Below are 144,179 nucleotides of genomic sequence, written 5' to 3' on the forward strand. Positions count from 1 at the left end.
TATATTGTAATCCAATGTAATGTCTGAATGTATGTAACAAAATTGGCACCATTGTTTCACGAACTTTCATGCCAATAAAGCACATTAACATTGAAACTGGATTATGAGAAAGAGAGAAAGAGAGGGAGAAAAAAAAAGAGAGAGAGAGAGAGAGAGAGAGAGAGACATGGGGGGGGGGGTCAGGATGGTGAGGGCATGTAGTTCGTTCTTTGTGTCGGCCGGTGAGAGAGCGAGGAAGAGCCCTGCTTGCTACACTGCCGGCGGGACGGGACAAAGGAAAGGCCAGAGGGAGGAGAGAGAGAGAGAGAGAGAGAGAGAGAGAGAGAGAGAGAGAGAGAGAGAGAGAGAGAGAGAGAGAGAGAGAGAGAGAGAGTCAAAATGAAGGTGTGCTGAGTCAGAGCCAAGCATAGATCCTGTACACTGTGATACGAGAGAGGCCTTCTGCTATCACCTATGGAAAGAAAGGAGGAGAAGAAAGTCGGTGTGTTTGAGGGGTTAAAAGCACAAGTGAAAGCATGAAGCAACAACACACTGAAACAAAATAATCCTTAAGTGGATTAAAAGTACCGGTCACATCTGAGTCGCTAAAAGCAGAGGCAACACACTCACCAACAAACAGATGTAATGCTACTAATTATTAACATTTTCTGGGAAGATGACAGTGACGATCCTAGACTTTCCAACGTTACGATTAATCCTTGAAACCACACTTTTGTTTTTGGTGGTCAAAGTGTTGAGAGATGGGATGCGTGACATTTTTATCTACAATAATTCATTCATAATGACCAATTATGTCCATTCACCTTGGGAAATTACCAGCCACCTGTCTGCTTTCCTTGTTCTTAAGGCCATCTCAAAAAAATAATGTCTTTTTCCTTTTTACTCCAAAACAATTTGGTCTCTCAAGTCAGGGATTTTCAAACTTTTTCATGTTCCGGATCCACCGAGTTGACTTGCACTGAGTCATGCCCCCCCCATCTGAAATGACTTTGCCCTGGGGATCGTGACAAGAAAAAATATATTTTTTTGTATTAAGTAAATTGTTTAGATGTCAATCTTGAACACTGACAAAGATTCAAAAAGATGTGATTATTCTAAAAGATTATCTTAAAATAATCACTCATGCTGTTTTTTGTACCGTGACAATTTCTAATAACTTAATTAATAGTAATATTTAACCCTTTCAAACTTAAGCAAATTCACTTGATTTATTTTAAAAAAAAACATGAAGAGTGTAAAGGGTAATCAGCATATTAGCAAAGAAAATAAATAGAGAAAATTAGTGAATACGAGAAATATAGCAAAAAAAGAGAATTAATTCATTCACTTCATTTTTATTTCAAGAAAACTATATTTGTCATGATTAAAATGGATCAACATCAAATTTTTTGTGTTTAAATGCTTGTGAAAGCAGTCTCTCACAAACATTTAAACTGTTCCTCATTTTGCTGAGGAACCCCTGGAAAACACTCAAGGACCCCACTTTGAAAAACTACTGGGTCAAGTGACTTTGGATTTTTGAGGGGATTTGTGGCTGAAAAAGTCAAGTTTCTCCTCTGTGCAGCCTCAGCAGAGCAGACTAGACCCACCAAGAGCGAAAACAAAAAAAAAAAAACAACACAAAACAACTCCTCTTGATATGTGGTGGGCCTAAAAACTCTCCCTCTCTCAGGATGGAGCTGCTTTTGGTCAACTTGTGCGTGTCTTGTTCCCCTCGTGGTGAAACCTCATTCAGACTCTTCCCTGCTTCCACACTGAGTTAGAGTGTGTGTGTAGCTGTGCAGCATTTTGCTCCTACAGTGTAAATGTATTACAGTCGATGCTGGGAAGACTGTCCAGGCCCCAGACACGATTTTCCCACCATTGACTGCAATGCATTTCAGAAGCCTGTGTAAAAGGCCTGTGTGTGTGTGTGTGTTTGTGAGTGTGTGTAGTTACAGACAGCTCAGCTGTTGGCTCGGCTCTCCCACTGTACCTTGTGTGTCAAGGCCAGTGTGAAGCACTAGACTGAGGTTTTGGCTACGGTTTGACCTCTGTGACCCCTGTCTGTCTGTCTGTCTCCCTGCATGTAACTTGACTTTTTAACCTCACTTCAGCCACCTTGCACAACTTTTTTACAAGTCAGCAGCACCTTCTCCGTCCGTCTTTGCTGTTGACATAAATGATAATTTTCACGTTGAGGAAGCATGTTGTGTTTTCAGCAATTAACTAATTAGCAAATTAAAAGACCTACTGCCTCTGGGGTGCTGCTCGGTGTCACCGGCTCGGTGAGTGAGCATGCGGTGTGAGTGTCTTGTAGGTGGTTGCCTGCACATCATGTGCACAGTCTTTATATCCAGGGAGTCTCGTGTACAGTAGCGTCTGCGCATACATGCAAACATGCACACTGAAGTTAAGCAGTCATGTGGCACACAGTTGCCATGTGACGGCTTTTCCTTTTTTTCTCCTCCTCCCCCCCTTCTCCTTTCTCTCCTATCTCTCTCTTTTTGGAGTTATGCTTATTGTGGGATGTCAGTGACTGCACTCATTACTATTATGGGATGCCGCACGGAGTGGGAGGGGGGGTGGGGGGGTGAGCGTCACCATGGAAACCCCGGTTGCTAAGAGAGGGGGGGTGCATGGAGGAATGGGGAAGAGACTGTAGGAGAGGGAGGGGGTGAGTTGACTATTATGGTCTGTACGTTGCAAGGTAACTATGCAGAGTGGGGGAGGGGTGACTAGAGTGTGTGAGTGTGTGTGTGTGTGTGGTGGTGGTGGTGGTGGGGGGGGATATTATGGGATGCCTGCCCCCTGATCTCTTTGTGTGTGTGTGCGCGCGCGCGGGGTGTAGTGCAAGAGAGAAAAGAGAGAGAGAGAGAGGAGACGGGCGTCGTGCGTCGTGTGCACACTGCCAGTTTAACAAAAAGAAGGAAAAAAAGACGCAAAAAAATACATTTAAATTGTTTTGGAACACCTCAAAAAAAGCTTCCAAGTATTGATTGGAGGAGGAAACTAAGCCTAAGCCCGGGAGTAACTGTTACTGTTTTCTTTTTTTTTTTTTTTTTTTTTTGGAAGGAAGCTGTTGTGAATCAAGTTGTGAGTATGATAGTTTGGTTATATATTGTTTTATAGATTTTACTGATCAGGATAAGGATAGATGCTCTTTACACCAGACTGGGTTGGGCGAACTGATACGGTGAAATTTCGTTTAAAGGCTGAGAGAGTGGCTCGTTTTCTTGGTTCGCTTCAATCAGAGGCTGGCCGCCGGTCAAGCTCGGCTAGCACACATGCTAATGGGACGGGAAACTCACCACAGCGGCAAGATGGCATGTCAGCTAAACGCATACATCGACATGAGTGAGGCTGCTAATCTTGTGCGCCGTCCAACTTGGATAGCTTCGCGTTAGCCGCAGAAAGTTAGCTCCAAATTGGTGTGAAGAAGCCATCATGTGGTGATTGTTGATGTTGCTTATTTTAACCATGTTTTGAACGCTGTTTGGTGCTAGATATTCACTTCCGTTTTCTTTTTTGTTCTTTTTCTTGCCGGCTGCCCTCCTACACACACACACACACACACGCACACACACACTCACTCACACATGCACACACACACGGACTTGGACTTGGACAGAGACATCAAGACTGGGACGCCACGGAAAAAAAACAGCAAAACAAATAACTTTATATTTAGTTAGCTCCACTGTTAGCTAACTAAATTCAAAGTTTTTTGTTGGGCCGCTATGTCTGGAAGCGAGGATGACAGAGATGACTTTGGAGCCCCAGAAGACCGGTTAATGCACGGTAAGACAGCCGGGTTCGTTAGCACTAAAATCTGCTAAAGTTCATAATGCAAGGGGCTTCGCCTGATAGCAGAGTGTTGGCTAGTCCAGGTTTGGGGGGTTAGCTGCCGGTTGCTAACATTAGCCACATTAGCGAAAGTAGTCGACGCCGCGGTGCACTCTTGAAGGTGAATCCATAAATAAAAAACCCACCGTGGTTTATTCCAATCACAAAGGAAAAAGGTAAAGCTGACAGTTTGCATTGTGGTGAAGTCACGCCGAGTTACCGGCATGTTCCCGGGGCCTAACATTAGCCAGCTACCGGTATCTTTACGTGTCGATGACAAGATGGAGGCAGCCAGTTAGCTTGGAAGCTGGCGGATGACGCTCTGTGGCTTTCCCCTCCTCATGCTCGGCGGCTCGACTGTAGTACAAGTTCATTTTTTTTCATTAATAGACAGATTTGGTGCCTGAATATGTCATTTTTTAAAACTTAAGTGGAAATTGGTTTGAATGAGTTGCTGTGGCTAACGGTCGCTGTGTTTACAGTTATTTATTTAAAATGCTGCTCCAACCGACGAGCACGCGCGGCGGCGTAACGGACGCGCTCGAGCCGTTGAGTACAGAAAGTACAGTTAAAGTTAGCCCCCCGTGCTAATGTGAGCCACAAACTGCACTTTTAATTAATGATTAAAAACTTTTTTTTTTCTTCTATATAAGATTTACAGTTGAGACCCGCAAGGTTAGCAACAATAGAAAGAAAGGGATGGAGGATGGGGGGAACTGTTAACCTGCTCTGGCAGATGAACAGGAGAAAACAAACAAACAAACAAAAAAACACTTAGGGTATCAGTATAGACAAAAGCTAATGTAGTTTGGACAGAAGTAAACAGTGAATTAAAAGGTTACTATATATATAGGGTAACCTTGAATTAAAAGGTTACTACATAACAGTGAATTAAAAGGTTACTGTATATATAGTAACCTTTTAATTCACTGTTTAAATGTCTGTTCTGGCATTTATTCCTGATATTCCTTATTAGCGCATATCAAATCAGATAATGTGTGATATGCATGTGTAAACAGAATAATTCAAAGAACTTGTAATTGACTTTTTTTCTTGTCTTTGTGTGTGTAATCAACTTGTGAATTTTTATAGTGATATCTGAAAGTAAAATGTTGAGCCCCTTTCCCCTATGTCTTAAAAACAGTGTTTTTTGGTAATTTGTGGTCATAAATAGGTGATTTTCAAAACTTTCCACCAATGGGATTCCTTGGGACTTTTTTTTCCCTCACTCAGGACAAACTGAGGATACAAAATCAGTTGAGTTTGTTTCTCTTGCAATTTGTCCTAGGTTGACTCCAATTTTGGCCTAAAATTACTGGACTATATATAAGATTTACAGTTTAGACCCGCAAGGTTAGCAACAAAAGAAAGGGATGGAGGATGGGGGAAGCTGTTAACCTGCTCTGGCAGATGAACAGGAGAAAACAAACAAACAAAAAAAACACTTAGGATATCAGTATAGACAAAAGCTAATGTAGTTTGGACAGAAGCCATTAATGTTTGCATTTTCACTTAATATTTCTGTTACCTTTTACGTTTTTATCAGTTGGGGTCAAGTTGACCCCAGTAATTTACACCTCCAGATAGAATAGAATAGAATAGAATAGAATGCCTTTATTGTCACTATACACATGTGCAATGAGATTAAGAGCAGCTCCTTTTTAGTGCAAACATGTAATAGTAAAGAACAAAAAATAAAAAAGATAAATTACAATATAGATAAAAATAAGTTATATATACATCAAGTAGTTCTATATACAGTAAGGATTTAGTGGTGATATTGCACATTTTAATGATTGATTGGAGTAATGATTGGAGTAAAAATAGTTAGCCAAGATTATGAGTTAGGTGCTTCATGTGTCTTGTTGACTGCCGAAATATCCCTTGAATTACTCATCACCTCACCCACTCAGCCTCCATGATACATCAAAGTTCATGTGGGAGTCATATTTTTTACCTCCCAAATGTCACATGAACTATCAGTGGTTCTTAAACGGCTACAGGTGTGGTTCTGTCAGATGAGGGCCCAAAAGCAGAGCCCAAAGAAACACCAATGTGTCCAGAATGTGTCCATGATATTGAGAATATATCATCATGTTCGTTTCATGTTTACCCACTTGTCCCCATTAAGATGTGTTAAACATTGAATGGGGTCAAATTGACCTCAAAGATAATAGGAGGGTTAAAATATCCTGTTCTCATGACATAACCTCAATATGATAACGCTCGTCACAGCATTTATAATGAATGTCAGTCTGCATGCTGACTTTCTTTCATTAATACTTAAATATATTTTCAAGTTAAATATGCAGTTGGTCACAGTATAGGCTACACACTCCTTAATTTGACCTTTAAAAAGCTCATCACATTTAAGGGTCTCTCTTACCAGGTGCAAATTGGCAGCTTGCCATTTACTTTTAACAATTGTCAATTACATTAATAGGCTTGGAGTGCCATTACATTTAAATTCGGGGCCACTGAAGCTGTGCCAGAAAAGAGACTGAACCGAGTTCCTTGTGCATCAGAAGGCAGGCGGTAAACATAATGACTAATCTGTTTTACATTTTTTTTAACCACTAGAACAAAGCCGGTTTGCACCACTCCCTTATGGTCAGCTTGTATAATGGATACCAACTCAAAACCACTCGTCTGGTCCTCTAAACTGTTTTTCTTTAACATTTGGATGATTACAGCTTGGGGTTCGGACCGTTTTCAGCCTGTCTAAACACAATTTAGACTTTGTGAATCCATTTCCAACCTTTTTTTTTTTTTTAAAACAGCCAGCTCTATTTTTAGAACAGAATAGGCTCCTCAGATGGTGTTTGGTTACCTGCCAGCGTGGCTGATAAACAAACTGAACCACATCCAAAATTCGCCAGCATGTGGCTGCTGTTTTGTTTCCCACATTTGGATGTCTAGTTGATATGCCTGCTATCTTCATGGCTCTCTGTGTTCAATAATGGTGTCACATGGGCCGTGCAGACTCATACACAGTGTGTCTGTGTCTCACCCTGAAAACGTCTCTCCTGGCCTGATTTCAGATGACGAGGAAGAGGAGATCTCGGAGAATGAAACTCCCAAGGTGAAGAAGAAGAAAAAGGCCAAGAAGAGCCGAGAGAGCAAGAGCAGCAAGAGGCGTTCCCGCAGAGAGGTCAGGGCATTGTGTCTGTGTATGAGTGTGTTTTTGTGTTGTTTTCCCCCCCAGGTTTATCCATGTTGACAGTGCTGCTGAAACAATGACTGTTAATCAAGTCGTGGATCAACAGAAAATCAATTGATAGTCATAACCATTTTAGCCATTCATCCAGTTAAAGAAAATGTGGTGATTCACTAAGATTGTCTTCCTTTTCTTCGATCATTAAAAAAATAAGTGTTTTTTTGGCTGCTGGTCAGATCAAGGAAACAAATTGAAGACATCACTTTGGGCCCCGCTGACTTCCAACCAGACTGTCATTGTTTTTGATGCTTTCAGAACTTAACAATTGATTGGGGAAAAAAACAGATGGCTAACTTGATTGCCAGTAAATAATAATAATTTGTTGCAGTCCTAGTCCACAACAAGCCAACCATGGGTAAAAATGTTATCCAAAGTGTTTTAAAAGGGTAACAAATCACTTCACAAAGGAGTAAAAACAACAAAACAGAATGAAAAAACTGAGTGAAAACACTAAAAGCATGATATGAGATTCTAAAGGAAACCTTGCGGGGGAAGTTTAGAGCTGCCAGTATAATAATATAAAAGCAAATCTGTCTAAATGTATAGTATATCTAAGTGTTTCGAGGCAGTATAAAAGGATCTGGTTCACATGGTGTTAAAAGCTCTGATATTCTTTGGTGCTACAATGTTCTAGTCCTAAAATTGATCAATAAAATCTTAGAACCAATGCAACGTACTGTTGAACTCTGATTGTGAAGGAAACCACCAAATTCTACTGTCACTTTCACTCCTGTCAAAGCTAAATACACATTTTTAAGAGAATCTGACCCCAAAATTATGCTTGTTCACCTGCCACAGCGGTTGGCACAGACTTGCCAGCATTTGTCTGGTATTGAAGTAATTTCTCTCCTTGGTTTATTTTGATGTTTTTCATTTGCTGCTGCCTTAATTCTGCAAGATCCTGCTGGGCAAACCACTTCTATCTTTGTAGCCTGAGTGTGTTGAAGTTCACACACATCCAGTCCAGCTGCTGGGTTGAACAGCAAGACGTTAAAACCCACAAACTATTAGATTTCCACATGATGAAGAAGAGGCCAGCTAACTGTCTGCAGGTTTTTAACAGTTTTCTTCTGTTGGAAGAGCAGCAGCAAAGTCAAATTTGTTGCATGGTGGTCATGCTCATAAAAGATATCACAAGTTTAACCAGATTCTTAGACCAAACCGGCTTGTTTCTTCATGCTAATCATGCAACATCTGGCCATGTCTTACCCATAATCCCTACTATACATTTGCGATGTCTCCTGTTTCCATGTAGACTTACTAAACCAGCCCATTTTCTACCTTTTACTGTGTCCTGTTTTTAAAAAATGTATTTATATTACTCATTCGGGGATGTCTTTCCCAATCATGTTCCTTTTGTTGTTAACACTAGGAGGGCCTAAATTACAGTGTAAAAATTCTACAATTTAGAACATTGTTTTTTAATCAAAACAGTTAAGTGTAATTCCTTCTTTTTAGTACGTGATTTGAATGTTTAATGTCTTTTTTTATTATTATTGTAGACATAAAGACTTGATTAGTCTGTTTAGAAGTTCCCTTTTCATTTGCTTTGCTTCTCTTGAGTTTGTGGGTCTCGCTCTGCTGATAATCGTCCTCTCTCTCCTCATTGCAGGAGTTGGCCATCAGCTCCCCAGAGCCCATGGATGTTGGCGGGGTGGAGGAGACCGAGGACGGCGGCCCGGGTCAGCGCTCGGACAGCGAGGGCAGCGACTACACTCCAGGACGCAAGAAGAAGAAGAGAGCCAGCAGCGGCAAGGACAAAAAGAGGAGCAGTGCCGGAGCTGAGCGGAGCGCCGCCGCCTCCTCTTCGGCCTCCAAGAGGAAAGACCCGGAGCCCGAGGAAGAGGAGGAGGATGACGATGATGACAGCTCGGTGAGGAGGAAGAGAAGAGAGTGTGTTTGTCTGTGTGTTGGTGTTGGAGCGATAGGCGCTTCTGAAGTGACCAGCAGCGCTATTATTGAAGAATGAAACCACCAAAATCAGTACATTTTAACATGGACTATTTTCATGTCAAAAGAATTGGAAGTATTCATTCAGTCCCCCCCCCCCCCAAATATTTACATCACAGTTAGTTCAGTTTAATACTCAGCAGTTCTGCAGTAAATATGTAGGCTGTGCAAATCAGAGGTCGACACAAAGTTGCTTTCAATCCATTGCAAGGGCTTATCTTAACAAGAATATTGCAGCGTTTGACTGGCTGGATCCTTGATATTTTGAGAAATGCTGAATATTATTTGATACTTTATGCATATTCTTTCCTTGGAGCTTGAATTGTGCCTCATATCTTGAAACTCAGTGTGTCAGAGGTAAATACTTTCCAAACCCGACCCATCCTGCCAACAAAATAATGAACCTGACTACAACCCCAGTTTTTGGCGGGGGTCTGAAGCCAGAGCCTCAACAAAACTTGAAATTTATAGCGTGGATTTATATTGTTTAATTTATATTGATTATCTTTAGGCTATGCATTAACTGCATAGTCTGTCGCACCTGCCATCTTTAGGTTAAGATGGATGGGTGAAAAATTTAAACTCAACATTAGGCTAAATCAGTCAAAAACGTCCAAAAAGTCAGTTCAAAATTGAGTTAAAACGCTCTAACAATTTCTTAATCCATAATGTACTAAAGGTTAAAATAAGCAGCAGTTAACGTGAAATCTAAACTCAGAGTCTATAAATCTAAAACACAGCTCATATATGTGGTATTTCCGTACTGTCCTGTCTTTTGGCCCCGTTTGGTTTGGGCAGTCGTCTCAAGCTCTTTGTTGCAGCCACTGGTTTTCTAGTGAAAAACGGGGCCAGTATCAAGCATGTTTGGATGCCTTTTTTCCCAGCATGCTTATAATGTAGTCATGCCAAAACCAAACATAATGGGAAAACCTCAGTACTGTCCCTATATGTATGTCTGCAGCTGTCTGCGCTCATGCATTTGGTTGGAAAAGCTTGATTTTCCCATTTGTGTATCTGGGTTAAAATGCAAGGTCTACCTTCCCTGTGAAATTACAGTGCCTCACATTTTGAAATACAACTTTTTAACAACTCATTTTCTGCCGCATGATGAGCAGCTTTTGACCTCGCAGCCTTAATTTAGTCACGCAGGGCTTCACAGACCCAGATATGATCCGAGAGACGGTGAAACAAAGAGCTGCGTCTGGAGGACACTCACACTCCCGGCCACCAATAGGGGGCCTTGTATTTAATGGCACTTATGCAAAGGCTGGGTGGGGTGGGGGTGGGGGTGGTGGTAGGATGTGTAAGGCATATATGCTGTTACCATGGCAACCACCGCCTCGTGCCGCACTGGCGCTCTTGACCCTTTTTTTCTTTTTTGGTTAGATAAACACATTTTAATTCATTGGTAGAGCCGGCCGCTGCAGTCACGTCTGTGAAGGTTTTGGGAAGTGGCTCTGATGCTTTTACTTCTCTGCTAACCTGTTAACAGCTGGTGAACTTAAAAAATCCCTGCCATCCTTTTACCAGACATAATGTATACATTTTCATTTTGTTTCTGTTTTCAGTCCTCTTTATGTGAACAGGTTCAAGCAAGGCAGAAAAATCAATCAAATTCTAATTTGTCATCAATTTTGATGTCAGACTTCAATTAAGTTGGGATTGTTAACCATCCAGACAGCAGGAAATCTGAAGTTCAGGTGTTGCCGCTTTATGTCAGGCGGCCAATCAGGAGCCTGTCATACACCGAGCCTTTGTTTGACTTTGATGGCATTCGCTGTGGCAGTCAGTGTGTACGGTGGCCTGTAGAGACAAAGCCGAGACAAAATGGGCAAAGATTAGAGACTCTGTAAGTGAGACGTTCAGAGGTTACCATCTCAAAAAGTGTCCAGCTGACCCGTATTGAATTATCCACTAAAGACACATTTTTTTACTGGCATTTGGGGCTCGGTGGGTGTTAATTCCTGACCCTGTCCACTGATCACCACTTATCCACTTGACTGTTACAAGAAGAAGAAAAAGGCCTGTCAGAAGGTCAGATTGAGAGGAAAGAAAATGATTGCCAAGATTCACGAGTAATTAAAGAAATTAGGCACGATGTAACCTGGCAGGATAGCATTATGCTGTAGATTTGCTTGATTTGTAGGGGTAAGATGTAATATTATATATTCATTATAAGACGAATGAATCGTTTCTTTTATTTACTTTTATTTTTTGTATGAGGAAGCAAAAGCTGAGTGGCATGATGACACAAACAATAGATGGTTGATGATGTGGGCTTTCCAAGACTGAAACAAAAGCTGTCAATGTTTTTTTTTTTTTTTTAATACCAGTATTTACTATCTTAAATTTGGAAAAACTACAAATCAAACCTGAGAACTATGACTAGATGAAATATCTTTTCATTAAATGTTCAAATAAACAAAATGACAAAGAGAATATTGCAAATGCAAAATAAAAGGATGTGAGAGATACTGTCTAACAAATATGAAAAATCTGTTTAAAAAAAACTAGAACAACCTCTTGCATATTGGCAAAGTAAGACGCTGATAGAGCCAACATCCAAAAAAAGGCAAATGTTGCCCTGATATGATGGTAAACTGATAAATACGTCTACAATATCCAAATATATCTTTTAAAAGAGCAGACTGTGTTTATTCCCTGGGCTATAGTGGCAGAATTGGTCTTTGTAAAGTGCCACATGTTGGTGTTTCAGTCTCTGTGCTCAGTCAGTGAATATATTGAATATATCCAGCAAAGACTTCTTGCGTTGGTGGGCAAATTCACAGGAAAAAATGTAGTTACACAGCCTCAATACATATTTAATGTGGTGTAGACCCACTGTCACTGCACATATGGTGGAATTTGCTGTATAGAATAATCTTGAGCTGTTGGTTTGCTGTGTGTCTCACTGAACACAGACCAAAGCCTCCAGTAAGTGAAAGACTAATATTGTGTTTGCAAAATGGAAAATGCGCACAAAACCTTGATGTCTTCCAAACAGCCAGCTGTGAAATTCGGTTATACCAGCAGGGACCGCACGATATATCATTTTAGCACTGACAGTGCGATGTGCAGTAGTCACATTGCAGGACATGCAGTGTTAAGTAAGACAGTTTAATTAAAACATGATATGCTAAGGAGAGGAAAACTTGAAATGTGCTAATTTTCCATGACTAGAAAAGTCAGTCTGATTAAAAAATAATTTAGTCCAATTTCAGGGTTCTTGGACACAGAATTTGTTGCTAGTGACATGCTGCATGGACAGCGATCATTTTGCTGTGTGCTCTGGTGACGGGTGCACTTGATCCCCTCTAATCACTGATCACAACCTGACAGTAAGCGCTGCCTGTTCTGGTTGTTTGATAAACCGACATAAGCACTGGCCTGGGGCCGGTAAAAGTTTATGCAGGGCAGGTTGATTGACTGTCACTGGACGGTCAGTCAACAATGGACTGTAACCTGACCAAGAATGATTTTGATTGGTGGTTCACTGTGTATGCATGAGCATGTAGCGCTTGCATCACCTGCATGCGATGCGGCCACTGTCACAGATAATGGCACCTGGATGCTAGAGGCGGGCGTTCAGTTACACTAGACGGCCTGTGAGTGTGTGTGTATTCCCATTCTCAGCAGCACCTCGTTCTGCTGCTGGTCCAAACTTAAAAAAGTTACTGTCTTGGGGCTTGTCTGCTCCTTAAGGTGAGGAACGTGCAACACACACAAAACCTGCAGTATCCAGATCTATCTGTGCATCTTGCTGGCATGTCGATAAATCTGCCATGCCAGGACGCCTGCTGGTATTTGGCATGGCACAGTATGTGTTTACCTTCCACCACGCAGATTCCACCACGCAGTGTGTAAATTTGAGCATTGTTAGAACTGGTAGATTACATGTAAATAACACAACTTAGTCCATTTGTAAAGTTTATTTAGAAACATATCTTGTTTTTTCCAAATGCCTCTCCACCTGTTCTGTCAGCTCTCTTGCTGGTGTCACAGTCAGAGGGCTGAAGTGAAGAGGAGAGACTTTTAAAGTACCCAAATGATTAAAATTATGATTGCATTGTGTATCGGTGCATGAATAGCTCACTGCATGTATCTGGTGAAATTTCCTGTGTTTCTTTCATATCGCAGTATATCTTGCAGAAATCACAATGTCGTGCCGCCCTAATAAGGCTCTTAAACTTATTTTAAATCACAGTGCAACATCTTTTTTTCCAATTGTGGACATGTGTGGTCTTGTCTACCAAACCAGGTTCCCCTCCACACTCTGTTCATGCGATCAATTGATCAGATTAGTATCGACGGCACCCGGCGCTCACTGAGTTAAAGCAGCGTCGAGCTAACAGGCTGTGAAATCTCTCTGGATGTTGTGGGGATTTTGATGTATGTGCCTTTTACAGTAATAAGGAGTCCAGACAAATGTAAGAGCTGTTCTGCTCTCTGTGTAATGTTGTTATGTCGAGGCTTGCATCATATTTAACAGCAGTGGAGCTAGAAGGAGCTTTACTGTGTGTTTTCGCACCTGTCTGTCTCTTTGTTAGCAACATGTCTCACAAAGTTACACATGGATTTGTATGAAATTTACAGGTCAGATAGCTCTTAACCCAAGGATCAGTTTATGCGATTTTGGTGATTTTTTTTTTTTTTTTTGTGCCATGAGATGAGCTCCTTTTTAGCAAGAGGTATTAGGTTATATGCTGGTGGGAATATCAGACATCCAGGATTTCCATGCTGGCTGCTAAAGAGCTTTACATCCACTCGCTCTTTTGTCAGAAAATCGAAGCTGTAAGACAAACAATAAACCCTGATCGTTAGGGAGACTTTTGTTTTGTAAGTTTTTGTTTTGTAAGACAAAACGCTTGGTTTGCACTTTTCTTAGTTCCTTTTTAGTTGTTTATCTGTTAGAGCTAGGCGCTATAAACAAAATCAAATATCACAGTAACTTTGATTAAATACTTTTTTATAGATATTCTGATGATATTGAGGGCATAACTACTGGTGCTCTCATAAGCTATTTAAACATAAGAAATTTCTGAAACAATTGTTAGTCGTGGATTTGATAATGGAAAAAGTGTCTTGTAAGTTCAGAAAATTGCGTCTTCTATGTTAATGCAGCCTTTAAAACGATGAAAAGACATCACATATGCCATATCACGATATTATGATATCCAAAATCCAAGATAATATCTAATATCCTGATCAACATTTTTTTTAATATATCACCCAGCCCTACTGTCTGTAATATTAATGCTCTCCAATCAGTTCTCGAGAAGGAGTGCAAGAAGTAAACGCTTTTTGTGAAGTTTACCAACAACCCAGTTTTGTTGTTTTTGATATTGAACTTTAATTTGACAAGTGCATGAGTCTCTCAGATATTAATGAAGCCGGTTGTTGTGTTGATTCCTGCAGGAGCCCAAGACCTCGTCCCAGCTGCTGGATGACTGGGGCATGGAGGACATCGACCACGTCTTCACTGAGGAAGACTACCGCTCTCTTACCAACTACAAGGCCTTCAGCCAATATGTCAGGTAAGAGCAAACACACACACACACACACACACACACACTGACTGAAAACGGCAGGCTAATATCTCAGGAAGCTGCCCACTAGATTTATGTATGGTTAACTGTAGTTTTTGGGTCTTAAACATGGTTTCTAATAGAAAATGCACAAAGTTAAATGAAGTTATGATACTTGTCCCTGGTTGTGGTGTGATTATTATTTGCTTGCAGTTTTTCATCCTCTGACTAATCTTGAGACCGAAGTTTGTCTCAAATTCAAAAGGCCTTGAAACGTCTTGAATTTTTGTGGCTGAAACTCAACCCTCAAGAAACAGGTGTCATAATGTTCAGAGCTGAGATGCTCAAACTCAAGGAGATCGATTTCTCTCCTTGAGTTTGAGCATTCATCCCATCTGCAGCTCAGGTTCTGCCTCTTAAAGCTGCCCTCTTCTCATCCTCCAGGCCTCTAATAGCAGCCAAGAACCCCAAAATCGCCGTGTCCAAGATGATGATGGTCCTGGGGGCCAAGTGGCGCGAGTTCAGCACCAACAACCCGCTGAGGGGCGCCGCTGCTGCAAACGCCGCCCTCGCTACTGCCAACGTGCCGGCTGCCGTCGACACCATGGTGTCCGAGGTGGCTCCGGCCACTGTGGCTGCCCCGGCTTCCGTTGAGCCCACCCCACCTCCAGCACCGCCGCTCCGCAAGGCCAAGACCAAGGAAGGCAAAGGTACGGCAGGCAGTAGCAGCCCAAATATATGATTTTTTTTTCTTTTGAGATCATGCTGCAGAAACTGGCTGATGGGAACCTAAGTGCTTTGAAAAACCAGAAGAGAAAGATGGACACTTTTTGACAGCTGATGTTGTGCAAGTGATATTTAGCCACATAAGTTAGTTGATATCACAGAAAAACAGCAGCTGTGAGTTAACACGATATGGCCAAAAAGTAAAATGTTGATTTTTTTTTTTTTTTTTTTCCCACCCCTTCAAACTTTTCATGATTTTAATCACAATTTCTCAGGAAGTGCTTTAACTATCTGATGGGAATCTTTGCAGCTTGATCATGTGACTGATGATTCATGCTTGTGTTTCTTGGCATTTACGCTCTGGCTTGTTGGACAGCAGCTTTGTTTCCCAACGTTACACCGTACAAAGTCAAAATCTTGCTTTTTCAAGTCAGCTGCATTGCTTTTTAGATTCCAGTTGCTTAATTTATTCGCCGGCCCTACTGTAAATGCAGCTTCACCTTTCAAATGTTATGTACTTGACTTTTCACCAAACACGTGTTTCAGCAGATGTAAAGTCACGCAACCCCGAAAATCAGATTTCAAGCAAATTTTTTACAATTATACATATTTGGAAAGTAATGCTGTGTTTGCTGTCATTTAAATAAGACATCAGACAGCAGCATCTCATAAAACCTGGATGAAATCTTTGCTTTTTTGTTTGTGTTGTGTTGATATTTTTAAAGATTTTTTTTAAAAATGAAAAACACGCAAATTAATGGTTTGTCCTAATTATTGAGCAATTATGAGAGGCTAAATCACTGCAAAAAATGAATCCTTAACTTAGAGGTTTATTTGAAAAGATTAAAAAAAAGTGTTAAATAGACAAAGAATTATTTTTTGGGTGGGGCGGTATGTGGTCATGTGAGTCCTGATCACACATGACACGTCACACTAGAGTTTGTGTTGTATGTGAGCTACCTTGTCATCGCAGTCGCTTGACTCACTAGGTCCAGTAAATGCACTTCACTGTGTCGCGGTGACTTTGGTGCAGAGACAAGTTAACAGATTAACGGGTCACCCTGTCAGGGACGACCGCACGTTCAGTACAAACACACAGCGGAAGACTCAGGGAGGTGGATGTAAATGTACGTGCCTGTGTTTACACTCAGTTATGGCATTTTTCTCCTGTGTGGAAAATGATTTTGAAGCTCCACCATCAAACTCCAAGGTGTGGGTATTGCTCTCTGACTGCCAGTGTAACAATTGAATTAAAAAATAACATCACAGCCTGAATTCTTACCGTGTCAAATGTGTTTTTAATACAGTATCCTCTCTAAACTTTGGGAAACAGCTGGCTGGTGTAACATGCAAACGAACCAAAAGGCTCTGTGCCTGTATCTCAGTGGTTGTGTGGTGAAAGTCTCCGTTTCCCTGATCGGTCCGCCTGTGTGTTTTGTGTCGGCAGGTCCCAATGCCCGCAAGAAGTCCAAACCGGCGCCCAAACCTCAGGAGAAGAAGAACAACGCCAAGACCAAGAAAGTTGCTCCGCTCAAAATCAAACTGGGAGGCTTCAACAGCAAGAGGAAACGCTCATCGGTACGAGGCCGCACTCTGCCGCTGTGTGTGTTTCTACATCGGAAAACACACGTGTGAATCCACGCCTCTTCATCAGTGATTGGCTTCACACACACACAGTTACTGCCTCCTGTAAACAAGGAAACTGTTGAACCTCCCTCAAACTCATTGTGTGTGTGTGTGTGTGTGTGTGTGTGTGTGTGTGTGTGTGTGTGTGTGTGTGTGTGTGTCCAGAGTGAGGAGGACGAGCCTGACGTGGACAGTGACTTCGACGACGGCAGCATGAACAGTGTGTCCGTGTCGGAGGGATCCAACAGCCGCAGCAGCCGCTCCAAGAAGAAGCTGTCCAAGAGCAAACCCAAGAAGAAGAAAGGTAACATCCGTGCTCTGTGTGTGTGTGTGTGTGTGTGTGTGTGTGTGTGTGTGTGACTTGAACAGTTCACCTGTCTTGTAGTACAGTTAATTTGCAGTTTTGCATGGATTGAGATACTCTGGGATGCAGATTTTGGCAAGGCGATTAAAATTTTGACCGTCAAATCATTTGATCTATTAATGTATATAAAAAAAAAATCCCCCAAATTTGATTCCAGCCTCTCTAAGTTCATTAAGATTGTCTTACTTTTTTCCATTCTCATCATTATTAAATTAATACTTTGGGTTTTTTTTTTTTTTTGGGTAGAGATTTGAAGACATCACTTTGGATTTTGCTGACTTCCCATGAGACTTTGGCTTTATTTTTCACACTTTACACACAAAATGATTATCTTGATTTATTGATAAATCTTGATAAATTAGTCACCAATGAGCATAATGATTAGTTTCAGCTCTACAGTGGTGCTTGACATGTCGAGGCTGTGAGCTCTGCCCGCCTTCCAGCTGATGCTGCAGGTTGTAGTCTTGGTGAAGACTGAAGGTTAAGCACATAATGATCGCTGGTAGGATAGAAACATGAAAGTCAGCGCAGCACCTAACAACAACAACACGGGGCCGTGCACGCGCACACATGGCTCGTTAGTCACTGCGTCTGAGTCAGTGGACGCTGGTAAATTTAGAAGGACGACATCTTGGTCCGGCTTGTCCATGTCATCCTCTGACGCATTGTGTGTCGCTGCCACAAGACTGGAGCCCTGACGTCATCGATAATTTCAGAGCGTCAGTCCAAACGGGTCAGCGAGGCTGCTGGAAGAGCTTTTTAAATGCCTTTTTTGTGTGTTATACCTTTAATACATGGTTTAGAAAGGTTAGTTTCGTGTTGTTCTTCCTCTTGAAAATCTGTTAAAAAACTTCGGAATATAAGGTGTGTTTCTTTCCAAAATGAGAAAAGCCGACAGCTGCTGTGACAAAATGATCCTCCTCAAAATGGATATTTATAGCTTTGGAATAAAGCTCCTAAATTCCAGTCTTTAGCTGTCAGCGAGGAAATACTCATTCTTGGGAAAAAATTGACTTTTTGGAGATGGGTTTTTTTATTATTTTTGACAGCGATATAAATAAACACAGAGCAGAACTCCTCCAAATGCACGTTGTCAATAATGGCGCATGAGTTGCATCAGATTCTGTACAATAACAGGCGGAGGGAAACCACTGTTAATGCAGGAAGTAAGAAAATTTAGCCTAAAATGACAAATTGCTTTAGAAAGCCTATCGCTGGCACATTTGTCGATGCGCATTGAGTCAGCACTTTTCCTCAGGAAGGCCTCATTATAAAGAGTTTTGGTATAAAATCAGACCTCATTTTTATACCAAAACTCCATAAAGCTTGTAAGATGTTGTAACCGTGTTTCCGCTCCCTCCTGCAGAGGCGGAGGACGGCGACGGCTACGAGACCGACCACCAGGATTACTGCGAGGTCTGCCAGCAGGGCGGTGAGATCATCCTGTGTGACACGTGCCCCCGCGCCTACCACATGGTCTGCCTGGACCCCGACATGGAGAAGGCCCCCGAGGGCACCTGGAGCTGCCCACACTGTGTAAGGCACCCGCTTTTACCTTTTTTAGATTTTACCGTCTTGAATTAGAAACTCTGATCCCCAGCCAGGTGATAAATTACCAGTGTCACCAGCAGTTCTTTGTTAAGGGGTATAAAAGGGAATGTCCTTTTTTATGTACACATATATAAATAAATGTCCTTAAAGAATACATTAACACTGAAAGAACTCGGCCGAAACAGCACAAACCACAAAACAGTGGACAGAAAATTAACTGAATGTAGTTTTGATAATCAGTGAATCATCTTAGTCATTTCTCAGTGAACATTTGCTGATTCCAGTTTCACTAAGATGCCAAGATTGTCTTCCTTTTCTCTGTCCATATCTTTTATAAAACTAATGCTTTTTTGTTTATTTTGGCTGTTCACTAAACAAACGACCAAAAAAGACCACGAGATACTACAAATAAGTGTTTTCCTTAGTAAAATGACAAAAACAATGAATGATACTTTATCAACTTGTCTGTCAGCGTGTGCAGTAATAGCTGTTCAATAATCGCACTTGTTTGCACATTTTTTTAAACATATAAATGCATAATAACCCCTTTTTTAACACTTAACCTTTTTACACGCACCTTTTATCCAGATATTTATTATCACTGTGTGTTTTTATGTATTTTACTTCTGTGTCCCATGACTTGTGTTGTTTTCTCTCCATTGTCATGTATTTCTTCCCTTTGCTGCTGCTTGTGACATTTTAAATTTCCCTTGGGGCTTAATAAAGTTATCTATCTATCTATCTATCTGAATTTGAATTAAGAGATTTATATCCCTGCTCTACCTTCAAGTCAAGAAATTAAAATCTGAAATGTTGCAGGAACTTTTTAGAGTGAAAGCTTAACGCCTGTGTTTACGTGGCATCACTGACACCCTCCTCTTCCCCCAGGAGAAGGAGGGCATCCAGTGGGAAGCGAGGGAGGAGGGCTCCGACGCCGAGGAGGACAACGGGGAGGCGGGCGAGCCGGAGGAGGACGACCACCACATGGAGTTCTGCCGGGTGTGCAAGGACGGAGGAGAGCTGCTGTGCTGCGACTCCTGCCCGTCCTCCTACCACATCCACTGCCTGAACCCGCCGCTGCCAGAGATCCCCAACGGAGAGTGGATCTGCCCCCGCTGCACGGTGAGCCGCGCACCCACCGGGGGGCCGATGGGGGCCGTTACACTTGTCACACAATTGTCCCGTCAAATACCACAATGTTTGATATTTTCTTCCAACCACCCATCAGAAAAAGACACTTAATTTATTAATTATGATGAATAAATTACACTCAAAACGCTCACTCCTCATCTCCCCAACGAATTGTTGCAACATAAAAACAAAATTCCTAAATTACATGTTAAATGTCTGTTATGTTGAATTAGATTTTTTTTTTTTTTTTATTTAATGGTGGCGAAGCTCAAGTGAAAACAAACTTGAATGGATTGTACAGAGATACAACTCATTTATATCTCCCATCTCTGGGCAGATGAAACATACACACATATTAACATTTACATACAATTACAACACACAGACCTGCAATTTAACACTGCAGATATTAGAAAAAAGATCATTTGTCTACACTTCATGGCCTGATATTGGCACTGGATTTCAGTGGAAAGTGTTTATGTGCTGGTTTACTTTTGCTGTATTTTGGTCTGCGATGCTTGATTTGCAGTAAAAAAAAAAAAAAAAAAAAAAAACACAGCTTCCGTAACTCAAGAAGTGAGTCGGCAGTGCAGCTAGGGAAACTGTTACTGAGAGCTAAATGATCTTTATTGTTTATTTCGTTGACCGGGCTGCAGGTAAAAGTCAGTCACATGCTTGTCATTATCAAGTTTCTGACCTTTTTTTTTTGTTTGTTTCTTTTTAAATATCAGGGAGTTTTTTGAGGCCCGTGAATTTTGAGACGTCCCTGTCTCATGAGGCGTCAGGGAATTTTTCACCAGGTTCACATCGCAGGGAAACACCCGGAAGCTTTTCCAACTTGTTTCACACATTTGTTGCATTAGCTGGTGCGGTGGAGTAAGTGGAGAACAAACGCTGTTTATTTCTGTAGAGACTTTGTGAGCTGAACATTTTCAGCCCAGGATGGAAGAATGTTTTCACTTTAGTTGTGAGAAGTTGTGGAGAAGTTGGCAAATTTTTTACCTCAGGGCCTCAGTGGGAATTTTGTACCGTATTTGTCGCTCACCGCTGTAACCTCTTGTTTGCATGTTGTTGTTTTTGCATAACATACACACCCATTGCGTAACTATACACACCCACTCTAGATCTTTGTTAACCCCCTGAACCCCAAACCCGCCGGCGGGATAGAAAGACATGTATTTTTTTTTTTAAATCGCCAAAATTCAATCGTTTATCATAGCTGGAAGCTTTAAAAACCTTTTTTTTCAATTTGAATTTTCTGACGGTCCCTGAATACAACATGTCCGACTTCTGTTTAGCGGTAGAAAAAAGGACGAAACTAAGCCTAAAAAAGTGATTTTTCATCCAAATCATTTTATTATACATGCTTCATTCAACAATTCGCCAAAAAATACTCGTTTACTCAATCCAGATCATCCAAAAAACAAAAAATTCTGCGGTCTTCAGCGGATCTGAGACATCTTGATTGATTCAGGTGAGCCCAACAGTCGCGTGACAAAAATTCACTGAATTTCAGTGTGAGGCAGTAAAGGCAGTAAAAACGCCTAAGCTTATACAGGTTGGAAAAATGTTAATATTTCAGGAAATACATCATGTGAAGCTCTACTTTTTTTTCCTGGATCAGTGACACTTGTGGGCACCTGAAAAAATGTTCTGTATATTTATTCCAATGTTTCTCGATTTTTGTAAAATAAATTATCAAAAAAATCAGTTTGCCTTTTTTATATTTTTAGTATTTATGGAACTATAACTCTTTCATACTGTGTGAAAGACATTTTTGAATGGCTTCAGGTGATAGCCACAGCTGTGCTGTTTCCATAGAGATGCAGCACTTGTAATTGCAGTGAAAAACAAGCCCACAGTGAGCCAAAATGTGAGGGGAGCAGAAAACACCCCAAAAACTGCTTGGGGTTAAAGCATGGGTCCTCTACAGATATGAGGCAGAAATTAATCGATGAGTTAATTTGTTTTTGTTTTTCTGTCCTCTCTCGTCGTTCAGTGTCCGCCCATGAAGGGGAAGGTACAGAAGATCCTGACATGGCGGTGGGGCGACCCCCCTGCCCCCACGCCGGTGCCCCGCCCCCCAGATCTGCCGGCTGACGCTCCCGACCCCGCCCCGCTGGCAGGGCGGCCCGAGAGGGAATTCTTCGCCAAGTGGTCCAACATGTCGTACTGGCACTGCTCCTGGGTCACCGAGCTGCAGGTTTGTAGAAAATACATACACACACACACACGCGCACTTGTAAGGATGTTGCAGCGTTGATGTAATAACCATGTAAATATTCATCAACGTTATAATGAAATCTCCTCCTCTGTTGGTCCAGTTGGAGCTGCACTGCCAGGTGATGTTCAGGAACTACCAGAGGAAGAACGACATGGACGAGCCTCCGCCCATCGACTTTGGTGGCGAGGGCGAGGAGGACAAGAGCTCCAAGAGGAAGAACAAGGACCCGCTGTACGCCCAGATGGAGGAGAAGTACTACCGCTTCGGCATCAAGATGGAGTGGCTGATGATCCACCGCATCCTCAACCACAGGTCAGCACACACACACACACACTAACTGTTGAGGAACAACGTTGCTTTTTAGAAACAAGCTTTTACCCTGTTTTAAAATAACTTGCGCACATCTCTAGTCGGGATTTGAGCCTGTAGCCCAGTGTTGGTGCCGTGTTCACCTCATCCAGACGAGAGCATCCACTAAATATTTTAAATGTAAATATCTGAATTTTTTATTTTATTTTATTTTTTTGCCCTCGGTCCTGCAGTGTGGACAGGAAGAACAACGTGCACTACCTGATCAAGTGGCGGGAGCTGCCGTACGACCAGGCCACCTGGGAGTCGGAGGACATGGAGATCCCGGAGTTCGACACCTATAAGATGCAGTACTGGAACCACAGGTAACAGCTGGATACAGAAACACACACACACTCACACAGCCTCCACCTGCTCATACAGCTGTACTAATGTATGTGTGTGTGTGTGTGTGCTGCAGGGAGCTGATGATGGGCGACGATGGTAAACCAGGAAAGAAGATGAAAGTCAAAGGAAAGGTGAGGAGGCTGGACCGGCCTCCTGATATCCCCACGGTCGATGTAAGTCCACTCTGCCTGTCTGGGCCTTTGAAAAGCAACACCCTTTTTTTTTTTCTTCCGATAACTGATATGTTGAGCCCCGATATTTTTTCTTATAAATATATTATAATTAAAATTGTTTATGTGTCCTAAATAGCCCTTTAAATAAGACATAATTCCGCCCACCCCCACTTATACATCCAGTATTTCACTATGGAAAAACATGCAAATCACCATAAAATCTCACTGATTGACCTAAAATTGGAAAGAAATTTTCATGTTTAGCCGGTAGTACCCATTACATTAGGAAAAGTCATTAAATATGAAGCAAAAAAAACTGTTAAACATTTATTTAGAGATGTTAAACATTGAATGGGGTTGACCCTAAACATAATAGGAGGGTTAAATTACAGCCCAGTAACAAAAATGTTTTCTGAGGGTCTTCACCTTTAGTTCCCCTTGTCTTTCCTTCTTCCCTGGACTGTGTATCACTCCCTGACAGACTGCTCTCTGTAAATGTGACTCTTCTTCTGTCTCCAGCCGACCATCAAGTTTGAGCGTCAGCCAGAGTACTTGGACAGCACAGGCGGGACGCTGCACCCCTACCAGCTGGAGGGGCTCAACTGGCTGCGCTTCTCCTGGGCGCAGGGCACCGACACCATCCTGGCCGATGAGATGGGTCTGGGCAAGACCGTGCAGACCGCCGTCTTCCTCTACTCGCTCTACAAAGAGGTGGGCGCAAGGATGACGCCAGTTCTGTTCATTTACATGCTTTACAAAGCAGTGTGTATGTTTGTCTTAAATACCAAAAATATAAACTCAAATCATGTTTAAATGATTAGGATGTATGTCATATGTGAAGTTTGACTTGAAAAGTTTACCTTCTCCACTTTTTAATTTTAATTAGTTAATTAATTTGGCTCATTTTTACTTTTTTTAAATGCCACTTTGGCCAACAGCCCTCCTCTGTGTGGCTGCAGCCTCCCTGTAGGCAGCTGTCATCCTATTGGCCGGCAGCCATCCAGCCATTTTGTATAAGTCAGGTGAAATCTGACGACATTAAAGCTGCATCTCAAAGAGTAAACACTCAGCCATGTGGATCACGTGTACAACTGCTGCCACCTAGAGGTGGGAGGCCAGAATGCACTTCCTGTCAGAGCAGGAGAGCCTGCAGGCCTGCAAACCAAACTGCACCTGAGTCAGTCTTAAATTCATCTTCACTTTAAATCATTTTCTGCCTTTTGAAACTGTTTTCTTGCCTGTTTTTAACTTTGGGAGTTGGAATAACAATGCAAATGTACAGGAAATCATGACAGGAAGGTTTAGACGTAACTTAGAAATATACATTTTCTATAACATACGGTAGAGCACATAAACTGAAGTGAATCATTCTGCATCTTTAAAATAATAGACACTTTTATTAAATAACTGAAACTCATTTATGATGTGGAAATTATTAAAAGCTAATTCGTTTTACTCATAAAATATATACAAGGTAGCTATTTTCTCTTGTCACATGTGTCACATTGAAGCATACCTCATGATATGAAAACAAACAGTTGTATTTTTGAATGGACATTGAGTTTTGTGTATGACATAGTGACCATGTCTGGTTATGTAATTATTGGTCATGTCTGGTTATTCACTTCATTTGCCAGCTTATTTATTAATTATCTCTCCTCCTTCATCATCCTCTCTCTCTCTCTCTTTGCCTACAGGGTCACTCGAAGGGTCCGTTCCTGGTCAGTGCGCCGCTCTCCACCATCATCAACTGGGAGAGAGAGTTTGAGATGTGGGCGCCCGACATGTACGTGGTGACCTACGTCGGCGACAAGGACAGCCGAGCCGTCATCAGAGAGAACGAGTTCTCCTTCGAGGACAACGCCATCCGAGGAGGGAAGAAGGCCTCCAGGATGAAGGTGAGAGAGGATGCTCGTGATTAATTTTTCTGCCCCCTACAGTACCTGTCATCACATGTTTTGCAGTGCAGTGTATTGACAGTATTATGTGTCATCCCATTCCTGTTGCCCGGTAACCGCCTCTTACCACTTTGAAGAAAATTCTCTGCCTCTTCCTTTGTGAAAGATGTGAAAATGTGTGATTTGGATGGGAATCTTCTTAACCTGAAGCTCCTAGATTCAGATGTTTTCATTTGTGCTGTTGTAACATCTTGCACGGGGAAAGGAAGGGGTGTGTGACGCTGCATGAAGGATTTAGATTTGACCCCCGTCCTCCTGTTTGCGTCCCACAACAGAAAGACTCGTCGGTGAAGTTCCACGTCCTGCTGACCTCCTACGAGCTCATCACCATCGACATGGCTGTGCTCGGCTCCATTGACTGGGCCTGCTTGGTGGTGGACGAGGCCCACAGGCTGAAGAACAACCAGTCCAAGGTGGACACACACTCACACACACACACACACACACACACTCAAAAACATGCATACATGGACGGTAGGCTCAAAATTGACCAGCGAGCAGGAGCAGACTCATTAAAATGCAAAGATCCTCACACAGGTTTACAAAACAGCCAGAAGAACATGAGTAGACACACACACACACACACACACACATATACAGAGGAACAGGCTCAACACCAAGTGGTTGACCACATGGGTTTTTGTTTGTTGTTGTTTTTGTGCCTCTGTTTGCTTAAGCAGATCTGCAACGTACTTATTTTAAACAAAACAAAACAAAAAAAATAGCTAAATTAATGTTCACAGGTAATCAAAAACCTAGACTTAGAAAAACATATGAATGAAAAGTAAATAACATTTTAGTGCACTTCACAGCAGCATTTATCTGCAGAGAAAGGGGAGTGCTGACAGCAAAATGTTGCATTAATCAGCCAACAGATTACTCGCTGTGTCTCCACTCAAAAGGAGCAACATACACAGAATCCAAAGCAACCACTGTAGTACACAGTTGATGTAACAAACTGTTACACTCAAATGTGTTGCTGGATCATTTCTTCAACTTCTGTATAGCATTTAAACACCACTTAATAATTATTTTTAACATTTAAATGGATCTGTGAATTTCTCTGTGCAAGACTGTCAGCTGTAACTGAATTCGGACTTAACGTGTCCTCTCTGTCCTGTCCTGCAGTTTTTCCGGGTGTTGAACAACTATCCTCTGCAGCACAAGCTGCTACTGACCGGCACACCCCTGCAGAACAACCTGGAGGAGCTTTTCCACCTGCTCAACTTCCTCACGCCCGAGAGGTTCAGGTAGGACTCTGCTGAGCGAAAAATAAGATTTTCACAGCCTTGGACACGAGCTCATCTCTGAATTAAAGCCACATGGGGGCTTCTTGAGCTTGGAGCAGGGATTGTACATTGGGGAAAGAAAAAAGACAACAACAGGCTGGTGGAAGTACTTTTTCAGGCACTAATGTCTCTGTCTTAGAGAAGCTGATGCCACTGCAGTATAAAGTGGCTGTTAAACCTCCATCTGAATGTCCAGACTTTGTTTCAAAGCCTTGATTCAGTTTGTGTTTGCTTCTCAAAGGAGCACAGACACACTACATCATAGCTGCAGTGCGTCTGCTTGTTTGAAAGCTGCATCGATGAGAACAGCCAGATTCATGCGTCGTGATTCATGACACCTGAAATTAATTCCAAACAAAAGTGCACTTGATGCCCAGATATTAGCATTTTAAGGGGAGTACTAGTTGGGGTTCAAAATGAATTTCTGAGACAAGCGCACAGTTTGTCAGTGTCATCACATGAAGGTGATAAATTGTCAGCTGTAGTTCCAGTCTGAGCTACAAGTGCGACACTGCAATCGACTTGGATGCTGATGAGCGAGTTGAGTCATGCATAAGTTGAGCTGCAGGGAACTTTTAAGCATCAGCAAGCACGGAAAAGGAGGCAGCCAGTGTTTGTCATGGGTAGCAAAGACCAAAAAAAAAAAAAAAAAATTCAGTGTCTGGCAGTCTGTACACACAGTCTGATGAGAGCTCACCTGTCTGCCTGCAGTAACCTGGAGGGCTTCCTGGAGGAGTTTGCCGACATTGCTAAGGAGGACCAGATCAAGAAGCTTCACGACATGCTGGGGCCTCACATGCTGAGGAGGCTGAAGGCTGACGTCTTCAAACACATGCCCTCCAAGACCGAGCTCATCGTCCGAGTGGAGCTCAGCCCCATGCAGAAGTGAGTCACCAGGGGGCAGAGGCATTGTTGATTTTAGTTTTTTAATTATTCATTCAACAATAATAGTAAACTTTATTTATGTAGCACCTTTTGATACAAGAAATGCAGCTCAGTGTGCTTTAGGAGCTCAATTGCACCTTGTGCTTCACATGCAAATGAACAGGGATAGATGGCCATAACTAATGTAACATAAGAGAAGTGTCTGGAAGGTCAGGCGTGCAGGACGATTTAAAAAAAAAAAAGCAGAGAAAAACGTTCTGATGGACGTCTTCTGATTTCAGGAAATACTACAAGTTCATCCTGACGCGAAACTTTGAAGCGCTGAACACCAGAGGAGGAGGCAACCAGGTCTCGCTGCTCAACGTCGTCATGGACCTCAAGAAATGCTGCAACCACCCCTACCTCTTCCCCGTGGCTGCTATGGTACGAGCCACTGATTACATATCATTGGTGATGAATTGTTTTGCTCCAAAGCTGTTCACTATTTGGAAAAATATGTTGCAAAGTCTTAGAAAATGATTGAAATGACAAAATTAAAAATAAATTATGGTCTTTTTTTGTAAAGGACAGTGGACATGAGTCATTGGCTGGCCAAGTTTCAAACTGGTTCATTTAAATTTTAGATTTATGGAACTGAAATATGAATGCAACTTAATATTTTTTCCCTTAGCTAGGTATTACATTTAATATTTAATAAACAAAAGAGACTTCCCAACTATTTTTTTAAATTTCCCTTCATGATTGTAGCCAACCCTACCAAATTTGCTGTATGGGTTTCCAGGGATGTATTTTCAGAGTTTACTGAGTGCTAATGTTTGACTGGTTGTTCCTAACAGGAAGCTCCAAAGATGCCCAATGGGATGTACGACGGCAGCGCTCTCACAAAGGCTGCTGGGAAACTACTGTTGCTGCAGAAGATGCTGAGGAAGCTGAAGGAGGGAGGACACAGAGTCCTCATTTTCTCTCAGGTAAAAGATAAAGCGGACGACTTCACTCACCTTCAGCACATACCAGACTCACCGCTGAATCGTAAACCTCACGCCTACCGCTCAATCAATCAATCAATCAATCATACTTTATTTGTCCCACAAGGGGAAATTTGGTTTAAGTTACATCCTGTCCAAGAAACACAAAAAGGACATGACATGCTCATATTTGCTTCAGAATTATTTAGTAGAAAAGAAGAAAATCCCTTCTACCAGTTGCTATAGCTTTTTTTTTCTTTCTTTTTTTGCTTCTCTGTGATGTTGATCAACATCAAGGCACGAATTAATCGTTGATTAATGTTGAGGTAAAAACAAAGTAGAGGCATAAAAACAAACCACCAAAAGATGAATTTTCTAATGCGATGTGTGGAGAAAAGCAAGCAAACCTTTTTGGAAACCTTTTTGGAGCTGTTGCCAGGAAATGTTTGTCATTTTTACTTGATTAATTTCTCAAACAATTATCCAAATTATAAGCAATTAATTTTCTTTTGATCCTGAAATTAAAGCTTTTCCAGTCAGTGGACACATGACTAAGATCTGAGGTAGAAATGATGATTAGAGTACCGTGAAAGGAGTAACACTGCATTCTGATTCTGGTAAATGAGAAAAGAGAATGTGCTTTCTTTCTTCTCTATTAAAAAAGATGAAAAAGCAGACAGCTAGACTTTTAAGTCTTCAGCTCAACTCTCAGTCACAACATTAATGAGAAAACATTGATGGGGAATTATGTAATCTCTCACCTTTATCGACCTCTGTTGGTGACCAGTAGGAATTGCAACATCATCGATAGAACTCAGTCGAACCCTGCCAGTCCCAAGAGATATTTTGTGTTTATTTCTGTAAAAAGTTTGATTTTTTTTTCCCAAACTGAGCATGTCCCTCCTCTGCTGCAGATGACCAAGATGTTGGACCTGCTGGAGGACTTCCTGGAGAACGAGGGCTACAAGTACGAGCGGATTGACGGAGGAATCACCGGCAGCATGAGACAGGAAGCCATCGACCGCTTCAACGGTGAGGACGAAGCTTTTCTCTCTCGCTTCCTCCCTCGGTTTCTTTTGCTCTCACTCCATCATTTGGTCCCCCTTTTCACTTGTTGACGACATGACACGTCAGACAAAATGAGATCTCCATCTGTTCATACTTTCTTACCCGTCTTTGCCCTGCTCCCTCCCCGTCTACCCCTCAGCTCCCGGCGCTCAGCAGTTTGCCTTCCTGCTGTCGACGAGGGCCGGAGGTCTGGGCATCAACCTGGCCACCGCCGACACCGTCATCATCTACGACTCCGACTGGAACCCTCACAACGACATCCAGGTACAACGGTGGCTTCAGCTCCAGTCCGCACGTGGGCACAAGACGGACAAAGTGGCTAACCCGTCCAAATTATTCAAAATGGTTCCAAAGGGATCTGAAATCTGAGGCTAAAGCAGTGTGTGTAAAATTGTTTGGTCTATCAGACATAGGTGAGGCAGCCATTCGCAGTCACACAGAAGGCAAAGCACACAGAGCTTTTAAAGCATCCTGTGCACCAGACGTATCATCTCTTTGTTTTTTTTAGGCCTAAATAATTTACAGGCCTGACAAACCTTTAGACCGATATAGCCTGAAAAAAAAATCTACCTGCCGAGAAGTCTGGAAATGTAGGTCGGGAATATTGTGGAATTTTGAAATGCATAGAAGTGTAGAAATCCTGGTTAAGTAGTAAGAAGTTTCTACTGGGTTTCATTCATGATAAAATATAGTTTTACGCTGCCTTCAAGATCACGTGCTGTTCAGCTTGGCTTTAAGGCTTAAATCTTAAACCCATCAGTTGCTTCCAGTGTGAACAAGGGTGCGGTGAAATGGACAAAAAAAATCTTGTTATTGTTTTTTTCCTCTAATTTTTCAGTTTACAGTTTTGATCTGGGTTTAGTGTATTATTTTGCTTGTTTGACAGAGTTCCAGGTTAATTGATGATCTTCCAGCCCAAGTGTGAAAATTTTGGTGTAGTTGAATAGACGTCTTCATACTGACTGTTGTTCCTCTCTTTCCCCTCAGGCCTTCAGCAGAGCTCATCGTATCGGTCAGAACAAGAAGGTGATGATCTACCGCTTCGTCACCAAGGCCTCCGTGGAGGAGAGGATTACTCAGGTAAACTGGATCACAGAGACACACCAGGGGAAGCTCAGTCGTGTTTACCAGCAGACTTTTCCCAAATAGATGCTAAAGCCGCAGATTTGCTCCTTTTTCTAAGCATCTTGTCAAAAAATCTGTTGGGAAATGTGGCTCGGTTGAAGCTAATTACTTTTTAAGCTGTTAAAATCTGTGAAGCTGTCACGGCGTCGGAAAACATAACTGAGCTTCACCTCCGTTCAAAGTGATGCCGTAAAAAGTGGCCGCACATGTAGGTAACATGTTAAATGGGAATATTAATGTCCATCTGCACCCACAGACGTTTGTAAATTTGCAAAACGTTGAAGGTCCCAGACCCAGTGTAGAAAAGTACAGGCACAGGCGTCCCGCAGGTTATGGAGCTTTGAAAAGTCTCTTCCAGACAGGGAACGTCATGGGATTTTAATAGTATCATGGAATTTTTTTAGCCTAAATTGGAAAAATCCACTATTTATTCACATTAGTGTGTATTTTTCGTCATGTTTATGTTAATTTATCCTTTAACTTTAATGAGACCTCTTAATCTAATGTGGGTTTAAAATTTAAAATCTTATTTAAAATAATAAAAAAAAGGGTCATCTACGACTGGGGAAATTCATCACTTAAGTCATGGAAAAGTCAGAAAATATTACAGCTGACAAAAGGCAAACCTTATTTATAAACTTTCATTTGATTTTTTTAACAACTAAAAATGATTTCCAGTAAAAGCCTGTTTTATATAATGTCTTAAATTATTTTTTTTAGAGGTGCGTTAAATGATTTTTTTTTTTTTTATGACCAAATATTGAGACTGTTACTTAACATGGTTGTGCATCTAATTTCCTGATTGGTTAAAGGAGCTATTAACAGATTCTCTTCTTTTCTCTTTTGCTCCCACCTCCGTTTCCTCTCTCTTCTCTCCGTCCAGGTCGCTAAGAAGAAGATGATGCTGACCCACTTGGTGGTCCGTCCCGGTCTGGGATCCAAAACGGGCTCCATGTCCAAACAGGAGCTGGACGACATCCTCAAGTTCGGAACGGAGGAGCTGTTCAAGGATGAGGGAGAGGGTGAGGAGCGATGGATGTGGACCAATGGTTTAGAGGAGGAATGAAAATAATTTTACCAGCCTGCACTGCTTTTTCATCGATTCTTCTGATGTTTTGCGCGTCTCCAGGCGAGAACAAGGAGGAGGACAGCAGCGTTATTCACTACGACGACAAGGCCATCGACCGTCTGCTGGACAGGAACCAGGACGCCACCGAGGACACGGAGATCCAGAGCATGAACGAGTACCTCAGCTCCTTCAAGGTGGCTCAGTACGTGGTGAAGGACGAGGAGGAGGCGGTGAGTAGCTTCGATTGCACTTTGGCCACTAAATGATTCAGAAATTAATTGGAAAATTAGTGTTTTGCATAGTAGCATGAGCAGGTTGAACCCACAAAGAAAACAGAAAATCCAAGTCCTGCTGCAGTTTGATAGGCATGTGAGCTGCAGAAACACCACATTAGTGAGAGCTCAGCAACAAAGATGGAGACTCATATCAACAAAAACATGCATCTGGAAAATGATCGCTTTTAGTTTAAACGTTTAGGTTTCATTGCTAGCTGTCTTGATCTCTGTTATGACTCAGCTTTTTCTCTCTCTCTGTTTGCGTCCCCCTCAGGAGGAGGAGGTGCAGCGGGAGATCATCAAGCAGGAGGAGAGCGTGGACCCGGACTACTGGGAGAAGCTGCTGCGTCATCACTACGAGCAGCAGCAGGAGGATCTGGCCCGCAACCTGGGCAAAGGCAAACGCATCCGAAAGCAGGTCAACTACAACGACGGCTCGCAGGAGGACAGGGGTGAGCCGTCTCAGAACAAGGCGTTTATATTGGGCACTGAAGTGACACTCACACACACACACACACACACACACACACACACACACACACACACACACACACACACACACACACAGGGCATTTAGTGTGATGTCAGCGTCATGGAAAAGTGTTGAAACATTTGTATCTGTTGAGGTTCATGGTTTCCTCGCCCTTTTGCCTCAAGTTCAACTAGTTTCAACTTTTTCGACAGACAGGGGTTGCAGTTTCAGCCACTTCACACTTTCAGCCGCCACAGCGTAGGCGACACGGAAATAAATCCAGTATTGACAGTGGTTTGATATTACACAAAAGCTCATGTGCATGTGTTATAAAGGAATACCCCCAACATTTTGGGCAAAATCCCATTTTCTCCAACTGACCCAGACTGAGACAAGACGTTTGATACCATTTTCACCTCTGTACGTCCAGGGGTTTAGACTTAGACTTAGACTTAGACTTAGACTTTTTTATTGTAATTGGACATAAAAACACAGCAGTGAGATTTTGGCAACGAAATGTCATTGCTTGGATTCCGGATTACAACAGAGATGGAATTGTGGGGCAGTTTAAATAATTAAAATATAATCTATAGTGCAATATAATCTATATAACGAGTGCTAAAAAACAAGAGCTAAATAATAATGAGTGCAATAGAGAATAAATAGATAAAACAGAATGTAAACAACAGAATAAACAGTGTTGTTTGTGTTATCTTAGCATAAAGACTTGAAGTCTATGGGAGTCATTAGCCTCACTCAGGCAAAGTTTTTAAGGTTTATTTGTGTGTTAAATAGTTAATGATACATTTCCCATAATGCACAGTGCTGCCATGATCTTAGACTGTACAGCAGGGGGAGGGAAATGTTGGTGCGCATCCATGCAGAGCGGGTCACATAATAACAGCCTTGTGTGTGTGTGTGTGTGTGTGTGTGTGTGTGTGTGTGTGTGTGTGTGTGTGTGTGTGTGAGAGAGAGAGAGAGAGAGAGAGAGAGAGAGACACAGGGAGATTTGTGTGTGTGTGTGAGTGCTTTGTTCAACCTCGTTCTGTGTCTAAGGCTTGAAAACACACATGCACTCTTTTTGTTTACCACTTTAGCAGAAAACAATTTGTTTTGCGGTAGTCAAGTGGAGTCACTTTAATGGCGGCTGTAGACGTTAACTTGTTTGTTTTGTAAACATATCTAAGTGTGAATGAAACCCACAGCACGTGTAGGTTTAATGTTTTAAACCGTTTCATCAGACGGTGGATTAACAACCTCGCCTGCCTGTCTTTTGTCTCAAAGCTGATTGGCAGGATGACCAGTCCGACGGCCAATCAGATTACTCTGTGGCGTCTGAGGAGGGAGACGAGGACTTCGATGAGCGGACAGAAGGTAAGAGAGTCTGAGTGTGTATTCACATTCGTGTATGTAGACGATAAACAATTCATAAATCAGTGATGGCAATAAAACAAGTGGGTGAGGTAGAGGACATGGGAGCAGCAGCAGTTGAAAGAACACACACACACACACACACACACACACACACACACAGTGCTGTCATTAAAGCTATCCTCACCCTCCTTCCTGTCTGTGCAGCCAACTCCCGCAGGCCGAACAGGAAGGGCCTGAGAAATGACAAGGACAAACCGCTGCCCCCCCTGCTGGCCAGGGTGGGAGGCAACATCGAGGTGAGCAGACTTTTTTTTTTTTTTTTTTTTTTACTTAATTCTTTTGTATTATTTATATGAGCTTCATCTCATAGTATGTGTACATAACTGTTGATTTTTTTTGTTTTATCTCAGTCTGAAGTACCAAAGGGATGGGCTTCAGTAGTTTTCAGCAAAATAAATACCAGGAAATTTATAAAATCGCAGCTAGAAAGTATCTTTTCTGGATGTATTTAAAAAATGATTGTTTGTTTTTTTTGTTTGTTTGTTTTTTTTTTGAGATTTTTTTCAATTTTATTTTTTATTGAAGTCATTTTTTTTTTGCTTGCCCCATCTGGTACTCCAGTGCAGATAAAACAAGCACAATGAATGATTTCCAAGCTCTGACTCAGGGCTGGTTCATATCTGCTGAATTATGACACCGATTACCTATCATTGGCCCATTGATCAATCATGGCTCATTGTGAGTTACCTGCAAATCGACAACCAGATCTAAACAGAGATGAAGTTTAGTTTTTCTGGATATTGAAGTAAAGAGTTAATTGCGTGTGTAGGTCACCCCCCCCTTTCTTGTAGTCTCACTGCCACCAGGGTCAGTCTGTTCTCTGCACTGCCCTTTTAAAAGCTGACTAACATTTCCTGGGTGTGTGAGCCTGTACATGAAGTCTGACCCTCTGTGGTTTCCCAGGTGTTGGGTTTCAACTCCCGGCAGAGGAAGGCCTTCCTGAACGCGGTGATGCGTTACGGGATGCCGCCTCAAGACGCTTTCACCACCCAGTGGCTGGTCCGAGACCTGCGAGGGAAATCTGAGAAAGAGTTTAAGTAAGAAGCACCAAAATGTGATTTCTGTGAAACTGTCCTGTTTGTGGTGGGGGGTTGTTTCTGTATTTTTCATGTTAAACTGGTTTTAAATTCAGTCCCAGGTAGCATTTGGACCTACATCTGCCTGAAACCTACAAATAACCTGAATTTCAGCCCATTTGTCAGATGTAATGAATTTAAAAAGTGATAATCACCTCCTGTTCTGTAGTGTTGTTGCTTTATTATTTTATGTTCTGTGTGGTTAAAGCATTTTTGCTGATAATACATGAAAATAACAGCTTTTTTTCCTCGATGTTTTTCTCCCTCAGGGCCTACGTTTCTCTGTTCATGCGGCATCTGTGTGAACCCGGGGCCGACGGGGCGGAGACCTTCGCCGACGGCGTTCCCAGAGAAGGGTTGTCACGGCAACACGTCCTCACCCGCATCGGTGTCATGTCGCTCATCCGTAAGAAGGTAACGAACATCATCACTCATCTCCGCCGGATGTTTGCTGCTGGACAGAGGGAAAGTTTTGAGGGAAAGACAGCTAACGGCAGTTTGTTGTCGTGTGTTTCACCGATGTTGTGGAAAAACTCTGTAACTGCAGCGTTTTCCATTTTTCTTATAACAGCTAGCAGTAACAAAGTGTCTCAAGCCTGCTGTCTAAATGTCCATTTCAGGAAATTTGTTGACATTTTGTTCATCACTTAATGTTTATTGATTACCTTCATTTAAAGATTAATTTAACATGTAGGGATTAGGCCGTCACTTTCTATTCACTGAAACTGCAAAGGCAAAAAATTAGCAGAATAATCCATACAATAGAGACAGTAATGACTGAAATAGTACAGACAGCAGGAATGTAATGCCAGTACCGGATAAAATGTGTGTGTGTGTTCAAACAAAAGCTGATTTTCCATGTTATGTTACAGTACTTGTTGCATTCTGTCCCTGTTTTTATGTTCATTCCGATGTGAAGCACTCTGTAATTTCTGTATTGTAAAAGGACTTTGATCTGCATTTCTTGTATGAAAGGCATTATACAAGTTAAGTTTAATATTATTATTATTATTATTATTATGTCATTATGATCAGTAAAACAAAGAATACAGAGTGAAATCAGGCAGCAGCAGATCTTGGCAGGTTGATGTTTTTTTGTTTGTTTGTTTTTTTGTTTTTTGTTTGTGACTGTTGGCATGTTGAGCGATGTGGAGTCCGTCTGGTGCTGATTCGGTGTTTCTGGTCGTTTTCAGGTTCAGGAGTTCGAACACGTGAACGGTCAGTGGTCGATGCCCTGGATGGCCGAGCTGGAGGAGAACAAGAAGGCTGCAGCTCAGCCCGACTCGCCCGGAAAAACCCCGTCCACCGGCACGCCTGCCGACACCCAGCCCAACACGCCCGCACCCGGTAACACACACACACACACACACGAAAAATGTAAACAACTTGTTGCACTGTCATGCACTAAACATGAAGATAATGGTTATATGAATGAGATTAAAGGTTTAAATAAGTATGTTGTTGTTTGTTTCTGCTTAAATCCTCCAACTCAAACAGTGCAGTCAGTGAATTTATCTGCATTTGTTTCTCCAGTTGACGACTCCACAAAGAGCGAGGAGGTGGCGAAGGACGGAGAGAAAGAGGTGAAGAAGGAGGCGGAGGGAGAGAAGGAGAGCAAGGAGGCCAGCAAGACCAACGACGAGGTAAAGCCGAGTGTCAGGCCTTCATTTTCACATTTAATACTCTAAAGGATCAATCAGTTCTTTGGAAAAAATAAACAGTAGATTGACTGGCAGTAAAAATAAAGACGACAGAACAGTATGATGACTAGAGTAGAGTGTGGCTCTAGTCATTATATCAAGTTGTCATAGTAATTTGATGATATGACCTCTGACCTTTTTAGTGCAATCATCTGTTGTCTAAATATAAATATATCATCCTTAGGTGTTAATATTCTTTATTCTTTAATCTTTATTCCCATTAGCTTCCAGAACGTGGTCGCTGGTGTTCCTGGCGTCCATGCAAAAACAAATTAAATTAAATTAAAATCACACTGTATCAATAGCACAAAAAGACAAAAACAAGCTAAATATAAAGATAAGTAAAAAAGTATAATAACTACATATGAAACAGCAAAAGAAATTGTCAAAAACAGAACAACAAAAAGCAGCGTAACATGCAGTTTGGTGGACACCGCTATCCAAAACTCCTCTGTGTCACCTAAAACACTCAGTCCTTTTGAATTGTCGTTTTTTTTAAAAATTCACGTCCTCCTGCAGGTGATCGCCATCCCAGACGACGACGAGAAGAGCCCGCCAGCGGAGCAGGAGAAGAAGGAGGAGAAGAACGGCGAGGAGCCGATGGAGACGGACAAACCCACCAACGGAGAGGCGGAGACCCCCAAGGAGAAGGAGGGAGAGAAAGAGAAGGAGAAGGAGACGGAGGGGGAGAGCGCCGAGAAGAGCGCCGAGGGAGGAGAGGAGAGCAAGACGCCGGCAGCAGAGGCCAAGACGGAAGGGTCAGAGGTCAAAGCAGAAGAGTCGGAGGCCAAAGGTAAGGCCTCTCCCCGTTTAAAACAATGGAACATATCGATGAATTTATGTGTTATGTGTCAATGGTATTATTCTGTTTGTTTTTTCACTTTGTGCCCAAATTCATCAGCGGAGAAAATCTTTTCCTGCAAATCACTTCTGTTCTCATTTAATAACAGGAACTAAGAGTTATAACGGGAAAATTTAACTGAATCTTAAAATCTGGGTTGTTTTTTGTGCAACTCCCACAATTCAACTGGAGGACTCAGACAAAATGATAACAGTCACCATGAATCTGCACATGGTGCTGCACACAGTCTTACGTCTTTTCTTGCATGTTAGGGTTGTTTTATTCTCTGTGATCAGGCCTTGGAACACCAGACATTTAAACATCATTATTTAATGTGTTTGTGCTGCAGTAGAGGAGAAGAAAGAAGAGAAGACGGAAAAGATGGACACCACTCCTCCTGCTGCAGAAGAAAAGAAAGGTACCGAACAGTTTATCCATTTCTTCTCTCTTCCATTTTTCTCACAAACACAAACAGCAGTCCGCAGAGTTTTGTAGTTTTGAGGTGCCTCGTCGACTGACATTTCTCCTCTTTTTCCGCCCTGCAGAACAAAAGGAGGAGAAGGAGGCGGTGAAGCCGGAGGAGGGCGCCAAACTGCAGAACGGAGACAGCAGCAAGGAGGGCGGAGCCTCAGCGGGCGCGGCCGCAGGGGGAGGAGCCAGCGAGGAGAAGAAGAAGGCCAAGACCAGGTTCATGTTCAACATCGCTGATGGAGGATTCACAGGTACAGAGTACAGAGGCATACAGTTTTTAAATCCTTTATGACAAAATAGTTTTTCAGGTTTGAAACGTAAAATAGATATATTTTACAGAAAAAATATGGAAATCTTTGGAAGTCTTTGGAAATGTTTACTGATATTTTGAACTATAATCTTATTTTCTTAAAAGCCATAAATACAAACTAGTTGAGTCTTAAAGTCATGTAATCATTGGCAGGAATCACTTTGAACTGAAATCAGACTGAAATCTTTAAATATGGTTAAAAAAAATTATGATATCTGTTCATATGTGCAGTTCAGTTTAAAGTAAGAGTGTAAATTGCTGTTGGTTCACTCATAGATTTGTTTTTCTGCAGTCAGTTAAAGTAAAATGTTTGCTTTACTGATGATGTCACTAACAGCTTTTCTCTCTCTCTCTCTCTCTCTCTCTCTCTCTCTCTCTCTCTCTCTCTCTCTCTCTCTCTCTCTCTCTCTCTCTCTCAGAGCTCCACTCTTTGTGGCAGAACGAGGAGCGTGCTGCCACGGTTACCAAGAAGACCAATGAGATCTGGCACCGTCGCCATGACTACTGGCTGCTGGCTGGCATCATACAGTATCCTTTTTCCTGCCGTTGTGATTGGCTCACGGAGCTCAGTGGGAGTGGTTTCGGGGGAACAACGCGCCCCTCTTTCTAAACTAAACACCACTTTCTCTGAAGACGTTTTGTAATAAAGCAGGTCAGAGTTGTTGTTGTTGTTGTTGTTGTTGTTGTTCCCTTGACCGTGGCTCCTGCAGACACGGCTACGCCCGCTGGCAGGACATCCAGAACGACGTCAAGTACGCCATCCTCAACGAGCCTTTCAAGGGAGAGATGAACCGAGGCAACTTCCTGGAGATCAAGAACAAGTTCCTCGCCAGGAGGTTCAAGGTACGGCAGGCGGGAAGGAAAAACAACCTGCTGGAAACGGGGATTAACCGGCCAGTTACAGACTTACACAATATGGGTTTGGTTTGTTTATTTCCACATATTAGAAAGATACAAAATAAAATTAATAGAGAGGTGTTAGGGAGCTTGAAAAGTGTCATTCTCCAGGCAGAATATTACTGGAAATATTCCATATTTTGGACCCACAGTAAAATACAAGGATAAGGATGAGGGGGTCTAAGGAATCATAGAATTAAATGTTGAGTGCATTTGTGTTTTGTGGTTGTTCGGTCCGGTGATGGAAACCCTGTCTCCTCCTCCCTGCAGCTGCTGGAGCAGGCCTTAGTGATTGAGGAGCAGTTGCGTCGCGCCGCCTACCTCAACATGTCCGAGGACCCCTCCCACCCCTCCATGGCCCTGAACACCCGCTTCAGCGAGGTGGAGTGTCTGGCCGAGTCGCACCAGCACCTCAGCAAGGAGTCCATGTCTGGAAACAAGCCGGCCAACGCCGTCCTGCACAAAGGTAACCCGGCTCACCGCGGCACAGGGGCTCGGCGCTGGCCGTTTTAGGTTTTAGGCGTTTCCGTCGGCCCTTGGCAACTTAGAGCACCTTTAAGGAAAGTGCCATGAAAATACATTTAACTATTGGTGTGTTAGTTTCCTGATCAACTGTGCCCATATTTGCCTTTTTTAAATATCTGTTATTTGGCAATCTCTTCACTCTGCCAGTCTGATGGAGGTTAAGTTCTTTTGTAAATAATTCTTAACATAAATGTATTCCAGAGTATCCTCTACTCTTGATTTAGTCTGTCTTGATTTAAATCTGTTACTTGGATTTATTAGAATTATAATTTCTGCACCAGTGCCACAACAAGTAAAATGAAGTTTTAGTTGATGAAAACAAAGAGCTTGTGAAACTGAACTCGACCAACCTGAAGCAGAAAGGGAAAATCTCTTTTTGGAAAATGAAATGAAGCGTAATAAAAGCTGTGAATTTTTGTTGTAGCGACTGAACAAACAAACGCTGCTTTCCTCTGCACTCTGCCCCGAGCAAGAGACTACTCCTCCCTCATGTCTCTCTCTCTCTCTCTCTCGCTCTCTCAGTGCTGAAGCAGCTGGAGGAGCTGCTGAGTGACATGAAGGCTGACGTCACTCGCCTCCCGGCAACCATCGCCCGGATACCGCCAGTCGCCGTGCGGCTGCAGATGTCAGAGAGAAACATCCTGAGCCGACTGGCCAGCCGAGGGCCAGAGACACAGACACAACAGGTGGGGCGCTGAACACACACACACACACACACACACACACACACACACTCTAGGGCTGACAGGATTCCTCAAGTTGGGCTACTCAGTTCTGAAAACCAGTGTGAATTTTCCTCAAGTCTTTGTCTTCCTCGATTTCGCTCTTTTTTTTTTTTTTTTTTTTTTACTTTGCGTGTCCAGATCTGTTTTTATAGCACCGCTTTATTTGTTTTGACTGAAAGGTCGACGTGCAGGATATTAACCGAGCCAGACCATAAAAGTTAATACAAATTTGAGTTTCCTTCAAGCTTAGGGTTGATTGGCCATGTTCACATGACAACACAGAAACTCTTTGGAGGTCTGTTAGTTTTCATCACGTTTTCTCCGCTAGAAAGTTGCATTAAGAATCTTTTTATTTCTGCTAATATGTAGACTGGCAGATAAGATGCTGTTTAAAAGAAATAAACTGTAATTCTACTTTTAAACAAACGGCCTTATGCAGTGCACAAGGCGAAGTTGGCAGCTTTACTCCTTATCCACTTTTTTTTAATAAAAGTTCATTTTGAAGTGCAGCAGATGCACAAAGGAAAAATGTGCTGCTGCTGAGGTACAAATGCTGTTGCTGCCTAGTTTCTCAACAACGCGGTTTAGAAAAGTCTGTTTTTTTTTTCGTAATCTGATCATGAACTGAATCATCAGATTATCCATGTAGAAGGTTCTTTCACCAGAACCGTCATCCAGACGAGCTGCAAGCCAGAGAAAAGGTTTCAGTTTCAGTTGTCGTTCATTTTACAAGACCAGGACACGTTGGGTGTTTAAAATGTTTAAGAAGTTTAGATGTTTAAAAATCAGATTTTTTTTTTCCACATTACTATCAGATCTTGAAAACCACATAGCAGAAATGTGAAGTGATGCAGAGTGAAGGGACAGCAGATAGTTAGCAGATCTCGATAATTACATCAGAATGATGAGAGCCATTGAAGCTTCAAGTGGATTCACACACACACGTCACTAAAAAAAAACAGACTTGAGTAAAAAATAATTTCTAAGCAGCTGAAATTGATGTGTTGCAGTTGAAAAGTTTTTACAGTGCTCAAAGAAATCGACATAGGAAAAAAAAAAAGAACAACAAAAATAAACCTCTGTAGTTCAACACCAGAAGACTCCGTGTCATTTTTGAATGACATTGAATGAATTTTTTCTTCTTTTCTTGTGCAAAAAGTGTCACAGAACATTTGGTTTAATATTTAAAATTAGCTGCAAACATAAACACTGAACTTTGGTTCCTCTACTCCAAAGTGCAAAATTTTGGACTAGAGGACTTTGGGGGGTTACGACGGATCTTTTGTAGCACAGAGGAGATACGTTGCTCAAACACTCGGTATGTAGTATTATGAGTTGTAGAACATAATAAATTATCTTGCAGGAGTAGATGTTTACCAGTAAGCTTGACTCCAATAATTTAACAATATGTTAAATTATTATTTGTTTTAAAAATGCAAATTACTTATCAAACAGACCTAACAATTCAACTACCAATGAATGAGCAGGAGTATGCCTGTGATAACACAGATTGAATATGAAAAATAAGCCGAAGTGATACCTCTTCTCTAAATAGACAAGCTAAGCCAGTGTGCTGCTGTTAGCCAGTGAAACTACAGCAGAGTGGGACCTCTTCGCTTTGTTTCACAATCTATGTCAGTGCGCTGCTGTAGCCTCGAAAGTTTCTCTGCCTTTTGGCTCGTGCGGTGCCGGTGCGGTTGTTATTATGTCAAATTCCGAGTTAAAAATAGATTCCGTTTTATTTGGCTAATTCCGCGATTCCGTCCGCAATTCTGTGATCGATAAGTTGACGATACCATGGTAGAGCACAAATCTCTACCGTGGCTCAATTTATATCGTTTCTACCATCATACCGTGTATACCGCGCAGCACTAGGATACATTAGCTTTCCTGTGACAAATATTAAGTTTTTTTCTGAAATTACGAGATTCAGAGCTTCAAACAACAGCTCTTTCTCAACAGCAGGATTGGATTTAATATTGTAACATCTGAAAATAGATTTTATTAATTTTAGTATAGAAATTCTACATGAACATGGACTTTGATCTTCAGAAATGTGTAACTGTCAAATGAGAGAATTTTTTTTTTTTTTTAATTTTGCTTGTCCCTCTTTTCCACCACAGATGTCACAACAGTAGCCTGAACCTCGGCTCGCCCCTCCCCTTTACCTCGTAAACCCCGCCCCTGCCTCACCTCGACATTCCTGATTGGTGCACAGCAGATGACGGACGACTCACCCAAGCTTGAAGCCACGCCCACTTCACCCACCCCCCCCAAAACAGACTGTGCAGAGTTTCTAGACAATTGAAACCTTTCCTGCCCCCCCTCCTCCTCCCCAAGTATGAGGCTGTGGACATAAAAGCTATTTTATTTTTTTCCTCCTTTTTTCAATTTCTGTATTAATATTATTGATATAATGTTATTATGATGGTTTTTTGGGACCTAAATAAAAAAATGTAATAAAGAATTGGTCTTTGTTTTGTTCACGTGAACGTCACCTGCCAACATTCAGCGATTTGCAATGGGAAATCTGTCAAACCTGTCATTTGCAAAGTCCAAATTCCAGCGTGTGTTTTGGTGAAGAAAAGGTTTAATTTTGAGATTTCACTGAAGAAAACTCAGATGAGGTGAATCAAACTCTGTAGCAGCAGCTGGAGTTTGTTTCGGGTGATTTTCCTTTTCCTCTTGTGGACGTGATGTTAAACCAGAGGCGGCTGTTGAATCCATCGGGGGAGATTTTGATCACAATTTCGACACAAACATCCAAGTTTTGGTTTGATAAACAAGGAAGTGACAAACAGGAACTTTATAGATTTAAATCTGAGTTCATTTTGTTATCCTGTGTGAACACTTTGCACAAATCGCAAATCAATAAGTAAATACATGATGGTCCTACATATTTTCTTAATTACACAATTAAGGGCAGAAAATGTATATCATTTTGACCAAGACGTGTTTTACATTTTTCAAATACAACACGAGGGAACAGCTTGGGCTCAGGATATTTCCACAGAAGAAGGGGGAAGAGAGCTGGACTTTGTAGGATGCACTTTTGTGTAACTAGAAATAAAGTACTTTTTTACTAAGGAAAAGTCTGCCTTTCAAATAAATAGATCTCCCATCTTAAACCCTGCATCCGGATGTCCTGGGAAGAAGTCTGGGCTGTTGAGAATGGGAGTGAGCCAGTGATGGGGTTAGAACAGGTTCAAAATTCATTTTTTTCAGTGAAATTGAAAATTATGCTATAAATGTGAATCATAGTGAAATCACAGTGTCTCAAAATAATTGCTATATGATTTTTTTTTAACTGCATTAAACAGGTTTGGGGTTAAATGCCTCGCCAGCAGATCTCCCTGTTTGGCTGTGAACTTGTTGGAAATGTTAAATTAACAAGCAGAGAAACCGACAACTACAACTTCCGGTGCATTTCCCCAAAGTGTTGAGACTGAAAAATGTTTCCGCTCATCGATTTCTGGAGTGAAAACACATTCAGCCGCTAAATTGGTTGGAGGAAATGAAGCGAAACTCATTATTTGCTCCTCAACCCATTTCCACTTCTAATCATCACTTGACAAGTTCGATTCCAAAGAGAAATCGTATTTGTGCTTTTGAGAAACAGGATTTAACAGCCGGCGCACACAAAATGATATATCAAATTTTGGTACTTTGTAAAGGCCTTGTGCTTTTATTTGGTAGAAAAGACTATTTTCTGAAGAAAATTTGAGTTTGCTTGCTTCAGCTTGAAGGACTTGCAGTACAAAATGTAATAGAAGGGGTTTGAAATACTTTAATAGTAGGAGCATGAGCAGCATAAAAAATATGAACGGACCATTAAATATACAAGAAGTGAACAAAATGACACGGACAAAAGAGGGTCCATGTAAAAGCAATAACATCTGGGAGGAAGACAGAGAGCAACAGGAGGGCAGTGAGAGGTGTGAGACAACAAAACAGTGGACAGGGTGTCACTGAGATAATTATATTAGTGGTTAGAAGAGAGTCAGGACATTTTTATATTTTTATGTGCATGTATGCTGAAAGTCAGGGCAGACTGAACGCTGACACTGAGCTGAAAACGGCTTCTGCTCAAACAAAAGCTAAAACTTAAAAATTATGAGTTGAAGTGCTTCAAAAAAGGATGCGTTTCAGCAGAAAAATGAGTGTGTGGGAGACCTGGAGCGGGTGATGACTAACACTAGTCATCACCCTAGTCATCATATCTATCTATATCTATATATCTATATATATCTATATATCTATATCTATCTATATTGATCTATCTATATCTATTTCTATATATAGATATAGATAGATCGATATAGATAGATATAGATATATAGATATATATAGATAGATAGATATATATACATACATGTCAAAAAATGTCAACAAACCAACAAAAAAGAGCAAATATACATTAAGTCAATGCAAATATGCATTAGATCAATGCAGTAAATGTGTGTAAAAGTACCCAGGAGAACCATATCGACCTTGAAGAATACACATCATCAGTGACATCATACATCAGCAAATGTGCTGATGATGTGAGAAATGTTTAATAAATCAATCAAGAGGGAACCACATTTTAATTTCATTATACAACCTGTTGTATAATGACGAATAAACTTCTTTGTATCCTTGTATCCTTGTGTGTGTGTATATGTATACATATATACATACAGAGAGCGAGAGAGAGAGATAAACACATACATGTATGTACGTTTGTATGTATGTATGTATGCATAGATAGATTGATAGATATTTTTCATGTTGAGGGTTTGGACTGTTTTTCCTTTATCACAAACAGGACTGTCCAGAGGGATGTTGATTTTTCTCATCTGAGGCACAATTCAAATCCAGCGAATCAACACTCAAACTCTGCAGCTCTGTTGCAAACATGAATTTATTTGAAATCCCAGCCCATAATCCAGACAACAGTGCATGTAACCTTTAATTACCAAACAGCATTTCATCACCTCTCATATCCAGCAGCACTGAAGAGGCTCCTTCATCTTTACCTCAGTGAGTTTAACAGTCAGCTTTAAAAACGATCAAACGGCTTCCCTTCCCCTCTGCAGGTTAAACAATCACACTCGCTCATATTTACAGTCTCTGTTCGATAACCCGCAGCCGGTGTGGAGCGTTTTCGTTCCAAAATGCCTTAAAATCCTTGATACAGTGGAATCAAATTCAAGCAAGTTCATAACAAAGACACAGACGGACACACATGCAGACGACAGCTAGAGGACAGAAAACACCAGGCATGCTGGTTCACGATACGATACAAAAAAAAAAAAAACGCTGCGAGAACTCAGAACCGAGGCTGGACAGATGACTGACACAGAGAGGACGAAAAAAAAATAAATAAATACATACATGAAATTCTTGCTGAAGTATTTGTAATGAAAACCCTTTGCTCAGTCTCCCAAATGGACTGTTGGAAGTAGGAAAACACCAAAGGACAATGTGACGAGAAAAGAGCGAGGAAGAAGAGACGAGGCGTCGGCTGACCCAGGTTCACCTCCTCACGTTTAAAACTGTGAAACGTGACGGGGCGTTTAAGTGTCCAAGGGTTCGGCGGGTCAAACTCCAAAAAATGGTTCCTGTTTGACGTGCAGTGCGTTCACGGCAGACAGGAGTTTTCTCTTGTCCTGCTTTTTGTATTTTAATTATCGTGTTAATTATGTTACACGGTAATCGTGGATTAATCGTATATGTAAAATGTATTAAAATTACTTGTTTGCTTACCCTGTTAATTAGTTACGTGTTAATGCATTTTCTTTGACGGCCCTATTTCAAACCAGATTGAAATAGGACCCTGCCTACTCACGCTTTTAACTGGTTCGGCAGTAGAGGGCGCTGTTACAAGAGCCAAAAGGCCAAAAGGCCAAAAAAAAAAAAAAAGAAAAAAAAAAAAAAAAGAAGTAAATGTGATATTTAATAGGATGTTTCTGTTGGATCCCTGCTCTAATCTGCTGGCTTAGCTGAGCTCATCTTAGCTAATTAGCTGATTTTATTGTGAAAATCTAACTATTTATTACAGATCCAGTTTGAACCCCATAGAGACTGGAACTGGTAACGAGGCTGTAATACCTCCCTGTCACCAGCAGAGGTCGATAGAGCTCACGGATTACTTACTGCCCCTTTAACTTTTTATTTTTATTTTTATTTTTTGTATTTTTTAAGGAAGGTGAAAAGTTTTATTTATTCATCTGTTTATTTATTACAGTTTTTATTTATTTATTTATTCATCTGTTTATTCATTTTAGTTTTAGTTTATTTATTTTTTAATTTGTTTATTTTCTAATTTATTTATTTATTTGTTATATAAGCCTCATGGGACTGCCTGCCTCTGTCCAAGCTGCAGGTTCGGCTGAAGGTTTCTGCTGCGTGGGTTTGTTGAGTGAACCTGGGTCAGTGGACTCCAGAGCCGCTTTCAAAATAAAAGTCTTGGTTTGTCTGAAACTCCTCGGGCGCACGATGTGGTGGAGTTTGTCACGCAGGACGACGGAGAAAGTGTCAGGACGTCAACAGACTTGCAGAAAACGTATTTTAATGTCAGTGCGCTTCACTTTTCTGCAACCGACGACACGCCTGACACCGTTGACGGCGTCCTGGCGCTCTAAGCCCCACCCGACCGGCGCACGCTGCACGACAAAACAAACGTAAGAGTGAAGCGGCGGCGCGATCAGACGCAGGCCTGACGGAAACCTGGTTTTGGTTGAGACGTTTGAGAGAGGAGGAGGCACTGGAACGCACTGAGGACGATGGAAGGCATCGGTGAGGAGGAGGAGGAGGAGGATGGAGAGAGGAAGAGCGGAGAGGAGAGGCTGGATTTTGGCTTGGCGGCTGGCGGAGGCTCGTCCTGCAGCTCCGGTCCTTCCCTGAAGAGCGGCTCAGTAGAAGAAATACACTGCAGAAGGAGAGGACACACACAGATTTTTAAAACAAAGGAAATGGAAATGAAGTTGAGTCACTATTTGAGGAGATGATGTCATTTTTAAAGGCACATTTGACGCCGTAGGATCGTGTTTCCAGCGGCTTCAGGATGAGGGCAACTTCAACACATGCTCACAGGATCACACAGTAAATAATGCCAATAAAGCAGCTAGGAACCGCAGTGTTGAACGTGTTGCCTTATTGACTCAAGATTATGATCACATGGTATCAGCAGCGCAAACAGAACATACAATATCAACAAAACGAGGGCACACGGCCTCACTAAAGCCCAGCAAGTGTTCCTTAAACAGAGGAAGGACGCTCTTCGGAAAAAAACGGCTGGTTTGCAAATAACTCTGGGCCCATCTGCATCGTAATAACTCAATTAATTTAAACACAGATGCGCGGCTCAGATAATACTTTGGCAAATACCTTTACTATGTTTACATTCTTACATTCAAACACAACATGGCCCTTCTGACAAAACCAATTCCCATCAGCAGCGCCAAATGCCGAACAGAGTTTCAGTGTCTGAGGCTTGTTAACCCAATAAAGAACTCTGAAAGAATTGGCGGAAAATTCCAATTTTTTTAAATTGAACCCTTTATTTAGTCCTATAACAACATATATATATATAAAAAATTTCAAAAAATATGTTATTACACGACCTTTCTGGTGTATGATATATGATATGTACTTGAAGTGCCAATGGTATGGTCCAGGGTGAACAGGGGAAGTGTTCAAAGGTATACAACAGTATTTTGGTCAAGTATTGATTAAACTGAAAACGAAAAACAGAATTGAAAATGTGTATCATATATGATACAAATGGCTTTATAGGGTTAAGAGAAATTTGAGTTTGTGAGGCGAAGCTGCTATCCCGCCTCACGGGACGTCGTGCAAACACTGACAGAGACGAGGCGATGGGCAGGTGTGTGAAGGAGGGTGATGAAGGTGCACACAGCTGGTTCACCTGCTGGGATCATCTTGTGTTATGGAAGACGCTGGAAAACACAAATAATGTGACACTAAACTGCAGCAGGCTGAGGACGGAGGGAAACGTCCATGAATGCTCTTCATTATCCTAAACTTTAGTTATGAGGAAGTCATAATCCTAATCAGTGAGGATGATGACTTAATCTGCTGTTTAACTCTGTGCTGCTGCAGACTGTCTGCGGTATCAAACACTGTTTAAAATGGACAAACACACACTCACATTGGTTTTTGTGGCTTTTTAAAGGTAATCTCTGTCTGTGATGCTATAGTCGTCTACGGTAAGTAATTTACTTTTTGTGAGTGTCAACTTTAAATTCAAACCGGTGAGCAGGTTCATTTTAATCTGCGTGAACTGAGCTTTGAGCTGATCACTAGCTGGGTTTCCATCCATCTATTTTTATTCGCATTTTCAGAAATTGCGAAAAAAAAAAAAAAAAAAAAAACTTGGATGGAAACGCCAGAAATTCGAAAAACGGCCGAAAATTCGCAAAAAAGTTTTTACACTTGGAGGGGGTGGATTTCTCAGCGTATCGATAAAAGAAAATGCGACTTTTTGCTGTGGAAACAGATTTAGTGAATAAACGATGACTGGACCGGATACCACGTCACACTTCTACGCTACAGTCTTATTATTAGTTATTATTATTATTATTAATATTTTTATTAGTCTCTTATTCCTTATTTAGGATGGCTCAGTACGAAGTTAGCGCTGCCAAAATAGTAAGCAGACTTCTTCCAAGAGCCGACGAGTTCAGCAGGAATCTGTCCCTGATCAGCTGCTGAGTGTCAGCTGAGTGTTTGTTGTTGTTCAGTCGACACACAGTCGCTATCTTATGACATCATCTCTCGGCGCACTTTCCTCTCAATAATCGCAAAACAAAACTAATGGAAACAGGCATAAATTCGCATTTTCTTTTGCGCATTTTGACAAAACTTGCTCAAAAAGTTCGATAGATTCGACAGTTTTATTTACTGTGTTGAGACTGAAGGACAGTTGGTGTGTCATTTGTCCTCCTCAGCAGGTTCATTAGAGTCTAATCTCCTTGAGCTCTTATTATCATGATCAAAATGTGAATAAAAATCAAATGTACAAATACATGTGGCGTTACAGTGTGTGTGTGTGTGTGTGTGTGTGTGTGTGTGAAAATGTTATTTTACTCACTGAAGACGACTCCGACACATATAACTCCTATAACCGCCATGATGATCATCATCTGCAACAGAGACACAGACCAGTCATTTATGAACACCAGCAAGATGATGAAGCATTTCACCTGGATTAGATTAGATTAAGACCGAACTGAACTTCCTGACCCTCGAACACAAAGCAGTCGCACTCGTCTTTTTCTTTTCTTTCCCCTTTTTCCTCTCTCTTGTTCTGTTTTTTTCCCTGTTTTTTTGTCCTGTTCTGTTCTGTCCCGTCTGATTATTTTGTGATTCTGTCCAACTTCCCATTTTCATGTTTTGTATTGTTTTAATCTTGTATTAATGTCACTTTATTGCACAAATTAATTTTTTTTTCATGGGGAAATGAGGAGGTTTTCTGTCTGGTTCAGCAAACAAATAAAAGTACTTCAACATTAATCAGAGTCTTGATGTTGACTGATTCTGGTTACTGGTAAATAATCCATAATCCATCTTTGGTTTTCACCTTCAAACCAAGATGCACACTGCAGGAAATCGCTCATAAATTTCAAAACAAGTGCTTTTTATTTGTTGAAAAAGCACCCAGATCACAGTTTTGCTGTTCATATCATCATCAGCATGTACTCAGTACATTTTTCTGAAATGCTGAGTAAATCTTCAGAATGTCAAAATGTGGCATTTCCATTCGGCTCCTTTGATCTGACACATCATCCTTTAAAAAAAAAAAAACAACAAGTAAATAAAAACAAAGCATGGAGGCCCAGCTGATGTTGTGCCACCTTGCATTTTGTACAATATGGAGGACGCAGATGTTGCTGCAGTGATTGCAGTTATTGCACTAAGTGTGTGTGTGTGTGTGTGTGTGTGTGTGTGTGTGTGTGGGAGGGGGTGAACACTCCATAAATAAATCCACATCAGGACATGAGAGCCAGAGCGACCGTCAGAGAGGAAATCACATCACAGAGGCCGGACGAGAGAGATTAACAAGAACAAGGGGTTAGAGAGAGAGAGAGAGAGAGAGAGAGATCAGAGCTGGAATGGTGTGTGTGTGTGTGTGTGTGTGTGTGTGTGTGTGAGAGAGAGAGAGAGAGAGAGAGAGAGAGAGAGAGAGAGAGAGAGAGAGAGAGAGAGAGAAAGCATGAGGGAGAAGAGGAGAGAAACTAGATATTGTATGCAATAGTGAGTGTGGATGAAAAGAGGGCATGAGTGTGTGTGTGTGTGTGTGTGTGTGTGTGTGTGTGTGTGTGTGTGTGTAAATGCAGAGGTCCCTCACTTTGTTGCATGTGTGTGTTTATGTGAAAGTTCCTGTGCAAGCGTTACTGAATGAGAGAGAGAGCACAATGATTAGTGTGTGTGTGTGTGTCTGTGTGTGTGTGTGTGTGTGTGTGTGTGTGTGTGTGCGTGTGTGTGTGTGTGTGTGTGTGTGTGTGTGTTTGTATGGTGGGGGTTGGGTTGGGTTGGGTTAGGCGGGGTTACATCACAAATCACAGCTGGTTCTTTAATCCCTGACAGTCACTGTAATCCAGATTGGGATTTTTCCTGCCTCCCTCTCTCTCTCCGTCTCTCTCTCTCTCTCTCTCTCTCTCTCTCCCTCTCTCCCTCTCCCTCTCTCTCTCTCTGTGCTGATCCAAACAGCTCAACAAAGCCGTATATCAGCACTGTGATTGACAGGTCGTGTGGGTGGGGCTTGATGATGTCATGGTGGGCGGAGGAACAGGAGGACTGAGAGGAGGAGGAGGAGGAGGAGGAGGAGGAGGGAGGAGGAGGAGGAGGGATGAAGACGAACCTTTAAATGAACCAAAAGTGACCAAACAAGGAAAACCAGGTGTGAAGAAACATTTTCATGAACTGAAAACTGAGTGAACACGCGTGGCGGCGCGTTGGAGGTCGGATCAGACGAAGCCTCCCAGCATGCCTTTGGGCGAGCCCAGTTCACTGTTGTCATGCCATTTCACAATAAAAGTCTGGATGCCAAAAGAGCCGCAGCGGTGTCATCCTTTGAAGGAAAGCCCAGATTGCTGAAGTGTTGTCTGTTTACAAAAGCAACTCAAATTATGGATTTAGCTTTTGTCATTTTATCGTTTTATTTCATACGTGAACCTGGGACTTTTGGGTTGATATGAAGTTTATCTGTGGCAGGTTTACACCATCAGATGGATAACATCCATCTGTCGGCACTAAAGCTCAGCATTTTTCAAAAATCAAAACTAAACCAGCAAATTTAAACTGAAGATGAAAACAATAAAAATAAACAACAAATGCAAAATTGTAATAACTTGAATGGCAGGCTGAGCAGAGTGAAGTTTTTGCTGTTATCACGATCTGATGAAGAATCTCTTCACTCGGCTCCTGACACGCTCCTGCCTTTCCAACATGAAAAACTTCTCTCTTCTTTCTCTCCGTCTTTTTCCCGCCTGTTTCTTCCCTCCTTCCTGATGTTTCTGCAGGTGAAGCTGTTTGGTCCCGTCTGCTTTCAGCGCTGAACTCTCGCCTCTCGCTCGCCTGCAAGGCTGATGACACTCAAATTCACGCTCTGAACTGCATCACGTTATCACCCGAGGATGAATTTAAATTAACTGTCTTGCAAACTTACAAAAGAGGCGATGAAGAGACGAGCGGCGCGGCGTACTTTCACTCTTCCTCTCTGTTTTTGTGCGTGAGGAAGTTATTTTTCCCGTCAGAACAGCTGAGGCCGGGCGAGGGGAGGCCGCGTCACGCCGTGTGTTAGTGAAAATAATAAACGGTGTGAGTGTCACGGTGGCTCGCACTGTGCAGCCCTCAGCAGAAAACAGCCAACGGGCTCCCAGGCTGAAAAGCTGACCGCTGCCAAGGTTCTCTGCGTAATGATTCCAATTTAGGACGTCCCGCAGCGCTCTATAGGGGACGGGGACATTAAACGTATCAGCCTTTTTACATTCCCAGACGTAATGAGGTCCAGTTCACTGCTGGGACACTTGTGTGTGTGTGTGTGTGTGTTGCTTTTTTTCCCCACACATACGACTCAGATCTGATGTTTTACACACATCACATTTAGCAGGGGGTCAGGGGGTCAAGCGGGGTGCCAAAGTAAAAATGGTATGGTCCAAGCATAGGGGTGTAAGGCTTTTTTGGAAAACAATTATGAATGATTTTACAAGTGTTTTGCCTCTCTGTGTTGTTATATTACCTGTATTAGTGAGGGGTTTGTATCTCATGATATTTTTTGAGGGGGAGGGGGGGACAAATTTATTTTTTATAAATATTGGGGGGGGACTTGTCCCTAACCCCCCTAAATTTGCGCCCATGTCATAAAGCATCAATTGTATCAGCGTATTGTATCACTCATATTGTATCCTGTTGTATCACAATGAATAGTGCTGGACTGAATAAAACTGTATTGTATCCTATCATATCATATCATATCATTTTGTATTGTAATGAATTGTACTGGATTGTATCAAAAATTGTATTTCTTATTGTTTCTAATTGTATTGTAAATTGTATTCTATTGTATCATTTTGTAACTAGTTGTATCAAATTATACTGAATTGTACTGAATCCTGTCCTAAAGAGAGTTTGGAAGAGTTGCCATGAATAATAATGATAATAATAATAATAATTATTATTATTATTAATATTATTTGCACAATAAAAGCAAAACATCAGAACAAAAATGAAATAACAATAGCTTGTGCAGGTGAGATATAGAAAACCCCTAGGGGCTTATAGGAGAATCCCACCTCAAAATTTGATTACATAAAATAAATAAATAAATAAATAAATAAATAAATAAATAAATAAATAAATAAATAAAGGTCAAAAAATGTCAACAAACCAACAAAAAAGAGCAAATATACATTAAGTCAATGCAAATATACATTAGATCAATGCAGTAAATGTGTGTAAAAGTATATAAAAGGTACATCATTCACAGATGTGGGGAAAACATCATATTGTATTGTTTATATCACCACATCATATCAGCCGTATTGAATCGTATCAAAGTGCACTCTGTCGTATTGTATCGTAACCAGTTGTATTGGATTATATTGAACTGTATTGAATCCTAACTGATCCTAAAGTGAAGTTGCCATGAATTATGTAAAGGCTGCATCATCATTCATGACTCTGGAGGAAACTGGACCGAGGAGGAGAAGGCCTTCAGAGTCCAGCTGCTTAACACACACCTGACTGTTTCTATCAATCTGAGTATCCCAGCTGGGATCGGGTTTTTGAAGTCTCTTGTTTTTTGTGTTTGTAAACGCCACGTCCTGATTTCAGAAACCTTCATAAGCTCATATCCCAGCTCTGAGAAACCAGATGCTGACTGGAGTACAGCGAAAGAAACTGGGATGTTGTTGCACATCTGAAGTGATGAAGGAACAGGAGTTTTTGTCGTTCGGTGATGGAAGAATTACATCCGCCTGGCAGAAACACAAACAGGCCGCAGGACGCCGGCCTCCCAGCATGCACAGCAGCGAGCGTGTGTGAAAATCAAAACAATAGAAGCGGCTCTGATCCGCCAACTTTCAAATTTAATTTTTTCAGTTCAATTCAGGCTCTCAGGAGACATGAGCTTCCGTCCAAAAAATCCAGCATGAAGGCCTGAGGTGTGGACGCAGTCAAAATAATCACACACACACACACACACACACACACACACACACACACACACACGGGCAAACAGCTCATATCTGCTCCTGTTTGACCCACAAGGCAAACTGCTGAGCTGAGCCTCTCAAACTGGGAGGCTGGCAGATGATTAGACTAAGTGAAAAAAAACAACATGTTGCTCTTTTTTCCATTTTTCTTGTGAAACACTGAGCAGGTTGAACACGTGACGCCTCCTCTGATCAAACGACCTGATCAGGTGCTCGTGTTTTAACTGGACTGTTCCCTGTGCACACACAGCCGGGGTCAGGGGTCACGAGCAGGCACTGGTTTGGGTTCAGGGTCTCCAGCAGTGCTAAGGAGTAACTAGTTACATGTAACTGGATACATGTGATTAAATTACAAAATAACTGTAACTGTAAGACATTATAGTTATTGAGGAAAATAAGCAATGAAATGATAGTGACTAGGGATGAACCTGAATCTGAAGTTCAGCTTTACATATGCAATTTCTTTACAATCTGAGTGTATTACCTGTGAAGGATGATGCTGCTTTAGCTGTCTTTGATAACCAGCCCTTTAATTTGGCTTTAACCGGGAAACTACATCTCAAAATATCAGATAATAACAGTCACGCTGCCCAAAAAATGTGAATAATATCCCCTTCAGACCCTGCGTCCATTGGAATGGACATGACATATTTCTGTCTCTAAACCAATAAATACTAGGTAACTGAATGATGTCAGTAATGCTGGTTACTGGTTGGATCCTGATTATCCAATCATAATCATGTTATGATTTTAAGCACGCTCTGAGAGAGTGACAGACATCGGACAAGACAAGCCTGGCTGAGCGGCTGCAGAGAGGGAGAAGTCAGTGCCCATTTTCAATCAAAAATATAAATTTATGTTCATGATGGCCAAACAAATTTTCTGTCAGTATAACTGTAATGGTTACAAGTGATAATATTTTAAGTAATTTTGAACATACATCATATGGTTAATTTACAGGATTTTTTCAAAGTCTGATGTCCATTGCAATGGACATGAAAAAATACTATTAAAAACATGAGTCAGCAAAAATGTGTTTTTTCCACTTTGTTTTTATGTTGGAGAGGAGTCAGAATCAGTTAAAAAAACATTTTTTTTGACCAGCAGAAAAAATGCGGGTGATTCTTTTGATTTGCAGAATGCAGAGTCGTTAGAGTGGGTTTACTAAAGCGTGGACTCAGTTGTTGTGAGGCTCACACTGCCTGTTTTAAATCTATGTGTCTGGGACTTTTCAGCTTTATTGTCCAGTTTAAAACACCTGATAGAAACATGATCAAATGTTACAATAAGATACGATACTTTGATGAAGATGAAGTCATTAAAATAGTTACATTTTGAACAGAATAACTCGTCATGTGTAGCCTCCCAACACCTGAGGTAGAGGGAACCACACACACACACACACACACACACACACACCCACCTTGCAGTTTTTCCACCAGTACTTGTTCTTGAGCTTGGCGGCGCTGCTCTCGAACTGCGAGGCTCCGGCCTGCAGGGCGTCGGCCCGGTCGTCCAGCTCCGACAGCTTCTGGTCGCGCTCCAGGACTTTGTCCACGTTGACGCGCATGATGTCCACCACCTGGGACACGGAGACACGGCAGCAGCTTCAGCACCGCCTTCACTCTCTTGTCCTCACTCTTTCTCTTTTTTTTTTCTCTCTTTTGTTGTTCTCAGTTTAGTCTGAGGCTGCCTGATGTTTTTTTTTTTTTTTTTTTTTTTCTTATCATACTGATGGCTTTATTCAGTTTTTCTTGACCTCTTAGCTTCTTAATTTAACACTTGAGTTTGATCTCCCCTTTATTTCCTTCTCTCTTCAATGTGTTTTCCATTCCAGCCTTGGCTTTTCTGTGTTACACTTTTAATAATGTACATTTTTATTGTTAATCCAATTAACTTGATAAATTAGGATTAATGCACACATTTTTACATAATGCACATAATGCAACATGCTTTTTTCATTTCTAATGCACATAATGCACATTTTATATTTTGTATTTTCCTTTTCTATTTCTTATAATTTCACTGATGCTGATATATATATATTTTTTTCTCTTGATAATTTGAGCATCCAGCATCTGACTCACTTTCTCCTCGGGGATCGATACAGTCTTTCTGATTCTAGTTCTGAATCTTTCTTCAAAACAAATTTATGCTGAGTCACACTGTAAGAGCACTAAACGACTTCTGTAGTCACCGTCGTATAAACGAGATTACAGAATAAAAGTCCTCTCCATTGATTTGTATCGTGAGCCTCAGGTGACCTCATCTCTCCTCCTGCTGCTTTATCGCTCCTCCTTGAAGGAACGCTCCTTTAATCTCCTCCTCGGTCCGCTCACACACCCTGCCTCTTGTCGTTCTAATCTGTAATCTGAGTTCTGCAGCCACATCTTGTAATCTTTCTGAAAGAGTCCCCTCTGTCCGAGCGGCTGCACATAAAGCGGTTACACAAATGTTTCTCACAAGCAGAGATAATCTCATTGAGTTAAATCTCAGTGGGTGGAGCCAAAGAACTACTGTAGGTTTTTTTTTTTTTTTTTTATTTTATTGTATATCATTTTAGTAGTAGTATCATTTTGGCCAGCGAAAAGTGAAAAAGAGGTACAGCAAATGTGTTTTGCATTTGAGAAAGAGCAAAAACTCCTGTCTTGACCACAGCTTCAGGAGCTCTAGAAAAAAAAAAACATTAACTAGAAAATAAAAATGCAATCAAGCCACAGGCCGAATAAATTATCAAAGCTACCCTGTTTCTCTGGCTGACCTTCCAAGTTTAAATGAGCTTTAAAATGAGCTCTCTTGGTAAAATAGCCTGGTGACCATGAAAGTCCTGGTCATTAAGGAACGGAGAAATTAAGTCTTTTATTGTCATTTATATATTTTTATTATTGTATATTTTATGTCCATTCAGGTTTGCCAGTTAACGTAAACACAAGGTGGCTCCTTGGCTCCGCCCACTGGGGGTTTAACTCAGCCAATGAGGTTATTTCTGCCTTGGAGACATGAACTAAAACTACAAACTGTAACTGCATGCAGACATGGAGTATCACACACACACACACACACACACACTGAGCGGCGTGCTCACCTCGTCCACCTGTGCCTGTGTCTGCTGCAGTCGTCTGTTGCTGGTCAGGTTGGGGGCCGCACCTGGGGCCCCCCCCTCGCCCTCCGGGGCTCCTGTGGCACCTGCATCTGGGTTAGACCTGCCAGTGTGTGTGTGTGTGTGTGTGTGTGAGAGAGAGAGAAAGTATGAAGATATTGGAGATCTTCTCATTGAAAAACTTCACTCTGATCTGCAGAAATGCCTTTATCATGGATCCCTTGATGGATCTCTGTTGTGTCTTTGTGTTTGTTCAAACAAACAAATCTCTGGCGAAGCGTACGCGACGCAGCCCTGCCAGTAAAGCAATATTGAGCTGAATTCAATTGAGGGGAAGATGGATGTCTCATTACAGCAGTGAAGCAGCAACACTCGTGCAGAAAGCCAAGATGAAGAGTCATGTCAGTTCAAGGTCAGTCGGGAGAAAGCGGCGCTGAAGCACACAGCTGCAGGAAACAGCTCGGACGAACTACAGTTACTTTTTCAAGTGAGGCGACCTCTACCTGTTGTGTAAAGAACAACAAGGTGCTGTGTCGGGGCTCCGGTGTTTGTTTCCAGGTGTTTATTACTGTCACCATGGTGACAAAGATCCTGTAACCTTAGCCTAACCTTAGCTAAACTTAGCCGAGTGTTTCTGGTGCCTAAACTTTTGACGCAGGCACACCACGGCTTGTCGCATTTCTCCTGCCGCCAGTAGGGGGCGCTAAGTCAGGTCCCTATGAGTCATGTTAGACGGTAGGAACAAACAACCTGCGTGGACTTGTGTCTCTAAAATATCTAGTCTGTTATCATTTTGCGAACTTAAATTCAAACCAGGCAGCTTTGCCCTTTGTCAGCTCCACGTGGCACAAACAGAAAACCTGTGTGACGTAAATATTTAGGGATTAATGTTCAAATTTATGTTTTTATCCGGAGCCCAGCGTCTCTGCTCACAGTCTCAAAGGGCTCACGTGGCCCAAAGGTTTACAGCAGACAGGACGACGCCCCCTGACTTCATCCTCATGGCGGGCGAGAAGAAACTCCCAGAATTAACCAGCAGCTGGACCACAGAGAGAGGACGCCCCCTCATGGCCAGAGAGGTGTGCAGCAGGTGTCGACAACGTGAGCAGATTCAAGGGACTTCAGGAAAGTGCACACAGCTCGCTAAATGTCTGAGACGTCCGATAACAGAAAAAAGAGGATAAAGATCTCCGAGTTTTCTCACTGCTCCCTGCTGGTGTTTAGCTCCTATAGGGTTTGTTTGGTCACTTCCTGTGGGCGGAGTCGTGACCACGCCCCGACACCGGATACTAACTTCAGCTCTGATGATGAATCTGTCAGCGATAACGGTTCATTATTTTCTGTCACGGCCTCACTTGGAGTTTTCCCGCAGGTTAGAGTGGGTGGATTTTTTAGTGAAAAGTCTCGATCGAATGCGTCAGACGTTTGACTGAAACTCATGACGAGACCCCGAAGAGCCCGCCCCTCCTGGAGGAAACGTACGGCCCAACTGCAAAAGTCCAAAAGTGACGGCAGTGTGAGTCATCGGACGCTGGCCTTCATCCAAAAAACATCCAAGTAGCCGTGTTTATATAACTGCAACATCTGAGCAGGCACCGGCAATATCAGCACGTACACTCTGTATGCTTTATAATCTGAGCAGAATATTCTGGGGAAGGCTGGTCATTAAACACACACACACACACACACAGAAACACACACACAGAAACACACATCAGGAGGGCTGGTTGGGTGAAGTGTGTGTGATGCATGAATGATAGCAGCAGTCCAGTGTTATTGGATGGACTCACACAGGCTTGTGAGCGTGCATGTGAGTGTGTGTGTGTGTGTGAGTGTGTGTGTGTGTGTGTTCTCACATGGGCAAAATGGAGAAAGATTAGTGTGCAGAAGCCCTGCTGCTCTTAACAAAGATGGATGGATTTGCCTTCCATAAACACACACGCAACAACCCCCAGCACAAATAAATACATAAATAAATGGATAAATAAATAAAATTTTAAAAATAACAATACAAAAAAATAAATAAATAAAATAAGCAAATAAATAAATTCATATTTTCCCTATAATATTTCTATAATAAATGTGCATTGTGTCCTAATAAATAAAAATTATTCTTGTTTTTCGTGAGGGATTATGAGATGCTGACTCACTATTTTTTTAAGCAGCTGCGTCAAAGTTTGAAAATGAAGCACTTTTGAAAAACAAAAAAAAAAATTTTTTTTAAGGTGAGTCAGCCGGTGAGTCACGGTAATATCGCTGTGAAATCTGTCCGCTACAGCCCAGAAATTTCTAAAGGTTTGCTGCAGACTGACTAATAACTTCCTTCAAAAAAAAAAAAAAAAAAACATAATTACAGGATAATTGAAGGAACTCAGTCTTTGTTTTCAAAAACGAGAAATGATTCGCTGAAAAGTGTGAAATGTTCCTTCTAAATGAAGCAGAAACAACGTCAGATGCTGCCCTTCAGCGTTTCACGGGATTATTAATAAGAGGACGCAGATTACAGAGACTGGAGTTCAAAAACAGCCCAACAGACATTTACAGAGAAATTATTCACTTATTATGCAAAGAAACGTGATATAATGTGGAGTACTCACATCTCGGCGGCAGGCTGATGATAATCTGACTCCGAGAGATGAAAGAGAGAGAGAGGGAGAGAGAGAGAGAGAGGGAGGGAGAGAGAGAGAGAGAGAGAGAGAGAGGGGGTAGAGAGAGGGAGAGAAAGATCCTTGTTGAATGTAAATGAAGTGTGGAGGCGTCACTGAGGTGACTTCAGTCTTCAGTCTCAGACACTTCTGTGTTTTTTTTTTTTTTTTTAATCAAACTGAAAATGAAACTGCGCAGATGGAAAATCGCCGGCGGTCCGTGATGCTTTGGGCGGGGAGGTAAGCTGCCCTCCCCCTAACCCCGCCCTCCCCCGGCCGGCTGACGGCCACAGAGCCTGGACCCAACACCCCACATCACTGCTTGTTGTTGTTTTTGTTCAGTGTAAAGTGAGGCGAACGACCACACACACACACACACACACACACACACACACACACACACACACACACACACACACACCTCTGTCAATAGGTGAAAAATCCACCTGCTCAGGTAAGCAGTAAGTCCAGTCCAGGCAGCAGTTCCTGTGTGAGCTCAGCATCTCTGCTGCTCTCTGCTCTGCACAGCTCAGTGGAACATGACAGGGCAGCACAGGGCAGTATAGAACAGTATAGAATAGTATAGTATAATATAGTATAGTGCATTACAGAATACTAAGGTATAGTACTGTACAATATAGTATAAAATATTATAATATAGTGTAGTGCAGTACAGTATAACATAATATAGTATAGTACAGTCCATGCTGTAAAGTGATCTATGCTCTAGTGTAGCATAGCTTTGTATTGACACAGTATAGTACAGTAACAATGTATATTCTTAATTACAGTATAGCCATAGTATATGGTTACTGTATACCAGAGCTGTGGGTACTAACCATGGCAAACTGTATAGCACTGCACAGTGTCACATACAGTGGCCTATAGGGTTGTATAGCATACAATACGGCACAGCACAGCATCGGCATAGCATAACATCTTATAGGATGTTGTAGTATATCAATGTATAGTACTGCATGTCATAGTACTTTATGGCATGGCACAACATAGCATACCATATTATACTGCAATTTATCAAATTATAGTGTGATATAGCGTTGCAGAAGATTGTATATTATAGCAAAGCATGTTGTGGTTTAGCATAACTAATTATAATGTAGTATTTCATAGCATAGTATAGTGCATTTTATAAGATTCACTGTCATTACTGTAGTGTGCTGTACTGTACTGTACCACAGTTTACTGCATTATACTGTACTGTACTACAGTGCAGTGTACTGTTCCTTACTGGCCTGTACTCTGATCAGAACACACTGTACCCCTAAATCAGAGTATTAAGGCTGTTTGTCAACACACTGTAGCTCCCTCAGTTACATGAACACACTCAGGGTTTGTGATACTTCACTGTAGCAGGACATGACGTCCACACACACTGCAGTGTTTGATGAGGAGCTCTGAGCGCTGTGTACAGTAGAAAACACACTCTGTAGCGTGTGTGTGTGTGTGTGTGACACAGGCAGGCCTCTGACCGCTGAAGCAGCACAGCTGTTTTCCCTCAGCGGCTCTTTCTCCTTCTGCTGCTGGGGAGTTTGTTCCCCTCCATTGATCAGCTCTCAAGTTGTTTGTTTCACCGCCTGTTTTCCTGCTTAGCCATTAAAAACTTTAAACGGAAGGCAATTAATATCAAATCATTAGGGAGGAACAGGACTGAACTGAAATTAATTAAATAAAGCAGTGCTGCCAAGACAAACCCAAGTGCAGTTTAGAGTATTAATTGAATAAATTCTCTGTAATTCCATTAAACAGTGTAACTACATTTTATTTTTCAGTTTTCCATAACTTTCCCACAATCCTTTCCTTTTCAAAACTACATGCTTTTTCCTGAACTTAAACTTCTATATTTGAGTGTGGCCATCTGCTTTATTTAGCTGGAATTATTCAACACTGTATGTATGAAACCTGCAGGGACAGTGATTTGATATGTGCATCAAATAAACTCACCACGACAGGCTCTTTCAGCATCGTTTATTCTGTGCATCTTTTCACTTTGCTTCAGTAAATTCAGATATACAGCTCTGCACGCTGCCACCGGAAAACACAGTAAGACCTCATGAAAAGCAGCGGTGACCAAACACACACCTAAAGCATTCACTGTTGCATTTTTGTACAAATTCACGGGACATTTTGCTGCGGATGGAAAGTGCGGCAGTTGTGAATTGTTGTATTTATCCAGGCTGCACATCTCCTTTAACCATATTTCATTTTTTTAAAAACAGAGACAGAGAATCCAACTTCTTTTTCATGAGGTCTTAAACTCATTTTTTCCTTTTCACAGTTCATGTTATGTTTCGATCCCTTCCCCCCCCATATTTGTCTGTGCCATTCTCTCTGCAGATGCGATTTTACATTTTTTTTTCTATTGCTCTCAAGAGTTTACTTCAAGCAGCTTTTGTACACAGTAACGTGAGGATGATGTGGTGAGTGATTTACTTACAGTATATTGTACATTTTTGCAGTTGCTTTGCTTTGTTTCTCTTTCACATTAAAGGAACAGCTCAACAGTTTTAGTGCGTCTCTTCACCGGGAGCTTGGGCTGCACTCTGAGGCTGAACGTGCCTCTTGTTTTCATGGATGTTGAAATTATCTGGTGCTGCTCAACGAGCGTCCGATGAAGAGAAACGAGCGGCTACAACTGAAAATGTTCCTTTAGTTGACCGGCTATTCATTAAGCAGACATTCATTTTAGTAAAAGATGTGTGGGTTTCAATACTCTGAGAGGTGACGTGGTAAACTGATGATTCATCGCAATCCGTCAACACGCACACACACACACACACACACGCACACACACACACAAGCGGCAGCACATGTACATGCACACCTGCAAACAAACTCAAAATTAAATGAGTTTCCTTTCTCAGGTCCACTCCCTGTTAAGATGTGCTGTACATTTCCTCTAACGAGAAAACTAATTAACAAGAAACTAATATCGAAAGCTTTTCAGATGATCCACAAGTCAGTTCCACTTCAAATTAAAGAGTTCTGGAAGCGGGATTTCCGCTGGAATCCGTGAAACTGAAACCATTTTTCGTCAGTGCTGCTACTGCTAGTTGTGCTGCTACGACACCTTACAATGCTGAAATGATCAAACTAATCATACGACGACTTCCACACTGAATGAATCAGGTTAATTACAAGTAAAGAGCATTCATCAACAGGAGACTAACAGCATTAGTTAGCACAGCATTGGATACAGCCTCATCATTATGTACATAAGATAATATATTGACATTTACAAACTGTACATTTTTTTCAAAGGTTTCGTAAAATAGTGTTTTGGGTTTTTTTTTTAGTAAAAGAAAAAAAAATTGAACACTATTTATCCTGTTCCGTCTCAAAATCGAGTCCTTTCAGACAGTTCTGTCACTTCTCATCTTTACTGTCTGCATCACAGTGGTAGAAGTGTGTGAAATGGGTCACGTGATTTCAAGGGAAATGAGTTTGTAAGTCATGCATTTGAACTAGCATGGCTAACGGATGCTAACGGGGTGCCTGACTAATGATCAGTGGCAAAGGCTCGGAACAAAAATCCAGACAAAATGTGAGTTGGCTTCATATGTTTCAAGTCAAAATTTAAATTAATTAAAAAAATAAAAAAAAATAAAAACTCACTTTGACAGATAAATGTGACCAGAATTATGAGTGATAAATAGATTTTTGGTTGACTGGTCCGTCACATGGGGGCCAGTTTTTACAGGCTGGATTTACACACACCACAATAACTTTGACATTTCAGCTGGACAATCTGTGGCACGGATCTGGTTTCAGTGTTTTGGGGATCAGAAGAGGCTCAGATCACAGAGCTGACACATGGCTGACTGAGCCCTTACTTCATGTTCACATCATTACTTGTATTTCTAGTTAGAGTCTTCTCAGAGAAGAAGAATAAGTGAAGACAGTCTGCCCGCCTGTCTTTGTAAGCAGCAAAATTTAATGATGTTTTAGGCACACGATCCAACTAATCTACCTGTTCTATCTCCTTTGTTTCCACTTCAGCACATAAATAAACTCAAAAATACAATTAAACTCTTGAGAAACCAAAAAGTAGGCCTACTGCATGTCTTGCCAGATAGCGGGATATTTTTCAGCATCAGCAGCACAAACTTTGACTTATGTTACTGTTAAAATTGTCTCCTATTTAGCGTGAGTATTTTTCAGAAAAAGCACTACCGCCCCCTGCAGGCAGCTGCTCAGACATGCATGGCTACAGGCAGCCTAGTAAATATCTATTAGGTTTTATTGGCTGCCACACAGACGCTGTGTATGCAGACGAAAAGAGAAAACAGATGCAGCTCAGGAGAAATTTGGCTCTAAAGGTGTACATATTTCCATATAAAACCTATAAAATACAAAATATAAAAACACTTTCAACATTTTTAAATCTCTCTGAGTGCAGAGGTTTCAAAATGCCCTTAGACCTTAACAGTCTGAACAGGGTTGGCCTTGAACGCATCACCTCCATACTCTCACGCAAACACTCAACACGCCGAGACACTGAGTCTTCATGCTTCTGGTCTGTCTTTCCTCAGACAACCTCAGAGTACAACCAGGACTTGAACCCACAACCTCCATGCCTCTGCACTTTCCTCTCTGCTGACTTCTCAGACGTCTATGGAAATATCCTCTCAACGCACAAGCAGAGATGCAGCTCGAACCTGCAACCTTAACTCCTGCCTGCAGCTGCTGAACCGAGTGAACCTCAGACTCTCCTCCTTCAGTATCTCTGAGCTTTCCTTTAGAAACTGACTCCGACATGTCAAAAGCAAAGAGCCGAGTTCTGACCAAAAACTCTCCGTATCTGTGCAGCCTCTTCCTGCGGTGAGCGGCAGCTTCCACAGCTGCAGAGCTTTGTTCTCCCCGAGATTTCCTGTTTCCACGAGATGAAACAAACAATCTAAATCAAGATCAGAAATGGGACTTGAACCTGCAGACGGCACATTCTCTGGGAGATTTCTTTTCTATTCGTTCTCTTAAAATAAAACCAGACATTAACCTTCAGCATCAAGGAGTGCATTAAAGCTCCTGTTTGCATTTTTCCTCTGAGCACCGACTTTGAAAAAACACTGGTATCTTCTCTTGGTATCTTGTATCAAAGTCACAAACTCAACAAGTTTGTGTAGGTGCTCACTGCAATTAACAAATGACTTCTTCTTCTCCTGTGTTCTGCCGATTATTTCAATTAAGAAAGTATCAAGGACCCAAAACAACTACAGCTTCCCTGTCTTAACTTCCAGCCAGTCTGATCTAGTGACTGCACCATCAGTGTAAAGTAAAGCTCTGAGAGGCAGACATCCTGCACAGTCACATTTTAATGCAACATGCTAACCTGTACTGTGACATGCAAAAATACAATATACCATAACAGACTACACTATCAGGTCCTACACTACGAGCTATAGCAGCTAATGTTGTCCAACCTGTGACTCAAACACTTTACAACATAAACAAACGACACATGCCTCATCACTGAATGCTTACATACGTTATTTACACTGTCAAATAAATGTATTATGCAGATATTTCATAGTAAAAAATTCTAAAGATAATACAAAATAGGACGTGACGTCTTAACGTTAGGTAAATATTAAAGACAGCTGTCCCACTTTTTCAAAAGCCAAGCGAACACACCAGCAACTAGAAGAGTGCACCCCTTTCCCCCCCTACTGGGAGAAGGGAAAACACAGAGGCACTGCCTGAGTATCTCCCCTTCTCCGGTGCTTCTTTTTCAAAGGTTCTGAATCACCGCAACCACGAGACGTCCTGGATCATGCAGTCATAACTGAGCTCAAAACATATTAGGCTGCTGAGCCCAGGAGAACACGAGGTTATCTGCAGACAGATACTCACGACCAAACGCGACATCGCCAGAGGTAACGACAACAAACAGCAACAGCTTTTCAGAGAATCAGGGCGAAAAAGCAACAGCTTCCAAAAAGGTAATGAAATGAGTTAAAACAGCTTGTGTGTGTGTGTGTGTGTGTCTGCCACGTTTGTGCCACTGATATTCTTATTGGGCAGGCCTACAGCTGACATGAGTGTGTGTGTGTGTGTGTGTGTGTTGCTGTTTGAACATGTTTTTCTCCTACATCTCAAATCCACGTATATAAAACTGAATGTGACCGGCCTCAGTGTCAGATCCTGTAAATCCAGCCTGTGTTCACTGTCATGTGGCGTTCATGTGTGCTAATGTGTAATGAGATATTTGTATTTGGTCTCTTGGACTGCTGGTGTAGACCAAGCCACAGTGTCCACGAGATAAACTCCCACCATGCTTAGCCACCCATTTGTGCCCCTGATATCACTTCAGTTATTCTTTAAATTTTAATTTCAAAACGTTATACATCTATTTTGGAAAAAAGGGCACCTGTCATCCATTGCGAGATATATATGTAATAAAAATAAAGATTACATTCTCTAAAATGCTACTGTTTGTAAATAAAAGGCTCCAGAGCTTCAGTAATAGTCATAATAAGTGAGTATACCTTTCATGCAAGCATCATTTTGTCATTGGAGGTGCCACGTTTTTCAAACAGTGCATATCTCATTTTGAAATTATACTCTTTAGCTAAATATCTCCCTTTATCTAAAAAAATATAACAAAAATAAACCTCGGGCTTTGAATGGTTAGACATCTGTTCCAAAAGTGCACCTTGCTTTACTAAATTTCACATTATGGTTAGTGTAGTTGGGGGCAATTATGATTAAATAAACAAAGTAATTTGTTTCTTGCTTGCAGCAGTTTTCCAGCTATATTACATATGGCATGACTGTAAGCAGCAGAATAAACACAACAAACAATAAATTATAATAATAATAAAAATGGCAACTTTTCAAACTGTTCCTGTGATTACTATCTTAATCACAATGATGTGCAATTCATAAAGTGCAAACTAGTTTTTTTTCCTAACATTTGTGCATCATATTACCTTTCTGTCCACGGGATTGAACGTGTGGTTGCAAGGCAAAACTGTGCAAATGGTTGAATGAACAGCAAAAGTGTGATTTTTTTTTTCCCTAATCCCATCTTAGTTATATAGAGAGAAAACAAACAAAAAAAACAATAAATGCTTACTTCAAAGTGCCATTTTGTTGCACTGTGTGACCTTCACTGAGGCGCAGTAACTCTTCCCATCCAGAGGGGGGCAGCAGTGATACATCAAGTGAATCACTGTTGTCCTTTAATGCAGCTAAAACACCTCACCAGTGACCTCAGCGACAATTTGAACATTTTCTAAACAAGCAGTGAAGGCAAGTAAAATGTTTACAGGGAAAGCTACGAGTAAATTTCCTGTTAAATGATGAAAACATGAGAAATCTCCGCTGAATCTCATTTTCTCAGTGAATTTGTGGCTGATTTGAGATGGACAGGGAAGTGGAGGTCAGTGGTGAAGGACTTTAACATCGGCTGTTTTCACGTCGGTTTCTAACTCAGACCAGAGAAACTCAGTTGTGCCTAAACTCTGTTGTTTTTAAACCGTTTTTAGGCTCCAACAATGTAAACAGCGGTACGGGAGTGAAGAGCGGAGGTTTTACGCTGCGCTAGGGTTTCCTCCAGGTCAGAGGAGGGACGGTGTTGTTGGTGTCGCTGTAAGATTCGGCGCTGTCCGAGTCGGCGGGCAGAGCCGGCTTCTTCCTGTCCTTCTCCTCGCTGTCCGAGTCCTCCACCGTTAGAGTGATGAGGGACGAGGACTTCCTGTAAGAGAAGAAGAAAAACAGAGAGGCTGCTGCATCTCAACTTTGGCTGTGCCATTACCGTCAAAATGTAAAATCCTTTCCTTCACTTCCTCCTTTCCTTCTCTCCTTCTCTAGCTCCTTACTTCCTTCCACAGCTCCTCTTTTCCTTCCCCATCTCCTCCTTTCGTTCTCTGCCCCCTTCTTTCCTTCTCTACCTCCTCCTTTTCTTCACTACTTCCTTCTTTCCTGCCCTTCCTCCTCCTTTCTTTTCTACCTCCTTTCCTTCACTACCTCCTCCTTTCCTTCTCTACCTGCTCCTTTCCTTCACTACCTGCTCCTTTCCTTCTCTACCTCCTCCTTTCCTTCTATACCTCCTCCTTTCCTTCACTACGTGCTCCTTTCCTTCTCTACCTCATCCTTTTCTTTTCTACCTCCTTTCCTTCTCTACCTCCTCCTTTCCTTCACTACGTGCTCCTTTCCTTCTCTACCTCCTCCTTTTCTTTTCTACCTCCTTTCCTTCTCTACCTCCTCCTTTTCTTTTCTACCTCCTTTCCTTCTCTACCTCCTCCTTTCCTTCACTACGTGCTCCTTTCCTTCTCTACCTCCTCCTTTTCTTTTCTACCTCCTTTCCTTCTCTACCTCCTCCTTTCCTTCTCTACCTCCTCCCTTCCTTCACTACTTCCTCCTTTCCTTCTCTACCTCCTCCTTTCCTTCTCTACCTTATTTGTTAGTTTTGATTTTCCTGTATTTTTGTTATTTTATTTCTGCTCGACGTCATTGTAAATGAGGGCTTTGTCCCTAATGATTTTTAACTTTATATAAATACATTAATCTACCTCCTCCTTTCCTTCCCTACCGCCTCCTTTCTTTCTCCACTTCCTTCTTTCCTTCTCTGCCTCCTCGGTCTCAGTATCTTTGTTGAAGTGTCCCCACATGCCACGCCCTCGACTGCATACAAGCCCCACCCATCTGCATTTTAACATGACATCAGCAAACAAATAACAGGCAAGACGGACAAGATTATTTGCTTGGAAGATCACGTGTATGTGTGTGTGTGTGTGTGTGTGTGTGTGTGAGACCTGTCTCCGCTCTGTGTGATGAGCCTCCTGCAGGTCTCCATCTGGACGTCCAGGCCTCTCTTCATCGAACACATCTCCATGTACTCATGCAGGTGACGGTTCATGTCGCTCTTCGCTGTGGCGAGCTCCAGCTGAGGCACATCACCATTACAGTTAGTACTGTCATTACTACTGTTAGTAGTAAGAGTAGTAGTAGTATCACCACTACTACAACCAGCGCTATGACTATTACTGCAGGGATACAATTACTACTTTTAATACAAATATGATTACCACGACTGCTAGCACTACTATTCTACAAGTCATACTACTACACCTAGTACTGCTATTATTACCGTGTCTGCTACTAGCACAGCCACAGCCACTAGTGGGGTTTCTATGCACTTGTTTTTAGGCAAATTGTGAATTTGCATATAAGACAACACAAATGGAAACATGAATTTTGCTAAAAAGTGAAGCTGTTTTTGTTTAATGACAACAAACATGGTGGCAGAGGGGATGACATGTTCTGTGTGGATGGACAATGTGGCCTTTTTAAATTATGTGTGCATTGTCTAGCTGATGGAAAGGCGTACGGATTCAAATTTCCCTTTGCTAAATTTTGGAAAATGCACAAGAGAAATGCACACTGAGCTAATGAGCAACAAAGAAATGCACAGTGCGTCTCACTCACTCACACACACACACACACACATGCACACACGCACACTCACACACACGCACACGCCCAGTCTCACCTCTATCTGGTCGATGGTGTCCTGGTATTCCTTCTCTCTGGATTTGAACATAGATTCTGTGTCTTTAATCACTTTCTCTATGGACTCTTCCTGCTGCTGCAGCTGCACAGTGTGTGTGTGTGTGTGTGTGCGTGTGTGTGTGTAAGATGGGGGAGAAACAAACAGAAAGAAGATAATATTGACATAAAGTTACTAAAGTTATTATATTAAATATCAACACACTGTAGTAATTATACTGCTTTACTAAAACATGCACAGTATCAATATATTAATAGTTATAGGCAGTACAGAGTATTACTAATGTGAAATCAGTACATTCTGGATATTTATTCTATGTAATTAAACAAAACAATAACAATAACTATACTGAACAACAAATACAACAAATACTACATTGTCATATCTCAGTGGGCAGGGCCAAAGATCTGAAGGCAGGTGTTTTTCTAAAATCAAACCACAAAGAAGGAACTCAGAATTTAGAATATAACTGTGAGTATAAATAAATATAAAAGAACTATAAAAGAAAGTGAAAGTGTTTTTCATTTATTTATCACCTTAGCATTATCTTGGAAAGTCAGCTGACTGATCACCGTCTTAGTCGCTCCTGGCTTCCCTACAGCTGCCCTCTCCTCTTTACTAAGCAGGTGTTTAGTTGGCTTAGCTGGTTAAATGCAGCTTACCAGGACAGCCACACAAATACTGTGTGTGTATGTTTACGTGTGTGTGTGTGTGTGTGTGTGTGTGTGTGTGTGTTTGACGGTTAACTGCCTAATCACGCTGGCCTTGCAAACAAAGTGTCAGGATGGTTAAATGTCATAAGAGTCTAAAAACAGCAGCAGGTCAGGTCAGCCAAGTAGGCCAGCCTGAAACCGCAGAGCTTCGACACAAAAGATTTTCCTGACAGGAGAAAGTGGATCTTCATGTGGAGAGACGGGGAAACTCTGCTGACGGACTGCTGCCGGATTTCTTGACCCGGCACTTCCCCGTAATTCACGACCTAAAGACGCGTCGCAGAGGAATCATGACGGTTTGATGCTTTACTTTAAAAAGACGCTTTATAAATGGAAGTGATAGAATCCACTGGAATATTTGGACTGGATTCCACACAAGAATGGATGAATATTATTATGATATTTTATCGGTCCTCAAAAACCCAAAATGATCAAACCCTAATGCTGCAAACTTTTATGTACGTCCCAGTGTGTGTGTGTGTGTGTGTGTGTGTGTGTACCTCTCCCTGTGTTTCCACTCCCAGTGTGTATCCAGGAAAATCCTCCCAGAGCAGAAGTGTTTCCTCTGTCTCCTCCCAGGCCAAACTGTCGCAGTCATCCTCAAACTCACACTCTCGCCTGGACACACACACACATGAGTGAGTGAATAAGTGAATATGTTTATTTTCGATCACAGCAGCACAACAAATTAAACATAATTAAAGAATTAAAGAGAATGAATATGGCTGGTCGAAAAGGGTTTTTGGCTGAAGCAAAAGCTTATCGCTGCCGACCCCTTGCAATCAATTTCATTTCTGTTTCATCCCGAAATCCTTAATAACAATAAGCAAACAAAACACAGATAAGATAATAATTCTACTGTTTACATATACATACATGCATAAGTGTGTACCTGAATGCACATATATACATACAGTACATGCTAGCTGTCATACAAGAAGCGTACATACCGACATACATACTCTTTTTTTTTTTTTTTTTGTTATGCAACCAGTATCCAAAACACTCACTAAACAAAAGGCCAAAACTCTCATTTTTTTCAAAGAATAAATTATAAGGCATCTGTAATTTTTTATGATTTTGATCATTTGCTGTTATCAGCATTTTCTATTTTATATTTACATGCACACACACACGTTATACAGCTTTCAACACATTTTTAAATGCATGATTTAACATCAGTTAATTACAGAGCACTTCAGACCAAAAAATGGGCACTTTCATTCTCTCTTTCTTTTTCTGTTTCTCTTTCTCTTTCTGTCTGTCTGTCTGTCTCTCTCTCTCTCTCTCTCAAACACACACACACACACCATGATACATACAGCTGGTTCAGCATCCTCTGCATCTCCTCGTTGATCTGATTGGCTGACGTGCTGCAGGACTCCTCGTCTTTAGCCCCGCCTCCCTCGCTCTCAGACATGCTGATTGGCTCGTCTGCGTCCCCGCCCTTCCCTGGTTGGGCATTCTGCTTCCTGGGCCGGCGTGTCAGGGTGGAAGGGGGCGTGGCTACCTGCTGGGAGGGACCAGAGTAATTTAAGGAGAAGAAGTCAAGGATTTCTTAAAAAAACAACAACAACAACAACAAAAAAAAGCTTTTAAAGGGAAGGTTCACTAAAACCATTTCCTCTAAGGAGCATGAAGAAGTGAAAAATGACAAGAACACACACACACACACACACACACACACACACACACGCAGACATACCTGGAAGATGTGTATCATGTCCTCACAGTTCCTCTGCTGGGCGACGTCGCAGAGTCGGGCGGTGATGTCGATACGACGGCAGATATCCATGTCCACCTTCATCGCCTTTTCCTGGATCTTACTGTCCAACTCTGACAGGTTCTGATAGATGGATAGGAAAATAGATAGATAGATAAATACACTTTTGTTTCTAAAGTGTGAAGGGAAAAAGGTTTTTAAAGTTTTCAGTTCTTTCATTTTAATTCTTTAATTAATGTCTGTTTTTCATTTATTCAAATCCATTTCTATTTCAAATTCACTCATTTAAATCTTTATAAATTATGCGTTATTTTTTTTATTCATTCAGTAAAATGATGTTTTGTTTTTGTTTGTTTATTCAAAATTTGTGGCCTGATTTAATGGTGGGTGCGTACAGCAGGAAGCGGGTGCAGTCAGCGTGCACTGTAACAGATGATGATCAAGATGGCTGAAGTAAGGAGCTGCTGAGTCACAACAGCAAACAGAAAACAGGTTGGAAACGCTGCCATCACAGCTTGTAAACTGAGATTTGTAATAAGAAACATGAACGTAAAACACTTCTGAATAAACAGAAAAAATAATTTGAATGAAAACCAGACAGAAAATAATCTTTTTCACTCTTTTTGTTTTTGTTTTTGTTTTTCTTTCAAAATAAAGGCACAGAAGTATTGTCTTTGATGTAAAGGTCAGACAGGCTCACGTTGCTCATGAGGCCTTTGAAGAGAACAAGCTCCGCCTTCAGCTGCTTGACCCTGAGAGCCAGCTCGTCCTGACACACCTCGCTCTCCTGCAGGTCCTGCATACACACACACACACACACACACACACACACACACACGCAAACAGAAATGAGCATGCATAACACAAAGGCACACACAGCATGAAGCAATACATTATTGATCAGGCTTTCAGATAATTAATATTACAGTGACTCTGCAGATGCAAGTCACTGTGCAGTCGGCTTCCCATCAGCACGCTTATAAATTACTTTTTACATCCTTTATCATTCACAAAGACTTTTTTTTTATTAATGCTGGCAGTTGTTGCTATGGACTACGGCAGTAATATCACTTTCTTCATATGCAAGCACACTTTGTTAAATTACTTTTTTTGAAGGAGGGGCAGTTTTAACATAATTGTTGGATTTAAAATGTACTTAATCAGATTTAATAGCGGATGCAGATTTAATAGCATTACATTATATTGATATTGTGAGTTTTGAAGAGTGTGAAGAAAATAACACCCAATATTCTGAGGTAAATCACAGAAGAAGAGGATTTGCGTGAAGGTGGTGAAATGTAGTTAAAGGTCAAAGGAGAAAAGGCTGTTTGGATTAGTAATGGGATGACATATCAAAATGTAATTTAATATAAAAACAAGGCCAGTGTGACAACAGTGAAGCAGCAGGTTATGTGCTTTTGTGTTCAGGTTGTAAAAATGTCACTTTACCTCCTCCAGCTCAGCCATTTTCTCCTGCAGGTCCATTCTGGCTGTGTACTCCTCTTCCCATCTGCACACACACACACACACACACACACACACACACACACACACACACACCATGGACACACATAAAAGGATGGTTTAGTGACACTTCACTAGGAATGTTGAGTGCCTTGCTCAACAGCTTAAGGAGAAGAGAGAGAGAGTGATCCAGGGGTTCAAACTGCCAACCTACTTCCTTTAGCTTCCTTTAGATTCCTGTAGCTACTGTTGGTGCTTTCATAAGATATTTACGCACAAGAGGTTTCTGAGAAACATTAATAATATGGGTGAGATGACCAAGCAGGTAAAAACAAACAGCACCACAGCAGTCTCATAAATTCAGAATATGGCATCCTTTTACCGTAAAACCAGGAAAACACAACAATTATGCCATATCACCATATTGCGATGTACAAAATCCCAGGTGACACCTCATCTTACATCACAGTATTGATATAATATTGATATAGCACCCATCCCTACCCTAACGTCGAGACTGTGCTTCGTTTGTGCTGTGTTCCACACGGCTGCTCATATCTGAATTTTTTTTTAAAGGTTATTCAGTGTTTCCCACAGACCAGCAGCAATTTGTGGTGCACAGTGCACAGAGTAGCAATGGCAGAGGAACATCGCACCTGCTTTTGTTTCAAAACACAAAAAAGTTTTGACTGAATTGAGGCATCTCCCAAAATACCCACTGGGATTAAAAGGGTGAGGGCTCTCTGCCCTGCTGCAGGAGTTTGAAAAGTGCTGGGATTTGCAGAAACAAGAGAGAGAAAAAGAGGTAGACAGATAGGCAGTGCCAGGTCAAGAATGTCACATTTCACCATGTAAATGAAAATATATATTTCAGAATAGCCATAAATTGCATGAATTAAAAATAAAACTGGACTAAAGTCTACTAAATGGCTTGCAGTAATTTACAAGTACTGTTCTTTATTTACAAATTAAGATTCTTTATTTCCATTGTTGTGTCTTGTTGTCCTCCGTGCTAAACATTATTTTATTCTATTAAAATTATAATTGTAATATTACTTTATTTTATTTTTTTTTATTATTTTATTTTATTTTAATATTTTTTATTTTAATATTTTTATATATTTTATTTATTCTATCCTATTGTTTTATTTTATTATTATTATTATTATTATTTACTTTATCTGATTTTATTTTAATTGATCTTATCTTATTTTTTCGTGTTATCCTACTGTGTTTTTTTTTTTTTTTTACCTTTTTATTCTGCTTTTGTCGTGTTATTTTGTGGTGTTTTATCTTGCTGTGCAGCACTTTGGAAAACCTTGTGTTTGTTAAATTGTGCTGTATAAATAAAGTGGATTGGATTGGATTGGATAATGTTTCACACAGCTGAGCTGCTACGGTGCCAAAATTATGTCTCAGGTGAATCATGCACAGTTTACTTATTGTCATGATGACAAAGCTGCCAAACAGACGGGAGCGTTCAAATGTAAGGAAACAAAATGAGACAGAAAGATTACAACGGCGAGAGAGTTCTGACGTCATCGACGCTCATCCCTGCTTGTCAGTCGCATCACGTGAGTCTGCAGTGAGCCGGCTGATGTCATCATTTCACCGTTCACTGTTTCCAGGTACACACACACACTGGGGGAAATAACCTTGTAGCAGCTGATAGTGTCATAGCTGCTGAAGAGTGTAATAACTTCACACAGTGTAATAAAATATCTCTCTGTACAGGCTGAAAAAAAAATCACATCACATTATTACATTAGCTGGCATATATCTCTTCATAATGAATGTGACGAGGTTAACTGTTGATGCGATAAACTGCACTGATTCATAATGTACCGGCAATAATAATGTAACATTAGTAACTTGAGTTGTTACATTGTCACACGACATTATTACCTCAAAATGTACCCTCATTTTCAAACTAACAGTCACAAGTTTATGTAATAATGTAATGCAATTTATCATTTTAACAGCTTTCATTATGTTTTAAACCTGTTTAAAGGGATTTTTTTACTACATTTTGACAAACTCTTACATTATTCAGCTTTTATCACGCTCTCGGATTCTACATTGCAGCTGAAAAGACAGTTTTCTCCGCAACGGTTTCGACTGTTTATGGTAATTATACTGATGGCTCCAAATGAACATAGTAATGCGTCACTGATGCTAAATTTCTACACAATATACCCTTAATAAGTTTTTTTTTATTGCTGCAGTAACTTGCATAAAGAAAGAAAGGTAGCACTGATAATAAGCAACCTGGGCGGTCTGTTCTTAACACACACACACACACACACACACACACACACACACACACACACACACACACACACACACACACACACCATGGACACACATAAAAGGATGGTTTAGTGACACTTCACTAGGAATGTTGAGTGCCTTGCTCAACAGCTTAAGGAGAAGAGAGAGAGAGTGATCCTCTCACACAGTATGAGTCATTGCCCCTTGCAGCACATCTATAATAGGAGGTGACGCTGGTAAGGTGAGAGTGTTGACATTTGCCTGTTCTATCAATAGCACAGGGGGCTGTATAGGACTGACAATACATGCATGTGTGTGTGTGTGTGTGTGTGTGAGTGTGTGTGTGTGTGTGTGTGTGAGAAACAGGGGTGGGGATCCTGGTGCTTTTTGGTTTGGCGATGATGACAGTGATGATGTCACTGCTTCTCTAAACCTCATGGGACGAATGAAATGGGACGAGAATTGTGTGTGTGTGTGTGTGTGTCACAGAGATAAGAGAGAGAAAGCGAAAGAAGGGCAGAGATAGAAAGAGAGAAAGAGGCTGAGCGGTTAGTAGGTACAAGAAATAATTTAAGAGTATGACAGAGAGATGGAGAGAGAGAGATGAAGGGGAGGGGACTCAGATGAGACATGAGTGACAAAAAAACAAAGAAAGAAAGAAATAAAATGGTCAGTATGATAGTTGGCATATTGTATATATATATATATATATATATATATATATATATATATATATATAACACACTGTGCCACTGTACAGAATCAGACAGGCCAATAAAGAACAGATGAACTAAAGAAAGAAATACAGAGAGGTTGATTTTTTTTCTTTCTTGTACACATCGGCAACACAGTTTGTTTCGTATACTGATATGCCAATTTACTGGCATATCAGTAATAATGCCAATAAATTACAATGAAGTAACGTGGATAAAAACCTAGAGAGAGAAACTGAGAGAGAATAGATGAAACAGACAGAACAGGACAGAATAATTAGAGAGAGATTATGAAAGGAGGGAGGAAAAGAGACGCTATTGAGAGGAAAGAGAGAGAGAGAGATGAAACATAGAAGACAGAACAGTTAGAGAGGCAAAGAGCAGCTACTGAGAGAGAGAGAGAGAGAGAGAGAGAGAGAGAGAGAGAGAGAGAGAGAGAGAGAGAGAGAGAGAGAGAGACGGCCGGCTGGGTGACATCACTGCTTGCGGTCATAGCGTTCGTTCAGTTCAGTGCTGCATTGCAGGTACCAAGATGGAAACCAGCATGGAGGAGGAGGAATAGGAGGAAGGAGAATGCGGAGGAGAAGAAAAGGAGGAAAAAGACGGGGAGAAAAAGACAATCCATGGGAGGAAGATGGAGAGAAAACAATCAGAGAGGAGAATGGGATGATACATGAAGGGAGGGAGGATGGAGGGACTTGGGAGGAGGAGGAGAGAGATGCAGACAGGAAAAAGGGAGGGAGAGAGAAGAAAGGAGGACAGGAGGGAGGAGACAAGGAGAAAGGGAGGGAGTAGATGTCAGAGGAAAAACAAGCGCTCCTGCTAACCTCTCCCCAGCCAGCTGTTCCCTCTGGGTTTGAATCAAAGCGTTGATCCACAGAGCTGAACTCGACTCTAATAAACAGGCAGACGAGAAGCGGCGAGGCGTTTAAAGCGTCTGTTTTATCTGAGACGTTCTCCCAAAGTGGTGAGAACACACACACACCAAAATCACCCAGGTGTTCCTGGTACATCACTGGCTCCTGTGTTTCATGCTAACTCTGACACAGCAGGCTCCATGCTAACACCTTGGCATGCAATATGTTAAGACCTGCTAGCATTATAATTCAGAAAATGTGAAGCTACAGCAGCTTTAAGGCTAAATGCTCTTAAATATGAACAGGGAGTTTGGTAAAACTGTTCTCTTTTTCTCTCTTTCTTACGAAAAGCCAATTACAAAATGTATTTAGGTAATGGAACAAAAACCAATATTTATTTGGTATTTAATTGGATAATGCTATTTACCAACTATCTCTCAACATGCTACAGTGTTCCCATGTACCACCGGTGCCATTCTTCAGATGACAAGGATATTTTTTGTATCTACAGTAGGCTATATTCTTCTTAAACTAAATCTCTAAATCTATTATAGTTTTCAAAAGAAATCGCAAATCAAAAGCAATGACAGCGATGCTCAATAAACATCTTTAAATGGTAAACAGCTCCTAAACTACTAGCAGGTCAAAGGAGGAGTTGTTGTTGTGCAGCGGATGTTCTTGCTGCTTCTGAAATGGCTGGAAAATCAATGTGACAGAAGCATTGCCTTGCAGGGGTGCCCTGGCTCAGCAGGCCGAGGCTCCCCACACAGACTGAGCTCAGTGCTTTTTAATACTCCTAACAGCACAAGACTGGGCGTCAGGGTGTGTGACTGTACAGAAGGGGAGCAGGGCACTGCTGAAATAATCAGTATGAGTGCTGCACACAGCTGTTTCCTGAATAATGTCATAGGCTTTTTTTTTGCATGTCATACTAGGGATTGCGCAAATAAACATAAAATCTTAATTTCCAGAGGCCAAATATGGTTTTATTTCAGATATTGCTTCTTATAGGCCGCTATGCCACTCCCATCCCTGCTGAGCTGTTCACTGACACAAGAAGCTCACTGCCTGAACTTCTCCTCCACAAAAAGAAAGGAAAAAAAACACAAACCAAGCCAAGATCTTCAAATCCGAAGACACATTTTTTTTATCCTACATCTGACCAATTAAACAACTTTTACCCGTGTGGATGTAAATGTAAATGTAATGTGCAATGTAAAGAGTTTTCAAGTTAACCCATCATCTGTGCAGTGCTGCTGCTCAGATTTAGTGTGCCATCTTGTTCTGACATGACAATATTGCAACTGCTGTTCTACAGCGTTATTATACCACCCAATCCACAATCACAATAAAGAACCCCCTCAAAGGTTTTATGACTCTTGTAACAATTATCAAATCATGTACACACAGAAAAGTTTTCTTCAAAGCACAATGCATGAAGACAAACAAGAAAGACTGCTAACTAGATTCTGGTTACTTCAGCAATTTGCCAAGACAACCTTTAACATGAGGCAAACTATGAGGCGTTTTATGTGAATTATCAAAAAATGATCAAAATGGCTGGGAGATTTCTCTTTAGCCAATCTGACTGGTTGGCTATTTCAACTCATCGTATAATTCAATATTGAAATGATACATTATCTCATTTTAGACTTATTTTTACCTATACTATCTAATACACACCAAATCTGATATGAGGTGAGTGCGCTGCCTTCTGCTAGTGACTTTTCACAACTGTAATCTGAGAGCCACACGGTGTAAAGCTATACAAACCCCATTAGTCAACCTGACCTGTCCAACAAAATGTCTGCGCCTCTTTGTTACCTCACTCTCTGTCTCTTGTTCTGTGTGTAAAAAAAAGTGCAGATTTTTCCATCTCTGAGAGACAGAAATCATGTTTTTTGTTTGGTTTCTACCTCCTGGCCTGTGTCTGTGTACGTATACCTGCTCAACTTTCACAAGGCCTCACCATGTGGCACCCGACAGAATATATTCAATTTATTTGATCTGATTCAGTTCACATCAATTCAGTTTTGTTGCCCTTGATTCTGCCTCAATAAAATCATGTAAAAGACTGTCTTCCCAGATATCATAGAACAGGATATCTTGCTGCTGCATTAAAAACACAATTTAGCCATCATCTATAGCTTGAACTTTCAAATTCATAGCCATAATAGCCAACAGCTATCTAGACAGCCTCATCTACCGACCTTCCAGCGTTACAGATGTCATGGTCACTGCATACAATAATACATTTCCACTCATTTTTTGTTAATATTTTAGCTCCTTCTTTGTCACTGAAGTGGCTGCATCCATATTTCCGTTAAAAAGAAGGTGAGGAGGCTAACTTAAACTTCAATCAACTAACATCCAACTGTTTTGCACCTAGAGTCAGTCAGTGTTCGTTTAAATTGATCTCAAAACTAGGTGACGTTTCACTTGCCCTTACTTTACTCTTACATCTACACTTTATTACAGAGATGTGGTTTAGTGTTGGTTTACAAAGAGGACAACCTCCACTGCAAGGAGCCCTGTGGTCCAACAAAGGACAGAGTTAGCCTGCATGAGCTAACTGCGGCTATAAGCTGTGATAACATGCCCAGAAATGATCTGGCTGGCTCTATCTACCTGCATGAATCCTTAGAGACATGGCTGGATGCTATTTGCTGTTGTAGCAGCTCAAATTACCAATCTGCATCTCCAGGCCTTGTCCTCCATACAACAGGCCCTGAGGACCTTGGTAACATTATACTGTAGGCAGTGATGCGGAAATAAAACTCTGACCTCCAGTGCTCATTATAAGGAAAAACAACCAATGAGGAAAAATTAGCTAGACTACACCTGATGTTTGGAGCTTTTCCCCTTGACATGCCCTTCAACTTCAGGTGCCTATTTCCCGACATACTAGGGTCTCACCAAAAAAACACTGGTTAGCTGACAGATCAATACTGGCCCTCTTACATACTGGATATCTGCCAGTTAGCATCTTCACCCTCTGATATGGAGGTTCCTCCCTGTCAATAGCTACATTCAAAAGCAAAAACTGCAACAAAGCGTTATTCTCTTTCCACATTGTATTTATTCATGTAATTTGTCAGTCATGTCCTTCGCAAATGAATTCCCTACAGCTAACACTAAAAAAAGTTTCATTTCAGTCGGTTTCACTGGAGAGTTTTGGTGTCCAGTTGCTGTTACAAAATGGTTAATAAACTGAACGCTGGAACAAAACAAATCTACCAGAAACTATGGTAAAGGAGGGATGCAGAAGTCTTTGAGTATTGCTCTATAAAAATCTGCACATTCTTGATTAAACCCTACTATATACTGTCATTTCATGTTAAAAAAGATGGGAAAACACTAATGTGCAAATGCACAGGTGAGTAAACATGAGTTCAAGGTGGGTTCACCTTCACTGCTCTATCCTTACCTTCTCTTGTACTCGTCTCTCTCTCTCTTCACCTTGGCCAGCACGTTGTACAGGGCCCTTATCTCTGGGGTGATGGTGTCGATTTGGACCCCGACACCATCCGGGTGTGTCCAGGAGACCCCGGGCCCGGTGACACACGACTCCCTCCCGGTGCCGAAGCGGCGGGTGTGGTTGTAGGACCAGATCGTCCCGGGCAGGAAGCGGGGCGGAGGAGGGGGGTAGTTGGTGGACGTCCCAGTGTTCCCAGTGTTGGAGTATTTCTCATTGATATTAGTGATGGGTTTGGATGGGTCTGTGGGAGAGAGTGCAGGGCTGATGGACAAGCCGGACATGGTGAGGTTGGAGTTTGAATCCGTGGAGAGTGTAATCGGGTTGAGATTATTTCCCAGAAAGGATTTAGGGTTGTTGGGGTCAAACAGAGATGAAGAGTTCAGGGTGGGAGACAGGAGGCCACCTGACAAGTAAGCTGTGTTATTTGCGTTCTGGAGTGGGATGAGACCCGGCCTGACCGGGATAGGCCCAACAAAACCAGTCTGGACACCCATGTCTTTGGTGAGCGGCTTCTGGTGTCGTCCATCCCCTCCGTTCTCCTCGTTATCCTCCAAAGCCTGCTGGAGCTGCTTCTCCAGAGCCTTGTTCCTGCGCTCCAGCTCATGCACTTTGGCTAAGAAGCAGCGGAATCGCAAGTTCAGGGTCTTTAAGACGCTGATGTTGGAGCCCAGGTCGTTGCGCAGCGCCGTGGCCGCCGGCGGCGCACGGTGCAGGGGACTGTTCAGGTGCAGATAGGCGAGGCCCGATGGTGGCAGGGAGCCTAGGTCAAACCCGGGAGACCCGTCAGAGCCAAACCCGGCATGGTCCCCCAGGAAGTAGCCTGGGTCCGGTATGGAGGAGTCGGTCTGGCCCGTCATTTGGTTGTGGTGCTGCTGCTGGGCCAGGAAGCCACTCTCCCCCAAAACCGGATTCATGCTTGAGTAGGAAAATCTGAAATGCTCGAAATCCGGCATGAACACCGACTTTCTATGTTCTGCTTGGCAGCTAATTCCTTATGTAGAAAATAATTGTCCCGTGACAGAATCCAGGCCCAACTCCTCCTCTCTGCCCCTCTCCTCAGTGGAAACTATTTCAATTGGCAGACAGGCTTTGGAAAAATAGCTACAATAATCCAATAATAAATTTCCTAGAAGGATGCTTCATAAATATAGCAGCAAAATAACAGGTCCCTGTAAGGATGAAATGGAACAGGAATATCAGCATTATGCAACCATGCGATACAGAAATCTGGCCAATTACAATAAGGTCATCATAAACTCAATATTGAGCACCACAGACACTCTGTGAGTCCTTGCAGGAATATTACAGTAATACAGAAGAGACAGTGTGTTAGGGAAATGACAGAGGAGAGCTCAAGGGGAAGCGTGCTGATGAGAAATGGTTAATAATAAGGCTTAAGATAAATGGATGATGGGAAACAGATATCATGCCACATACCTGTGAGGCCCAGGCGCAAATCCAAACTTTGTCATCGGGGTAAATCGAGTTAAATCAGCTGGCGCGGTGTGCCGAGGCAGCGGTGCAGCAAAGAGCAGGATAAACAAGTGAATGACTGCGGCTTTCAGCTACGGTAATACCTGCAGTAGGGGAGCACAGGAAAACCTTGTACTACCGTAGTGCCTGTGGTATAGGTGCACCGGACTGTTTTAAAGTGCCCTTAATGATAATCATAGCAATAAACACAGTGACAATTATGATAACAGTCATAATAATCTTTATTTCTATAGCGCCATTAAAAATACAGCTTTCAAAAGTGCTTTGACAGACGCTACAAAGCAGAATAATCAGGAAGCAAAATACCAACAGAAAGCTGATTAAGTTAATTAAGCAATACTTCAACAGGAAGACTAAAAGGGATAATACATACAGACAAGAAAAGAAAAGAAAAAGACGACATCGCCTAAAGGCATTAAAAAAAAAAAACGGGTTGTAAGAAGTTATTTAAAGGAAGTTGCTGATTCTGCAAGTCTTATCTCCTCGGGTAGGTCTTAATGTAAAAATGTTATGTAAATTTAATGCTAATTTCCTCTTTGATATACATCCCATTACACATTTCCACTTCGACCTGAGGTCTAATCAACGTCGTGGAAGTTTTTCTGCCTTTTCCATGGCATACATGAGACATTATTTCAACTCGTGAGGGTCTAAGGACAGGGGATGTTGTATTTTTCTGTAAAGCCCTTTGGGACAAATTTGTATTTGTGATTCTGGGCTATACAAATAAATAAAATTGAATTGAATTGAATTGTCAGAGCCGCTTGTCTGTAATGTGCCTAATCTTTGCCAGTATAAACGAAAATGACCCCAAGATAATATACAAATAAAGCAAAGGGGGTTGTAAAAGTTAATAAAAATATTAATGAAGAGTAAAGGCTAGATAACTGCTAGCTCGCAAGTTAGTGTGTTCTTATATGGAGAAAAACAAATGTTATGGGAGCCAATCATGTCTAAAAATAATTGTAAAATAACTGTCTTAAATATTAGATGTATAGAGAGTAAAAGCACCGGGTTTGTTCAAAATTATAACGGAAATTTGAAGTTTCTGCATTGAACTTACCTGAACTTGCGCCAACTACCGTTAGAAGGTGGGCCGGAGGGCGACAGGGCGTACTTCGGCGGTGTTCGTGCGCAAGGAAAAATAGAGCTAAAGTTAGTGCCTGTTATTGGCTTCTCGATCTGTTGCACACAAATGTAAAGTGATTTCGCCCTCACAGTGAACACTTCAGATTCATAGGTAGCCTTTAAATCCAAGTGTTTGCATGTCACAACATTATATTCCTGGTTAACTGGTTTATTCTCTACTTTTAGTTCGCATCTCTAATTCCCTAATAAACTGTCGACACCAGTCCTGAACAGTGTTGTTGGTCGAGACAGAGTCTGCTGCTTAAGAACTTTTACCCCTGAGGTTGAGGAAATGTTTAGATTTAGATATGGAAATCAATTTATTTGGTCCAAGCCAGTGCGTTAAACTGGAACTAACTGGGAGGAACCGAAAAGGCACTGAGCTATCAAATTATAAATATATATTTTTTTCATTCATGCTTTTAATCTGATGAAGGGCTTGTTTCATCTGAGAGCCATGGTCAGCAGGGCTAGTTAGATAATCTAGCTACCTTAACATGGTTGGATTTTTTTTTTTTTTAATTTCTATGTATCTATGTATTTGGACTTTTCTGGGCTTTTGCCCTAGTATGGCCCCAAATCACCGTTTACAGCCTCAAAGGGTTTTAAACTCAAGGGCTTATAGCAGAAAAACTCCCAGGTTAAAAAAAAAAAAAAAAAAAAAAAGCCGGAAAAGGGAAAATTAGACATTTCTTCATTTTTTTCCTCAGCTTTCAAACCCTGCTATTAAAAAAAGTATGCTCTAATACGCTCTATTCCATGTTTCTCACTGAAACATTTAAACAACCTCATTTTAACTTTGGGGTTAGTACTCTTATTCTCTTGTAAAGAGTCTTATGACATTTTAATTGGAAAAAGTAGCCTTGATACCCAAGTGTTACACCATTTGGTGCTGACTGGCTGAAAGGAAGGCAGGAACATCGAGGCCAGTTTGGTCTCCATCAGACTCTGTAAATGACTTCTGAGCCTTCTTATCTGTGCTTCAATGACTCAGAGGAACAAGAAAAACTCCAACATGTTTCCACAAACGGAGGACTTTATTATCACGTGGAGTGCAACAAGACCAAATCAGTACAGCAAGAGCTCAGTGATTGACAATCTGAACACAGGCAGCAAAAACCTATTCCAGCCCTCACTGTCAGAACAGAGCAGAGGTGATTTATCTTATAAAAAGAAGAAGAGGCTACTAGCTCGACGTCTGAGGGTTTGTTCCCGAGCGGACGGACGAAGGACGCAGCATCCAGGTCCAGGTGAAAGGAAGAGGAATTATAGGATGGAATAATGCATCATGGGGGAAAAAGAGGCGTGGTGAGAGACCCGTCACTCCTTGGAGAACATGTGCTGGACCAGGTCGCACACGCGGTTGCTGTAGCCGAACTCGTTGTCGTACCTGCAGGGACGGGACATGAGACTTTTGTGAGATTCAGGAATGAGACCCGGAAACACCAACACCAGGAGAAGAGAACGGGATTGTATACGAGTAAATAAATCCTAATGAATTTTCGCCTCAGAATGAGATCACCAGATTAAAAAAAAAAAATAAATAAATAAAAAAATAAACAGTCTGGAAAGTCCAGTAGGAGCCAAACAGTTCTCTTAATTGTAATGAGAATATAACTTTTTTTGACTGGCGCAAAGTGGCTCCACCTGCTGGGAGGTGTCTAATCTGTCGGAAATATAAATATAATCCATGCTAAATCATGTTGGCCAGTGGTGGCGCCCCCAAGAGGTCATCCATCAGAATGTTGGCTGGTTTGGACTTTTATTCTTGTAACAGGCAGCCTTCAAACCTTTCCAGCAGGTTTCTGATTTGCTTGATGGTTCAGTGGATTCAGGCTTTGTTCGTCTTTCCACCACAGAGCCGTTCAATAATCCTTTACAGATTTAATCTTTACCACAAAAAAAGTTGCTATCAGCCACAGAGCGGCTGTGTTTTGGAAACTCTTAAGAATATCTTCATTCCAAGCAGAGAGAAACATCAGATTAAGAGTTTACATCGTTATTAGGCACTAATATTTCATACTGAACGGATTATTAAAAAAAAGAAAAAGTTTACAGCAGCCCTCTCAACCTGACAGGAAAATTCCTTCTCATTAGGATAGTTTTCTGATTGAGGTGTTTTTTATTCTGATTGGGCTTTTCTTCTGATTAGTGGAAGATCAGGGTCCAGGTAAACGTAGCTACTGTCTGAAGCATCAGGTGTGTTTTTACGCACCATGAAACCAGCTTGACGAAGTGGTCGTTGAGAGCGATGCCAGCGCCGGCGTCGAAGATGGAGGAGTGAGAGTCGCTGTTGAAGTCTGTGGACACGACCTGAGGAGACAAACAGGACAGAGGATTAACACCACGTGTGTGTGTGTGTGTGTGTGTGTGTGTGTGTGTGTGTGTGCTGGCATACTGTTGGAGACAGCAAGGGTAATTTATTAATCAACCAACTCAATTCTACAGAGCATTTTATTATATCTTGCACAGATTTCCATATTTTCTCTTGAAGTTTAAAAAAGTAGATTTTAAGTAACCAGACTTGTCAAGATTAATTTGGATATATGTAATATTTTGATATATTGATTTTTGATATTAAGAACTGCAGATGGATGTAATAATGTATTTTGAACATTGTCCCTGATATAAATAAATTTTACAAACTAAAACTAAACTGATACTCAAAAAGTTCAGACAGTTTCAATCCTTAGCGCCGATATTTTATGGATACTAAGCTTCAGCCAAACATTTCAAAACCATAAAAATATTGCATTAAGGCTTTGGAAAATGAACACGTCCGATGTCTAATGAAATAAATTTCAGCTCAGTGTAAATGATTTGAGGGGTACAACTGAATCTGACAAGTATAGTTAAAATGATAAAATGTATATATGGGCCTACACAAGATACCTGCACATTAAGATGATTTTGCCATTTCCTTTTTAATGGTAAAAAAAAAAGACACTGAAAATGCCTGATGAGGGACTGAGAGTTTTCTAATTGGGAACCCAGGTCAATAGTTTTTTTTTTAAGCTGCATTATTCAGGGATGTGCTGCCACCTTCTGGTTCAACTTATACACTACAACTTGACCATAAATCCACAGCGGTCCAACTGTATGCAGTGTTGACAGAAAGTATGACAGCCTCGTGCCTCTGAATGCCTCACCAAGTCTAAAACAACCTGGAGTGACTGTTCAGATGGTGAACATGGATGAGTGTTTACCTGGTCCTCTGTGTATCCCAGAATTCCCTTCATGGGTCCCTCAGAGGCGGCCTTGATGACCTTCTTGATGTCATCGTATTTGGCCTGGAGGAGGAAGTGAGGGCACATTTTTAAACCCAACTGGGGTGGAAATAGTTTGAGGTTTGGGTTTCAGACTAGCATCATCAGGATAGTATTTCCTTAATATTCCAGCTTTATTTAATTAATTGATTAATAGGTGTATTGTACTGTAACAGAGGCAAGTGATCGCACAAGATGATGGAGTGACGCATCAAAACAACGGAAAGGACACTAAGGAATAATCTTTAGGTGCAATGCAGTGTAAATCCGTCCAAATCTAATGGTCCCTTAGTTTACAGTCAAATGTTTTAATGTAATTACAGGAGAAAACAAAGAAAAAGTAAAGGAGCCTCTGGGTTGAACCGTCATGTGACCCGCTGTAAATACTGTAAGTGATGAAAGCTTGTTAGTCAGAGATACTTACGGGCTTCTCCAGGCGGACAGTCAGGTCAACAACAGAGACGTTGGGGGTGGGGACACGGAAAGCCATACCGGTCAGTTTACTGATGAGGGAAAAAGGAAAAACACACTCAGGGTCAGGGAGCAAGGTTAGCTACGGTTAAAACTAAAACTAGGTGTGAAAAAACATTTTAATTAACTGAAATAGCAAATAAAAACAAACAGAAACTGGGAGCCAATCCAAAGCCAGCTGACACCCACCATATTAGAATAATAATATAAACTAATACTCAAACTAATAAAAACTAATTTAAAAACAACATTTTGAAACAATAAAAATTAAAGTGAAAAGAGCCAAACCACCATGGGAACTAACTCAAACTAAATCGAATTGACAAAAATGAAAAAATAAAAATGAAAAATACAAAACTATAATAACTCGTCCACCAAAAGCAAAGAAAAAAGTAACTCCAACACGTTCAAGTCACTGAACTTCAGTTCCTGCTCTGATATTTGTCATAATATCAAGTTTTTCCTCAAATAATGACCAATAAAATATATTATTCATCATCCATCTTTGACCCTAAATCTCTCGTTTGCCTGAAATTGGCTTTTCAGGACCTGTCAGCAATTTGGCCAGCTGTGAGCCGTTTGTGGCCATAAAGTAGTAAGTGATAGTTTTTGTTTTGTTTCTTTTTTTTTGTTTTTTAAATCCATCCACAGGTCATATTTGGGGTGACACCCGCGTGCCCTCCCTGCGCCGCGGTGACGCCCATCCTGAAGAGAAACACCTGAGTAAACGAGTGCGTACCCGTTCAGCTCGGGGACCACCTTGCCCACGGCCTTGGCGGCGCCGGTGGAGGCGGGGATGATGTTCTGGGAGGCGCCGCGTCCATCCCTCCACATCTTCCCGGAGGGGCCGTCGACCGTCTTCTGCGTGGCGGTGACGGAGTGGACTGTGCTCTGCAAGGGGAGCAGACAGGAAGCTAAAACTGGGTCTCATTTTCCACAAAGAGCCGACCAAAGTAATGCTTTCAAGTTTTTTCTATGCCAAGCTACAAGTCCATGAGTGTCATTTAATCTTCTCTAGACATTGCAAATATTCACACTAATTAAATTTTGGCTGTGGCTGGTGTGTCTGATAACTCTGGAGCCACTTTGGCAGGTTGTTAGTCTGTTTTTATCATTTTATTTATTCGTAAAAAACACAGGAATAACCCTTAAATTATTAATTTCTGACTGTGACTGCTCTAATGACTGTTTTTTTAAGTTTATCTAAATTTTTTGTGCCCCTGAAGTGTCCCTTCTCAATAATACATTATGTTGTTATGTGTATTATTAATGAAGGACTGATGAGGTTTCTCACCATGAGACCCTCGATGATGCCGAAGTTGTCGTTGACGACCTTGGCGAGGGGAGCCAGGCAGTTGGTTGTGCAGGAGGCGTTGCTATGGAGACACAAGAGTAGGGAGAAAGGAAAAGTGAATAAAAAACGCTACAAGAAATTCTGATGATGCTTTCAGGGACAGAAATACAGACAATGGTGACGACGAGCGCCTCGAGAGGCAGAGACGCTGCGGGTCGAGCAGACGATCTCAGTTTGACATTCATTTCTCAGCCAACAGTGAGAAACATCCAGATGTCGGCATCGTGTCACTGCCAGGACACCGGACACACACACACACACACACACACACACCTCTGTGACACAAGCCAGAGAGACAGGTCTCACTTGTAATTATGAATTTGCACACGATACTGCAAACTGTGAGACAATAAAGGCATGCTTTTTACATAACACATGTCTGTTTATTTGCAAAAATACATGAAAAAAAAAACACAAAAAAATTAAAATGGTTAAAAAAATGCAAGTTGAAGGTACTTTTAAAATTACACTGAAACAGGGAAACTTTAGTTCATTATATCTGCACTTAATAAAAAAAAAAAAAAAAACGCATCCTACAAAAAGTATACATAATACATGTAGGACATAGAGAATGGAAGAAAAAGCAATAACTTAAGAGAAATGTGTGGGAGGAGGCGGAAAAAAACAAAAAAAAAATCATAAAGGGATCATAAGTGGCCCTCAAAATTAGACATACAAAAGCTACAAATACATGAAAATTTTAAAAAGGAAGAAAAAAACATAAATAAGGTTTCTGCACACTAAATTTATGCTCCTAAGTGGCATTTAATTAGAAATTTTATTGAGCCCCTAGGGGAAGATTGGGTCATATTAATGCACGATTTTATTGCAGCATCCATCATTATACCTGTTTTTCAAAAAAATAAAAACTGAGAAAAATCCCAACTTCAACATATTTCTGGATGCGTGTGCAGCTCTGCTCTCACCTGACGACCTTCATGGACTTGTCGTACTTCTCGTGGTTGACGCCCATGACGAACATGGGGGCGTCGGCGCTGGGGGCGGAGATCACCACCCGCTTGGCGCCGCCCTTCAGGTGAGCCTGCAGGTGGCGCACAGGAGGGCAGAGGACATCCACATTACTTTTTTGAAGCCGAATGTATTTTTTTTTTTCCCCCTCTCCCTTTCCCTACTTGTTAGCCAGTTTTCCATTTCATAATTTACAGCTAATTAATAATAAATCATCAAAACCCTCTACAAGGTGTTGTGGCTTTAATCTCACACCTTCCAGCCTGTGTTTATGGTTTGTCTCCTCTCCGTGCCACGAAGGTGAAAAAATATAATTCAAGATCATGAACTGGATTCCAACTTACAACAAATGGCAGTTTAAAGAATAGGGTTGCAAGATTTTTGATTTATTTGGCTGATATTTTCCAACTCTTTTAGCAGATTTCCGATACCAATATAGGCACATATTTTTCCAACAAATTTCAGAGAAAAATCAATTCACTCCGGTGGTGGAATGAATACTCTTATTGTGAAGGTCCACTGGAACACGCAGACATAAAATGCAATGCCCTTCAAAATGTGCACCTTCCTATCAAGAATTTAGACACAGTTAAAGCTTTTCTTTCACTGGCGATGCCGATGATGTGCTGATATGTTGTGCATCCTTTGTACAGAAGATATGAAAGTTTATTTAAGATTATTTAAAAACATTTCCCTCTTGGAGTTTTGCCTGATCATGTTTCCCTTCAGAGCGTGTGCTGGACTTACAGCGGCTTTCTCGATGGTGGTGAAGACGCCGGTGGACTCGACAACGTAGTCAACGCCAGCGTCGCCCCACTTGATGCTGGCGGGGTCCCGCCTGCAAAACACAGCACCAAAAGGTAAAACTGTTAACAAAAACTAACGAAATAATTAACACTAAGTGTGAAAAAACATTTTCATTGACTGACATAAAATAAAACAAGGCTTTATAAAAAACGATATGACTGAAACTGTATTGTGCTTACAAAGTCACATACACTAATACAGAGAAACTCTTTATCAGTTTATTTCAAACATTATCTTGGTATTTCAGGTGAGTATGAATTTTATCTTCCAATTTTTTTTTCAGCTGTGCAAGTTTTATGCCAGTCTGTTGGCGCAGACTTTAATAATAATAATAATAATAAAAATAATAATAATAAAAAAAAAAATTACACCCCTGACCAATACCCCATATTAAAAAAAATAAGACTAAAACTAAAACTGAAACTAAAAATAGTAAACTAAAACTGAGCATTTTCAAAAAATAAAAATGAATCTAGAAAATATGCTATAAAAACTAAAACTAAACTGAAATTGAGATTCAAAGGGTAAAAACTGTAAAACGAAAAGTAAAAATGAAATGAAAACTAATGAAAAATGCAAAACTATAATAACCTTGTGCATTGCCACACACACTGATATGGAACAGTTATGTTTAAAAAAGTTTGAGAAGCTAAAGCTGCTCTTGATACTTGAGCTATATTGTGAATCAAAGCCTGACTGTACTGGAAACAGGATTACAGGGTAAAGTTTCCCAGAATACTGCGATGCAGCAACAGGCCACTGCTGGTGACTCGTCCTTGTAAAAAACGTCTGAAAAGCGACGCGGCGGCGTGAGGAGGACGTACTCGTGGAAGACGGTGATGTGCATGTTGCCGATGACCAGCTTGCCGCCCTCGGCCTTCACCTCGCCGTGCTTCCACATGCCGTGGGTGGAGTCGTACTTGAACATGTAGACCTGCAGGAGGTGGGATGAAACCGCACATTTAGAGCGCGTTTTATAGAATTATTAATTAAAACAACTGGATCTCAGAGTCTTATGAGGCTGCAGCATGTGATGGAGGGGCTTAAAGAGACTTTTTCCTAAGTTTCAATACAAGTTCTCCTCTTAAACTTTTCTCGTTTCTGCAGCTTTCCTGACCCAAAGCTGATATTTCAAAAGTAATCCAACTAAACCTGCTGTCCTGTTAGACTAAGCTGTTAGCTTACAGGATCATATTCACGCTGCTTTGCACTGCAGGGACTCGGGGAAGGCTCCTCCACATAAACACACAGCCTTACTGCTCATTACCTCGCCCAGAATAACCTGGGGAATTCTGAGGACAAAATCAAATGACTGTTTATTAACCGTTTGTGGCTCACTGGCGTCTCCCTGACCATCCTAAACTCTGTAAAAAAAACAGCCTTTCACTCCGTTACGGTGAGCACAGGAGGTCGTCTCACCATGTAGTCCAGGTCGATGAAGGGGTCGTTGATGGCCACAACCTCGACCTTGCCACCCTTGGCGGCGGCACGGGTCACCAGGCGGCCAATACGTCCGAATCTGAGGCACAGAGGGATGCATGGGTTAGTTTAATTCAGTCACCATGAAGCTGCAGAAAACACAGCGCGCTCAGTCTGTACTCATAATGCATTTTGTGGGAATCAAGTCTGGAAAAATCATGTAGAAACTCCTGAAGAGATCTGTTTCTTTCAGTGATGTTTGCCTAAACCTATTTATTCCCCTCTGCCTTCAAGATATTTAGCTCTCCAAAGTCACTAGAATCATTTGTAGACCTGTTTCATCTTCGCACAAAAACCAGTTGTAGGTGTGAAACCAGAGACTGCTGCCAGCCTGAAATACAGCCGGCAATGCAGTACCCCTCTCCAACCAGCAGGTGGCACTGAGGCCCAGCTCAAGCGAGCGGCACCCCAGAGGACAGACAGACGGGCCACACAAGGCCTGCCAACCTTGACTGAAGATAACAATAGTTGGCACTGGCAGCCGAAAGCTTGTGTTTATGCCTAATATGGCTGCCGTCACAGCAGGTCAGACAGAGAGAGAGAGAGCGGCCTGAAAAAGAGAGGAGGGGGGTGAACAGAGGCCAGAGACGTGGGCAGAGGAACTCAGGGTGAGAAGAGAGCCGACTTTCATTTCAGGTTTTGGACATTTTGCTGAATTTTGTCCAGAAAGAAAGGCTAGAGACAGAGCGGTCACAATACTCGTGTGGACTCCATTGTGAAAAATGCAAATGGGAGGGGACATTCAGGGAGTTTAAAATAAAGAGGTAAATAAGTTGTCCATGTTTTAAGTCCAGGTTGAAAGGAAGAGATGCAAAAGGTCTTCTAAAATACAACAAAATCAATTAAAAAAAAAACAAACAGTTTCTTTGGTTTCTAGATCCTTCAAAAAAAAAGACACCGCCATCACCTCAATCTCACCTCAACAGTCCCCGGGTTCTTCATCTTATATAGTTCAGCTTTTTTTGGTAGAAAAATAAATATCCTCAATTCAATCTTTCCAACAAAGCAATTCAATTGAAAAGAGCAGCTAGGAGTGAAATGTGTACATTCGTGTCTAATCTATACGTGCTGTTAAGAAATGACAGCAGTCTGATATGATAAGTCACTGTTTAACCTCAGATGAGCTGCGGTCATGCTGTTTCTCAAAAAAAATCTTTATTCAGGCTTGAGTCAGGTCTGACCCGGATCAAACTGTGTGTGCAAATCACTTTGATAGATAAGCAAAGCTCAACGAATCAGGTCAGGTGAGCCATCAGAAAATGATACTAAACTGGTTCAAATACTGTCATGTGATTTTCTGGACTTCCTAGCACTCATTTTTCTTGCTTTATATGGAAAATCTGTCATTTGTTTGGCACTAAGTGAGATGCAAATTTGTGAGTATTATTTGATCGGGTCTTGTGGAGGAAGCCGAAACAGTCAGGGGGTTCACTGCCTTGCTCAAGGGCAGTACAACAATATTTGAGGTAGGACAGCTCTTGCTTTTCTCATTAAAAATCCAGTGTCCAGATTTTCTGACTTGATCCATCTGTCTGACGGAATTAAAAAAAAAAAAAAAAGGAAGTCTGCACACTGCATAGTTTCTCCTACAAAAAAAACTTTTACTACATGTTTAGGGTCACTTTATGCATTTTTTTGTAATTTTGTACCTTTTTTTCTGCCCTGCACCTTCATGACTTTTGGATGTACATGTTCTATATCTCCTAAGCAAGAGATGTGGTAAGAATTATGTTCAACTATCACATTAACCTTGCATACATTTCAATGTTTTGCTGGTTTATTCTGCTGTAACTGGTGCACTTTGTAACTGTAAGCTATATTAATAAATGATCATAGTTTCCCATCAGTGCAGGTTGCAACAGGGACCATGTGCACTCTGTAAAGTCAATATGTAAATTTAGATACTTCATTATTTTTCTACATGTGGGTTTATGTTTAATGTCATCTGCAGGAGCAAAACACTGGTTTCCTTGTCACATCCTGACATAATGCAACTGGACAGTCTATACTTCACACTCCTGCACAGCTGTGCGCACAAGTGCTTGAATCAGACACTCGACACCAGCTCCTGTTATGTAACCTGCTGCGTCTCCAAACGCCAGAGCTACACACTCAGCGATGACATGGGATGATCTGAGACTTCACCCCGCGACAGACGACCGTCACGCCAAAATAAGACAAAGAGCCTAGAAAGCCAGCCAGAGGTCAAGGTGCACCAGCAAGTCAAAAACAGAAAAGTCGATGCTCTGCGTCTTGTCGCTCACAGGTTTCACGGCAAAATCGAGCCAAGACAGGAAGGCAGCCTTACTTCCTGTGGCGGATGGCTCAACAAAGTGCCATTTGTGCAGATCACTTCTGCACGGCTGGAGGACACAGCACTGACTCTGGCAGCACCGGCGCCCAAACAGCTGCACCGCGGCTGCACTCGACTCTGCATTTCCGTGACTAATCTCAAACCTGTGGCAGCTGTGATTTAACGGATATTCTGTCATTTCAAAATGCCGGTATGCAGGAAACAGCATTATTAAAGTATGTTTCCACCTGTTAGCCTGTCACAAGGGCAATAAAACGGTCGAGGATAAAACAAAGACTGTCTGTAACTGTATGGCCTAATAAAATTAAATGCAGTTCAGGTTAGTTTTTATGCATGAGAACATTTGGAAAATGTCATTATTGACCAAAGTTGAAGCGTTATGTCTTGGACAGATTGGGACTAACACTGTATGTCCAAAGTACCTGGGGGGGGGAAAGAAAAAAAAAAAAAAAAAAAAAACACCTTCAGACAAGCAGCAGGCACATTGTTTTACTGTGTTAGCTCAGGAGGCCCGGGAGCCAGCGTGCCCACCTGGACCCAAGCCCACCTTCTGTCTCCAAGGCGGCTCGGTGTTGGTGTTGGTGCCGGGCCAGAACAACGAGCTAATCTCCGGCCAGCCCGGCAGCAGCTGCTCCACAGAGCAGAGAGAAAAAGAAAGAAAAAAAAAACGTTCCGCTGGTGCGAGCTCAGTCTGAGCAGCTTCCCAAAACTGCCAGTCGGATGATCTCTGAACTTTAGCAGAAAGGTTAGAGGGTTAAAAATAGACGAGGGGAGAATAAAAGGAATGTGACAGCTGAGGAGAAGAGCGATACAGACAGAGACGAGCCTGACGGGTGTGGAGAGAGAGAGGACAACAAGCATGACACACCACACCACTGGACTATTAATAACTAAAGAATGGACAAGTCCAGTCCATCCCTGAAATCAAATTAGGATGAAATTAAGACTGAAGGTCTTTCCTGCAGCCAATACAACTGTAAAATCCACCTATTTAACATATTGAACTCTGTTTTTTTCCTTAAAATAACTTCAAAAGAATGAGAAAATACGTTGCTCCACATTTTACAGCGTCTCATCCATATTGTGTATCTCCTGGCTGCAGCTTCATTGACGCTCCATCACACTTCTGAGTGAAATATTCTAACCCAAGATGACGCTGTTTTGTGGCTGCAGCATCTCAAATTCAAAATCTCTCAGAACGGCTCAGCAAGAGGGTAAAAAAAAAAACCCAACGAGATCAACTTGTTGTCTATTTCTTCACCTTGGCACTCCATGTCTTTAGGATCTCTCCACTGTGCATCATCACTATAAAAGGACACAAGACTATCTGCCAGAACACCCATGTGCATTAATTTGCAAATGGAGGCAACTTCAGTGTTTTGGCTCTTCATCATTTCCCCAATTCATAACTTGATCTACCTCAGGGAACATCACATCATCTCTCCCTCAAATATGCGCTTTCCTCCAGTCAGAAAAAAAAGATCCTTCTATTCATCTCTTTGGCTGTTTTTTCTGTCCTCTTTTCTACTGTTGCACTTGTTGCATTCAGCATCGGCTAAAAGCTCAGAGTATAAGTGACCAGGGGACTCTGGTGCAGCCGAGGTGTGAAACCTGAGAGCCCACGGCTTCTCCTCGCCCGTCACACACACACCTTTAATCCTGCCGCCCATTTACTGGACGCTGGGATTTCAGAAATGCAAAGCGCTCAAGTCACCTCAGACTTGGAACCAGCAGAGGAACTTGAGGATCTTGGATGCGGCCCCAGTAGGTCTGTTGAGCTGCATCAGAGCCCAATCAGAGGCTTCCCCCCTTTTAAATGTTGTTGAGCCGGGGGGCAAATGAGGCCTGACGCAGATGCCACACAGCATCATGACTGTATCACGATACTCCCTTGGCTCTTTCACTGATACAGTGTTAAAATCTGAAAAGGGAGCAGGAAAGCGCTGCCATGTGGCTTTATTTTTTCCTGATGGATGCTGCACCTCATTTTCTGGGAGCACAGAGGACAGACAACCCAGTTCATGCACCCAATGTTAAAGATTTCTCTTGTCTCATTAAGGGAAATCCACCAGGAATCCCCTCTGATTTTACAACTTCGACAACCTTGACTCAAATTCTAGTGGGGAAAAATTGTGCTTTCAAAGAAATAACACCTCATTTCTGACAAACTTCTTCACAACTTGGGACAAACAACAAACTTATGTATATGGACCCAAAAAAGGACATGGCAAATAAAAACTGCAGAGTGGAAAGAAATATTTTCAAAGTTATTAACCACCACAAGAGCTTCAACTTACCCGTTGATGCCAATCTTCACCATTTTGTCTGACGTGGTCTAGTCCTCACTGGAAAGGAAAAACAATGAAATGATTATTATCATTATTATTTTAAATCCCAAACAGCACATTATGCAACACAGAAGACATTAGTGTAAAACCACAAAACTGCACCAAGCAACGCACAAGACACACGCCTAAATATTTACTGAAACATCACACAGCGTTTACAGAAAGACTTAAGCGCTAAAATGATTTAAGACAAGCGGCAGTTTGCAGGTGATGAAAACTTTATGCTGACGGTGCGCAAAGCAAACGGAAAACCAGAGTATAATCATTACAAGAGGAGAATTAAATGAACAATCACTTCGGCCAAGTTCATTTGAGCTTTTTTTTCAGCGACTGTTTGACCGGCTGACTTCCACCTGCCGTGTGGAGCCGCGCGTAAAAGAGAAAAGAAATTCACTGTCGCGCGTAAAAGTTGTCAGCAAACTTGTTTCCCAGCTGTATTTTGGCAGCAGCGGTCAAATCCCACCAGAGAGGGGAAACGGGAAGAAGGTGAAAGAGTACCGTTTGTGAAGGCGCCTCTGTCTGTCTGTCCGTCTGTCTGTCCTCCGGGGAGCGCGTGAGAGCGGGGACGAGCAAAGGTGCCAACGCGTTTTATCCCCGCGGCGCGCCGCCGGGCACGCCCCCGCGCCGGTGTCAAGGTCGCGTGTGGCTGCCAGTCAAAGAGAGTTTATGTAAGAAACAAGTCCAGATGGAAAGAGTAAAATGACTTTGAGTAGCTATGTACGAATAAATAAATACATATAAAATAATAAAAAAAAACCAAAAAGAACAACAATAGTAATATCAATATCAATAATACAACTTTGTATATCACTACATTAAATCAGTGTAGTTGTGCGTCGTATCAAATGTTATTCTTCCGCCAAGCAATATAGTTCCTGGATGGCACGCCTACTAAGTGCATGAAATGTGGGAATGCACGCTGCTGCTTTATGTAAATTACTGTTTATGAGTAAGTGTTTGTGATGTTCTGTCATTTTTAAACTGCTGATATGCAAGAAATAGTATTATTTAATTATGTTTTCACCTGTTAGTCTGTCTCACAGCAGAATCTCTCAAAAAACAGGCAAAATCATTTCCATGAAATGTGGTGGACAGACTGTAATTTGAGTTCCATCATTATGATTACAATTTTTAGCCATAACTATTCACAGAGATGGAGTCTTGATTAGTTATAGGGGGATATTTGCAGGGTCAAGAAAACAATGTATGTAAATGTATGTATAATAATATGTAGCTCTATATTGTATCAAATGTTATTCTTCCGCCATGCGATATAGTTCCTGTGTAGAAAACATGGGATTGCACACTGATATGTAAATAAATGTTTATGAGTCACAGGCGTGGTTACATAATAATGTCATTATTTAAATGAAGTGACACACGTGGAGACTATGTCTGAGCCAATCAGAGCTGAGAACGAGCCGAGCAGCTGTTTACATGGACTAACGCCGTGCCGCCTCACTCTGTAGTGTCATGAGTTTACAGAGACTTAAAAACTTTTTTGGTGTTTTGTTTCTCCTGCAGGAGTTAAGAGAGAAAGTTAAAGGGATAGTGGAGGGAATTAGTTGTGTTTCTGGGTGGGAGGTGTGTGTGTGTGTGTGTGTGTGTGTGTGTGTGTAGTCAGTGTTTCTACTGATATCAGCCAAAACCAGACCTCTCCAGGCTGTCACCCTCTACACACACACACACACACACACACACACACACATACACACACACACACACAGGATCCGTCTCATGTTCTCTGCATGACACTTGGGGTCTGTTGGTCATGTGATGCCTGTCGCTACGTGGACCTCTGCACACACAGGCAGGGAATGGCATCCCCCTTCCTCCTCCTCCTCCTCCTCCTCCTCCTCTTTGTCAGCACAGATAACTCCACTCCCCTGTTGGGCTGCATTTACACACACACACACACACACACACACACACACACACACACACACACACCAGCAGCCCTCATGCAACACAGGAGCTGCAGTTGAATCTGTTGCTGTTGCCCTGCCATCAAAAGATGCATGTCAGCTGAATGGTTTTCAATGGACGGGTCTCAAATTGTTGTTCAGTTTAAAAAAAAGCTACAAAAGTCATGTTTGATCCAAAATACAAACAATCGTCGCATCCATATTTTTTCCCCTGAGGTCTGGACACCTGATTGGCTGTTCAACAAATTCTCCATAGTCAAACAAAGGTGGCAGTGGCCCTGAAGAGTTCCTATGTCACAGACAGCGAAGCTAAATTCTGTGATTTCCTCTGTTCCCAAAACAAGATACAACATTAATAAATGGAAAAACTATCTGGCCTAAAAGTCGATGTTGTTGCATCGATGCCTGATGATGCATCAGCCTGCTGTGACTGGTTTACCTGAGGTCTTCACCCACAGCTGGGACAAGCACTGACAGTGATAAACCATCTCTGATATTTTCCCATTTACTGCATGTTTATCCATCCGAGTCGTTTCTGTGTGATTTGGTGAGGTTTCCAGTCTGTCTCCCTTCACCTCAGTTCAACAGGACCGGATGGGTATTGTGCAAGGGCTAATTTATTTTCTATTTATTTATTTTTACTGGATTGAACTTTCCATTTAACACTACTCCCCCAAATATTATATCTTTTTATAGGTAAAGCAGAATACTTTCTGTACCAAGGATGCAGGAGGACGTTGGTGATTCGATTTAATGAAGCTCCTTCAACTCTCAGTTTGTCTCGCCCCTTTAAAGCTCCTGTTTTTACACTTGTCTTGATTTCGTGATTTGCACACACACATACACAAAATAAATAAAACTATATCACAAGATACAGGAAAAGAAAAAGTTGTGCAGGTGAGGTGGAACCCCAGTATGGACCTATACAAGAACCTTTCTTTTATTTTTCTTGTTGCCTGTCTTTTCTATCTCCGTGTTTTCATACCTTTTAGTAAAAACCTATCCAGGGAGTGAAAACAGGTGCAGCGGTGCCAAAAGCCTCAAAGGGGAGATGATACTCTCTGCTCCATCGCACAAAGACGCCGTAATGACAGCGGGCTTCGTTTAAGAGAGAAGAAACCGAAAATAACATCCAATATTTATGTTTTTTCAACTTTGTGTTGCTTATGATGAATTTCCTAAATGATTTTTTCCACACAAAGCAGCAAAAATAAAACACATGAGAAGAAGCACAATGGGCTTTTTCCCCCCTAAAGAAGAGGCGAGGTGAGCGGATATGAATCAGGGAGGAGGAGGTGACATGAAGTAGCTTTCAGTCGGCCACAGAGAACAGAGAGTGGCTCTGCTGCTCTGTGATGCCTGTCGGCCCGCTGGGTATTTCTGATATTTCTGATAGAGCACAGCTGCTGTGTTGTAACTAGAGGGCAGTTTGAGGGCAAACAAGGGCCCGCTGTGTGGGGTTTCAATTGAAATATCAGCAGCAGAAACAGAATCACAATCGCTGTATTCAGCCGGCGGACCGGACGCTGGTGTGGGAACACACACACACACACACACACACACACACACACACACACACACACTGACAAGTCATGAACACGGCACAAAGACACACTGGAAAGAAAAGTCTCCATATTTAGTACAAGGGAGCCATGCAGGACACGCAAATATAATAATATTAACATTTATTATTTAACATTAACATTTTTACAACTGGATTTGGACAATTAATCACCTACTGCCAGCTAAGGTAGAAATGTGGATTAAACGTTAAACTGGTTTAGTTTCTAATGCAACACCGGGCTGCTTACTCCAAGTGTCCTTTTTTGGGGAAAAAATTTAACTTATACCAAATAAACCAAAGAAATAAGAGAAGAAAAGATGTTAAAAGTTGTTAAGTCCAGTTTTCTGTGGACGGATCCTCACTGCTGTTTAAAGGAATACTCCAGCATTTTGTGTAAAATCCCTTTTTACCGACTTTTCCCAGACTGTGACAAGATATTCGATACCGTTTTCACCTCTGTACGTCCACTGGTTCAGTTTCTACGGGTAGCATTTTGTGTTAGCTTAGCATAAAGACTTGAAGTCTATGGGAGTCGTTAGCCTGGCTCCATCAGATTGAATTTCATTCACAGTTTTGTTTTGTCTCTCCCTGTTAATGTAGAAGTGACCGCATCTGACGCCACAGATTCTTTTGAACAGGCTACGGCAGTGATACTCAACGTATGGCTGGTGGGCCAAATCTGGGTCCCCTGTAAGGTGTTGAGCAGCCCGGTGACCATTTTCTAATTCACAGTGAAAATAATTTTATTCACACTGAGAATTTTTTTCTTTAAATATGTCAGTGAGTAAATGTTCAAGGGACGTTGCATTTAGCCCATCAGAGATCCATGCAGTGTGCAGAGGCAGTGATACACTATATTACCAAAAGTATTCGCTCACCTGCCTTTACTCATACTATGAACTGAAGTGCCATCCCATTCCTAACCCATAGAGTTCAATATGATGTCGGTCCACCTTTTGCAGCTATTACAGCTTCAACTCTTCTGGGAAGACTGTCCACAAGGTTGAGGAGAGTGTTTATAGGAATTTTTGACCATTCTTCCAAAAGCGCATTGGTGAGGTCACACACTGATGTTGGTCGAGAAGGCCTGGCTCTCAGTCTCCGCTCTAATTCATCCCAAAGGTGTTCTATCGGGTTCAGGTCAGGACTCTGTGCAGGCCAGTCAAGTTCATCCACACCAGACTCTGTCATCCATGTCTTTATGGACCTTGCTTTGTGCACTGGTGCACAGTCATGTTGGAAGAGGAAGGGGCCCGCTCCAAACTGTTCCCACAAGGTTGGGAGCATGGAATTGTCCAAAATGTTTGGTATCCTGAAGCATTCAAAGTTCCTTTCACTGGAACTAAGGGGCCAAGCCCAGCTCCTGAAAAACAACCCCACACCATAATTCCTCCTCCACCAAATTTCACAGTCGGCACAATGCAGTCTGAAATGTACCGTTCTCCTGGCAACCTCCAAACCCAGACTCGTCCATCAGATTGCCAGATGGAAAAGCGTGATTCATCACTCCAGAGAACGCGTCTCCACTGCGCTAGAGGCCAGTGGCGGCGTGCTTTACACCATTGCATCCGACGCTTTGCATTGCACTTGGTGATGTGTGGCTTGGCTGCAGCTGCTCGGCCATGGAAACCCATTCCATGAAGCTCTCTGCGTACTGTACTTGGGCTAATCTGAAGGTCACATGAAGTTTGTAGCTCTGTAGCAATTGACTGTGCAGAAAGTCGGCGACCTCTTTGCACTATGCGCTTCAGCATCCGCTGACCCCTCTCCGTCACTTTACGTGGCCTACCACTTCGTGGCTGAGTTGCTGTTGTTCCCAAACGCTTCCATTTTGTTATAATAGAGCTGACAGTTGACTGTGGAATATTTAGGAGCGAGGAAATTTCACGACTGGATTTGTTGCACAGGTGGCATCCTATGACAGTTCCACGCTGGAATTCACTGAGCTCCTGAGAGCGGCCCATTCTTTCACAAATGTCTTGTTTCACAGTCTGCATGCCTGAGTGCTTGATTTTATACACCTGTGGCCAGGCCAAGTGATTAGGACACCTGATTCTGATCATTTGAATGGGTGAGCGAATACTTTTGGTAATATAGTGTACTTGATTTCTACAAAAAGTTCATGTACACCTGACCGGCACGGGGCAGCTGGGACTTTGCCTTAAAAAAAAAAAAAAAAAAAAACGAGCGAGAATAACAAACATTATGCAGAAATGATGATAATTCTGCTTCCATAAAGATGTATTTCACACTAAGAGCTTGATTACGCTTTTCCTTCTGTCCCTGGTGGAAACACTTTATGTTTTTGGTTTTTGTTTATGAATCATTCCCACATTTGAGTGATTGCATGATGGAGGAGGTTCCAGCCCCGTGATTAATTTGCTCTAAAATTTAACCAAAGCATTTCAAAGTAAAATGCCGATGCAGTTGTTTAAATGCAGTAAAATATGTGATTTATCTGTCATAAAGGCAAACTGCCAATCCTTGGACAAAGCTGATCTAGTAAATAAGTTAATAAGTCAGCTAATCTGAGGAATTTTATTAATTTTTGTTTATCAACTGGCCCCTGGCATCTTGTCATTTTGCAAAAGTGGCCCCAGGCAAAGCAAGCCCCTCAGTTAGTGGATAGGACACTTTTCGATATTGCGGCCTTAATTTGTGGTTTAGGCTGATAAGATGGGAATATTTATACATAGAAATCTTGCCCAAAATGCAGCTTGAACAGCCATAGTGGTTATGAAACATGGAATGGAAATAAAGATTTTACCACCAGTAAAACCAACACACCATTTCTCGCTGATACATTTATTTGTTTCTACCAACTAACATCATTTTGCATGATTCCCTAACTTGCCATTATCCATTTTTGCAGAAGTCAGTGTTGCCAGTCCCCTGCTGCTCTGTGCCACAGCTTGCAGAGTTTATGGCTCATGTTGACAGTATTTGTGATTTTACTCTGTAGACTTTACATGACCCAGGTTGTTTGTGGCTCTTACCTGCCAGCCAGACAAACAGACATCTATTTCTGCCAGCGAGGTGACTGACATTTACAGAGAAGACCGAGGCATTTGAGTCAAATCTACCGACGGCGGTACATGGCCTCTGCCTGTCCTCACCTGCCACTTCAACGAGGAGAGGGATCAGTGTGAAGAGCACAGCGGCGGATCTTAAATAACTATACACAGGGGCTAATTTCATCCCCTTTCATGCTGCACCAGTTAGCCAGGAGCTTACGGTGCAGAACCCTCTTGTAATCCCGGGATGAATTCAGGCACAATCCACCGTATCTCAGTATTCAGAATCAGAGCAGGTGCAGACACTCGCGGTTTTACTGAAGTGCCGCCATCGTCAGGTCAGCGGATACGGAGGAAAACCAATTTGCCAGTAAACGCAGGAAGAAGAGCAGAGGACAGGGACGATGCTACGATTTCTCCATCGGCTCAAGTTGTGAAAATGTCCAGGGTGTCAAACTACGAGTTTATGCAGAGGTGGAAAGTAACTAAATGCATTTGCTCAAGTGCTGTACCTCAGTAGTTCTGATGTTCTTGCACTTTGCATTTCAGAGGGAAATCTTACACTTTTTCCTGCATTGCATTTACCTAGCAGAACACTGCAAAAACTCAAAATCTTACCAAGATTTTTTGTCTTATTTCAAGTCAAAAATGTCTTATTTCTAGTCAAAATATCTCATTACACTTAAAATAAGACATGATTACCTCAGAAGTAACTTGTTTTTAGACAATTGTCTCTTGTTTCAAGTGAAAATTTACTTGTTTCATTGGCAAAATTTGTTTCTTGTTTCAAGTTAATTTTCACTTATTTCAAGTGAATTTTCACTTTTTCCACTGGCAAATTTTGCCAATGAAAAGCAAATTTTCACTTGTTTCAAGTGAAATTTCACTTGAAACAAGTGAAAATTGTCTAAAAACAATTTACTTCTGAGGTGATCATGTCTTATTTTAAGTGTAATGAGATATTTTGACTAGAAATAAGACATTTTTGACTTGAAATAAGACAAATAATCTTGGTAAGATTTTGCGTTTTTGCAGTGAAGAAGGTTTTCCATGCAAAAGATAAAATGTGGTGCACTGTTTGAGTGTAAACCAGCCAACAGGATGTGGAGCACTTAGAGCTACAACATTAAAATACTTCTTGCAGGCTAATGCAGCAATAACTACTATTATTTTGCAGACTGAATTACATTTTACTCAGAGTAGCGCTGTACATTTACTGTGGTAACTGCAGGACTTTGATTTTTAAAGGACTATTTTTCCATTATGTTAAATCTGAGTATTTTTTTCCAGTGCCGGATGTACACCAGTTGTGTTGCACTGGTTAACTGGATGGTCCAGGCTGCAACACAATTTAAAAAGAGAGCCAAATGTTGTGAGGAATGTTTTGATTGAGCTCCCTCCCTCTGAAATCTCAGACCCTGTAATCGTATCGCTTACAGAGAGACGCACGCGGTCCAAATCTCTTCCTAGATAGCCGATCCCCGGCCGTTATGCGACTCCATAGATCACACACATTTTAAACTGTCAGCACGCTGCTCAAACACACTTTAGCAGCTTCCTTCATGTCTGTTAAGGACGAGACGGGCCTGCTGATATTTTTTCTGTAACACGACAGGGCGACTTACCAGCCAAAACAAACCGAGGAGCTCCAAAGTGTCTCAAATATCAAATCATTCACAGTTTGTAAAAAAAATACAGCATCAGGTTTAAGCAGCTGGTAGTCGTCAGAATAATAATACCTGCAGCAGACTTGTTTTAATTAGTCATATTTTGTGAAATCAGTTTTTCAAAGAGTTGGTTTCCCGTTTTTCCCATGAAGTAAAACTCATTTTGGAAAGAAATACGGAGGTGAAACATGGGTTGCTATATACCAGCGAATTTATCATCTAGGAGACAAGAAATGATTATTTATTCACTGGAAGATTTCTGAGTCATTTCTTCTGGTAATATCGCTCTACATTGTTGGTCAAAAAGCTCAGAAAGTGTGTGCACAAATGTAGAGAAGAGTTGTGTTTGGAGAATAAAAAATAAATGTTGTTTTGTTATATTCAGTTTGAATGTTAAAGGGGCATTAGGCTGTCACCGATTTGGCCCCCTACTGGTGACAAGTAAAAATTACAACGTCAAAAGAGCTTTTCACGTCCCCCTATGGTGGCCTGTAGTTGACATAACAGATAACCAACAGAGATCCAATAGAAACATCTAGAAAAGAGGCGACACCTCAACACACAAAACAGTAGAATAACAATACTGCTCCAGCTTTTTATTTTTTTAACGTTGAGAATGAACCTTTTTGATGAAATTATTCTCCCACAGCGCTGCTCTCCGTCTGTGAAAACACCACCATGTGGAGGAAGGAGTGACTTGAAACTTTGTGAAGAAAAAAAATATTGCCCCTTTCATATATATTTTTCATGTGAAACATTTTTTTCTCTCCCACTCTTTAGACAATCATACAGGAGGGGCGGGATGGAGGTGATGGTCAACAAAGGTCATGAGTGGGGTTCAGACCCATTGTGAGCACATAGAGCTGCGAGCCGGCCGGCCACGCAGCCACTGTTAAGATCTTCACTTGAGTCGGGGTTAGGGTGAAGAAAAGGTCAAACTAAAAATATGACATATACACTACTCACAAAAAGTTAGGGATATTTGGCTTTTGGGTGAAATTTATGGAAAATATAAAAAGTTCACGCTACAGTGATATTATATCATGAAAGTAGGGCATTTAAGTAGAAGCATGCACTGGTGATTTCCTCATCTCAAACAATTTCTTGAAACAAAAGCCAACAACAGTGGTGGATATACCACAACAAAAAATGTCAGTGTCAATAACTTGTCATGTGCCCTTGAGCATCAATTACAGCTTGACAACGGCGTCTCATGCTGTTCACAAGTCGACTTATTGTCTGCTGAGGCATGGCATCCCACTCTTCTTGAAGGGCGGCCCTCAGGACATTGAGGTTCTGGGGTACAGAGCTCCAGCCTCTACACGGCGACTCAGCTGATCCCATAGGTTTTCTATGGGATTCAGGTCTGAGAAAGTGCAGGCCACTCCATCTGAGGTACCCCAGTCTCCAGCAGCCGTTCCCTAATGATACGACCTCAATGAGCTGGAGAATCAAACACCTGATGTGAATTTTGCCGTTAAACTCCTTGTTAGAGAACAGCAACTTGTGCAAAAAGTACTGAAACATTGAACAGTTGGACATGTGCATTCAAAAGTTTACAGAAGGTCACATTAAGTTCACCTGGAAAGGTTAGAATGCATTTTAGGTTCATCCTGAAATTTCACCCGAAAGCCGAATATCCCTAACTTTTTGTGAGTAGTGTAGGTTTCTCCTCCTGCAGCAGCAGCGGCGGCGGCAGCGGCGCAGCAGGCCTTGCCGCTCTTCGTACGGCTCCAGTATGCTAAGGCACTTGGGGTCAAGGGTCATGAGGTGGAGGGGGGGTTCAAATGTGCCTGAAAGTTGGTTTAAAAGTCTGAATGAAATCTCAAAAGAGTCGAAATACCTCTGAGATAAGATAAACCTCCTCCTTTGTGTGCATGTGTGTGTGTGTATGAGTGTGTGTATACGTGTGTTTTCACGGTGTGTCACAACCGTTTACCTACCTGCAGTTTGTGCAAGCCCGGGGGTCCAGACGAGCGATCTGATTGGCCGAGGCCGCATTCCAACCACGCTGATAACTCCTGACTGTGCCTTATCAAAAAAAAAAAAAGAAAAAAGAAAAAAGAAAAGGGCCCTGGCTGGTTGCCATGACGACGCCGGTGTCTACCAGACAGCTAGTTAACAATCCCAGCCAGGCTCTCCTGTGTTTGGATCCTCTGTGTGTTTTGCCGTTTCTCCTTCAGCCTGTCAGGTCGCTGCCGTGCAAACAGGATCTCAAATTCCACGACTTTTCCGGGACTTTTTCATCACAAAGTCACAGCACATCCTCCACCTAAAAATGTTATTCCATCCTGGCTTGTTAATGTTGTTCTTCTTATATATATATATATATACACTATATTACCAAAAGTATTCGCTCACCTGCCTTTACTCATACTATGAACTGAAGTGCCATCCCATTCCTAACCCATAGAGTTCAATATGATGTCGGTCCACCTTTTGCAGCTATTACAGCTTCAACTCTTCTGGGAAGACTGTCCACAAGGTTGAGGAGAGTGTTTATAGGAATTTTTTGACCATTCTTCCAAAAGCGCATTGGTGAGGTCACACACTGATGTTGGTCGAGAAGGCCTGGCTCTCAGTCTCCGCTCTAATTCATCCCAAAGGTGTTCTATCGGGTTCAGGTCAGGACTCTGTGCAGGCCAGTCAAGTTCATCCACACCAGACTCTGTCATCCATGTCTTTATGGACCTTGCTTTGTGCACTGGTGCACAGTCATGTTGGAAGAGGAAGGGGCCGCTCCAAACTGTTCCCACAAGGTTGGGAGCATGGAATTGTCCAAAATGTTTTGGTATCCTGAAGCATTCAAAGTTCCTTTCACTGGAACTAAGGGGCCAAGCCCAGCTCCTGAAAAACAACCCCACACCATAATTCCTCCTCCACCAAATTTCACAGTCGGCACAATGCAGTCTGAAATGTACCGTTCTCCTGGCAACCTCCAAACCCAGACTCGTCCATCAGATTGCCAGATGGAAAAGCGTGATTCATCACTCCAGAGAACGCGTCTCCACTGCTCTAGAGGCCAGTGGCGGCGTGCTTTACACCATTGCATCCGACGCTTTGCATTGCACTTGGTGATGTGTGGCTTGGCTGCAGCTGCTCGGCCATGGAAACCCATTCCATGAAGCTCTCTGCGTACTGTACTTGGGCTAATCTGAAGGTCACATGAAGTTTGTAGCTCTGTAGCAATTGACTCTGCAGAAAGTCGGCGACCTCTTTGCACTATGCGCTTCAGCATCCGCTGACCCCTCTCCGTCACTTTACGTGGCCTACCACTTCGTGGCTGAGTTGCTGTTGTTCCCAAACGCTTCCATTTTGTTATAATAGAGCTGACAGTTGACTGTGGAATATTTAGGAGCGAGGAAATTTCACGACTGGATTTGTTGCACAGGTGGCATCCTATGACAGTTCCACGCTGGAATTCACTGAGCTCCTGAGAGCGGCCCATTCTTTCAAAAAATGTCTTGTTTCACAGTCTGCATGCCTGAGTGCTTGATTTTATACACCTGTGGCCAGGCCAAGTGATTAGGACACCTGATTCTGATCATTTGAATGGGTGAGCGAATACTTTTGGTAATATAGTGTATATATATAAGGGAATAAACAGTTTTATTTCCACCAGAAACAAGCTGAAAACCATCTGATGCAACAAATGTGTGAAATGAATTGTAAATAAATATATTCTGGTAACTATAATAAGAGTCTTGTAAGCCGTATTTATAAAGTTTCCTGATATTTCATGACGTCCCTTGAGAGTTAATGTGATTTTCTGATTTCTCATGTCTGGAATGAACTTTCAAAACTCTTTTTGTTCAGGAATTCCACGACAATTAAGACGTATTTCTAATGCGATTTGGTTGTAAGCATTAAAATCTATTTTCTGCCGGCAGTGACGCAGCCGTCTGTTGTTATAAAATGATGCTATTAAAGCGGAGGAAATGAAATTAAATAAAGAAAATGGTCCCAATGGTGTTGAAACATTATGCAAATGACATCTGAGTGTTTGTTATTAAATGAACTGCAGCTGCAAACCCAACTTCCCAGGGCATTAATCGCTAAAACATTAAATTATGATATGAGTTTGTTTGATTAAAAATATATTTCTAGCAGGATATATCCAGTGTGTTTGTCCCATTAAAGTGATTCATGATACATGCAAACATCAATAAGCAGATTTGATCCTGTTTTATCAGACAACATCATACAGCTACTGATGGCTTCATGAAGTTTACTGCAAATTACTACTGCAGTATAAGTACTGTTCCTCTGCTGGTATTTGACTGCAGTAGAAGTAGAAGTACTGTTCCTCTGCTGGTATGTGACTGCAGTAGAAGTAGAAGTACTGTTCCTCTGCTGGTATGTGACTGCAGTAGAAGTAGAAGTACTGTTCCTCTGCTGGTATCTGACTGAAGTAGAAGTAGAAGTACTGTTCCTCTGCTGGTATGTGACTGCAGTAGAAGTAGAAGTACTGTTCCTCTGCTGGTATGTGACTGCAGCAGAAGTAGAAGTACTGTTCCTCAGCATCGTTTTAAGTGTGATTTATGAGTTTAAGACCTACGTTTTTTTTTTTTATTCCTCACTTGAGTACCTATGACTGTTTTTCATCTTCATAATATGTTTTGGTCAAACAAAAGATACTTTCTAATCAAATGTAATCCTAATCTAATAATCTAGTTTCTGTTCTTACCCTCAGTAGGATACAGCTGTTCACTCCCATCTTTTTTATTATTTGAAACGTTGGACTCTCAGAGCCCCGGAGGCCCAAACTGTTTGCGCAGATGACCTTTGATTGTTTTGGTAAGAAAATGACATTTGTGCCATTTCCACTTCATTAGGTTGTGGACAGTGGCAGCGAGGATGAGGGGGATGAAGAGGGAAAGGAGACCTGCAACAAAAGGTCAAGGGGTGGATTTGAATCCAGACGACAGGAGTGGGCGCCGAGACCCGCCGCGCCACCAGGACCGGCGGCCGAGTCTGTTTAACGACCTCACGTCTCCTCGCAGAGAAGACAGCCGCCGTGTGAAGTCAGAGCAACAACACACACTGTCCAATGAGTAAATACATGTCAGTCGCTCTGTGTGCGTGTGTGTGTGTGTGTGCGCAGGAAGTGATGCATTCTACGTTTCCGGTTTGTTTTGGATAAAGAGAAGAAGAAGAACTGGATAGTCAGCATGAGCAGGGGCAGCTACCATGGCCCAACAAACAAACAAACAAACAAACAAAAAAAAGAGAGAGAGAAATACTTAAAGTCCTTAAACTGAAAAAGTAAGCCCCGCCCACACTGCTTGATTGACAGGTGATGTCTGGTTTAAAAGATTAAAATAAATAAAAAAAAAAATAAATAAATAACATAAATTTTAATATTCAAGTGAAGCCCACTTTTGCGAAAAATAAAAATTAAAAATAAAATTAAAAAATTACAAATTAGAATTAAAAAGTAAATCACATTAAAAAATAAAATTAAAAATAAAACAAAAATCTTAATTTAAAAAATTAAAAGAGAGTAGTTAGCTTGAAGAAGGGTGGGTTCTTTGTTGAAAAAAAAAAAAAAAGATTACAGATTAACAAGCTGTAGCCTTTGTACTTTATTGTGTCGAATAACATGTTTGTCTTTGATATTTTCCAGGTGTTTGTCTCTCTGTCCGTTCTTGCGTCTGGCTCTCCCCACGCCAACCTGCTGCTGTGCTGCTGAGATGATGACATCATGTCTCAGGTGAACGGCGTGCGGCTTACTTATCGTCATGGCAACGCTGACTAGTTCAAAATCTGAGCATTTAAATGCAAGTCACATGTACTGGAGGTGGCATACCTCTCGCTTTTTGAGCACAGCAGATCTACGTCGCCCAGACTGGGACTGGAAAAAAAAAAAAAAAAAGAACTTCACACAGCTTCCTCCTGTTCACACCGATGAAAAATAAAACAATCAGATCTGAGCCACATGGGAGGGAGAAGAAATCAGAATTGTGACACTTTGAACTGCAGTGTGCATGAAGCCCTAGGGAACTGTCATATCTAGTGAGGTACAGGTAATCATGAAAGGCAGGTAGATTAAAAAAAACCCAATAATAAAACACAAAGAAACTTGCTTATCTCCAGCCTGTAGGCGTGACTCGTGTGCAGATTCACAGTTGAAAACGGTCGTTATTTGGGTTTTCTTTTGCTTGACTGTCAGCATGTTGGCTGCTCCAGACTTTATCTCAAGGTATTTCCAGACAGGTGAGAGGATTAAGAAGCAGAGGGGAGAAAAACAAGAGGGAAAAAAAAGAGAAAAGAGAAAAACAATGAAGCGGGGTGAAGGAGGGACACATGTAAAAGAGAGAGGAGATTTGGAAAAAAAAGGAAGGAGAGAAAAAGAGGCCAGAACCGAGGAGAAAAGGAAGTTGTCGCACCTTCAGAGGAGAAAAAAAGAAAATAGAGGTGTCTCCATTTCTCACAGGAGCCTCGTCTCGTTGCATCGACGCCTGCTGAGACACAGACAGGCTTTGTAAATGAGTGAGGCATCCACAGCTCTGTGGCGCCCTCTAGTGAAAACATGAGCAGCTGTGTGTGACCTGCTGCTTCTGACGGGCCTCATGTAGGGGAAATGATGAACAAGCCAAGGAGGTAAAAAAAAAGGCAGGACAGTTTTAATTTCATTTCAGTTTTTGCCTGCTCCTCTATGGGTTATGACGTTGGGGTTTTGAAACCTTTACAAAACTAATTATATAAAGCTGTTTTCCTTAGTTTCTGAAACGTTGATATGATGGAGATACAAGGTTTTGGTTGGGCAGCATCGATATTTTACTCCATGTCTTGGTCATAAAGTTTCAGATGCTTATTGAATGAAGGTGTTTTATAAGCTGCTTTTTTTTTCAAAAATCTCACTTACATAAGATGTACATTTTGTCCTGTTTTATCATTTTCTGCATGCAAATAAACTGAACAACACCACAATACATTAACTTAGGGTGACAATATTTCCCAGCCCCAAAAGTGGGACCTTGAAGTGTACCACACATTTATGCACACACACACACACACACGTGAGTACGCTCATGAACACACCATGGATGTTTACATCAGGATGGAGGACAAAATTATTTCAGCACCACGGACAGCGCCTCAGCAAACGAAAACTACTTTTGTCTCCCAAAATCCACCAAAACCTAGTTTATCTGAAAACTGTATATTAACACAAAACACACCAATATAACATATGAACTGACTGTCAGGTAGCTTTTAAAGCAAAACACGAGGTATTGATTAACGTGTACAAGCCCATTTTTCATGCATAACGTGTCTACGTTTGTCTAAAAATGTGGAAATGAAGACACAACCTTTCAGCATCTGCATTTGACATGATGTCGCTGACTTCTGAGGGTCGTAGCATCAAAACTAGAGGTCAGATTTCTCCGACCCTGGCACCGTTAGATTCAGCAGAAAACGCTAGTCATTGTAATATATATAATATGTGCATGTGTGGTTCAAATTATGGGTGTGAAAACTGAAAAACCTGGACGATTTGGTAGTGATTGTTGAAAACAGGGACTTTTTAGTGATTTACAGATATTTTATCAGGACTCGGGACTCGTCTGGTCACCGCACATTAACTAGGTTGCACAAAACAAAACAAAATGAAGTGAAACCACGAGTGAGATCACACCCACAGTTTGATTTCTTTAGTCTGAACTGCAGTTGAAAAGTGGACTTTGCAGCATTTGAAGTATTTAGTTCATTTAGTGTGAACCTTGTTAACAGAAGTCTCGTCATTCACCCGTTCACTTTACCTCACAATTAAGAACAAATTCACAAACACGATTAACAGATCATATTCAGATGTCACACCGAGCCTCCATACACCCATAATGCCTTGCACCTCGGGGCCCGTCCCTCAGTTGGTCAACAAGAGGACTGAGATTCACATTTTCAAGGTTTGAGTGTCCTTTCTCGCACCAAACTCAGAGAGTGAACGCTCCAGAGCTCGGATAAACTGTTTCATGGTGTGAGCGTCTAAACCAAATTTGACAACAAAAAAATAAATAAAAAAAAACAAAAACCAAACAGGAAGCTGCGCTGGCTCGGTCCCGTCTGAGTGTCACCTCGCCGGCTGACGTTTTTCACCCGGCTCTCCCTCGGAGGATTGAACCATCCGTCTTCATCTGCCTGCAGCCTCCACCTCGGCCGGGCCAACGCGAGCTAAGAGCTTTCCTGGCAGGCGGCGAGCGCGCTGTCCTTGTCCTGTCCTCTGCTACAGGAAGGGCCTCTAATCAGCTGCACAGAGAGCATGCTGGGATATCTGGCAGGAGCCCAGATGAATGGAGGTAAATGATGCTGACGTCGGCTGGCTGTGTGCCACCCTCTGTTTATGTATCCCGTCGTTCACTCCATTCCTTCATTCATTCATGTACCGTTTCATTTCAATACTGGCTCCTGCCTTCATTCATTCATTTATTTTATTCACCCGCTCATTGATTCATTCGCCCAACTGTGTGTGTGTTGTTTTTTTAATCGCTCATTCGTTTCTTTTTCTCCTTCACTTTCCGGGGTTATGTAAGGTTATCAAACACTGTGATTCTCTTCATTTATTCATGAGTCAATTCAACACAGTGAAAAACAGATAGCAGGCTGGAATAAAGCCTCTTTGCCTCTGATGTTAAAGATAGTGAGGCCGGGCGCTCTCGGTGGGGGGGTGGGGGGGTAGGGGGGGGGGGGGGTAAAGAGAGTCTTTTGTCTTGAGGAAAATGTGATCAAAGGTGCTTCAAAATACATTTAAAAAGCCTTTATTCAGTTTTGATACTCGCTCCTGAAAGGTCTTAAAATGCGTCAGCGATGGTTTTAACTTCACATCATAAGTGGTGAAACAGGATAGAGGCTTTTTCAACCTGTTTTGCGGAGGCTTGGCTCCTCATTGTTCCTGATGAGGGGCGTGCATGCTCAGCAAAGTCTGAAAAACAAACAAACAAACAAACAAAAATATTTATTTATTTATTTGTTCATTCATTTAACAATGTACATCACCAATGGACCTGACTGAGAGGAGCTCAAGTTGATGTTTTATTAAATATCAGATGTGATATGATGGAGGAGTCATTCAGGTTTCAGTGGAGAGTTTTAGCTTCATATGATGGTCTACCCAGATTAGAATAAAAATTAGAAAAGATTAGAATAAAGTTAGGATTGAAATGCTAAATACTTGCAATGTTTTGTCATGAAAACAGTGAAAATTAAAGGCAGAATGAGTGAGATGAAGAGGACTCAAACAAAAATAATCTCCATCATGATAAGTGAGCCACTAGCAGTGTGTGCTGGTGTGTGTGTGTGTGTGTGTTGGTGTGTGTGTGTCTGCTCTATGCCTGGATTTTCTTGTTTTGCTGAGCTCGGGACTCTTCTGGGCGTCGGCCTTTGGGCATCAGGTGTGTGGCTCCCGGCCAATCACAGCGCAGCACGGTGCCAGATCAACAGCACAACGTCCAATAGGAAGCTACGAAAATTGCATACGCTGAAAAAAGAAAATCTAGCGATGTGAAACGCCAAGCGGACAAAGCTCGTTCGCTGTGGTTGCTGGCGAGCATCGAGGGAGAGGAGGAGGATGAAGAGCGACGAGGTGCCGGCCTGTTTTCTGCTGGGAGGGGCCAGCAGGCTAAATATTTTTCCTAGGACGGCAACGGAATGTTTTCCAATGCAATCCTAGGAGACAAAAACTCACTACCCGCTATCTGCTCTCCTCACCTCAAGTTTCTCAAGTCTCGCTTTTTGTGTTTCCATGTTGTAAGCAGCGACTCTTCAGTGACCAATCAGTCTGCAGCGTTTCACGTCCATAAATAGTATCCAAACTTTTGCAGAGTGGAGAACCCAAAAAAAAAAAAAAAAAAAAAAAAAAAAAAGCAGTTTGAGACGAGGTGAGTCGATGTTTTGTCAAGAAAACAGTCAAATTTAAAGATAGTGAATATCCTCACATGTATATAAAAAGGTCTACAAAAATGCATATCTTAACCCCCCATATTTTAACCCTAACCTTAATCTAAACCTAATCCTCATCCTAATTCTAATTCTAAGTTCAACCCTAACTCTGCTCTTAATCTCAAACCAGCATCTTAACGTGGAGCATCAACCCTCCTCCTCTTCCTCCTCCTCATGAGGACGTTTGAACCGGCTGAGCATCACAACACAGGAGCAGGCCCACACCATCCCACACAAACCACACACACACACACACACACACACACACACACACACACAGACACACACACACAGGACTTGCAGCTGCCACTCAGTGTGTGTCACCTGGGCTTTGTCCTGTCTCAGGGTCTGTCAGCTTTTTCTGCTGAGGTGTCAAGGAGCTCATCACCTCCGGGACGAGCGTGCCTTATCTGCCTTCCTCTGCCGAGAGAGAGAGAGAGAGAGAGAGGGAGAGAGAAAGAGAGAGAGAGGGAGAGATGCTCAGGTCGGCTCGGTGGTCTGCTGCTGTCGCTCAGCGCGCCTCAGGCCTCGACAAAAACACCTGACAGGACAGGACACTCCTCTGTGGCCGATATGGAAACCGCTTTCTTGACGTCGGTTTGACTCTGATGCAAGCTCACAACCTAAAGTGTCAAGTGGAAAATAAGCATAGGCGGTTCTAGGGGGTGGCAGGGGGTGGCAGCTGCCCCCCTAGAAAAATGCCTTGCCACCCGAGTTGCCACCACAATTTCAGACAGTTTATTTATTTATTTTTTAATTGTGGCTGTTCGGAAACTCTCTGTTACGAGACTCAAATGTCCGAGTGCAAGTAAATTCAGCAAAAGATGACACTCCTACTATTTAAGGGGTTGATAAATGAATAAATAAATAAATCAAAATATATATTTCTAATGCCACGTTTTTGGTTTTCTATTCAATGCTTTACTCATGTACCACAATAATGGAATGTTTTTGAGTTAAAATATCCTCATTCGGGGGTTTTCCAAGCAAATATTGATATATGGGATCGTTTGGTATTAAATTAGCATATATATTTCTGCCACCCCTTAAAATCTCCATGCCACCCTCTTGCCACCCCATGAATATTTGTCTAGATCCGCCCCTGAAAATAACCATAACACATATAATAACAATAATTACAATTATAATAATAATATATTTGTGTGGTGCTTTTCTTGGTACTCGAAGACACTTGACAGTTAAAACCGACTGTGAGACCGACAGTGGCTTATCAGTGATATTTTACCCTTCAAAAGCTGCAAGTTCATCCAATCTAAGTGAAATTTTAGGCCGATCACCACAACAATTCCTGCATAAAGTGGCCAAATATTAAGAAAAAGAGTTTATAAATTTCACCGTCTTTGTTCCCTGCAAGATTTTACAAAGTCAACACGGCACTTTGCTCTGTTTTGAAGTCGCACGCGGACGTCCTTCAGCGGTAAATGAATCTTTAATGGATCTTGTTATATTCACTGTGAGGCTCCGTGCCCTTTATCATTTTATTTTATATTTTGTTACCCTGAGGCTTTAGTTTCCATATTCGCAAGGTAATTCAGAGTGAGGTGTTTGCTTTTTGGCAGCACATGGAGACGTTCTACCAACGTAAAGGAAGCAGTTTATGAGTGAGGCTGTTATGTTTTATGCTCAGATTTGTATTAATGGACACTTTGGGCTCCAAAAAAAACCCCCAAAGAGAACCAAACAGTGCTGACATTACATTTTGATCACAATTCTTTGTGACGATTTTTACTCACTCCCTCAATTTCATTCCAAAAAAAAAAACACCCAAAACATCACAACATACTGGATGGACTGGACATTTTGAGAAAAGCTGCCATGAAATCAAAAGCATTTCAGGCCACAATAATCCCAAAAAAAAAAAAAAAAAGTCCCACAGTGGCTGATTATAGGTCCCTTTGAATGTCGGGGGCTCCAAACGGCTTTGAGAAATCTTTTGAAAAAGCTGCCCAAAAATAATAATCCGGCGACATCAGTAAACGGCACACAGCTCGCTCGCGGCACGCTGTGATATTTCATACCGAGGGGAAAGCAAAGAGACGAGGGCGATAAAAGACGCGAGGCTGGTGAGCGGCCGTTTGGATTTTGAAGCTCCCACAGACTTCGGACCGGTCGATGAATTTATTGAAGGCGGTGGAAACAAAGCAGCTGAGTGTAAAGTTTTGAGACAGATGATAAAAAACATAAAAAACAAGTTCATTCGGCAAACATACGGTGAGTGAGGGACAAAATAATATTGAGATGCAACGAGAAATAATTCAGAAGTTGACGTCATCTCGTCGTTCTGTCCTTTATCTATTGAGTTAGCTCGTATTTCAGGCGTTTTTACAGGCAAGAAGTGAATTTATCTTCATCCTCAAGGTCATTTTGTTAAGGAGTCATGGCCTCCGGTGGACATTGGTTCACCGTGCTCAGGATGTCTCTCCCTCCAAAGGCCACAGAAAACAGTCAAAAGATGTTATTTCACTCGGGGAGGTGAACTAATTGACGTCACCGGCGATGCTAAACACGCCCGGGGGGCAATCAGAGGGATTAAGAGTTTCCTTTTAAGAGCAGAGACGGTCCGCCCCGCCCTGCCTGCCAGCCGCTCGGACATTTTCATTTGCAGCTCCCAGACATTTCGCTGATGATGCTCTCCAGGCTCCGTGATGTTTGCAGCCGTGGATCGAGCTCCGTCTTTGGCTGCCAACTTTACAAACAACGCCTCCTCCGAGTTCCTCCCCCTGTCTTCACGGCCCGGAAACTCACCTTTCAGTTTGTATTTTATCACTTTTATGTCCTTCCTCTGTGGTAAATCATGCCACCCTGATGTTAATGTATGTTATTTCCCTACCCAGCATGCCTCTCTATCCCTAATTTGGACACTAAGGCTAATCCAACTCTTCTGTCCCCTTCAATTATGGTGGCCTGCAATTTATAGAAAGGATAAAAGTCACATTTTCACAAGAGGAAGTTTACTATTAGAGCAGAGATTCAGCAGAAACATCTCGTGAGGATACATCGCCGTGTTAAAAACTGCTTCAGATTTTTTTCTTTTTTGAAATCCTCCACTGATGGAAAAGCCAGAAATCACAGCACAGTTTGAAATAATCATCGAGTCTTTCCCCTAAGATTTCAACATTATGAATATATATTTTAGCTCTCACATAGCCCACGGTTGTTTTCAGTTATGCATGGCCCAGTTAGAGATAAGGCAGTAAATACATGTTTATATATTTTGACAATGCATAAAGGGCTGTACGTATCAGAAATATGCACTGGTGAAGTCTATGTGTTTACTAAACCTTCACTTTTAATATCAGTAACTCTTCACAGGAGTTTTTTTTTTTTTTTTTTTTTTTGATGATTGTGGCCTGAGCTGCTTGATTTCATGGCAGATTTTCTCAAAACTCGCAATCCAATATGCAATGTTTTGGGTGCTTTTGGCAATGAAATTGAGGGAGTCAGTGAAGTAATCTGCAACAAATAATGGCGACTTTTCATTTCGGTGTCAATAAAACAACATAATTCTCTGAATAACCTCACGAAAATGTCTGAGGATAATAAAAAATGCAAACTTCCAAATAAACCATTGTTGCCTCAGTCATAAAGTGAATCAGCATCGCGTGGCTTAGTGGATTGGTATTGAATATAAACCTTTTCAACCCCTGTAGATATTTTGTGCCGTGAAGCTGTGTGAGCCCTTATTCTTTTGCGCTCACTCTGGATAACAGCGCCAGCTAAACGCCCTAAAAGGTCAGTGTTGGGGAAACCTAGATGGAGACGTGTGAAGCTGAAAGCCGGAGCACCTGGACGACAAAATGAAAAACCCTGAAAAGCCGCGTGGGTTCAGGGGAGCGGCCTCCTGAAGGGTTCCTCGTGTGCGACGGAGAGAGAATTTCACTTCCACTCTAATTTTTTTTCCATTACGCAGCTGCGCCTCTGTCAGAGCGGGGCAGCTTTGTGTGGCTCTCAAAAGGGGGAGTCTCGCAGCGTTGGGGTCTAAATGTGGTTTGGGAGGCCTTTTCACACGCCGCCGGGCCGGGGCCGAGGCGTTCGAGGCGTTCGAGGCGTTCGAGGCTGAAAGCTGTGAGCGGAAAACAAAGTGGATCGATTCAGCCGGACTCACAAGTGTGGGATCGATCGTTATGACATTTGCTGTAAGCTTTCTGAAGCTGGTAAGCCGCTTGTGGACTTTGTGTGTGTGAGTGTGTGTGTGTGTGTGTGTGTGTGTTTGTGAGTGTTATATGTGAGTGTGTGTTGTGTGTAACTGAGACAGACCTTTATGTGTGAATGGGCGCCATCGTTCATGTCGTGATGCCGTGAAAAAAAAACAAAAAAACAGTTTACATGTGTCATAAACAAAAAAAAAAAAAAAAAAAAAAAAAAAAATGGACATCGTTTGTCAAAATTAATCCATCCAGATTATATAACCAGCTATCAGTCTATCAATCTGTCTATCCACGTATTGATCCACCTATTCACCTGTCTGTATGTGTATCCATCTCTATATCTCTTACACTGTTTCCCTCTCTCTCTCTCTCTCTCTCCTCTCTCTCTCTCTCTCTCTCTCTCGCTCAGACCTGCCCCTCCTGTCCTGCGGTGGAAACCCCGTTGTCCGAAGCCTCTTTAAGGAGTCAAGGTGAGTTAAGGAGCGAGTCCTCCGCTCGGGGAGGAGCAGACTGTGACGGTCCGTCGCTGCCAAGGACAGGATTACCACAGCCAGACAGCCGCGCTGCTGACCTCACCTCCACCTGACCCCCCCGGCCACACGCACACACACACACACACACACACACACACACACACACACACATTTCAGAGGACGTTCATTAACCACAATCATTCCCTGATCCTGATTTTTGCATTTTTTCAACCTCTAAAGGACCTTTCGGTGTTTTCAGCCCTTCACACTGCACACACACACTGACCATTTTTCAAAGCATACTGCACTTTAAAAAATTTTTTTCATTATTTATCAATCAATCAATCAATCAAATTTTATTTATATAGCACCTTTCAAACAAATGCATGATATTCAAAGTTACATCTTGATTGACAAATAAGCATAAAAAGAAGTAAAAGGACTAGGAGACCGATGCATACTCATAAAATATGGTTAATTAAAAAAATAAAAGATCAAGAAATAAGAGTAATCAGACAAGAGAGTGAATAAAAAGATTTAAAACAATAAAAACACAGCAATAAAAAAAACCCCTCAAGAATAAAATACTGAATAAAATATAAAAACCTTGCCAATTTTTTCAGATGATAAACCTAAAATTCTCAGCTGCCCAGGTTTAAAACTTAGCTTTGTTTGAATGAAGTTTGCAAAACGTTTTCCTAAAATCTATTTTGTAAGGGGCGGCTTTCTGGTGGACATTGTGTTGTTTGTGTTTACAAATGCAGAAGAGAAGAACGGTGCGTTCACGTGCTATCACAAGAATCAGACATTTTTTAAATCAGGAATCGAGTTTGATTTTTTTTCCCACACCAAACAGGATGTAGCTGTTTGGTTGTCGACTTTGGAGTCCTGGATGTCTGAGTTTCCCACCAGCATGTGAACGCATCGCAAGACTTGTAAATCAAAACGGGGTTCAAACTGAATTACCGTGCGATCCTAAACGAACTCTGACAAACTAAACCCGGGCGGGGTGTTCGCTGTGATGGATCACCTGTCTGAAGGAAGTTTTCAAGCCTTTGCGAGTTGATTTTGGTACCAAACTGAAATGAATGGTTAGCAGATGGTTCGCCTGGAAGCATCCATCTGTTTGAAACACATTCAGAAAGTACGGGATGCTTTGGAGAATGGCTGGCGGGGAGGCAAAGCGTTCATAAATCACAGCAAATGGGCTAAAATATGCAAAAACACCTTTCGATTAAAACTTGACTTGACAGTTTCACAAGTTGGTAGCCCAGGAGATAAGCATTGTTAAATTTCCTTCTGTCAGGTGATGTCATGGTTGGGTGCTGCTATCTGGTTCCATTTAAACCCATATTTGTTCAACTCTGAGCCTAATGAAGCTCTTCTGTTTTGTTTCCTCCTCTTTTCCGCGGCTGCCGTCTGCAGCTGATGATGTTATACAAGTGGCCGATCATGTCATTCAGCCTGAATTATGGATTCACTTCACCAACATCAACCAAGAAAAGCTGAAAGTCAGTATCTGCAGCAAAGTACTTTTGACGAAGTGGGGGTTCTACAAGCCTTATGCAAAAACGGCTATACTTCCACCAAAGAAAGATTAAAAAAAAATGCAGTATTTTGTAAAAACTGAGGATGCAACCAGCTGATCTTCAGGTAAGTCCAACCTGGAGCTGAGTAGCTAAAGTAGGTCAGGTAGGCCAGAGGTTCTTCAATCAAGAGTTTTAGTTTTTAAATAGGATATTCATGAGTTTGCTGTGTTACTGCACTGGGAGAATAAGAATTAGAATCAACACCTATGACTAAAAAATGGTCTTGTTCTCCTTAAAAGATTCACTGAGCGATTTGAAAGGATCCAATTTAGCAAAATGTTTTCACACCCAACGCTCAGGCCGGTCAGTGATGTTTTACACCAAAGAGACAAAAGAAGAAGAAGATCTTGGGTCCTCTCTTTGACTCGGTGCAAAGCACCACAAAGTGTCTCTTCTCTAGTTTCCAAGTGGCTCACTCGTCATTCTCACGTTGTGGAAACAGCAAAGTGTCTTGTGTCCCTCTGAGCTCCACGGGCAGCTCAGCTCTGAGGTCAGTGCTGCAGGTCTCTCTGCTGTCTAATATTTATTTTATTCTATTTAATCTTATTCTATGTTTCTATTCTATTACCGCTGCTGTAACATAAGAATCCCAGTTTGCGATCAATAAAAGTATATCTATCCATCTATCTATCTATCTATCTATCTGAAGCTCATTATCAGACAGTGATGGTGGCCTCCATAGGGGGCGCCGGCGAGCGTCCGCTCTGCTTGTCCCACACACAGGGACGCTGCTTCACCTCAGGGAGCTCAGATGGAGTCCTGATCTGCTCGGGAGCTTTCACTCCGTCTCCTTCCTTCTTACCTGGAGAATCCTCCATTAGAACAGCAGCCCACCAAGGTGTGACACACCTGGCTGTTAGAGGGGACGGGAGACGGCGCTCTGATTGGTTCACGGCATGTTACGCCCAAAACACAGCCAGGATTCATGAAGAGACTCAGGACAAGCCTTTAGAACCAGGAGCCTGGAGCAATGATCCTTTTTTCCACCGTTAAAATAACAAAAGTGGACTTTGACTAAATACACTTATGCCACGCTCTTCACACTATAACCTTCATTTGTTAAAATAAAGCCCCTGATGTTGGGGAGTCCAGCTTTTTCCAGATTTCCAGTGTAAGGAGTGGAGACAGAAATCCTTCCATCTGTCCGTCTTGGTGGAGACATTTGATCCTCGTGAGGTTCAGCTCGACTGGACAGCAGAAAAAAAAAAAAAAAAAAAAAAAAAAAGGCAGCCGGATGTCATGCCGCGTTCTGCCGTGTCTCTGCTGTGTTTCTACTTTGCTCTTTAAGCATCTCTTTGTTTCGCTCAGACAAAGAAATTAATAAACTTCCACCGTCTGCATTGAAGTGGCTTCCAACCTTTTCTTCTCGTCCTCATAAATATAGAAATATGAGCGCACGCACGCACACACACACAAGCACACACACACACACACACACACACACAGACAGCTAACCAGATGTACAACTATGCACACACACACACACACACACACACACACAGACAGCTATAAATAGTAGGCCGTGTGTTTGTATGCAGATACACAACATTTCTCCCTCCTTGTCAGCTCCCTCTCCCTTCACCTCCCTCTCTCCCTCCTCTGCCTCCCTTCATCTTTCCTCCTCCTCCTCCTCCTCCTCCTCCTCTCTGTCATTCTCTCCACCTGAATACTAATGGACCGTCTCTCCTCCTCATCCTGCCGTAGCATGACTCAAACATCCCTCCTTCCTGTCTCTATCTGTATCTCCCCTCAGTCTCTCTCTCTCTCTCTCTCTCTCTCTCTCTCTCTCTCTCTCTCCACCAGCGTCTGTCTCTGTCCTCTGTGCAACACAAGTGTTTTGGAGAAGCTCTTGTTTCCCATAAATTTTCTCTGCTTGAATTCCTCATCCTCATCCTTCAGCATGACTCATAGACTTTACCTCCGCTCCTCTCCTCCTCCTCCTCCTTTTCATCTCTCTCTCTCTCCATCCGTCTCCTCCCCTCTGCCAGGCAAGTTTTTCTTGGATGTTTTCCACGATTCCTCGGGTTTCCTACCGTTCCCTCCCTCCCTCCCTCCCTCCCGTTCTCTCGCTCCTCATCTGAAACCAACACAACCAAAATGCTTTAAAAAGGAAACCTAATCCTCTTTCTCAAAGTCAACTCTGAATTACAACAAACATCTCTGCTGACATTCAACCGGGGGAAAATATAGCATTTGCAAATATTTTAAGTGGTTAATCCACAAGATCCCAAATTTAACTTGTCCCTCCGACGTGCAGCGGCGTGCTGAACGTGACGTCTGCCTGGTGTCTGCCTCTGTGTACAAATATATTTTCTGTACTCTATACTGGGGAGTGAATGGCGTCAGATTTGGACTTTCTCACATCAACTCTGCTACTAAAAACCTGCAAAGTTCAAGATTTTGGCACCTGAGCTCTGCAGCAACGTTAGGTGGCAAAACATCAGCTAACCTATTGTTAAGTTCAGCCCCAGGTTTATTTAAAGCCTAAACATCACTGTCTACAGTTTCAAAGGGCTTTTACAGTTTTCAAAAGGCAGGATGACACGCCCCTGACTTAATCCTCACAGCAGGCAAGAAAAAAAAAAAAAACTCCCAAAAACAGCAGCTGGGAAAAAAAAAAGGGAAAAGTGGAAGCAATCTGGAGACGGACCACAGAGAGAGGAGACCCCTAACCCTAACCCAGCCCAGACAGGTGGGCAAGGTGTGCCGACACAGAGAACAAATTACAAGGAAAAAAATCACTTCACACTCAGACAAAATGTTGGAAAACATCAACGAACGTGTTGTTGCAGAACTAGGCTGTCCTCAAACTGGGGCCTTTAAGTGTACCGCACATTAATTCATGTGCACATGCAGGTGTTTTCATCAGGATGAGGACAATCGACAGCTAATGTCCAGACTCAAAACTCACCTGTTCAAGATAGCCTACTCTCTGTAACTGTTCTGTTCCATTTTTTATTTTTATTTTTATTTTTTATTTATATAATGTAAAAGACATGACCAACAAGCGACTTCCATTACTGAATCCTTCATTATCAGTGGTAGTGATCAAACATGGGTCTGCAAGTGTGAATTAATAGTTGTTGTAGTTTATATTGTGGGATGGGTGTCACAATGTCTAATTAAGTATTTTCTATGATGTTTTCTTTTTATGCTATTTTCTATGATGTTTTCTTATGCTGTGTTTTCTGTGATGTTTTTATGCTGTGTTTTTTTTTTTCTGTCGTTGCTGTATTCTGTATTTATTTTTACTGTAAGGTGACCTTGAGTGCCATGAAAGGTGCCATAACAAATAAAATGTATTATTATTATAATGTTACATTGCAAGCTTCAACACATCCAGTGGGTTTAACTGCCAGGCTTTAATAAATGTGTCCATCACATTTGTTGATATCTCAGAATTAACTTATGCCTTTCCTATCATATCATGTAATGCTATCAAATGGCAATGTTGGCTTATGTTAGCTGTCACAGGTTATCAAATGTTTTACCTTGAAATATGACCCAGTGTCCCTCCAGATTTTCACTATTCTCACTATTATTATTATTATTATTATTATTATTACTATGTTAATAAATCAGGGATCGGTGAAGTGACAACAGTGTGTCAGATTCCCTGTGTTTATAAATGACGTGCAACACAGCAGTACAATATAAAAACAGCATTTGAGCTTCGTACCCTGAGCGTGACGTCAGAGGAAAATGGTTGAAGATGAAGTGTAATATTTCAGAACTCCTTTCAGCACCACGGACAGCAACTCCACGGACGAAAAAAAAAAAAAATGTCTTGCCTCCCAAAATCCACCAAAACACACCTGAAATCTGTAATAACACCAGTGAACACAAAACGCAGGAAGTGCTTCGGTGTCACGAGGAGGATCTGAGGATCGTAGAATCAAAAGTAGAGGTCAGATTGCTTCAACCCTGGCACCATTAGCTCAGCAGAAAAACCTGAAGTTTTTGATGTAATGTGTGTATGTTTAGTTGGTTGGTATGTTTGGGGTGAGCAGCAAAAACAAAAAATGGGACAATTTGGTAGTGAATGTTGAAAACCAGGACATTCAGTTTTGCAGATATTTGTCAGGACGCGCAGCTTGAAACTGGGCCGTCTGGTGACTGTATGCAGGACTAGGAAGAGCTCTTTCAGGGTCATATTGTTACCCTGCAAGGGGAACTCAAACTCCATTTCCTCACAGTTTGTGGCTTTTAGGAACTCTCACCTCTTGATGGATAATATAAAACTCAAGAAAATCCATGTTTTTATCTGGGTTCCATCGCTTTGAGGTTCTCCCAGTATGTTTCTAAAAGAGTTCTGTCTGTTCATCTGTAGTAACCAGATCTGAAAATAACTGCAACACGTATTTAACTGAGTAATGGACGACTAAAAAAAAAGATTTGCATTTGGAAATTTTAGAAAAACATCATGACTGTGTAGTAAAGGACTTCAGCCAAGCACCATGAATTTATAAAAGAAAAGCAGAAAAGGGAACGGTGGGTACAGATGAAGTCTCTTTTAAACAGAAAGTGGCGAGCAAACAAATTTCAAAACAAAAGTCGAGCACAATGAGCGCTTTAGTGTGATTGGCTGGAAGTCGGCATGGCTTATGGATATTGTAGTAGGTGTCACTGAAGTGTGTGTGTCTGATGAAATATTCGTAATCACCGATGGCAGCAATAACGGTCTAATAAGTCTTGTTTCACCCTGTAGAAAGTCTAATTAACACAGATTGGCTGTAATAACCAGCAGAATGCAGTTGTATGTTTTGCCCAGATCTGCATATTAATGAATGATTCATTCAAAACTACTATAATTCCTTAATGCGTTAAGATGGGGCGTTCATATTAATTGCACAGATCTGTTATGTGAATATCCATATGTTGACACAGGAATATTTCATAATTAGTGTGTTAATTACTTCAGAATTGTTAAATTTGCATAGTTGGTGATGTTTAATTTATTAGAGTAATTATGGTGGGACATTAGGTCACTCACATGCCTCGACTGATTTTTTTCTCCATGTTTGTTGCTAAGCTCTCAATCGCTGCTTTCTAATAGATCACCTGTCAATCAAACAGTGTGGCTGGGACGGTGACGGCGTCTCTTTTCTTTTCTTTTGCGATTTCTGCTGTTCGAGCCTGTTGATGGCGTTTGACGGCATCTTTTTAAAACCACTGCGCCGCCGTAATCACGGTAAATCTCCTCAGCTGATTTGGCTGTAACAAACTAAAGAAACCACGTCGATAAAAACAAACAAAAGCACATTTACAAGGACTTGATGCAGCAGCAGCAGAGACGTTGGTATTCATTACCGAGCCTCGCTGTCAACATCTCAGCCATCAGGATGAGCCGGCAGGGGAAAGCTGAGACATCACAAGGCCGAGCTGCCACCCACCAACCCTCAGCTGTTACTGCCGCACGTGTTACATCTGACTCCGGGCGCCGGAGGAAGACGCACAGAGGCTGAGAGGAAGGAGGGACTCTGCACACTGCCTGCACAGTTGCTTCTGCAAAATGAGATGTCAAGCATTTGAGAGAAAAACACAACACCTACTCTTACAAATGGACCGCCATTACAGAAGCAAAAGTGCTAAAGCGTCCTTGAGCGAGACGATGAGCCTCTGTGCATGAGCCTGACCTCTGACCTCTGCAGGACAGAGGTACAAGGTTTAAGATGCACCTCATCCTAAAAACGTTTAGTGGCGGGACAATGGATGGTTTTCATCTGTCTGTGAAACATCATGTGTCCAGAGGTGAAAAGCCAGGTGTCCTTGCACCTTGATGGATCATCATTATTCTTACCTGGCGCATTTTCCAGGTGAGAAGGAAGGCTTCTCATGAGCAGATCATCTACGGCGACAGCAGGACTCCATCTGAGCTCCCTGAGGTGAAGCAGTGTCCCTGTGTGTGGGACAAGCAGAGGGGATGTGTGTTGTCACCCCCCATGTATTACTATTTTGAAAATGAGTTTAAAGCAGGGGTGAAAATCGCATTTCATTATCGGGGGGGACAATAAACACCAAAATTTCAGAGAGTAATTCCTGGGGGGGGGGGGTGGCATGAAAAAATTGCTGTCTGGCATGACTGTACCTCCCTACAAGAACTAGAAACTCCAAATAAGCTCCAAAACAGGAGGAAATTCCTTGAATAATGCAACTACATCAAACAATTCTTCAAAAAACATATTTATTGTAGTTTCAGCAAAAAACAAAGCAAGATATGGCATCAAATAGTGTACGGTAAGGTAATAACTAGGCCTACAAGTAAAAAAAAAAAAAAAAAAAAAGTGTGGATCACATCAGACTCAAAGTACAAATAGCCTACTTTAAATTAAAAAAAAATAGATATCTGTTTAGAGACAAATAGAGGATGAGGGAAGTGGAGGAAAATTTATAATTAGCACCGCTTGCATTGTGCTTTCATTGAATACTACTATACTATTCAAAATTATTTATTAGTGTTAACAATGTTTTTTTTTTTTTTTTTTGGCAGCCACTCAGCTTGATCTCCAGCCTCCATCAAACTATGGGACTCCATCCTTTGTCTCCTCCCTCTTACCCATATCATCACCTACAATAAATCCTTCATCTTTTACTCAACTCTCTGGGCTCTAGTTTCGCAGACCAGGCGAGGCGGGGGCGTAGCGCAGATGCGCTTCGCCAACTGGGTGTGGCCAGGCGGATTTTCCAAGTTTGGCACGCCGTTCTCGGTGGCGCAAGTACTCCGCCGTCCCTCCTACCGATGCAAGGGAGGAGAGAAGGCGTGGAGTGGGTTTGACACAGCCGATTCACATGTAACCAATCAAATGAGCCCCTGTCCTCGCCTTTAAAATGCGCTGCGTGAAGGCGTAATGAAAGTTTACACAGCTGACATGGAGGTCTACTGCCGCAGGCGGAGCGGAGCCCAGGAGACAGGCGCGGAGCGGAGACCAGCGAGCAGTGCGCACACGTCACCAAAACCTCACAGGCAGGCTTCCGGAATGTCAGGCACCTGAACAATGCAATAAATACCGAAAAAAACACTATTCAATGCTACGATCACAATCAGCACATACATATATCTCCATATCAACTGTCCCGTCACAGCTGATGTCAGATCAAAGGAGATTGGCACCGTTTGTGCTGATTGTGAGGTTTTGGTGATGTGCGCCAGGCAGCCAAACTTCCACTGCGCCAGCTCCGCTCTGCCTTGCGCTGAAAGTAGACGTGGTTTCAGACGGCGAGCTTTTGGCGCACCTCGGCGAAGCCTTTTGGCACGAAACTGTCACTGCACCAAGCCGAATCTGTCGGCACCTCCCCCCGCTGCGCCACCACTCCCATCTCGGCGAACCTCCGCCTGCGAAACTTGGAAACTGTCCGCCTCTGCCGCTTCGCCGGTCGAAACTAGCTCTGTGCGGGGTTCGCCTCACTGCGCCACCCCGCGCTGCGCCGGGAAACTAGAGCCCTAAGTCTCTGTCTGCATGTGGGTCCTGCCAGAAACATCACTGTAAAAAAGCAAAACAGAACCACTGACTTCAGACCTGTTTTTTGTTGATCAGTCAAGGCAGCACTGCAGCAACACTGCAGCTGACCACACCTCAGTTTAAGACCCAACACACCCATGGGCGCTCAGATGGACACAAGTGCATGAGCTGTTCACACAATTTGGGCGCTGAAATGTCACGTTTTCAAATTTCACGCCACAGTAGTAAAATGAGGTAGTGTGGTGGCACAACAGACGGGAGTTTCCCTTTGCAGACCAGGTGTGAGTCCCAGGTGTGAGTCCCATGTCAAGTGAAGTGTTACACATTAGGTGGCCATTATTAGTGAACCATAGCATTTCATAACATTAACCATGACCTTTTCCAAACCTTAACCACGTAGTTTTGGTGGTTAATGACACTAATGAAGCAAATGTAATTTTGTTTTATTTCAAAGTTCTCATCTTTAGCCTTTTCCTTTTTTAATTCTTTTTTAATTTAATTTGTTTCTACTGTCTACTGTACTTTATATGAGTCTACTGTACTTCATATGCATCTACTGTACTTCATATGAGTGTAATGTACCTTATATGAGTCTAATGTACCTTATATGTTGTCTTTTATTGTTTTATTTTACCTTTTCCTTTTTTAATTCCACCCTGTGCTGTTTTATTATTTTTAATGTTTTATTTTTATTTAATGTGTTTCAAATGTTCTTCTTTTTATTGTGAAGCACTTTGAGCTGCAATTCTTGTATGAAAGGTGCTATACAAATAAAGTTTTATCATTATTATTATTATTATTAATGAAGCGAATGTAATTGGCTAAAGTAGCTACCGAGTGAACTAGTCACATAATGCCATGGTCATGTGACGTTGATGCAGGCTCCATCACCTTGGCTATTAGTGTAAATGTTGATGTGCTGTGTGTTTGCAGAAACGTAAAATGCAACGTTTTATTCTGGCGACTGGATTGGAGTCAGTGTGTTTTCATATTCATACCGAGTGACTGAGATGGAGGGAGGCAGCTGGGGGAAGTGGGAGGAGGGGAGAGAGGGGATGTTCAGGGGTGAAGAACAGCTGTATGCCCTGTCAGACAGACAGACAGGCAGACAGACAGACAGACAGAGCGAGGCCCAGCTGCAGACTGAAACAGGCAGTAATGCGATCCATATTACATGCATCAGATGTTGCTCGTATCCACCATTGCTCGCCTTTACTCGAGCGGAGTAATACTTTCAAAATCCTGCAGCGATGAATATCAAAGTCATGCATTAGATCGCTCGGCGGCGTGCCGCGTCAGCCGGCAGACGATGAATAAACATGTTGGCGTCGGCACTCCGGAGTCACATGTTACATGTAATGAGATAAGAAGAATCTGATTGCATTTGCATAACGTTCAGCTGGCAGCTCTATCCTGGGTGATGTATGATGAGGCCAAACACGGAGTTAAAAACATCCAGATAATCCAGACGGTCCAAAGCACAAAGACCATTAACGCAACATTAAGGAAAATGCTATCTGTCGTAAATATTCTCATGTTTAATGTTAAGTATTTACAGTAATAATCCACAACATTTTCATGTAATTAAACAATCTCTGCTCACTGCTTGATGTGGTTCAAGAAACAATCTGAAATCTTTTCCATGGTCTGTTCTAGTCACTCGGTGTCTGGTAAGTGACGCATTTACATTTTTGCGGTTTGCTTGGAATAAAACAAGAAGAAGAAGAACTGGGTCGTCAGCAGGAGCAGCGACGGCCTCCATGGCCGAGCAGAGAAAAAAAAGAGAAACTCAAACTCTGTCGATGGGAATTCCAAGCCCCGCCCACATCGTTTGATTGACAGGTGATCTGTGGGACGCGCAGCGCAAAAACACCACAGTGATGAGCGCCTAGCAACGAAGATGGAAAAATCAAAAATCTTGAGGAATGAAGTAGCCGACTTAAAGATACTGTCATACTTGGAAAGCAAGAACCAAAATAGAAAGAAATTCAGCCTTAAGAAAGAATGGAAGAAAGAAAGAAGAGGATAAAAAAATCTTTTTCCCCCATCGTATCAGAAAGCCTGACGTGCCACCAGACGCGGCTCTGATCATCATCAGTGTAAAATTACGTTAATTGAAATTATCAGCGGGCAATCAGAGTCCTAACAGCTTCAGACGATGGGTGTAAATGTGCAGGAGTTGACATTTGACTCCGGAGCAGCAACGAGACCCAGAGGGACGGCGCAGCGGGCTAATCACATCACATGACCCGCCGTATAGATGGAGCGTGTGTTTCCAACATGACACACATCCTTTAGTGAATTCAGTGTTTCTAAAATACTGTAAAGGGAACCAAACACTCAAGTCACTGCGAGAAGTCTGTACAGGAAAACTATTCTGTATTTCTATATTGTTATATTCTGTTTTCGTATTTATCCATAGGACTGAAGAGTGTATGTAAACTTCATTTCAGTAAGACCTTAAAGGAGAAACACTGGAGAAACACACCGCCATACGGACCAGAATGCAACGGTGCAACGGAGCTGTCACTGGAAACGGGAAATACAACGACTTGTTACGGCTTTTTTTTTTTGTTTTTTTGTAATGTAACAATCAGGTGTAACATTTTTTTTTTCATAATTTAGGATGAATGTTCATATTGTTTGGCTAAATGTGCAAAACCGAAAGATTCACTCAGTAGAAACACGTGAAGCACAATAAAATGTAAATAAAGGGCAGATTTCACTGGTCTTTTTTTCAGTCTTTTAGAAAGTTTTAGGGTCACAAAGACAGACAGCTCTTAATCTAGATTACACGAAGTTCTAAAGATTATATCGATGATGAGTTAAATGATGAAATAAAAAGGTGTCAATCCAAGAAGGAAGAGAAGATTTTATGATATTGATACGTGTGCTGTTGATATTGATATTCGAAAAGAAGACGTAGTTGTGTCGACGCGTCACTGATCAGTGAAGTACCTCCGGCTGCCATCTGGGGGCGCCGGCGTGCGAAATTTTATTCTGAATTTTTTCAATCATTTTGTTTCCACATTTTTCAGAGTTTGGATGAAAGTTTTCATGTTGATTGATTATTGAGTGTCTGTGTGTGTGTGTGTGTGTGTGTGTGTGTGTGTGTGTGTGTGTGTGTGTGGACGCATGGATGTGTGAACTGAATGTATTTACACTGATGTGCATATGTGTGTGTGTGTGTGTGTGTATGCAAACCCAAAGTGTGTGCCTGAATGTGTGTGTGAGAGACAATTCAGTAGAGAAATGTAGAGATGTGTGTGTGTGTGTGTGTGTGTGTGGGATATGTGTGTATGCTCACATTCATGAGTGTGTTGGTTTGTTTGCAAACCTGAAAATGTGTATGCATGCAATTGTATCTGTTTGTGTGTGTGTGTGTGTGTATGTGTGTGTGTGTGAGAGAGAGAGAGAGAGAGAGAGAGAGAGGTAGAGCGACATACACAATCACAGCAGAAGCGGAGTGTGTGACGACGGCACGGAGAGAGCGACGCCCTCACTATTCCTCTCTCTCTCTCTCTCTCTCTCTCTCTCTCTCTCTCTCACACACACACACACACACACACACACACACTCACACATACACACACAAACCCTTTCACGCACTGGGGAGAGGAAGACAGTAAAGAAGAGAGAGAGATAGGCAAGAGAGAGGAGCGGAACGGAGAGAAGAGGAAGAGGAAGAAGAAGAAGAGGAAAAAGAAAAAGAAGAAGAAGAGAAGAAGAAGAAGAAGAAGCGAGAGAGAGAGACGGGAGAGATGCCCGCTGGACGGATGGATTTTATTTTCTCCGAGCTGCACCAGCCTCTGTAAGACCAACATGGGCTGCATTGGATCCCGGACGATCAGTAAGACAGCACCGCTTTCCATTTCACTGCGAGCCCGGGAGAGGATGGAGGGATGCGGGGAGGAAGATTCAGAAAATTAAGGGAGGATGGATGAGGCTGCGTTTCTGCGGTTTTGGGTTTTTTTTTTTTTATTATTATTATTAGAAAAGGATGAGGGAAAAAAGGAGGACAGGAAGAAATAGGACAAAATAGAGGATGAGGGAAGTGGAGGAAAACGGGATGAGAGAGGCACCGAGCGGCGCCGAAAAACCTTAAAATACCCCTATAATATTCCTATAATATCCCTGTGATAATCCTGCAGGGAGTTGGGAGTGCGTCTGCGCTGCTCGGCGCGGAGTTACCAGTGACCTTATGGTACTTTATGGTGTTTTATTTCCCCCCTCATCGCCTATGGTGTTTCTATGATATCCGGATATCACAGACGTGCAGTTACAGTGAGTCTGTAGTTTATTATAGGGAATATTATAGCCGCTTCCTCTGCGCTCAGGGTGTGTTTGAGGTTTGAGACAGACACAGACAGAGAGCGAGATGTGTGTGGAATAAGATGCGGGCCCTGACGTTTCATCTCCACATGGATGACAGGATGCGTGCGTGCGTGCGTGCGTGTGCATGTGTGTGTCTGTGTGTGTGTGTCTCTGTGTGTGTGGATGCGGATGGAGGAGATCGGGAGAATGTCACGTTGTTTACAGCTATCACCAGGGAGAAGCATGGGAGGAAGAGGAGGAGAAGGAGGGATGAGAGAGAGAGAGAGAGAGAGAGAGAGAGAGAGAGGTGAAATCCTGTTAGCAGCGTCTGTCTGGCATAACTGCTGTGGATTGTGATGGAGAGAATGAGGAGGAGAGGCAGCAGACACTCTGAATTTTATTATGCACAGGGAGGAAACGATATGAGAGAGAGAGAGAGAGAGAGAGAGAGAGAGAGAGAGAGAGAGAGAGAGAGCTGCCTTATCTAAACCGCACCTCCGCCTTGACATAAAACTAAGGTCATTGGATCTTGAGAAAAAGCCTCCTTCTGCCCTTCCTTCCTTCTCTCCTCCCCTCTTTTCTTCTTTCCTCTCCTCCTCCTCTCCTCCCTCCTTTCCTCCATCCTTCTCTCCTTTCCTTTTCCTCCTCTCTCCCTCTCCCTCTCTCTCGCTCTCTCTCTCTCTCTTCCGTGCGTCATGCAGCGACGTAATAAATTGAAGACGCAGGTAGTGCACACCAGGTTGCACACACACACACACACACACACACACACACACACACACACACACACACACACACACACACACACACACACATGCAGGGAGCATGACTCGTGCAGGATGAGTCAGAACCGGGCTCGGTAAAACCCAGGTGTGAGTCTGAAGGCTCTGCACATGTAGGTCAGTTCTACAAAGTCAATGGTGCCGGTGGCTATTGCACGCACGCACGCGCACACACACACACACACACACACACATATCAAAGATGTGAGCATGCTTGCTGACACAACAGATGCATATGGACACTTGCATATGCATGTTCTTGCACTAACTCACATTACGCAGGTATTCTAGTGCACACACACACACACACACACACACACACACACACACACACACACACACAGAGTGTTTCATATTTTATGGAGTAGCCTCTTCACTGCAGACAGAAACACCCAAGAGACTCAGTTCAACTCAAAGCATTCTGCTGTCTCTGCATGGTCACCAGAATCTGCTGTCTGTGTGTGTGTGTGTGTGTGTGTGTGTGTGTGTGTTACCATCCCTGAGCCACTAAATGAGCCATGTAGCTGCATGTGTGTGCGGTGCGTGGTGCATTCACGTGCCCGTGTGCGCCGTAACGGAGAACGATCACCCCACCTCTAAGGACTCCATCAAGCCCCGTCGATTCCTTTATGGAAACAAATGGAGCCGGCGGGGGATTGAAATAAATAAAGGGAGGGAAAATTTGACCTTTGATTGTCATTGAGCCGGGCGGACGGCGAGCATGTGTTGCTCATGGGGAGGAGGAGGAGGAGGAGGAGGAGGAGGAGGAAGAGGAGGAGGCATGAGTGGGGCAGGAAAGGGGAGAAAACAATAACAAGGCAGCAGTGGGGAGGGCTTTTTTTTCGACAGAGAGATGTTTTGGCGTGAATCAAAAAAAAAAAAAATGTCCTGCTTCGTCAGTGGGTGTGTTCCCCTTTGTGTTTGCTTTTCTGCTCTCATCTTCTTCGTCTCCCTCTGTCTGCCTCCTCTGCCTCTCCTCCTCTCTCTCTCTCTTATTTTGCTGCCTCAGAATTAGATCAAAGCACATTACGCCAGCTAAGTGCCGTGAACGTTATCTCACTCCATTTGATATTCTCATTTGTGTGTGTGTGTGTGTGTGTGTGTGTATGTGCTGTGCCGGCTGTATGAAGCTGTGAGGTTAACTGAGTTGAAGCTATTGCATGTAGCTGGGGTTGGGTTGGGGAGATGGGAGTGGGGGGGGGATTTTGTTTGAGTGTAACAAGGAAGTGGGTCCAGCTGTAATAATGACTTATGCTTCCATTAAAACCTGCATTTTAAACACAGAGCGGCGAGTGCAGATGTGTGGGGATTTCTCTCTGCAAGCGTTTAGCTAACATTAATGTAAAAAAAATCCCCATCATTTTCTTCTAATTTTCACGTAATTGTCTTTTCCGCTTCCCTTCTATCACCAATTGCAATGATACATCCGTGATTCATCCACTGCACGGAGGAAACGGAGGTAAACGAGTCGCCGTCACTGTGGTGGCTCCCTCTTGGCACTCAATGCAACTTTGACAAAAGACCAGAGGGTCAACTAACAACGTGAGGAAGAATCCATGCAAAGCCGCTGCTTGTTGATGAATAACGATATGCTCGCACAATCATAAGACGATGCACAGCAGCTGCATTACGAGCTGTTGTCCTTCATCCCGAATCCTGTCCTGTGTGTCCTGAAAATGAGACTAAACCCGGGTTTGGATTAGCTGCAGCTCCATAAAACACTGTGAAACATTGTTTTGGAGTTTACGTCTGCATGGACTCCGGCTGTTGAAAATAGCAGAAGCTGCAGAGACAGTGTAGCTGCAGGAGTGAGCTGATGTCACGCAGAGAAGATGAAATGGATAAAATAACATAAACTTAAAGTAATGGATAATGATTTGCACTCAACACAGTCATTGTGTTTCTTTGGCCTAATGACAGGCAGTTGACTTCATGTTCATTAACTAAAAATCACACATTTCAGGTTGACTGTCATGTGTTGCACTGTTACTGTTTGGTTTGTTTATTTACACACGCAAGAAACTCTATCAAAGATTTAAATTTAGCAGGAAATGTGAGTGAGAATCGTCTAAAAACCCTCAAGGGGGCTTGAAACGACGTGGCATTCTCCAGGCAGCGTGTTACTGGGAAAAAAAGAAGTATACACAGTTTGCACGTGTCATACTAATAATATGAATGAATGAATGAATGAATGAAGAATTTTATTTTCAAACAAGTATACAACAAAAAAAAAATATATATATAATATATATGTGTACGTTTTCCATATATAAATATAAAAGATAAAAAAAGGAAAAAGAGAAACAGATAAACAATGTATCCTGCTTGAAAAAGGAGTAGGAAGAAGTATACACTTTTTTATACCTACCCCTTTCTAACTATTCATCATAATTGATGTAATTGGATTCTATATAATTCAATACAACTGTATATACAAATACATATAGTAGAAATTGCGCGTTATATGGGATTTGTTTAGTACTTAGGCTGTATAATTATATGTATATATACACACATACGCATATACATACATATACATACATACATACATACATACCTATACAGAAATACATACATATCTGTTTCAAGTGTATGTCATGTACCGGAGGCCACGCCCACTGCGTCCGTGTGGCGGGTCGCTCTTTGTATCAGTTGGTTAATAGTCGTATTTTTTCTCCCAGAGCTTTCTATCATATCCGGTTTCTAACTAATGTTGAACAAGTGAGTCAGATCCGACTTCACAGAAGGAACCCTGATCTGTGGGCGGAGGCTCTCTCCAGTCCCATCAGTCCGGTGACTCGTGGTTTAACGCTCAGTTGTTGTGATTTCCTACAACTTTGCCACTGCAGCGATGGCGGCGTCGCTACTCAACCATATCCAGTTCCTGACTCTTTTCCTTTTGCACACCGTCCCGCTGCACAGGAGGTGACTGCCGTTTGTTTGGAGAGATTTTTATTGTTTATATTATTTTATTTTAACCTTTTGCCAGGCGCAAAAGGCAAAAATTGTAAGTCGGACTTCAGAGCATTAAAGCGTTCATTCAAATCACTGCAGAAACATCACAGCTAACGAGATCTGCAGGTTAACAGGAAACACCGAAGCTAACTCTAACCTGACGTATGAATAAAGAAAATAAAGCCTCATTTATACTCAGCGTTAAAGATAGATTGGTATGTCCTCCCATCGCGATGCGTTTAATGACCTCACAGACCACCGCTGTCCACAACGCCGCCTCCTCTCCTGCCTCTCTGTAGCAGGAACATTATCACGACCTCCACTGTCGCCATGTTTGACTCTGAGCTGCCCCCTAGTGGATTTACTGCTGAATGTAAATGATGCATGCAGGTATTCGGGCAGAGGCGGTTACACGTATTTATTTTTGTGTGAAAATGAGCCTTAAATGTGTATAAAATGTAAAGAAGTTGTAACAAGTGTCAAGAAACCAAAAAAAAAAAAAAAAAAAAGAGAAAAGCAAACTCTAGACACAGAAAACCCAAGTCCCGCCCCCACACGGTTTGATTGACAGGTGATCTCTGGGAGGTGCAGTGCAGAAACACCACAGAGATGACATGAAAATCATAACAAAACCAGACAAACTAAAGAAAGCCTCACAGTTTTCATTGCTTCATCACAGAGAAAGTTACACGCACTCTTGCTCAGAGGCACGTCGGCAGCTTTGAAGGTTGTCGGGACTGGGCGGTTGAACCGGCAACTTTTTCACCAGCAGGCGACCCCCCTCCTAACAACCCTGCCAGTTGGTAAATATGCAGTAAATATGCAAAAAAAAAACGGGTGATTACTTTTGTTTGTGTTTACAACATTTACATTTTGCACTGCAGGCTCTTAGCTGTCGCTGTGATTCAGAGCAACTCGCACTGAAGGCAAGAGCAGGACGAGCGCGGCTCTGCAGATCACCGACATCACCAGCAACCGGGGTCAGAAAATAACAGCAGCTCAGGGCCAAAATGCCCTTGAAAGTTCATAAAACGCCCATGAAATTACAAACGAGAGGGCAAAAAAAATAATTAGTGGTACACTTTCTTTTTTGCATTTCTGCATGCGGTCAGTCCCCAGCGAGGCCATTGTAGGTGATTTGGAGGAGCCGGCGATGGGGCGGGGAGGGAGGGGAGGGAGGCTGCCCGCTTTCCCATGGGGGAGAAAATGAAGCTTTGTGTTTATTTTATTTATTCATTTTTTTCTTTTTAATTTCACCAAACAAGCAGGCAGGGCAGGCCTGGAGCAGCAGACATGCAGCCAGCAGTGGAAGCAAATGCCAAGTGGCTCAAACCACTGCATCAACAAAAAATAAAATGGCCATTATCGTTAAAAAAAAAAAAAACAGAAAAATGGAGGGGTGGAAGATGGATTGTTTGGGGACAGAGAGGGCGGAAGCAGCACTTTGCTTTTATGTCACCGGGCTCCAGCAGCGGGGAGAAAATTAAAATCCTACGTCAACGTGCCGCAATATATAGAACCTAATAAAACCGCTTCCGAAAATGGGCCGATCTGCCCTTAAATTTCCAATCAAGGGGACAGTAAAGACCTTGTGACCAAAAAAAAAAACCTAAAACGCTATCTAACGCCGCAAGCAATCAACCATAAGTAGCATGAGGGTGAAAAGGTCAAAAGGTCAGCATCCCTGAATGATCACGTGTGATATTGAAGTGCCGGATAAATCAGCAGAGGTGACAAGGATGGGAGGATGGAGCCCGGGCCCGGCCCCCCTCCCCGTCGGAGCGGTGGAATATTTTTCCCGCTGCGTTCCTCGCTCGGAAGACGTGTTCGTCTTATATCAGGCCCGAGCGAGAGCGGGTGTCGCTATAAATAGATGTGGGGTAAAAGAGGGAGGTCAATGACAGGCAGGCAGAGGAAAAATGTTACAGTAAATATGGGTCAACAGCTCTCTCTCACTCTCTCTCTGTCTTTGTGTCTCTCACACACTCACACACACACAGACACACACACACACATTTGAACACAGTCCTCTGGGTTAAATGCATCTCTGGTGATGTATGGAGGATGGAAACTGGTATTTATAAGCGCAGTGAAGCTCTGCCTCTTTCCCCTCATTCTGTTCTATTCTGTTCTGTTCTGTTCTGTTCCTCTGCTTGAATATTTTATCGCGGTGATTTTTGCCACATCATCGTGGCCGGCTGTCACTGTCGCTGTGGTGTTTTTTTCCTGCCCGGTGCCATTAAAACGAAAGCATCGCTGCCTGCCATTACAGCCAATTAGCTCCCAGTTCCAGTGCAGCTGTGGCGTTTGGGAGCCGGCGTCCAGACAGACAGACAGATGGACGGATGGACAGACAGACAGGGAGTTCAGGCAGTGGCTTCCCCCTCGCCGCACTTTCCCATGAGGCGCCGACTTCTGCTGCTGACAAAATACCAAATATTACTAAAACGTCGCCTGTTTGATGCGTTGAAATGCTGCGTATCATCAGAGGAGGCCACTGACATCGGCTCTGTGATATTAAATCTTCCCAGTAGGCTCACGACACCGTTTAAACTTAGAATAATAATAATAATAAAAACTCCAGACGTATAACTTGATCTCCCAGGATTCAAAATATCAGGGAAAAATGTCATCACTGAACGGCAGAATTTCTCCTGCTAAAGGAGAGCGACTGGCTCACCTCTGTAAACGTCTGAAGATGAATTTAGGTGCGGAAACGAGGCGATTATCCCTTTGAAAGCTGGGCTGACGTCAGACTTCCTGTGGTTAAATGCATGTGAGCACCTTACACAAGCATTTAACGGTACTTTATGCACTGTTTCTATATAACAAGGTCAAATTAACCAATATCTTGGAATAACAACAAAATGAGACCAGACTGTCAGCTTCTCTCTTATCTAGCAGTGTTATTCTTAGCACTAGTGTTTCTCCACATAAAGACTACATTTCCCATCAGCCCCTTTGCTTCATGCCGCCCCCCCCAGTAAAGAGGATCAACATGTTGGGAGTGATTTTTCCATCGGTCTTTCACTCCTTTCACCCTCTGCAAGCGTTTTCCAGAAACTCTGAAAGCTTAAGCTCCATTTGCTGTGGAAAAACAGCGCCCCCTTCCTGTTTAGTGCCATAAAGCAACAACTCACTGACCCCACCCTGCTGACAAACTGTGGCGAGCGAAGAGCAGAGGCTAATAGCGGCCAACAGTGTCATTTTTGAAGAATAGTAGTTATACTAGTGTCTCTAAAAGCATGTGTTGAGTGTGTTTTGAAGCGGAGTTGAGGCTGGTCACTGCAGATTCTCCTCTCAGGCGTCTGATACAGAGACATGAGTGACAAATACTCAACATTTCAAGTCTTTATCTTTTTCCTTTTCGAGAAAAGCTGCTGACCTCCGTGAAACAGAAAAAAGAAATAAAATGTGAAGCCTTAGGGACTGTAACTGTTCTGGGTAAATACAAATAAACTTCACTTGACGTCTACAAAACTACACCACAAAATAGATTTTCATCTGATTCTGATTTCAGAGTAATTCTTTTGTTTTGAACTGTCTGGCTTTATTTAATTTGAGTTAAGACCTCAATTTTAACTCACATTTGTCCACTTGGTTATTCTTGCCCGCTATAAGCGTTTAGGTAAGGGAGGGTCTTTTTTTTCCTGTAAACTGTGAGCTTGTGAAGCCTCTGGAGACTGTGACAGTGATTCAAAAAAAACTTGAATTTGAAAGATAGCCTAGACACAGATGGAAATAAATATGCCTCAATTTAATCACACCAGCATTTTTCATTATTTCCGCGAGCTGATTATTCCCAGTAATTTGCGTATCGGTGTAAAGGTGCTCATTTTCTAACATTTTCACCTTGAGGATCCCTGATGGATTCACATTGTCTTGTATTTGTGAAAATTTCATTGCAGCGCCTCAATCTGAGCTATTAGACATGGTTTTATTGCAAAATGGCTACCCAGCAGGAGAAGAGGTGACAGTGGGAAGCGAAAGCTTTCATCAGAATTATTATTGTTGTATTATACTTGCAGTGCATTCACGATGCTGACTGCTGATGAATGGTGTAGCAGTGAAATTAACGAACCCATTTGCCGAGGTCCCTTTACTCTAATTTGTGCACAACTGAGTCAGAGCATAGTTACAACATGTTATTGTCTAATTAGCAATAATGACTGTTGTTTAATTTACTGCCGTCCTATCTTGTATCTACTGGTACTTCGGTGCTGTTCGTGAGTAATATTACGGTTACTCAGGAGCCGGCAGCAGAGAGGGAGGAGGTGGCAGCGCTGATATACGCGGCACGATTTAACCTGCAACAGTCAGTCTTCATGCACATTGTCAGTTTCCGCCGAGATTGTGCGGCGTGGCGTTTTCCATACACTCTTCCCCCGATCCGTCGGCCTTGACGCTCCACCTATCTGTCAGCTAACTCCTTCTGCTGCCTGTCGTTTGTCACCTTTAATTAGAAGCCGTGATGACAGGGACAAATATAAGATGCTGCTGCCGTGCCCGGGTCCACTTCCAATAACTCATCGGCTGATTTTTCTGATAGGAGGCCAGGTGGATTTTATTTTTAAATCTTGCAGAAACACGAGACTGCTTCACTTACACTTTGTTAGGAGTGCTTGTGGGGAAAACGACTTAAAAAGAGGAGCCTGTTGAAGAGATATGCAGGTATACCGTTTGTTTCGACCGAAAAGTCCTTGTGATTGTGTTCATGTTTCAACCCTGAGGAGCTAAATGAAAAGATTTCCTGCTTCACTGTTCTCAGTAAAGGCACTAAGCAGTGATATTGGAATATTACTTGAGGTTAAGGAGGGTAGGTTCCACTTGGATTACCCAAATTTTACAGTAAAGGCCCACAGTACAACATGGTGAATTAGAAATAAGGAACCAATGAAAGACACTTCATTCTGACGCTCTAAAATCTCATGTGGACTTAAGTTTGTAATTCCAAATGTTTCCTTACAAATATAAATCAGTGTTAAGATGCATGGAATCTGAAGTTAAATGTTATCTGGACACTTGTGGCAGCTGGCAGAAAACAATGACAGAATGACTTGAACCTACCAAGAGTTAAAAAACAAAACAAAACAAAACAAAACAAAAAAACATCGGAGGATCATACTTCGGCAGGCAACACCCAGATTTGCCCAGAAATAAACAGCACAGGTTTGATTGTGCTTGGATCTGATTTGACACTTAGCCAATGCAGTTATCTGTGAATGCAACAGGATCAGAGTGGTCCTATTGATTTTATTTTTAGCCAAATCGATTCAGGCCTGTAATGGAAAAAGAGGGTGATGCCTCCTTCAAGCTTTGCTTTTCTCTAAGCCTCCCCATTTCCCGTTTCGCTGCGCAGTTTGCATTACAATCAGTCAACGGTGGCGTTCCGGGCTGCCTGCATCGCCGGCTCGCAGCGCGGCTGTCGAAAACATCCACGCAAGATGAATTCTGAGTAGAGACAGGCAGCTCGGAAAGTAACTTAAAGCTGCACTGGGTTACTTTGCTGATTGGTGGCTCTAAAAGGCAGCAAGAGATGACTGAACTTGAGTCACACAAAATCATGTACTGTAACACAGCTTTAAACTGCACACAGCTAATACCATAGGATAGTAAAGGGACGAGAGACACAAAAGTTTCCTCTGAGGCGCTTTTGTCAATTCGTTACTTCCTATGTAAGCAGAAAATTTACTTCTGGTGACCAAAACTAACACCAGAATTTCATTTTGGGCAATTTTGATGAATGTACGCAGTTTCAGATAGTGTGGCTGGGACACACTTCTGTTGCAGCCTAACTTTGTGATTCAGACTGGTATGAAATCTTGCCTGGTGCAGATTTAAAACCAGGGGAACCAGCGAGAGGAGGTGACAGTTGTCAGTTTGGTCTATTAATAGTAATGACAACAGATGCATGAAACAGCTCTGCTTATGATGAACCTACCAAGACTTCCTCCTCTGTTCTAAAAAGCAAGGGAAAAAAAACTGCATGTAACAACAGCTTGCTGAGCGCTTGTCATCTGTCGCATCTGATGGACAGTAAATATGATGGGAAATGCTGTCTGCAGCAATTTGGCTTCGGTGAGGGAAAGATGTCAGCGATGACACTCAACACACATCACGTCATGCAAATTGTGATGCTGTGAAATCATATCTGTACCCAGTCTGCATCCAAATACATAAATGCATGAATGTGGATGCATATCTTTGCCAGGGGAGGTATTCCTATGTTCCCAGGGTCCTAGGTTCCCCAGTTCCACATATATGCTCTCAGAGGGAGCATAGGACCATGGGAACATAGGACCCTGGGAACATGGGATATTGGGAACATATGACCTTGGGAACATAGGACCTTGGGAATACAGGATCTTGGGAACATGGGACCCTGGGGACATAGGGCCATGGAAACATAGGGCCTTGGGAGCATAGGACCTTGGGAACATAGGACCCTGGAAAAATAGGACTTTGGGAACATAGGACCCTGGAAACATAGGGCCTTGGGAGCATAGGACCTTGGGAACATAGAGCCCTGGGGACATAGGGCCATGGAAACATAGGGCCTTGGGAGCATAGGACCTTGGGAACATGGGACCCTGGAAAAATAGGACTTTGGGAACATAGGACCCTGGAAAAATAGGACTTTGGGAACATAGGACCTTGGGAACATAGGACCCTGGAAACATAGGACTTGGGAACATAGGACCTTGAGAACATAGAGCCCTGGGGACATTGGACCTTGGGAACATAGGGCCCTGGAAACATAGGACTTTGGGAACATAGGACCATGGCAACACAGGACCTTGGGAATGGGGTATTGGGAACATATGGCCTTGGAAGCATAGGACCCTGGGACCATAGGGCCATGGAAACATAGGACCTTGGGAGCATAGGACCCTGGGAACATAGGGCCATAAGAACATGAGACCAAGGGAATGTGGGACCCTAAGGAACTTAGGACCAGGGGAACATAGATACGTTCCCGTTGCTAGGTGTAAAAGAGGCCTGAGTCATGGCTCTGTCACAGGCTCCAGAACAAGAAATGTCCATGTAAACGGCATTTTCTGATGACTTTAACCCGAATAAGGTCATGACAGGAGTAAATAATACTACTACTAATAATAAGACATGGAGTATTCTGATTTTAGTCTGATTACTTAAGGACATTTCAGCTACATGCTCCCCTAGTCGCGCTATGATTTTCTGTTGGAGTTTTAGTGGCAGTTTGCAACACAAAGAGCAGTCCAGCTGCTTGTTGAATCTGTGCTTACATAGCTGTAAAAACAACGGCTTGAAGTACAATGTTTTGCAAGAATGCTGCCAGCAGGATAACCCGGGCAGCAACAGAACAGAAGGCAGGTTGCAAAAAAAAAAAAAAAATTGAAATCTGGCAAAATTACCACCGTTAAATAAAATATCTTCCAGAGTATTTTAATAAAGGAAGCTTGCTCCTGTCTCAGATACAGAAGCCCTGACCCGGTGCTGCCTTTGTTGTGAACTGTCTCATGGACTTTGATATTACTCTTAACAGCCTTTCCATTGTTCTGTGTAAGTGAATGGTGTTTTTTTTTTTTCCGTGTAACTTTTAGCCTAGCCTTTTGCTGCCTTGACCAGGACTCCCTAGAAGAAGAGATCATGTATCTCTGTGGGACATTCCTAGTTAAAGTCTGACTCTACAGTTTAAAATGAAAGGGGGCAACACTTTGCTTATTAATAAGAATGGCGCTGAGGAAAGATTAAACCCACCGTACAAAGATTAATAACCCAAATAATAACTAATAACCCATAGGATTAATGGAACACTTTTAAATGCCTGTCATGAATCCAATGTTATGTCAAATGTTCACAAAAACAAACAATATAGTGAAATTTTCCTTGATTTTGGGTCATGATGCGGTAAAAGAGTTGTCCTACATTCTTTACCACATCATAAAAAGGCATAGTCTGTCTTTAAATAAAGGACAAACAAATTAATAAATACTGATTTGAATGAATGAATGGACACTGAATTTGGAGTTTACATTAAAGGTCATTACAAATGCCTGTCTTCATATGGTGAAACTTTTGATAATTAATAGTATCAGAGCATGTGCTGCCTTCTGGCCCCTTCACAGAGAGGTGGCTCAACTTGAGGATCTATTTACTCTTTGCTTGCAGTGGAGACAAATCCAAAGCACTTGATTTCTCAGTCGGGATACTGAATAAATAAATAAATTAGCCGTGTTGAGACTACAAAGTTAAGATGAAATGCCAAAATGGTTAATAAAACTTGCTTTATTTGTGCCAGGTGATTTGGGTCTTGCTGTGGCTGATCTGCTCCTCGCCCAAGTCTGAATAACAAGTTTACACCGGCACCAATGAAGTGAACTGAGACAAACGGGCCAGAGTTCGATTCAG

General features: G+C 42.1%; 5 protein-coding genes across 7 annotated transcripts in view; 2 read left to right on the top strand and 3 right to left on the bottom strand.

Annotated features, from left to right (window-relative positions):
- Positions 1-2,791: 2,791 nt before the first annotated feature.
- Positions 2,792-42,560, top strand: chd4a (chromodomain helicase DNA binding protein 4a). Its single transcript, XM_030064349.1, has 41 exons — positions 2,792-3,075; positions 3,611-3,780; positions 6,867-6,976; positions 8,655-8,915; positions 14,408-14,526; positions 14,962-15,227; positions 16,691-16,821; positions 17,035-17,173; positions 18,600-18,769; positions 19,673-19,906; positions 21,915-22,118; positions 22,240-22,451; positions 22,682-22,813; positions 22,909-23,008; positions 23,528-23,719; positions 24,706-24,906; positions 25,242-25,379; positions 26,095-26,216; positions 26,967-27,140; positions 27,422-27,563; positions 27,977-28,108; positions 29,020-29,137; positions 29,313-29,437; positions 30,161-30,253; positions 31,182-31,320; positions 31,428-31,597; positions 31,917-32,094; positions 33,399-33,488; positions 33,693-33,784; positions 34,452-34,585; positions 34,894-35,038; positions 35,818-35,971; positions 36,158-36,267; positions 36,844-37,117; positions 37,515-37,583; positions 37,711-37,887; positions 38,366-38,474; positions 38,657-38,789; positions 39,114-39,309; positions 39,891-40,054; positions 42,217-42,560. Exons 2-41 carry the CDS (start codon positions 3,720-3,722, stop codon positions 42,229-42,231), a joined length of 5,925 nt encoding a protein of 1,974 aa, XP_029920209.1. The 5' UTR covers positions 2,792-3,075; positions 3,611-3,719; the 3' UTR covers positions 42,232-42,560.
- A 3,428-nt stretch (positions 42,561-45,988) lies between these two features.
- Positions 45,989-59,765, bottom strand: vamp1a (vesicle associated membrane protein 1a). The gene is made up of 5 exons (XM_030064369.1): positions 59,512-59,765; positions 56,900-57,017; positions 55,238-55,396; positions 49,191-49,242; positions 45,989-47,006 (listed from the first exon to the last, which is right to left on the bottom strand). Coding segments are annotated over exons 1-5 (348 nt in total). The 5' UTR covers positions 59,514-59,765; the 3' UTR covers positions 45,989-46,989.
- Positions 59,766-61,530: 1,765 nt separating this feature from the next.
- Positions 61,531-81,812, bottom strand: iffo1a (intermediate filament family orphan 1a). Of its 2 annotated transcripts, none has more exons than XM_030064354.1 (10): positions 81,745-81,812; positions 80,257-81,476; positions 72,974-73,034; positions 72,225-72,320; positions 71,507-71,647; positions 71,124-71,311; positions 70,302-70,419; positions 69,071-69,172; positions 68,334-68,464; positions 61,531-67,273 (listed from the first exon to the last, which is right to left on the bottom strand). In XM_030064354.1, the coding sequence occupies exons 2-10, from the start codon at positions 81,258-81,260 to the stop codon at positions 67,120-67,122; spliced, it is 1,995 nt and encodes a 664-aa protein (XP_029920214.1). In that variant the 5' UTR covers positions 81,261-81,476; positions 81,745-81,812; the 3' UTR covers positions 61,531-67,119. The 2 variants fall into 2 exon arrangements, with proteins under 2 accessions (XP_029920214.1, XP_029920213.1); XM_030064353.1 differs by having other exon boundaries at positions 71,124-71,314.
- A 2,135-nt stretch (positions 81,813-83,947) lies between these two features.
- LOC115368300 (glyceraldehyde-3-phosphate dehydrogenase-like) lies at positions 83,948-96,541 on the bottom strand. Its single transcript, XM_030064363.1, has 12 exons — positions 96,436-96,541; positions 95,887-95,934; positions 91,216-91,315; positions 90,621-90,730; positions 89,737-89,827; positions 88,947-89,062; positions 87,961-88,042; positions 87,406-87,557; positions 86,620-86,698; positions 86,136-86,219; positions 85,145-85,242; positions 83,948-84,319 (listed from the first exon to the last, which is right to left on the bottom strand). The coding sequence occupies exons 2-12, from the start codon at positions 95,907-95,909 to the stop codon at positions 84,250-84,252; spliced, it is 1,005 nt and encodes a 334-aa protein (XP_029920223.1). The 5' UTR covers positions 95,910-95,934; positions 96,436-96,541; the 3' UTR covers positions 83,948-84,249.
- Positions 96,542-131,457: 34,916 nt separating this feature from the next.
- The window catches only part of LOC115368296 (uncharacterized), a 75,882-nt gene continuing 63,160 nt past the window's right edge, over positions 131,458-144,179 (top strand). For both annotated transcript variants that reach the window (XM_030064357.1, XM_030064358.1), the window contains exon 1: positions 131,458-131,587. In XM_030064357.1, the coding sequence (XP_029920217.1) occupies positions 131,560-131,587 (28 nt within the window). In that variant the 5' untranslated portion in view covers positions 131,458-131,559. The remainder of the gene's footprint in view (positions 131,588-144,179) is intronic.

The sequence above is a fragment of the Myripristis murdjan genome, chromosome 11, assembly GCF_902150065.1.
Source record: "Myripristis murdjan chromosome 11, fMyrMur1.1, whole genome shotgun sequence".
Lineage (NCBI taxonomy): Eukaryota > Metazoa > Chordata > Actinopteri > Holocentriformes > Holocentridae > Myripristis > Myripristis murdjan.

Bases quoted from the DNA above. Each gene is read 5' to 3' on its own strand.
- chd4a (XM_030064349.1), top strand. From the start codon at position 3,720: ATGTCTGGAAGCGAGGATGACAGAGATGACTTTGGAGCCCCAGAAGAC. The intron at 3,781-6,866 runs GTAAGACAGCCG...GCCTGATTTCAG, and splicing joins AGAAGACCGGTTAATGCACG to ATGACGAGGAAGAGGAGATC. The intron at 35,039-35,817 runs GTAACGAACATC...GGTCGTTTTCAG, and splicing joins TGTCGCTCATCCGTAAGAAG to GTTCAGGAGTTCGAACACGT.
- vamp1a (XM_030064369.1), bottom strand. The intron at 55,397-56,899 runs GTGAGCACGCCG...TCCGTGTCCCAG, and splicing joins CACAGGCACAGGTGGACGAG to GTGGTGGACATCATGCGCGT. The intron at 49,243-55,237 runs GTGGGTGTGTGT...TCTCTGTTGCAG, and splicing joins ACTGGTGGAAAAACTGCAAG to ATGATGATCATCATGGCGGT.
- iffo1a (XM_030064353.1), bottom strand. From the start codon at position 81,260: ATGCCGGATTTCGAGCATTTCAGATTTTCCTACTCAAGCATGAATCCG. The intron at 71,315-71,506 runs GTATGTCTGCGT...GGTCCCTCCCAG, and splicing joins ACATGATACACATCTTCCAG to CAGGTAGCCACGCCCCCTTC. The intron at 68,465-69,070 runs GTGAGACTGGGC...GATGTGCCTCAG, and splicing joins ACACCATCGACCAGATAGAG to CTGGAGCTCGCCACAGCGAA.
- LOC115368300 (XM_030064363.1), bottom strand. From the start codon at position 95,909: ATGGTGAAGATTGGCATCAACGG. The intron at 91,316-95,886 runs GTAAGTTGAAGC...TCTGTGCCTCAG, and splicing joins GTGAAGATTGGCATCAACGG to ATTCGGACGTATTGGCCGCC. The intron at 86,220-86,619 runs GTAAGTATCTCT...TTCCTCCTCCAG, and splicing joins CTGTCCGCCTGGAGAAGCCC to GCCAAATACGATGACATCAA.